The sequence below is a fragment of the Chanos chanos genome, chromosome 7 (assembly GCF_902362185.1).
Source record: "Chanos chanos chromosome 7, fChaCha1.1, whole genome shotgun sequence".
Taxonomy (NCBI): domain Eukaryota; kingdom Metazoa; phylum Chordata; class Actinopteri; order Gonorynchiformes; family Chanidae; genus Chanos; species Chanos chanos.
Window position 1 is genome coordinate 28,652,105 of NC_044501.1, and position 144,179 is coordinate 28,796,283.

Below are 144,179 nucleotides of genomic sequence, written 5' to 3' on the forward strand. Positions count from 1 at the left end.
GATACACTGTAGACTAAGCCAGGGGAATGTCCCGATTTTGCCTGCATCCATGACTACAGAATTAGACATGCTAATTTATGGTTTTGTGGACGTGCGTTTGTAATGTTGGCCATTTTTAAACATTAGAACTCCATCCGAACAGGAATCAAAAACTTTTTTTCAGTAATGAGGACCAACAAAACTATTACCCATGATGGCTAATATAATTGTATTAAACTTTATTTATGCAGTGCTGTTCTTTGGTGGTGTGGACTTTTTAAAGTAGATGCGAATACAAAGTCGTATGTATGTTTTCCTTGTATTTTATATTTTTAGCTAAATAAATAATAAAAGATGCTGGTTTTGTTGTTACATACAAACACTATTATCTGCAATCCTCTATATTTTTCAGGGGGTTTTGTTTTTTTTGTTTGGTCTTTAGGATTTTAAAAGAATATTTTATCTGAGCATTCTCTACTTTTGATGTTCCCTTTTCTCTTTTTCTTCTGTTGATTTTCACTTGCAGTAATCTCTTCAAAATCTTTGTGGTGGTTTGCGTAGGTGAATATCGACTTCCTTTGCATACCAAAACGAATATACGTCAAAATCTATACTATGTGTGGTTTCCACGGCTCTGTACTGTAGGTACTGTTGCACTGTTCACGTAAACAGTTAATGAAGATTTTTCACTCCTTAACCAAAAGAAGGCTCCATAGCTCTGTTATGTTCTGTAAACAGTGCTGTAAAAAATCATAAACAATAACTTTGAGGATGGTCATAGCTTTGGCCAATCACATTTCTCAGGTCTTTTAAAAGGCACTCAATTTTCACCAGTAGAATTGATGACACAATTTACAGACACATATCCTAACCAATCAAGGCTAGGATTTGTTTAAGACTAGCGCAGAGTAGGAGTGGTCATGGACAATAAATATATTTCCCCCCACATACTGGAGGCGGGGCAGTTACAGTGTTTTCGATTTAGCTGAAGCTTCTGGTTAAACCTGCATTGACGAACCTTAGCCAAAAATAGTGAGCATTATCGTGATCCTAATTAAAATAATTTTAGCACAATATAGAACTTTAATCGCCTGTTGATCAGGTCGCCTAACTTAAAGCGACTCTGATCTCGTCAAGAAGCCTTATTTTTGTCGTTCGTAAATCGATCAAATTAGGGGGATGCTGCAGTCGGAGTGTCGGAGACAATCGCAGGAATTTATGTCGCATTTAATTGGAAAAAGCAGTTTTTCCATAAACGCCATCGCAAGCAGAATATGTCAGTTTCGACCGAGTCATTTTGAAAGATACTGAATTTTGAACCTGCCAATATTTTAATATTTGCTCGCTGCAGTTAGCTAGCTACGGTAGCTGTCGACAAGAGAAAAGGTCGTTTTTCAATAGCAGCAGAATCCCATAAAGAGTCATTTTTGGCCTCTCCTCCAAATCGGGATAAGGGAAAAGTTGGTACGTGCAGGTCTGAGGCAAAGGTACAGCAACCCCAAGCTGCTTCGCGATTTCGTTTTTGGATCTCTATTTGATCAAGTGGACAATAGCCAAGAGGTAAGATGGGAGAGATGCCCCTCTAGCTAGTTGGCTAATATTTACTTGGCGACCCAAGTTAATTATCTTAAATGTAACCCAAATGAATCTTGTATCGTGTTTTAGGTGTTCACGATTAACTTTATGTCTGCGTCAGATGTGTTCGGTTTGTTTTTATGTTAACTGTAGCCAGTGTTAGCGATATCTACTCCAAACCAGGAAACTGATTTGGGTGGGGGCAGGGAGGGAATAAACTTATCGCTGCTTATATAGGTTAACGTTTGATAATATTTTTCTTGCCAGTTTCTCTTTACACTTTGTGACCATTATCTAATCAAAAACATGTAATTTAACACTGCACTGTCAACCAGACGACACAATTTAAACTCTGTATTGTTCATTTTTGTTTAATTAATCGCCAGTTTACAAATGAACGGACTTATCGTGGGTTCCATCATATATCATATGATTGTGGGGCATCAGTTTCGGGAGGTAGATTGTGTGACACACATCACGGAGAAGACCTTGAACAACTTGCCTTGTAAATAAGTAACCCAATAGTTATCTGGCTTTTTCCGTGTGTGCTAGGTGGGATTTCTCAAATGTTAGCTCTTAAGATAAGTGGAACTGGGCTGTAGAAGCAAATGGAACTTGGACGTTGTAGTCCATTTTGATTTATTAAAGAAAGAGCCAAAACAAATCGTGCTGTAACGAATTTCCTTATTATATTCATAAATATTTTATGTCTGTGCCTCTCCTTTCAGCAATGAAACTTCTGGAGAACTCAAGTTTCGAGGCTCTGAGCTCGCGGCTATGTGTTGAAACGGGAGACTCTCACATCCTTGGCAGGTATAGCTCGAGAGAGTGTTCCTTATTCCGAGCCAAAATACAGCTCAGCCCATACACCAAAAACAACTTCAAAACTACCTATTTTCCTCACACGATGTCTCCTTAACATTTTAAAATCATTTATCGATCTAAATAAACATCTTGGTGAAATATATACCTAAAGCATGAATGTGAGTTTTGTATGCCTGTACCTTGTCAATCTGTATACTTGAACTAGCTCTGTGTATGTTTATTTTTACAGTGCACTTTGTGCTGTACTTGGTATGTTTCGGGGGGGCATGAAACATTTTCACAAGTACTCACTGAACCAGATTATTTGCATCTAAAACATCCTGTCAGTCTTTTCTCTCTTTCTCTTTGTCACTCTCACTCTCTTACTCTCTCTGTCTCTCGGTAGTGTTTTGTGAGTACTGTTTGTACTTTTGATTGGCTGAGGAGGTTCTATTTTAGAAACCCTGATTAGCATGGTGTGTCTGCCCTGTCAGGACAAGCTTAAAAAGATATAGGCTAGCAGAAGAAAATTCTGGAACTCGTGCACATAGAACACAAATAAACATGTTTGTTTTCATTTTGCAGCTGCATAATGAGTAACACGCTTAGACACCTTCTTGCACTTTACAGAAGTGTTTCCGGAGACTTCCTGGAAACAAGAAAATAGCACAGAAACCTCACCACAACTCGGTCAAACAGTGAAGCCTGCTTAACGTCATACCAGATCGTACACACAGCAGACAGGCGTGGCATTTGCGCGTGAGCGTGTGTGTGTGTGTGTGCGCGCGCTCGTCAGTTCTCACAAATGTGTCTACGTGCAAAGTTCCTTCCAGACACCTGATAAGAAGTTGCAGCAATAGCAGAAAGCTGACTGGATACAGTGTATCCAGTGCTGCCTGCACTTTTCATTGTCAGTGATGAAATATACGCACTGACAGAACATTACTGTGTCGGCAGGCGTTACGTTAGACATAAGCTGCGTTTTTAAAGCAGTTCTTACTCAGCAAGTGTGTCTGTGTGTGTTTGTTTTTGTTAATTATGCAGCAGATTGTGGTGTAATGGCGAGTTGTAGGCGGTGTTGTACTGTTACTATGTATGTTATGTAAAGAAGAAGGGCTTAGTTTTCCAGAGCTACACACCCCCTTGGCCGTCACCTTGGCGACCCCAGAGCTGCTCTGTGACGCAGGGCTCAGTGTCCTTTAACACAGCGACAAAGTTATTCAGGGATGCAGCGATTGAGCGCCAATAGAAATATGCACACACATACACATGCACATGTATACACTAACACACACTCGCTGTCTCTCGCACTCATACACACACACACACACACACGCAAACACAGCTGAGTTCTGTTTAAGCTGCCAAGCTCAGTGGCATTTAACCCGCTCACTAGATTAAAACAGCAACAGTCACGACAGAGGGTGAGAGAGAGAGAGGGCTTAGCACAAAGTGATCAAGAGAACAACAAATGTTTTTTTTTCATGTGACAGAAACACTCCTGAACACAGCATTTAGAATGCAGATGTGAAACAAACGGGAATAAAAATACAGTAGATCATGCGACCTATCAATTTACCTACTTCTAGGGATAATGCACAAACCCTCGTAAACAGGTGTATGAGCCATTTGTATAGTGAGTTTAATTTTTGACTGGGCAGAAGGACTCAAACCTCTGCATCCAGCAGAAAGGACAGAGGTGAAGTTGAACACAGAATCCATGTGCATCCAGTTGGCTGGGTCAGACAGTAAGTCTGTCCTGTGTGAAGATGCGAGTTTATTTGTTTATGTGCTTTTCTCATTGAGCATTTTGAAAATAGCTTTCACACCCTTACGTTCATTCACACGTTGGCATTTACACACACACAGACAGATTTTTGTTTGTCTTTAATTCTGCACTTTCATTTACATTTTACCCAAGACACATAGTACATGTGGGGGTTTTAGGTCCAGTTTATCCACTGGTTTCTGTCTGTAAGGCTGTTTATGGAAAGTGGGCCACGGTGTTCTTTATCATATGACCCGTCTCTACGCACACACACACACACACACACACACACTGCTTTACCCTTGCCTTATAAATAACCCCATCTACTCTATGTCTTCCAATGCCAAAGACCGATATTGCACAACTGCTGTTCTTACATAACCCTGGAGGCCTAAAGATAAGCACACACACAGACACACACACACACACACAGACCCCTCTCCCCCGCCCCTTCTCCTGTCCCCTCCCCCACACTAATGACATTTTTGCCATACTTCCAAAAGGAGGACTTAAAAACAACACACTGAAAGTGTAAAAAAGAAAAAGAAACCAGGGCCCTCTAACCCTAAAGGACATCTTGGTGTTGTGCTGTTTGTTTGTTTGTTAGAGTGGCTGTGAGCAGGGAAAGGTTTATTTGTTTTTTGTCTCAACATTCAGACTCAGATGATCCGTTATACTTTTGGGGGTGTGTATTTGCTTTATTTCAGGGCCGTTACGTAATGTTATAGGCAAAGTTTAAGTATGTTTCTCAATATTTTTCGTGTTGAGACCAGGCTAAGTGTTGGCCTGAGGAAACATGCTAAAATATAAAGCACATGCTGAAACGTGCTAAAACATAAAGAAAAGTAAGAGCGCTTCTGACAGTGAGCTGCGGTGCTACAGATTAAGCGGAGCTGTTTATTTTAGGAGTTGAGGAGTTGAGTACTGAGTGTGCTAGGTCGTTTGTACACATTGAGATATCTAAATGGAACGGAGTAGCTGAGAGGAATTTAAAAAAAGGAGAAGTGAGTGGCAACTGAAGATTACAGGATGGGTTTTTTTTTTTAATCACTTTCTCCACCCTTTTTATAGCCGGTCCCCCGGTTTGATTTCGTCTGAACACAGAGCAGAGCTGAGAATCTTTGTCCAGTTTTTACTCTGTGCATTGTTTTGACTTCGTCTGCAAAGCGTGTATGGAATTGATGTATGAGTGTTTTGGTTTTTTCCCTGGGTCACGCTCGTCAACCTGCTCTCTCTCTCTCTCTCTCTCACACACACACACACACATATATACGCCATGAGGATAAACCACTCCCCAGATGACTTTGACCCTTGAGATAATGTGTGTGTTTGACAGTCACTAGTCTCATTGTTACAGGAAGGCTTCTGCTCACTGCATTTACACAATGAAGATAAAAACAAGTGGTGGAAATTAATACTTCATCGCTCTCTTTCTCTCTCTCTCTTTCTCTGTCCGTATGTCCGTATGTCTGTGTGTGTGTGTGTGTGTGTGTTTAGGATTGAGAGTTATTCGTGTAAGATGGCGGGAGATGACAAACACATGTTTAAGCAGTTCTGTCAGGAGGGAGAGCCACACATCCTGGAGGCTCTGTCCCCTCCCCAGTCCAGCAGTGCCCCCAGCCCAAACCTGTGAGTCTGCTCACAGACACACACATGCACGCATACAGTATTACACTTTCCACACACTTACACTCACAAGTCCAAATGACACTATGTTCACATGCTGTCTTACACAACACACACATGCATCTTTAAACCAGTAAAACACAATAGACACACACTCAGACATTCACTTGACGTTTATGACACCTTATGACATATGTCACACGCCCTGTTTGACCTTTGTCCACTGCCACGCCCTGTCTCATCCTTTGAATACACACACACACACACACACCTTACACACACAGAACATTCCCCTGTTACTGTTTTCAGCACAAATCTATCTCAGTCCCCTCTGGTAACATGAAACTAAACCCCCTCTTTCTGTTTTTCTTCTTTCTATTTTGCCTTTTCTGTCTTTCTCTCTCTCTCTCAGGCTTGGGAAGAGTGGAGAAGATGGAGAAAACCCACTGAGCGATAAATGCTGCAGGAAGACTCTCTTCTACCTCATCACCACGCTGAACGAGTCTTTCCGGCCCGACTATGACTTCAGCGCCGCCAGGGCCCACGAGTTCAGCCGCGAGCCTAGTCTGAACTGGGTCAGTGGGTCTGCCCGCCTCTGTCTTCACCTCACTCCCATACCCTCTCTTTCACACGCAAGAGCTTCTGTGTCCCTCAGGCCGACATGTACCACTGTATACCACAGTACCATATACGCAATATCAGATGAAAATATACAGTAGTTAAGATATCTCTGCCTTGATACTTCTTTAATAAAGCAGAAGGAAGTTTTAATCTGTATGTATTTTTGTCTAACTCAGGGGTTGGACATAAAATATTGATTTTGGTTACTGGAGATTTGTTTGCGTATCAGTCGCTCCACCTCGTAATGACGTTACAGGGGTGGAACTGTCAGTTGGAAACAGGATCCTGTTGGTCAATACTGTCCAGTAAAAATGTATCTAATCTCATCACTCAAATTAGAGCAGTGCTGTTGGCTTGAGTCTGTGTGTGTGTTTGCGTATGTTAATCTGGTATCTGCACCTTGGCGCCCCCAGGTGGCTAATGCAGTGAACAGCAGTCTGTACTCTGCTGTGGGCGAAGAGTTTAACACTTTGGGGCCTGACCTGTGGAACGCCATTGACCAGGAGATCAACTTGCAGAACTGCGACATCTACAGGTGAGTGTGATGTACTGCATACCAAGTCAAAACTGTCAGGTTTGTTTTCCTTTCCTGACTGTAAGACTGGGGACAAGTTGTAGTGTTTGACTTTGTCAATACTGTGCTTACTGATTAAGCAGAGAGGTTGTGATGTCTGTTGGATGTCTGAGTGTGTGACTCGAAGGGTTTTTCATAGTAAACAAGTTGGTTGCTTTTGTACAAAATCAGACTTGTGTTTGTTGTTATTTATACAGCTACAATCCAGATCTTGACTCAGATCCATTTGGTGAGGAGGGAAGTCTGTGGTCCTTTAACTATTTCTTTTACAACAAGAAACTCAAACGTATTGTTTTCTTCACCTGCCGCTCCGTCAGGTCAGTGTTAACTCTTCTCTCTCTCTGTCTCCCCCCTACACACACACACACACACATATATATATATGTGTATATGTAGCCTGAGGGCAAACCAGTCAGCCCAGAGGTCAGAACGCTGGGACCTATGTGATTGTAGTGTTTTGCATATCATGATGGATGATTTATTTGTTGTGTTTATTGTGTTTATTTGTTTCTCATTCGTCACGCCTTCTCTCCCTCGCAGCGTGCTGAGTGGTTACGGCCGCAGTTGCCTTGACAACGAGCTGGACATGGAGTTGGATGATGATGAGGAGGAGGTGGATGGTTTTACAGAGGACAGGTAGGGCCCACGCACACACGCACACACACACAGACACACACACACACACACACACACACAGACAGCAGTGTCCTGATCCGGAATGGCATCCCGACTGATTGGGTTTCTCTCTCTCTCTCTCTTTCAGGTACCCCAGAGCTCTGTGTGTCTAGCACTCTCTCTTTCTGTCTCAGGGACATCAGCCCAGGCCTCACCCCTGTCTCCATCTACATTTTTTCATTTCAACATTCTTTTCTTCAGCCTCCCTTTCCATCTGTGTTTTGTTTGACTCTATCGTCGCCTTGATGCCAGCTTAAGAAGAAGAAGAACAACAAAATATCCTAAAAAAAAAAAAAATGACTCAACTTCCTTCCATTGAATTTGTTGTTTGTTAGCGTGTTTCTTAGCCTTGATCAGCTGAACTGTGAAACAGTATGGATTCCATGTGGACATTTCGAAAATGCCAACAGGCTACTGAGTCCTGCAAAACCTTCTCTCCTCTTCAAAACCGGTGAAGAATTCTGATTGGAGGTTCTCCATAGACTTAAATGAGGATGAAAAGATTTTTTTTTTTTTACAGAAATACAGTGTGCCTATGGCTCATTCTGTCTTATGATGTCACAATGGACTCTGTGTTCTCCAAGGCAACATTCTCCAATACCAGCAAACAAAAGAAGCATCCAATCATGCACTGATGAACTGTTGTGTGGGCAGGACAAGAAGAGCCACTGTGATTGGTGGACTGCTGAACTGAGCGTTTTTATTTGCTCCCTATCTTCCAGTTTTACGCAGCAAATTCACTAGTGTTAATTTAAGTCTGAGAGTGTTTGTATGGTTCCACACTGGTATAGGTAACCATACAGAACTTAATTTACATCTGTGAATTTGTTGTGTATGGTGTGTTTTTGTTTTTAAATGCGATTAAGTTTTTTTTTGTTTTTTTGTTTTTTCAGTGTTGTTGTGTGAATCATACTTTTATGGTAGCGCTGAGTAGAGTCAACATGCCTGAACGCTCTAGCGGTGCATGTGTAAGAGAGAGAGCGGGCAGAGCAAAGCAATAAAAGAACTTGGATTTTGCAGCTAACATTTCTGTCTGTCAAGATTGAGCACAGCTTGCATACTGTGCTCATGCTAAACAATACCCCACTCTCCCTTGCCCAGTGATACCTTCTCCTCATCCTCGTTTTAACAGACTCTGTGAACGGGTATCTTTTTTCTTTGAATGTCCTCATAATCCAGCTGAGCCTTTCTTACCCCACCGCAGTAAAACTCTACTTCTGTGTAATTAAAGTTTGTGAAATATTGCTATTGCTTGTTAATTTTTCCCCCCAAAGAGTGTGATATTGTTAGAACTCTTCTGTACTTTCTGTAATTATCATATTCCTGGGGATTGATTTTAGATTTAGTGAGGGCTTGTAACAGAGTAGCTGTTTGTACTTACAGTGGCTATTTTACTGTCTTTGATTGAACTCTCGCACAGAAAGTAAGACAACCACGTTAGGAAGTGTTGGCTGCCACATTGTGTCTCTTTTGTTTCATTTACACTCAAAGCATTACCCCGTTTTTATGACTCGTTCACTCGCTTAACGATGGGTTTGAAGAGTTCAAGATGATGTTTGTGCATATTTCTGTGTGTTCACAGTTTGTTTTTCTTAAAACATTTCAGAATGGAGTAGGATGTACAGCATCCCTCCTTTCTCTCTCTTCCTCTCTCTCTCTATTTTAGGGACCTACCCTCTGTTCTCAAAAGCCTTGTTTTTATTTACATTGTTGTTGTTGTTGTTGTTGTTGTTGTTGTTGTGTGAACCCTTTTGATGAATAAAGTTTTTTGTGTGTGTTTGAGAAGAAGCATGGTTTCTGTTCTGTGTGTTTTCAACAAAGTTTGATATTAATTTTTAGTCCACATTTATTAATTTATATATCTATTGATATACTGGACATATTTATAAACTTAAAAAGGAATATTAAATGTTTAGAAAAAACATGTTCTGGAAGATACAATTTCAGTTTGAGCGAAACAAAAAAGTCTGTTAGTCTTCATAAAAAATGTTCATGAGGTTAATGGTAACAATGTGATCCTAAAAGAAAAACAAACGTATAACAAACACAGTGAAAACAACTTCATATCACATTGTCAATGTAGATCATTGTTCACTTATGTTTGCAGCTAGTTTTCATCCACCAGTAGATGTCAACAAAGTTTGTGCTAAAAACAACAGTCAACTGAGCAAAACAGAGAAACCGTCCACTGCCATGTTTATTTATGTATTTATTTATTTTCTGAATTTGTTGTCTGAAAGTTGAATATGGTTTTAGGGCTGCACTACCCTCTCTCCCCCAGTCTCTCTCTTTCTCTCTGTTTTCAACAGAATTTGATTTCGATTTTGTTCCGCATAGGTTTATCAAGGTTATACCGGATGTATTCGTGAACTGAAAAAGGAAGATTAAATGTTTAGAAATCGAAAAATATTTTCCTAAAGATATTTTCTTTAGGAAAAGTTTGAAGAATACAAAAAAGTCTGTTAGTCTTATAAAACATGTGCATGAGGTTAATGGTAACAATCAATATGATCCTGAAAGAAAACTCAACATATAAGAATAAGTCAACATATCATGGATTATACTTAAGCCCCAGACGGAGTGATTACAAAGTATGAGGAGCACCCCCCCCCCCCCCCCCCCCAACTATGTACCGCTTACGTCCACAATATATGTTATTTTTCCATGAAATAAGTAAGCTGCCATCTCTCTCTCTCTCATACTGCAGTCCCAAAAAGGCAGGTGAAATACATGTGAAAGGTCCAGAGCATGCAATGCTCAAGTAAGGAGGAAATAAACAAACAAAAACATTTACATAGGAATATATAGGTATGTGGCTAAGGGTGACGACTGCATCCTAGCTGGAATCTTCCACTTCACGAATCATGACACCTGGACCGTCCTCTGTGAATGAGGTTTTCCATTCGTCCACGTTTTCCCCTCTAGACAATAAATTAAACAAATTGATTTAATTCAGTAGGGGTAGAAGTGTATCATGAATACATGGATACTAGTAATTAACAGCAACTGTTAAATGTAGCAATGTAGCATGTGTATTAGCAATGCATTCTGGAAAGTGGTGTTTTGGGGGTAAATTTACTTAATACTAAATCCGATGATCAAATCTCAGCATCCGGCTTTCTCTGACCCCCTTGTTCTCTCTCCGCAGTATTTTTCCGAGACTTATCCCTTAAAGTCAAATAATCATTGAATACTGTGTCTCCTCCTCATGAGTAAGCTTTATGCTCAGAGCTTATGGTCCTCATGTCTACAGCTTCTTTTCCATTATCTCTCTCCATCTTCTTCCCATCCTCTCTTTCTTTATCAGCGTTACTGTGCTCCGCTGGCCCTCCGTCAGAAATAGCTGACTTCACATGAACACAGTCAGACAGACCAGCATCCTCCTGGTCTCCTGCCTTTCTATGCCTTCTTAATGGATGTTCCTCAATGAGAGTGGTCTTTTGCATAAACCCGCCCCCTGATACAGTCCATTGGAGGGCGCGTCCATGAGTTAAAGTCAGATTGGTCCAGAGCAGCAGAGCCAGTGTCGGAATCCAGGGTGCTCGATAGACAAGGATAACATGCACCCAGCAAAAATGCCCAGATCCGCCACACCCTTGGATAACCACAACTGAACAAAACAGGAAAGTACATCTTTGTAACTGAAAACCCAACACTGCGACGACTAGTCTAGATAGTTATTACCATTACCGAAAAGATGACTAAAGACATAGAAGTTACTGTGTGCTATTGTAAGATTCAAACAATTTCACTTTCAAAAAATTTCTTGTCAAATGTCAGTTTGGCTTACTGCTAAAATAATTTGATGAGGTAAGAAAAGATTTTAATATTGCTAATGATATTCACTCACCACCAATTTGATAGCTGTATGCCAGCCTATCATGTGGAATGTTCCTGAAGTTTTCCCAGATTTGAGAACTTTGAATAGTTTTATCTGACACGACTGTCGCCTGTATCCAATCTGATTGGTCTAGCTGTTCCTTACTGTTCAGCTTCTCACTCTTCAAAAGTATAATTTTCTCTTGTTTGACCTTGTCTTCATCATGCTTTGGCTCGGTTTTCCCCTTCTGTTCTATTCGTTGTTTATTCTCTTCATCACGTCATCGCTATCCTGAAGCTCCTCACAGCTCCTTGTGTCTCCCTCTAATGGCTGGTTCAAGCCGTCACAGTGTTCAGTTAAACCAGAATATTCTTCTGATTCCACTCTCTGTCCAGCCTCAAACGCTTTTGCCCTCTGTTTGGTGAGCTCAGGCTAGTCCTTTAGTTGTGAAATCTTTTGCTCCTTTTTTTGGCTCCTTAAACAGGGGTTCTTTCTCCTGATCCCCATTTTTCTGTAATTCCACATTTTTTTCTCTCAGTTCAGCCTCACCACCATCCTTCCGTTGTTCTCCTCCAAAATCCCTTATTCCAAGGCTTCTGTCTTCCGTCAAAATCGGAAAGGCCTCTTCTGTTAGCTCCTCTGGAGGAAGCCAAAGGTGTCGTCTGACCTCATTGAGTTCAGACTCACTCTCAGTCTGCTTTTGTGCTTGTTGCTTTTGTCAGCTGCTCTGTGTAGTCATGTTTACAGACTTGGAAACACTCGCCACCATTTTCCAGCACCATCTGATCAATCTTGACCACCAGCTCCTTCGCTTGTGCGGTCAGCCTTTTCTAGGTGGCTGATGGCATGATAATTTCCCTCACATTTTGTCTTCACTAGGGCTTGGAGAGCTTTCCTATTCTTCATAAAGTGTCTGTCTAAACCTCTTCGACCTAGGAGCTCAGCTCTGGTAAATAGGAGTATGACGTGCCTCCAGATATTGTCATAAGATACGTCCTCCAGTCATCTTGTTACCTTCTGGTTACTCTCAGTCTTGGCTAACAGGAAGGGTCAAGAGGAGGGCATGTGGACCGTGGCGTGTGCCCCAGGAGACAATGTTGCAGGCCCTCCTCAGAATTCAGGGAGGAACATCTGGGGAGCATCCTGGTTCCTAGCCGGTAGTGTCCACCACAGTAATTTTTCTGCCCTCCACCTCTCCTTGTCCTTGTTTCATGGCATCTTCATGGCCACTCACGGAAAATTCGGTTCTGCCAAGGATGGTGTTTCCTACTGAACTTTTCCCATTTTTTTCATAGTGAGGAGCGCATTAATATTGGCAGTTATATTTTAGAATCACGAGTATTTAGAGGGAAATATTACCATTGGCAAAACATCCGGAACAGATGAAGGCGCACTTTTAGGCTTTGTTCACACTGTAAGTCCAAATTCGATTTATATGCATATACGAAAGGAATCCGATCATACGTAGCAAGTCTGAACAGCCAAAAATCACATGAGATGCAATTTTTACAAATCCGTTTCAAACCACATTCGTATGTGGTTTGTAAACCGATTCAAATCGCATTTTGCAAATCCGTTTAGGACTGCTCTGATCGGATTTCAAGTGTTTTGCGACGTTTGCGACTTTTGAGGCCATGTAAAGTTCATGTGTACATCACATGCACAGGAAACATGCGAGTTTGGTAGCGGTGGGAACCACTGATGAGCCGTTGTAGGTCGTTGGACAGTGATTGCGGGGAACGACTGCACGAAAGCCTCTGACCATCCCTGACGCTATCTCAGTACTTTTATAAAACTTGCGCCGCGGCTCCACATTGCCATGTCGTAAATAAGCAAAGCCCATTTCATTACCCTCCACTTTAGTTTGTGTATATCAGCTACTTCTACTTTCAGGCGCAATGTCATTACTATAGCAACCAGTGTGGATAAGACCGAAATGATTATAGCCACCCGGACACACAGATCGGATCCGATCACTTGCAATAGCCTATAGGCTATAATGCGAGCAGTCAGTCAGGAAGATCGGATTCAGTTCGGATATGCAAAAAATCGCATTTGGACAGACAGTGCGAACCTAGCTTTAGATGAATCTGTCCGCATGAATGATTTTAGTAGTACAGGAAGTTTTAGAGGTTGAGAAAACCTGAGGACCTGAGAAAACTCCACCGATGAGTCCTACCAAGCGTGTCTCCTGAGTGGCGGATGGGGAAACCCCTTGAGGAGGCAGTCTTCGGGCTGCTCTGAATTATAATAATGAGCTGTAGGCAAATCCCCCAGCCTTGATGGCATCCAAACAGCCAGTGGCTGTCCAACAACTTGACTGGTCCCCTCATGGTCAGGATCAGACTGGGCAAGGGATTTTCCGTGTACAATATTGCAAATTAACATCTCATGGAGACATTTAGGTTCTGGTAGAAGATCCCCTGTAATAGGCTGCGCATTAAGCATACACTGCATTTTAATTTTTTAGTATAGGCCTACGTATGAATGAATGAATGAATGAATCAATCAATCAATCAATCAATCAATCAATCAATCAATCAATAAGGTAGAAATGTGAAATAATGTATTCGCGGTAAAATGATATTAACATTATAGCCTAGCAGCACATCCGTTCTATTTTTGATGCGTTTATTCCAATATGTTTACGATAGAAAGTCGGCAACGCATAAATAGGCCAAACAAGCTTCAGAAAACTGACTGGAAGTATGTCTCGACTGGTAGTGTAAAGCCTGAATACAGCTGGCAAACGATTAGCATAAAATTTACAGACGTTGTTGATGTCTCTGTCTATTCATATTATACTGGAAACAGCAGGCCTACCCTCCCATCTTCGAAAATTACTCTCTTTCATCTTTAGTAGGAAATATATAGCCTACTCAACAAGTAGGCTATCAAACGGTTAAAAAAAAATCAGCGAAATTTACAGAATACACCTTATAACAGAATTTTTTTAATGAAACTGAAGTGTTGGCATGCATGACCATCTCCCCAGTGAGTTGTTTCTCTTGTTTAAATCTTAAGTTGATACCTTTCTACTGGTCTAGGCGAGGTAACATTATATTAGTATTACTGTGTGTCTGCCCTGCGATGGACTGGCGACCCGTCCAGGGTGTTTCCCCACCTTTCGCCTTATGAGCGGTGGGATAGGCTCCACCACCCCCCGCGACCCTAATCAGGATAAGCGGCTTAGATAATGAGTGAGAGTGAGTGTAGAATAACACATACGTCTTACGTTTGATGCGTTTATTCCAAAATGTTTCCGACAGCATTCGCCAACGCAGGAATATGCCTAACAGACGGAAATCTCATCAGAATGTCAGAAATCTTACAGAATACGTCTGATAAGAGATATTTTTATGGAAACAGAAGTGTTTATGTGGAGGATCGTTTTGGCAATGAGTTATTTCTCTGGTTTGGTCCGCTCAAAACCAAGTTAACCACCATTTCCACTCATGTGTATTCGTTTTTGGAGATTTAGGGGAAATTCAGCTCAAAACACAGTTTTTTCAAAAAACAATTTTATTTATTTCGAAGGATTTTCTCCCTTATCATGCGTTTTTCCTGCAGCCCTTCTCATTTCTCGCTATAGGCCTACATATCTTTGCCTTAGCGTCAACTCCTGTTCCACAAAAACCACGCAACAATAGCTGTCGCAGGGGAAAACAAACAAACAAACAAACAAACATGATGCATATTTTACCGTTTTATTGACTTCAAAACTAACCTTAAACTAACCCTGTCTAATCAGACTTGAAAACAACAGATGCGCGAAACCATTTGTCATAATCCAATTGCAATTTTGTCTGGTTAAAAGTGTTTTTTCTTAATATTAGCCGAAAATAACCTCCTGGATATAATGATCCTCAATGGCAATGACTTTTTAAGGTTAAACCCGTTGACGTCTCCTTGTTTGCGCCGGGATTAACAGAGAGGATAACCTTCAGACTGGAATCTGGATATGCAGTTCTCATATTCATCACGTGTGTGACAGTGTGGTCACACTTCAGCCGACATCCATGTGTACCCATCAATTAGGCACAGGCAGTTAGGCTGGCACAGACCGCATTTTACTGGAGGCAAAGGCCTGGAATTTGGGTCTCGTTGCTGTCTGATATTTTTAATTCCAATCATTGAGTACTTTTTATTTTACAACTCTAAAAGCATGGCCTACATACTGACCCTGGCCAATAGCAAATTGTCGTTTATAAATGCAGCAGTGTTTTAAATTAGACCCACTAAAAGATCTTGTGATGTGACCTAAGTGGAGGGTGGAGCACAAGCGCAGCTGGTCCAGATTTTGAGGGGTATTAAGTCGAGAAGTTAATGCTCTGACGGTAAAATCCGAAACAATGTTTATCACTCTGTTGCGCCTTTCAGATTTGTTCTATAAACTTTCTCTGCCGGAGACAGACCGAGTGGCATTTTCTCAGTAGACTACTAGGCTACTAAGAAAACATGTTTACGGTTGTCAATAACGGAGGCGCAGTACGAAGGGGACAGAGCATGACGACAGAGGGTGATGAATGAAGGACGGTGTTTTGCCACTGACAGAATTTCACAAATTCTTTGAGCACCTGGTCTTCAGTACGACGGGAATGCAAAAATCACAGCACCTGTTAGGCAATCGATTTGTTGAACTTTCAGAACGAGTGGAACATTAGGAACGGTTAAATCTGTAGGTCGGCGGATGGGATGTTGAGAACTCTTGCTGACACAATCAGTTCACATAGTTCAGGTCTCGTATGAACAGCCGTTTAGTACGGCAGCAAATTGTCACTCCTACCAACTGATGACAGTTTGACGCATTTTATCGGCGTCATCAAGAAGCATCGGAGTATATTTACAAACAGCGAGCGATATCATAAGAGCAGAATGCCTGTATTTCTACAACTTAGCTGGATGTAACATCGAAAAATGTTTCAATTAGAGGACTGATATGATAGGTTACAGTCTGAAATTGACAGCCAGTTAACTGTGTAATTTATGCGATTTAGATGCTAGGGGTATCTCATCCTTCTTACGGTGGCTTCGCGTGTCCCCACCGGGCAGTCTTTGACAATTTATCAGTGTAATGTAGATCGTTTGACCATATTAAAGTCTTTTTTTAGTTTTACAAGATAATTAAAACAACCGCGACGTTTCGGGTTACTGCCACGTCTTGGCTTCGCTTCAAGATTTAGTCAGCTTTGCGTTATGGAGAACATTTGACGTTAGCAAGCTAACTACGTTAACTTTCAGTGTCTGCGAGGATTCGTCGTGGGATACACGGAGGAAACAGGTATGTAAGCCAGTACCTCTTTTATCAGCACCTGTTGAACTTTGTTGGATGATTTTCTACTATAGTGACTGATTTCATTGTTTGTCATGTTTTCAGTAACAGCGTTTACAAGCTAAGATGGTACACTCCCTGGTAAACCTGTGTGCACGGGAGGTTGTAAGTGACCACAGTACGTCCTCATGTTGGCTGAGTTGTGTACCGAGAGAGCTGTATCGACCGCTCTTGGAAGCAGCTTTCACCTACTGTCGACCGCTAGCTGTCGGAGAACTGGTGCAAAGATGGCCCGAGAGGACATTGAGAGTAGGGGGCAAGAGAAAACTTGGCCAGAGACCCCCAAACCGCTTGTGTGTCCAGGCACTTTTCCTGGCTCTCGTGCGTGGGCTGGGTGACAAGAGGTAAATGATTTAATTGTTATGAAGGGACGCATCACGAGTTATGTTTGATACGCTTGAATTGTTGTCGCGATCCCTATTAGAGTCGGTGACAAAAGCCAATAAGGTCAGGGCAGTGCAATGTTATGTACAGAATTCAGCTTTATTATTGCAATAACAAGTATCGCTTTCGCCTGGCAAACCTGGCTGCCATCGAATGATGTATGGTAGACTATAAATATAGTGGATATGATTGATGTGTGCGCTTAACCGGGGCATAGGGTCGTCAGTTAGCGCCACTATATAGATGGTGACAAAATGCTTGACTGCTATTATTATACGAGTTGGTACGTCTCTTAAAACACAACATATAACTTACTGTCCTGAAAGTGAATGACTTTGCTTTTCATGGTCTGCAAACAAACAAAAGAAAAAATATATATTAATTTCTTTTTGAACACCCCTATTTTCTTTTCTTTTCCACATCTCCTGCCCACCCTTCTCTCTCCCCTCCTCACCTTTGCTCCTCCTTACCCTGTTTCTCCCTCTCCTCAGTGATGCTTTGCTTTCCAGCCCACATTTATCTTTGAGTCTTTGGTTATCATGGTATATTATTGGTTTTCTTAATTTAATGAATGTTTCCATAGAAATTTTTTCAAAACGCTTCTCTCTCTCTCTCCCTCTCTCTCTCTCCCTCTCTGTGCATGTGTGTGTGTGTGTGTGTGTGTGTCTCAGGTGCGGCCTGCAGCTGTTGGACCTGTGTGGGTTGCAGTGTGAAGACGGTAAATTGGAGGACTCCATGGGTGGCTGGTCGCTGACTGTGGCCCTCTGCTCCACAGTGCTGCAGGCCAGAGCTGGGGCTCCCAGGAGCCGCAGGAGAGAAGTTGAGCGTGAAAGAAAGAGAGGCTTGCAGTTGGAAAGAGAGAGGAGAGACGGAGTGGTGAAACGTGGATGGGGCCAAGAGGCCAACGGAGAGGTCGAAGAAGAGAAGATGGATTGCAAGAGTGACGGAGGAGGAGAGGAGTTCTCGGGGTGCGAGGGAGTGATCCGAGCAGACAGCGACCTGATAAAAGGGGTGAGGAGGAGGATGGAGCTGCAGAGGAGGAAGGCTTTGTCAGAGGCGAAGACCGGTAGCTCTCCAAATGTCTCTCCTTCAGACCAAGACTGGGAGCAGGTGACACTGGTGAGCGTCAGGGCCGACCTGTTCGTCAACGCCCGCTCTTGGGAGCGTGTTCGGGTGGCGCTTAGCACCCCTGGCCCCCTTAAGCTCCACTGCCGGTATCTCCGTGTGGAGGAACTCCAGGCTGCTTCTATAGCCTCTCTGCTGAGCCTCCTGCCTGAAGAGGGGCTTCTGGGTCTGGACATTCGTTATTCAAGCCTGGGGGTTGAGGGCCTGGCCCTGCTGCTGCCAGTGTTAGCCCGTTTCCCTCAGCTCCATTCACTAAGATTGCATTACTGTAATCTGGACTTGCAGCGTGCTCAGCCCGGCCAGGAGGGGGCGCTGCAGGATATGTGTAACGGTCTTAGCAAACTGAAGAGCCTTAGGAAACTGAGCCTCACGGCACTGAGATTGCCAGGACACCTGCGGATGGTGCTCAGGTACACACACACACACACACACAAACACACATACACACACACACTAGGGATTGCACGAGTGCATAATTTTACAACTCGAGTACTCAGTGCCGGGGTGGGGTGGGGGCTGCATCAATGAAAAGACTATGCAGCTATTATGCAGTTGGTCCCTGTGCGTAAGGCAAAGCATAAAATTAACGATATGATATGAAGATAACACTTGGTCTTACTTTACAAAGTGGTGAAGTATGGATGATACCGATGATATTTTAATGTTATTGTTACCAACATTCTACAGTCGCCCAAGATAGAAAGTTCAGTCAACAAAGCGTGTTGTGCACACTATAGTGGATTAAACCCGGGTAAATTTGAAAACGTATAATTATTTCTCCGTTAAATGTTCTTATTGTGTTTAGATATAGTGGCTGGTTTTTTGCCTGGTCATCGTTAGTAAGCCTAACCGACTTAAAAATGAAATTAGTCATATTTGCTTGTGTCTACTTTTTAACAACATTAATTTGTTTAGCTCTGTTAGTAGCCTAGTTCATTATATGACAGACTCGATGTTAGAGCCATCCTTGAGAAATCCGTCCACAACTCACAACTCACATGTTGCACGTTTATTTCATCACAACGACAGTTGGGAAAGAAAATTTGCACAGTGAAATACAATAATAAAGCAAACAAACAATCGATTCACCCTTTTATGCTGTCACCACTGAGTACTCAACGATAATGTAGAAACTTGAGAATTGATGTAACTGCTCGAGTATTCGAATGCTCGAGTACTCTATGCAACCCCTAACACACACACACACACACACACACACACACACGTATGTACACTTATGTGTAGTGATCAGGTAAGAACAATAAACACACGCTCTCACAATAACTGTAGTCAACTACACTTCCTGCTCTACTGTGAACAGACACACACACACAGGTGCATACAGACTGAGATTCACACCGACACACTTCTGCTTGTTCATAAATAACTGCATTACATATGCTACTCAGCACAGATAGGTGCTATTATACATATATATATTTGTGTTAAGTTCTTGTAATTGTCCTACCCAGCGGTCTAACTAACTGTTCATCTCTCTCTTCCCCCCCCCCCTCTCTTTCCTTCTTACAGTTCTCTCTCTCAGCCTCTGGAGGTGCTGGAGCTGCCTTACCTGAGCCTGACCCCGGCCGACCTGGCCTATCTCTCCTGCAGCCCGCACGCCTCCTCCCTGCAGGAGCTGGACCTGAGTGAGAACAAGCTGGACGAGGCCTCCTTGCCCTCTCTGCGCCGTCTGCTCTCCCAGGCTGAGGGCACCTTGACCCAGCTCTCCCTGTGCGGCTGCGGCCTGTCGGACGAATCCCTGGGCGCCCTGCTGCCTTCTCTGGGTTGCTGTCGGGCCTTACGGAGCCTCAGACTTTCCCTGAACCCTCTCTCCCAGATGGCAGTGCTTTCTCTGGGCAGGGTGGCAGCGGGAATCCCTTCGTTGCGTCTCCTGCTCTACCCAAACCCCCTGGAGGAGTATGAGCCGGGTTTACCTCCCGTGCCGTCCAGCGCTCAGCTGTTGGACTGGCCTCTGATGGAGGACCCTGAGGTCAGAAAGTCCACGCTGATGCTTCTGGAAGAAGCGTTGGCTTTACGAGGACGCACGCATGACCTTACTTTGACCTCTGACCTACTCAATTATAACACAGACCTGATTCTGGATGATTAGTGTGTGTGTGTTTAAAGGAGTTGTAATGCAGTTTTTTAGATGATGGCACTGAATAAGAGAAGCTTTACCTCAGGGTTTCTCACCTATACTCCTGAAACTCTGGTCAAGTCTTACTGGTTTTCAACCAAAACCTGGTCTTAGAACTGTCTAAAGATCACATATTCCCAGGAAAAAAACCAAACAAACAAACCAAAAAAACCAAGTCACTGATTTTGAAACGAGGGCAGAAACCATCTCCAGACTTCAGACCTCTACAGCCGGCTCTGTGGTGCACTGGGCGGTGTCTTAGTGAGGATCTGTTCGGGGACAAAGTGCTTTGAGTGCTCTCACCATTACAATCCATTATAAGAAGTGCCTGACTGTCCCCACAGTGCCAAATGTCCCCTCCATGTCTGTGACTTTTTATTACACTCTTCCTTTCCTTTCCCATGTGTGATTTGTAGCAAAATGAAGGTTATCTATGTAACCTAAGCTAATGTTGCTTGTTTTTTTTTGCCTTGTTAAATTCTGTCCAGGGCAGTGATTTGCCTTGGCACAGACCTGACATAGATCTGGGCACCAGAACATCACTCATGTTATTTTAAGTGTCACCACATGACTGAATTTTATACGTTGCACTTTTAAACTCATTAAGATATCTGTCTCTAAAGAGCAGTTTCAACCTGCTGGCTTAAATATACTTTAGTCTTGATTTTTTTTTTTTGGGGGTTAAAGAAACAAAGGTTTTGTGTGGCTGTTTTCCAAGTAACTTTAGTTTGATGCGGTTCACAGTGAATGTAAAAGCCTTAAATACACTATCTTATACATATCGCTGTTCACTGTGGACACAGTATGTGTTAATATTCAGATCTTAGCAATAATGTTCTCCCTGTTTGTGTGTGTGTGTGTCTTAATAATATCCACTCCTTTATCTAATGATGGAGATATTGCCATAGACAGTTAGCATAGAGAAGTTCATCTGCTCTGTCATCACCAGTATCTGTTCTGTCACCACTCTTCTCAATAAACACAAACCAAAGGCGGTTTTTACATATGGACACGTGTTAATCTGAATGAAGTTTTATCTGTTAAACGGGCGTGTGTGTGTGTGTGTGTGTGTGTATGGGGGGGTGGGTGATAAAGAGATATTTGATAGCTGTTGAAGAGTGGTATGGACATTGCATAAGAGTCTAAGATGGAGAGCGGTAATGTCTTAGGGGTGAGTAAGAGGAATGTTAAAAGCCAAAAGAGAAGAACGGGGTGTGACAGGCTTGGGTAAGGGGGTACAGGACAGGCGTAAGAGGAATTTTACATGCATAATGAAATAGTAGGTAATGGGAGAGAGGAATTCATGGACTAAGTGAGAGTGACAGGAGCAGACGTTGAGCTGGGAAAAGCTGTAAGGTCTGAGATAATGTTGGTGAGTATCAGATCCAACCTCTTTATAAACACCTGCTCCTGGGAGCACGTTCACGTGGTAGAGACATCCCTCAATACTGACTCGTTTACTCCTATTAGAGTCTGATGCCATTGATATAATTAATACATGTTTAATAACACAATAGATATACTCTGAAGCACAACAGTAAGATATAAAAGTGTGTGTGTGTGTATGTATATGTATGTATGTATGTATTTATATACACACATTGTTCTCTGAAGGATGATATCTGTACAGTATTAAAAGGGAATCATTAAAAGTAAAATTTTAATGACATATTAACTGTCTGGATGGTGCAGAAGTTGGAGCCGTTCTTTGGAGCCCTGCTGTAAATCAGTGTTAGCAGAGGGGGTGGTGTGGTAGCAGTGTTTATCTGTAGTAGCTGACGTAGGTCTGCTCCAGGTGGAAGTATTTACGCTGCCACAGGTCTCTGACACACTGGATGTCCATGCCACAGTGGAAGGGCCCCACAGTGACACGGGACACAGGGAAGGACAGCAGCCCCCCGAAACCCATCAGCTGTGGACGACGTGACAGGGGGGGTAACGGAGTACCTGAACAAGTGGAGAGGAATGTATTTCTGTGTGAGTCTGTGTGTGTGTGTTCTCAAAAGAGCATCTTACAAGAAACATCAGACTTTAACTGGCAATATCCAGAAACATTTTATATAAGGTAAAGACATTTCATTTACGGTGCAATCTGTAATCATCTTATTAGCAGTGGGTTTTCTAATAATATAGTCGCTACACCATGTCCTTTGCTGATGTCAATACACCACAAGTTTAAAACATCTTTTTAATCCTTATTTTAGGCATTCATCAGTAAAGTCTCACTGATGAAAGTCGTAAACCTAAAAGAGGCTGACACGATACATTAGGTTGGGTTGATTAGGTCAGATGCCATCCCAGACTGAAGGAGTAAATGATACAGAAATACTGGAGGATATAAAAGAGAAAGCAGAAGATGTTTACCCACCTCGTCTCTCCCTCACTCTGGACAAGCTGTATGTTTCTCCCAGTCGCCATATTGGTTTAGACCTGAACACACAGATGACGGTGAAGCTTTTGTGTGTTGGTATGTGTTGTTAATCCTTCTGGGGTGTTTGGGTGTGTGTGTCAGTGTGTGCGTGCGTGCATGCGTGTGTTTGTGTACCTGTGGGGCTGAGAGCACAGTAAGATGGTGTCTTTTCTGCCCTCTACTGGTGGAGGTGGAGGTGGCGCCTGTAGTTCTCTCTGCTTGGAGCAGAAATAATTGAGCACATCTATGGGTCGGACCAGGGTTTTCCTTCCGGGTCTCATCAGAGACATGGCTCGACTCTCCAACTGTTGACCAGAGCACAAACAGATACCACAGATACCATACCATCAACCACTAACACTGCAACAGCTGTTTCACTTCACACAACCAATGAGACACACCAGGAAGAAAACTAGAGGGTTGTTGGGTTGAATCCCTGTTTGGTCACAGAGGAAACTCAAATACAATTTATTGACTTAACTTTTGATTTCACCATCTATGCAAAATTGATAAAAAAAAATTCAAATTCGAGGCAAACGTGTTCCTCACTCTGTCTCTGCTCACGGACCTTATATTTGTTTGTCCAGTGCTGGAACCAGTCTCTTGCCATCTTCCTGAGGCTGTGGTATAACTGGGGTCGGTCATGTGTCAGAGAGTCCCAGGTCTCCACCTCTAACAAGACCTGCTCCGCCCCCTCCACCCGCAGAGTACTCAGTACAACCAGCACCCTACTCCTGACAACACAGAGAGAGAGAGAGAGAGAGAGAGACAGAGAGAATGCGAGGAGGGAGTCAGAGTTGTGCAATAGGAAGACTGTTTGGTTGATTTTATTCCAGTTCTCTCTAAGAGAAAGAAAAAGACAGAGAGAACCTGAAAGAGGTCAGAATTAGAAAGTGGGAAAGTGGGTTTTTGGGTTGGACAGTAGATCACAGCGTATGACCCTCCTTTAAGAAAAAAAAAAAAAGAGAAAGAGAGTGAGGGGTGTGTAGGGTGGTGTGTGTGCATGTGTGTGTGTGTGTGTACTCACTGCAGTCCTAACTCTTTGTAGGCCAGTAGAGTGAGCAGCTCTGCCATGATGTGAAATCCGTCAGGACTCAAAGACAACAACACTTTCAGCAACTCACTGACAAACTGTTTCTGCTCATCTGTCTGCAACACACACACACACACAGATACGTTACCCAATACACGCCACAACAGAACCATGACACTGTATTCTATACTTTTATGTCATTTTAGGTTTTGTAAGATTGTTTGATTTAAGGTTTCAGAAGCTGGCGTTTTGTTTGTTTGTTTATTTGTTACCATGTCTCTGTGAGTGAGGGCAGGCAGGGTATCCAGCAGGCCAGAGATGAGTTGTTCTTTTCTCTCTATCGCCCCCTGATTGTACAAGCTTATCAAAGCGTCTAACACAGGCTTCTTTAAAACCACACGACAGACTCTGAGATGATCTAACAGCTGTAGGAGGAACTCATCAGGGCTCAGTGATGCTGGAATGATCTACCACGCGTACAGAAAAAAAAATCACTCAATATTCTGAGGTAATATACCTAAAAATATCCTCTAAGGACCAAGATGTGTGATTTAGGACATACACATCACAAATGTGTACATTTATAAAGACATCGCCTTTACTTTAAACTGGGAAGGACAAGAATGGTATAAAGACAACTAGATATGTGCACCTGTGAAAACACATTTGCATGTCCGCACACAGTCTAATGCGTCCATACAGACTGCGTATGTTTGCATGCATGTTATATAACTCACGCCTGGATCAGGATACAGGTGTTGAAACCAGTCTTCGGTCACAAACTGCCGGAGGAACTCTGGGAGTTTAGGAGAAGGTGTGCGGGGAGGTGGGGTAGGAGGTGTTTTTTTACGGGGAGCGAGGGGGCGAGGAGGAGGAGTGAGCCGTTTAATTGGGGTGCGGGGCTTTGGTTGCTAGGGAGACCAGAGAGAAGAAGAAATATTTGTGTCATTCAGCACACCAATACACACACACACACACACACACAGATAAACCAGTTCAGCTGCTTCTGCATTTACAGGCGGTCCTCCACATCCGCGGGTTTGATTATTCGTGAGTTTGCCATCAATAATTAAATGGGAATTTTTTTTGAGTTTTGCGGCCTACTGCGGAAAACTGCAGCCGACACGCGTAGACTAGAAAATGTAAATGCGGTACACCCCCCATGAATGTACTTTTTGTGTCCCCTCCAGGATGTTGTAGACTTTTAATTTATAATTTGCCCATTGTACCTTTAAGAGAAGAGGAGTTAGTGAGTGACTTGGCGAGGTTCTTGTCGGTATAGTAGAGAGTTCGTGTAGAAGAAATAAAACTTAAGAGAGTACAGAGCGAGATTAAATGTCGGAGTCGTGTATTTTTATGCTGTTACAGAATAATGAAGAACACGTATTGACATACTTGCTTCCGACATCGTTTTATTCAAGCGTGCAACATAAAGAAAACTAAAAAAGGTTTAGTAAGCCATAAATGCATAAAATATATGTCTTATTAATCTATTTTATCATTTACCACTGTAAATATAGGCTACAGTATTAAGAGTTAAGGTTTGGGGGGCCTAGAGATATTTGCGGTTTTTCCACTTTCATGGGCCCCTAACCCCCGTGAATATGGAGGGCCAACTGTATTTTCTAACAACTCTGTTTGCTAATGCAGCTCCTTAAACAAACATAGCTCCTTCTACAGAACACAAACTCTTTACAAAGATACAAGCACAAAACACTTTAAGGAGCAGACACACACCCACACACACACACACACACACACACTTACCTTGGGTGATTCGGGGACTTTCTCCACTACAGGAGGTGGTGGAGGTGGTGGTGTTGGTGGTGGAGGAGGGGTCTCCGCTTTAGGAGGAGTCTCGATAATGGGAGTAGGTAATTCTTCGTCCTGCTTCTCCTCTTCCTCATACACCAGAATCTTCACCTCCTTCGGCTCACCCTGTCCATGAGTGGGTAAACACAACATTCATATCATTCCATGTCCTTTTTGACAAATGGACATCCTCAAATATGCTAAATTTCCTTCATTATCTAGTTATTATATCCTTGAGAATGCATCATAACTGTAAGAAGCAGCTCCGTAAATTACTTTTGCCAAGAGGTTAAGCTTGAGCGATCCCTGCGGCACATTTAAAAAAAAAAGTTTTTCCTGCAACAGCAATGATATCTGAAAAGAGGTTTAAATTTTTGTGTTTTCTGCTCTAAGGTCTTCCCTCACCCCCTCTGAGGGATGTCCCAGGTCCTCTCGTAATTTCCACAGTTGTTTTGGGGAGGCGACGTCCTGACCTGTGTCTGGCCAAAGCTCACCTGCGAGCACTGAGTTTGGGACGAAGCCCCCCAAAGCCCTCTGTGTCCCTCCCGATGTAACATCCTACCTCAGGATGAAGAGAATAAGAGGAGGAAAAAGGAGATGAAGGAGGAAATATGAGGGGTAAGTCAGTGAACAGAATGCTTGTGTGTGTGTGTGTGTGTGTGTGTGGCAGTGAGTCTGAGGTTTTTGGTAGAGGGGAAGTGTGTGTGTGTTTACCTGGTCTGTTTTGCCTGGTGGACTCTTAGCCAGGCTCTGATTTGGGAAGAAGCCCTCTTTTATGGTGGGAGGGGTCAGAGGTCGGAGTTTAGGGAGTTGGGGAGGGAACAACACTGCACGCAGATTAAGCTTGCCCTCGTATGGGAGCTAAGGAGAAAATTCCACATAATAACACTATATATTTGTATAAACAGTGTGTGTGCGTGTGTCTGTGTGTGTGTGTGTGTGTGTGTGTGTATGTGTGTGTTTGTGTACGCGTGTGTGCGTGTGTGTATAGTGTATGGTGTGTATGTGTATGAGGCTTACTTGAGGCAGTGTGTATAATGACTGTGTAGTGCGGTTGAAGGTCTGTCTCTTAAGATGCTGTGTGCCTGCTGGTTTTCTCTTTTTTCTTTCTATGGTTCCCTGCTGGAGGGCCAGGAGATCTCTGTTTCTCATCAGCAAAGCCTCAAACTCCTACAGCATACACACATCCAGGTCAGTTATCTCTCTCTCTCTCTCACACACACACACACATAGACACACACATACACACACATAGACACACACACACACTGGCTGCTTTAGTATGCGCAGACTCACGGGATCTCTGGTCTCTATCTCTTTGTCAGGATCAGGCATGGGGGAGCTCCCTGCCCTGATGAAAGAAAGACAACTTGCATTAGTTTCACAGTTTGTATGTGTGTTTGTGTGTGTGTGTGTATAATATAAAACAGAAAGAGAGAGAAAGAGAAATGGATAAAACAGAGAGAGAGATAGAGAGAGAAATGAGAAGTGTTACCTGCGTTTGCTGGTCTTGGCTGGGGAGATCGGATGGTCAGGTATTGGTTTAGAGTTCTGCTGACAGAGCAGCTAATAAGATAAAGAGAGAAACAGAGGGGGGGGGGGGTCATTTCTTGTTTATAAAGAACAATACTTCATATGTGTGTTCATAATGAACGGTAAGGGATTATCTTGAACATTTCCGTTCAGTCATAGGACATAAGTCTGTGTCATAGGTTTGTGTGGATGTGTTGTAGCCATAGCTGCTAACAGTGTGCCTGTAATTTTGTGACTGTAATTTGGTTGTGATTACCTGTAGCTGGCAGTCTTGGGGCAGCAGCTCTGTACAGTTGATTTTGTACAGATCTCCACCCATCCCCAGGAACAGATGCCCGGTCTCCCCACTGTAGGCCAAACAATGCGGCTGTGCGCTAAGATCCAGGATCCTGAAAACCGTGTCTCACACACACACACACACACACACACACAGACTCAGAGTGAATACCGTGATTCACACACACGCAGATGTTGACAATCTCAGACTGAAGAGTGTGTGCAGTCCAGACCTAAGCAGGCAATTCTCCTCGTCCCAGATGCGAACCGTCCCATCCAGACTACATGAGGCAAACACACCAAGATGATGACATACACAAAGCCCTGTATGCAGACACACAGAAACACACACATACACACGGATGGATACCATCAGGTTTATAGAACAGTGTAAATGTATGTGTCAAATTTGGAGCAGTTGGAGTCAATGTGATGTCTATAGCAGATCTGGGGTGGCTGTGATATCTATGGGAGGTAAGTAATTTTCTGTGTGATATCTGACCAGTGATGTTGTTGTTATGGTCGTATTGGGGCGGGTGCTCTATGCGGCTCCGGCTGTGGAGGTTGTAGTGTACCAGACTGTAGGTTGCGCTGTCTGGCTCCTGCAGGGTCAGAGTCACCAGAGGCCACAGCAGAGCGAAACCCGTCAGCGGCTTGTCAAAGTACACACACAGCTGCCGAATCAGACACTCTTTGGCGTAAGGGTACACCTTCCACATCAGCACAGCTCTGTCCTTACCTGTAACGTTATTCATAATCAATAAATGTATTTTATAATCAACACATCCTCACAGGTAGCGTGGTCATCACTATAGTCAGGACTCCAGTGCGAACGGCTGTACGTGTTAGATATTTAATCATGACTGCCAGAAGTGAGTGTGATTCAAAACTGAGTCCAGGGCATCTGGGGTCAGATCCATGTTTTTAGACCTTTTTTTTTTGGTTTGTTTTAGTTCAGTACCAATTTTAAGAACAAGAACACAGATCAGCACAGTGCCAGTCTGCTTCAAGCTTGTGACCACAACTGTTGCCAATCATGAGCTTAACAAAAGTCCAAAAAGGTGCAGCGCATTTACATGTGTAACATTCATGCTGAACATATATATTGAATATGTTTTTTTAAAGAGGCCATATATCTTATATATTACCCAACAGTACTGCTGCCAATGTTAATCTATTCATTTATTTATTTGATTGTTTATTTATTTACAGTATTTAGTTTGTACTGTTTTTGTGTTGTATTGCATTGGGACATGTGAATATGCTTTTTATTTTTACTGCAAGGCATAATGACAATACACAAACTCGAACTTGAACTGTAACTAAACTTGACTGGTTGTGGAGGTGTGGATTCTGTCTGTAGGTAGACATTGTTGATCTGTAGTCAGAGTCGGTAAGTAGGCACAGTCAGTGTGAGTCTGTGGAGTTGTATATTTAACAATGTTGAGTGTGTGTGTGTGTGGACGCGCGTGTTTGTATATGTGTGTGTGCATGTGGGCATGCGTGCGTGTGCGTCTGTTTGTGTGTGTGTGTGTGTGTGCGTGCGTGTGCGTGTGTGCATGCACACCTGCAGTCAGTAAACAGCTTTGTTCTCGGTAGACCTGCATGTTGGTAACATCTTGACCGTGATGGGCCTGAATCCTGTATTTGATTTTTCCACAATCCATCTTCAGCACAGACAGACAGCCACCACAATGACCCACCATCACAAGGAACCTGACACAAACACACACACACACACACGTGCATGCATGCACACAGATACCAGAGAGCCCAGCTAAACAGTCAACATTCGGATTTCTGTTGGATGTGAATTAACACAGTTTACTGTACACAAACAGAAACTCACCTGTTTTTAGCATTGTGAATGATTTTCTTCTTCCTGGATTTGTGACCTCTTTGTTCCTGTAGAGCTCTCCAGTCTTTCAGTGCCTTATCTGCATCTGCTATATGACTATATAAAACCATACAACATGCTGTCCCTGCATCTTCCTCTTCCTCCTCTGTCTGCAAATCACGTTGCTCCTTCATCTGCCACTCATCCAGCACTGTCATTGGATTGGTCAGTGTGCTAGCCTGGAGCACCACCCCTTCCTCGGTCAGGACCAATAGTATCTCTTCATGGAGGCAGTAGTCTGCGCACATCACTTTCTTCTGTGCCTTAAATGCTGTCAGTAGCGCCCCTGTTTCTGCAGCAACCAATGCAACATCCCTGTCACCATGGACACAGAGCACGCGGGCTGGGTAAGGCAGGGTGGAGGGCAGGGCTGAGATTTGACGGACAGGGCCGCCAAGTTCTCCGCCCAATCTGCAGTGGAGTTTGTAGAGAGTGCTGATTGTCCAGAGGTCCACAGCACTCTTGGAGAAACTGTAGAAGGTTCCGGTGCTGTCAGGGCCCCCCAGGACCAAAACAGGGTCTGACCCCTGCACGGACATGGCCTGAGTTTGGTCCTCTGCCCTAACGTTCCAGCAACGCAGAGTTCCGTCCAGAGAGGAGGAGAGCAGAAAGCCCGAGATGGGACAGATGGCCAAAGATGTGACTGGAGCTAGATCAGACATGGAGATAGGGTAAGTTACCACATAGATATAAGCTGTTTACACCAGTGTGTCCGTCCTTCAGACCCGCAGACCCTTGAAACAGCACAATTAAGTTATTGTAACACCAAGTTCAAGACACAAAGGATTCAGTAAACAGTAGATAACTTGAATCAGGTGTGATACTGCTGGATAAAAGAGAACCAATGATTTTGGACCTGTTTGAATCAAAGAAAAGCAGGATACTTAGGTAATACTGGTAAGCTAAGTAGTGCCATAATGTAAGAACCATTCACTCATTTACCCCTGTGTCCCACGAATACCATTTGGAGATCCCAATTGTGACCCCAAACTCTAATGGACACATCTCTAGATGCAGTGACCACGACATCCTGCAGGGGGCAGTAGACCAGTCCTGTTATTTCCCTGCATTGTGACAGAGGAGGAGAATTTTTATTTAGCATTAGCTCCCTAGAACATAAAAACACATTTCAAACACTTCAGTAGATGGTAATGCCCAATATTTTTGTATGAATAAAGGCAACATTAAGGAACCCACTTCATAATTGTTTCCTCACAGACTCTTTATTGGGCTAATATTCACCTAAGTTACACACGAGCACATACAAAATACACACTCATACATACCTTGAGTGGAGCTTTCTCCTCAGCTCCAGTACATGTCCCTTCATCAGGTCCACCACTGCTACCAGGTTCCCAGATGCGGCCAGGGCTTGGCGGCCCCTTGGTGACCCCAGAGGGACCAGAGCTAACTGTGTGAACATGCTATTCTGTCCCAAGCCTTCGGTCACACGCGTAAGACACACCATGTGTGTGGGACACCACACACAGACATTACCTGACCCTGCCGTGAGCACCTCAGAAGGCCGCTCGGAAACCTAGGTCATATACGGAACACAGTTAGGATGAGGACACCCACTGTATTAAGTGGCTATTATATAAAGAGTATATTCCGTGCCCAGGTCTGAGGTGGCCGTCACGTGCTTTGAGTAATGTAGCGGTTAAAAAGCTTAATCGCACCTGGCACACTTGCACATCCACGGGCTCCAACGCATGAACCAGGGGCTTTAGCTCAGTGTCCAACAATGTTAGAGAAGCGCCAGGGCCCCAGCCAACTAGCCTATTCGGGATAAGGGTGGAGGTGAGACCAGCGTAGGGGACGGAGAGGGAGGAAAGCGCGGCCGAGACCCGAATACTGCCGTCGCTGTTGTAGAAGCGCACGTGGCCGCTAGTGTGGAGACCGACAAAGCCGCTGTCCCCCTTGCTGCAACTCATATAGCGAATGGGATCGCCGCACGGGAAGTGGTGCAGATGGAGGAGACCGTTTGTGAGTATGCTGGGCTTGAAGTCAGAGCAGGGCCCATGAGAGACAGAGTGAGTGAGTGAGTGAGAGAGAGAGACAGAGAGAGAGAGAGAGAGAGAGAGAGAGCTTCTCTTAAAAATCAATTACTGTTAGAACCATTTGCACCAAATGCAGTACGTTTGTTTTTCTCCTAGATTATTATCCACTTTCTTTCTTTACTGAGCTTGCTAAATATTTGCTGGCAATGAATCACTGTATCATTTGCCTTTAAAGTCAGCTTCTTCTACCTGGGCGCTTTGTGCATCTCTCTCTCCATAGATTGTCTGGTCTGTGAACGCCGACTGCTCATTTTCCTCGTCGCTGTCAGTGTCCGTGTCTGTGGTACCAGCTGATTCAGAGGTAGCCACTCGCAGAGTCTGCTCACTAACGCCCTGGTCATGTACTTCTGGCGAGTTTCTCTGTGTCATTTCGCTGGTTTGCTCCTGGTAAAATTCACCACAAATTAGGAGCAAATATCTATCTACGCTGCGCAAAAAACGCAAACCGCTTTAGTATAGTCTTAATAAATGACGAATAAATTATTGCTAGCTGAATTGTTGAAGGCCATTTGCCGACGAAGTAATTTCATTTATATTAATTGATCCCATACTTACTACAAATGCCTTATTTATGTCTAACTTTTTCGTGCCCGAGACTGACATATCTTTCGGAGTTGGCTGCGCAAGACAAACTTAGTCTACACTACAAGTAACACTACAAACCGTAGCTATGGGAGAGCTCAAACAGGGATCAGACTGACCAGTTGTTTAAAGCCGAGCTTTTGTTTTCACTGAACTTCATTTGTGAACTTGGACGTCTGCGCTGCTTTAGCGCAAGCTTTACAAGATTTTTCCGAGCGTTGCTAGGTTACCGACAGCCGTGGCCCCCAACTAAAGTTGGGTTTTGTATTCTGAAATTCTGTTCTTTGAAACAGGAGGAAGACTACTAAAAAAACAAGCTCACATTGCAACGATTGAGCCTAAATGAACATTTGTGATTATTTTCCATTTCCAGCGCTGTGGTATAGCGTTAATACATATAATTCAAGTTTTATTAAGACCTGTCTATGGAATCCAGTTAATCAAATGTTAAAGCTTGTTAAAACTCGTTAAAGCTGCTAAAAATAATGATAATAACAATATATGTAATACTGTCTGTCCCCAGGACTGGAATCAGCGAAAGACTGCTTCATGACAACTCGGATGTGCATTTCCAAAAGAATTTACTCAAAAGACTATTATTCATTCAAAAATGTTACTACAAAAGACCACAAGTAATCATTAGATGTCTTTAATAGAAAAATATGAAAATAAGTTATGCCAAGAAATGTAATGGACCATTTACATTCAGCATTAAGACAACAGTATAAATGCTATATATTGTACAAAGTCATTTTACAAGTTCAGAACTGTACAGACTAAAGAATACATTCCTGACCCTGTGCTAGAAAAAGGTCCCTTCCCATCATCCCTCTTTGGTTGGTAAACACACGGCTGGAAACCGGATAATGTTACTGCTCTAAGTCAATCATATGACATACACACAGTTACTTAGCAAACTCACTGGATATGACATGTCATTGTTCAGAAATTCAGCAAGAGCTGATGTTATTCGTTTGAGAAAACCAGTTAGAAAATCAGTTAGTTTGTCTAGCAGATAAATTAGCATTCGATTTGTAAGCTTTTTGTAGGTGAGATGTTTTTATTGCCTTTAAGGCAGGAAATTGGTCCTAAAGCCATTTTTTTTGACACGACAAATGTCAAAGTTCTTCAGCAAGTGCAAACCAAAAGCCATTACTGGCAACCAATTAACCCTTGTCTTGTTCCCCTAAATGAATGCAAAGCAGATCTCACATACAAGTCAAAATGAGTTTCAACTCAAATGCAATGGTTGATAGACATAGCTAACACAAACTTTGATTTTTAATACAAGCTAATATGTTCAGTAAGCTAACATCAAAAGATGGAGAAAGAAGAAAAAGCTATAAATAACATATTTAGTCAAGACAGTAACTCTGGCTCAGTGGGAGAGGTGAATTTGGGACATGCGTCCATTCAGAATGCATCATGTAGAAGAGAATGGAGTTTCTGTGACTCTGCGGTTACAGGTACGGTGAACTTCTTATTGAAATACTGAATTTCTATCCTGCCCGAGTGCTTGGCCAATGCAAGCCCAGCGTAAACTTTCTGTCTGGCAGGTTCCCCAAACATAGCCACTGCAGTAACCCTGAATACAGAGAGAGAGAGAGAGAGAGAGAGAGATTGGGGGAAAATAAACTTGTCAAAATGGGAAAAGAAGTTTATCATCATTTGAGAAAAACAGAAGAATCTAGAGCAAATGTATACAGCTGTTTCACAATGGATCAGTGTTACACACATACATGTGTGAAGAGGTTAAGAGTGTAAAATAAAAACATAGTTTTTAGAGTTAAACTTTGTAGTTAGTGATTGTATTTAGTTACAACATTTCATTTAATTATTTATTATTTAATTACTTGTCACACAAAAAGAATTTTTCATGACAAGATCAGACATCATTCATAACTGAACTAAAACCAATCCAACATCCCTTCTACTCAAAAGCAGTTTTCAGAGCTGTTTGATCAATGTCATTCAGGGTGGTGTGGCAGGGTCCTGACCGGTCATTGTGTATCTTCTCCGTGATGAGCGGGGCGTCGTCTGTCTCATTCAGGTCCCAGACGTGTAGGTCTGAGGCTGCGTCCAGCACACAGAACACGGACGGTCGGGTCACGGACCACTGAACGGAGACCACGGCGGCGCCGCTGGAACTGCCGGTCCACTCCTGCACCGGGGTCTCAATCTTTATGGAATACAGCCGTACGCTGCCGTCACTACAGCCCGCCTACATCCACACACACACACACACACACACAGAAACGACATGTACAACTTCATAAACTCAGCCCACACGGATTAAACAAGTGAGCGTACAAGCACACGTAACCGTCAGAATAAGTCATTTCTTTAAACACTGAAACGTAACACATACCTTCACACAGCACATATTAACAAAAATAACAAGATGCCTTATTTTGGCCTCCCTGGTGGAGAACCTCATTACTGTGCTGTCTTACTGTATTTCCTATATCTTTATACGACAGCCACCAGACAGCCAGCCTCTCCTGTCTCAGTTTCCCAGTTCCACATCCCAGTGATGAAAGACTGAGAGACTACAGTTGGAAATCTTAGTTTCTTTAGCTTTGGCTTCTAAGTTTCCTTAGCTGGGTTTGTTGCTCAGGGTGACTCTGCCAACCCAACACTCAGTGTGAATCAGGTGCCCATGTAGCCATGAGTGGACTTAAAGTAAGGGTACAGCTCAAAAAAGGCTAAATTTTCAATGGTGAGAATCTTAAAGAATCAGTGAAGTTAGCTTTTATTTAGAAACCTACTCAGCATAATCCCAGCACACACACACACACACACACACACACAAACAACTGAGTTTTTCCTCCTCACCAGGAAGAAAGGTTCTCCTGAAGGAGAGAAATCCAGAGCAGTCACCTCCACGGGGCTTAGACCCTCCACCTGAGACCTGTAGAGTTTAGGAGCAGTCTTCAGTCCGTGCAGCGTACCATGCCTCACCAAACCCTACGGTTAAAAAAAGAAATCTTCAACCACATTTTAATCCTTTATCTTGCCACACTTTAAACACCACTTTGTATCAATGAGCGGGGACAAATATGTTTCTTTACATGCTAAAAACCTGTGATCTCTTAAAATGGCTTTGATTATATAGTCAAAGTAATAAGTAGCATGCGACTGAATTTGAGACCTTCCTATATATTGATGGCTTGTTATCTAGTGTGGAGTTGTCTTCACTTTATCACAATGAGAGGGCAGATGGTGCTGGTCACACTCTTAGTCTCGCTTAACTTTAACTCCAACTTAATTTAAAAAATGTATTTTCATTATCATGAAGCCATCATAGAAACATCCCTGCCATTGTTATTGTTATTGTTTTGATAAGTCTCTTTTTGGAGCACCCACCGTGTTGGTGCTGATGTAGTAATGGTTGGAGTCTTTAGGAAGAAACTTCAGCTGGAGGCTCAGTGAGGGTCCTAATGTAACAACGTCCCGAGAGGTAGACCTGCAGAGAGAGACAACGTCAGTTCTTCTACTCCCTACCACAGGAGGGCGCCACCTTAGCATTCCGAGGATGTTTAAGCTGACTACCGAGGGAATCCCATTTGTGTGAATTTGGTGAGGAATTTCAGCCATGCTTGATGAGAATGTGGCTGAAGCCACATCTTAAAATGGAGAATCAATGAAAACAGTGAACCAAAGTCTAAAAACACACAGTGTCTTTGTGTGTGTTTTTGCTGTAGCATATGCTGTTAAAGATGGTGCGATTTCAGATTTTGAGTTTCCACTGTTGTATGATTGACTTGCTTCTAACAGGTAAATGTACACATGCACACACACACACACACACACACAATCTCTTACTTGTCACAAGTGTTTATAGAGGAGCTGTGGAGAAGTTTCACTTTCCCTCCTGGCCTGAGCCCTGTGGTTAACCACACAACAGCAGTGAGACATGTCAGTCAGTGAGAGTGGGATGAATAAGACAAAATCAGAGAAACAAAAACCCGCATTGACCTTATAATGGTTTATCTGTCCAACTCACCCAAGTCCGTCTGTGACCCAGCACCATCAGCTTTGGGCAGCTCTACTACAACCTGTTAGACATTGTCACCATCCACAGATGAAAATGGATGTCATTTCAATGGAAATACTTCCATAATGTCATTATTACTAATACCGCGGCACATGACTATTTATCAGTTGTGTCACTGGATTACATATATTCAAGAAAGGAACATTTATTGTGTTATAAAAACAAAGAGGATCAAATGTGCTTTAATGAGTGAAAGGGAGAAAAATTCAACTTTGCTCTTGCTCTGTTTCAGTCCAACCTGATTTGCCGTCACAATTTTGCAGAAACTTCCCCTGTCAGTGAGATGGGAAACTTACCCAAAGATTTAATACCCCATATTCATCCAGGGATGCTAACTGGAAGGACAGCTCCAAAGACTCTGAATTTTAGAAAGATAAACCGACAGTTTCACATGGCAACTCTGCCACTGACATGTTTCTGAGTTCTGTAGCTGTTTTTTTGAATGCACAACCTGAGATAAGGCTCCAAGTTAAATGTTCAGTCCCTTTGAAACCAAAGTTTTGATGTAAAATAATTTTCCTGTCTCACCTGCATCTATTAATAGTAAAACTCCATACACACTATTTCAGCTAGTATTAAGCATTAGTATCAGTGTATCACACATCAGTAATGTGTGGTTGGGTGATAATGTTCAGTTGTATTGTGAGAGTAAACAGTTACCATCTTGGCTGGCCATTAAGGGACGTTCTGGCCTAAGCCCCTCCTCCACGGTGGCAACGATTGGCTCCACTGACCTCACAGTGGAGAGATGCCCCGCCCCCGCAAGCACAGCGTCTACAGGCCGACAGACAAGGCAACAGTCCCACACTGGCTTCGCAAAAATTTTTTTTTACCAACCAACTGCAAAACTAGTCAAAAAATCAGTCTGCTCTGGAGATGCATTCAAATACATAGAATAAAACACAGAACATCTAAACTACAAGTACATATAGAAAATATAATTATAAATAGAGAAAATATAAATGTTTTACAACACAAGTAGCGAACGAACGAGACGCAAGGCGAACAATGCTCAGACAACGAGTGCTGGAGAGAGACTGAGGATCTGTGAAATTGTGGGAGGCTACAGTGGGGTCTGCCTACACATCACTTCATTCACGTGGATTCTGCGTAGTGCACGGCGCACGGCAGATTCAAATTTTGCTCTTTGGAAATTTCTGGATTTTTTTCCCCCCCCGAAAATTTTCGATCTGCGGTAGGTTAAATTCGCGGATGCAGAGCCCGCGGATAAGGAGGGCCGACTGTATATTTAACCCTGCCAGAATACTATTAAATATTCCTTCCCCTTGAATACATGACAACCTAAGCACAAATCCGAATGGGTAACTGCAAAACTACAAAGGAAACTGAACAGGACTGGGGAGCTTTGAGAATTACTGAATTATTAAACACACGGCTGCTTTGTTCAGGAGTGTCTGTGAATCAAAAGCAGGTGTGACAGTTGTTAAGAGAAGGAGTGTTTTTGCACTGCACCGGTGGAGAAGGTGGGGTAACGCAGCGTCCAGTCCTCCTCGCCGATCCTCAGGTTGTAGTGCTCTCTGGAATGTTCTCTCAGGTCCCAGATGACCACTGACCCGACTACAGTGCCTGCAAACACCAGCCTGGCTTTACCAGGGCTGAAACAGCAACACCGCACCTGGGGAGGGGCAGAGGTTATTGAAAATTAGCCATAAAGAAGAAGAGGAAAGAGGTAAAGAGAGATGAAGAAACAGAGTGTGTGTGTGTGCGTGTGTGTGTACCTCGCCGTCGTAGAGGAGGATTTTTTGGGGCCGTGAGGGCTCCCACATGTTCCAAATGCAGATAATAGTGTTGCTGTCCAGGCGAACAGCGCTGGCTTTGGTGCATGGGGCGTGAACGGAGAGCAAGGTTTGTCTCTGAACCTGAGAGAACTGCAACAGGCTAACCTCTCGGCCTGCAAAACACACACACACACACACACATGCACACACACACACACAATACATTCATTTACCTTCGCCGAAAAAAATTTGGTAAAGTATTATAAAAGGGAGTGCGGCAGAGTGTCCACATTTCAGAAAGTGTGCTGTTTAATGGTAGCTCGTTTGAAGTGAAAACTTTTTTATTGGAAAGAGGGAGTTACCGTGTAAGAAAGGCAGTCTGGTATTGAGCTGAAGGCAGCCATCGCTGAAGGACAAAGCATCAGTCTGAGAGCGAAGTTTCTGTAAAGAGTGTCTCTCTGCTCTGTCCTCCTCTAACAGCACTGCTACCACCTAACACACACACACACGCACACACACACAATTAATCCAGCCTGGTTACATTATATAAACTGAATGTTCAGCATGATAAAACATGGTTATAATCTGTTGTATGCCCACTGTATATGTATTCAGTTGTTAATTAATAGCCTTAAATGCTTCCTTTGCGTTCCCTTGACACTAAAAATCTAAAGAGATATTTTATTCAACTGATAAAAAGAATGAGATTTTTCTACCTGTGCAGCAGACCGGAGAAACGATGTTAACCGTCGAGAGTCCATGGAGTTCATTTGGACCACAGACTCAACTGAGGACTCATTGGAAAGCTTAGGGCCTGTTAGGGAGCAATGGCACTTAATAACTAAGCAAAGCTGACGAACACAGACCACTGCACTACACTGAAATCGTAGTTAACAAACTCGCTAGCTAACTATCTGAGCTTACATGCCACTTGACACACATCACGTGAATATTTTATCTTTTTTCTGTCTTTCCTTAACCGACACTGACATTCAAATGTGCGAATTCTACTACAACTAATATTTTAATACTGTTACTGACACTGTGCTCTGTGGCACAAGTCATAAACACTTGAATTTATTGTTCAGTCGAGGCTAACATATTCCTTTCGACACTGGGTGATGTCTACGTATTCCAACGTACCGCCGCATACAATACTGCCCTCTGCTGGGTGCTGCGTCCACTTATCGGTCACGTCCACCTCCTCTGTCTGAATCTCTCTGTCGATGTTGTCGTCAGGACACTGGACATAGGCCTATGGATTATAAAACATACGAGGCACAGCTAAAACACCGGCCACGGGACTAGAAAAACGCTCTTTTACACAGTGAAATTCCAAATAAATAAATAGTAAATGGTCGTTTTGTTCAGATTTCTCAGTTATTTTTTGCTTCTACAGAAAATAAGAAAACAGTAAGGAAGATTGACGCTCGAAAAGTTTAGCAGAAGGACATGTCAGTCGGGTAACGCCAACCTGTCTGGTGTTTGTCGCGCCAAAGTTTTTGATATACATGTCATATTCGTTGACAGGAGGGAGATCCAAGAGGGGGAAGGTGATGGAAAAATCCAAATCAATCAGTCGAAGGAGCTCTGTGGTCCGTTTCCTTTAGAGAGCAATTAAACAGTTCTCCATTCAGTCAAGTGCCCTAACAAATATTCACATAATCAGACATAATCAAACTCACCTGAAAATTGGCCAGTTTCTTAATTCCCATTTACGGTTAGAATTACAATTGCAATTTCTCTCACTCCACAATAAAAATTGTCTAAATGTAATCTACAGATTTTCAGAGCTCCGCTAGAGAGTTCCAGCCTTTACGGACACAAGGTCTGTTGCCTCTGAACAAACTTGGCACAGAAGTGAATCCTCTACGTCCTCACTCATCGTCGAAACGGCAGATGCCACAGTAAAAAAAAAAAAAAACAAAAAACGAAGAAAATGTAGAGTGTGTTAGGTCAGTATTAAAGACTCACTTTTGTTTGCTTGCTGCTTTCTTGCTGACTTCCCGCTGTTTTGCAGCCACAAAGTTAATGATCCGACCGTGAGTGGAGCTTCTCTTTGAACGATTTTCTGCATCTGCTCTCAGACACAGAGTGTGAAAAATCAGGATTCGATTGTTATACGTAAGGCATTTGTGCCCTCAACCCATGCGTCTAAAATGACAAGTCTACAAAGACTCATTCTCTCTTATAGCTATTTATGCTGTTCGAGATAATTAAATGTCAGGTATATTTTTATCAACATATCTCACCTCACAAATATTTGAGAACTATAACAGCCAGACTCAGATTCAATTTAATCTGATCTACTGGATATAATCTAATCTACTATGTAATTTCATTTCCTTTGAAAGAAAATTCTAGTTCAAGAGGTCAGGCGTGCCTTCACAACCAGCTAGAATTCACAGCATATATTTAATTTAAATAATATAACAGAGATAAAAATCCATCATGTTGCACTAATATTTACATAAGCAGTAACACCTAAGATAAATATTACTGATTATAACTGTTAATCTTGAAAACAACAGTTATAATTGCATTAGGGATTTTCATTACCAATTATGATTCAACTGCTACTATTCCCTGTGGTAATGCTGTTAATGTGATATGAGTATATTAAATGTATTGTTACAATTATGTTTCGAATAAACTGTTCTGTTTACCTCTCTTTGGCATCTCAGACCTGGGCCGTGATGGGGTGGAGCTGACTCTTTCATTTTCCTCATCCATTGCTCTTTGAATGGCCTCTATCTCTTCTCTCCTCCGTGGGTTCAGCTCCTCTTTCTTCTGTATCTCTCCTCGGCTGTCTTCACCTTCTTCCTCCTCCCGCCGCTCTTCCTCTTCCTCCTGCGGACCATCCTCATCCTCATCTATCTCCTCAAAGTCCTCTTCATAGTCCTGAAAAATGGGAAATGTAGGGATGTTAATAGAAGAAAGTCTAAAGAATAGACAAAATGGTAAATTTTGACAAGTACTCTGTATGTGTGTGTGTGTGTGTGTGTGTGTGTGTGTGTGTGTGTGTGCGTGTGTGTGTGTGCGCGCGCGCATGTGTCAGTGTGTGTGTCTGGGAGGTGCATATAATTTAATTAAAGAAAAAAAACTCACCACTTTCTTCAATTGTATAATGTTCCATTTTATGGCATGCATAATAATTGTTACAGAAAACAAAAGATAGTTTATCATGCTATGCCTGTTAATGTTACTATAAACTATTATAATGCCGAAATCAAAGGAGACAGAACACAATAATCACCTCAAAGTCATCTTCATATTCTTCATTTCCGTAATCCTCGGCCGTCGGTTTATCGATTTCAGCGTCTTCATTTTCCACCTTAATGTGTGTGAGTAATAAATCAAATAAAGTGAAAAATCACTGTTTTAGCTCAAATATTATAAGATGACTTTTCAGTGGTCTTACAGAGTTCAGGAAAAGACAAAAGACAATAGCGGGAGAGTAAAATAAGGATGTTTGTGACACGTGAATGCCGTGACATGGACAAATTAAATTTGTTGAGAGAGATTTCAGCATGCAGGTTCAGTTATGGCAAAAACAGGAGGAAATGGGAAAAAGAAAATAGGTCAAGAAAAAGAGAGAAAAGAAAAAGAGAGAGAGATGATTCATTAGATGTGTGACCAGGCTCTTACAGGGATCTCTGGATCACTTGGTTCTGCATAACTAGATCTCCAGTCTGACTGAAACCTCACAGTTAACTCCTGTTTCATCAGAGGTAACACATACACACACACACACACACACACACACACACACATAAACGCCAACACAAACACAAACACAAACACACAGAGCATATAAATAAGACATAGGCTACTACCATACTACTGTTTCAGCTTTAGTGGAGTGTGTGTGCAGTGAGGTTCACCTCTTTCTCTCTGCTTGTTTTGTCGCTGCGTTCTCGATCTGACGTTGATTTTTGTTTGCGCTCTCTGTCATCCCTCCTTGTGTCAGACTCCACCCTGTGGCTCCTCTCATGCCGTTTCTCCCTCTTTTCTTTTTCCCTCTCTTTCTCTCCATCTCTGTTGCCAGCCAAATGACCATCTGATTCTTTCCGTTCCCGATGTCGACGTTCGCGTTCCGTTTCTCGAGAACTGTTGTCAGGTCCCTGGGTTTCATCTCTCTCCTGGTCATAAGAGGGAATCAGTGAGCAGATATTTAACCGCTCTGCTAATCCTATTCATAGTCATTCATACTTTCCGGTAGAATGGCAGAATATTATACAGCTAATTAATGTACAAACATACACGTTGTTCTCTCTCTTTCTTTTTCCTCTCCCTCTCTTCTTTTTCTCTCCTGTGCTCCCTGTGTTCTGTGACAGAAGAAAAGAAAAAACATTCACGCTCTAATTTTACCATTCATTAATCAAACCTAAAATTGTAAAATTCCTAAAGAATTTTAAAATTCTTGCTGGATAAACTCACCTCTCTGGTCTCTATGTCCGGAATATTCTTTCTCCCGTCTTTCTCGTTCCCTGTGTTTTTCCTGTTGTTCATCTCTGTATTGCTTACTCTCTCTGTCTTTGTGTCTCTCTCTCCTTTCTCGCTCTCGTTCTTTGTCTCTTCCTTTTTCCCTCTCCTGTAATCTGTCCTTATCTCGGTCGCTCCTTCCTTCTCTCTCTTCTTCTCTTTTTCTGTCCTTTTCACTTCTTCTCTCCCTCTCAGGCTCTGGTCTCCTTCTCTCCCTCTCTTTATCCCCGTCCCTCTCCTTGTTTCTCTCTCTCTCCCTTTCTTTCTCCCTCTCTCTGTCTCTGTTCTCTTTCTCTGCTCTATCTTTCCTCCTCTCCCAACTCTCTCTCTCTCTGTCCTTGTATCTATCATTCTCTATTCCTCTATCCTTATCTCGCTCTCTCCTCCTCTCTTTGTCTCTGTCCTCCTTATCCCTCGTTCCATCTCTCCTCCTATGCCCTTCATCTCTCCTCCTGTCATCATCCCTGGTCTTTTCTGGGTCTCTGTGGCGTGTTCTGTCTCCCTCTTTCATGCTGTCTCTATCTCTGTGTTTCTCTCTTTCTCTCCTTGCTTCTCTCTCTGGGTCCCTGGGTCGTCTGTCTGCTGATTCTCCAGTCCTGTGTTTCCTGCCATCCTCCTCTCGTTTCATTTTGTCTCTTCTCCTGGAGTTTTCATCTTCGTATCCCTGCAAATAAATGGCTGCTGCATGACATATTTAATTATTGCTTTTATTTTGGAATTGTAAGATTTACTGTGTTTACAATACTTTTTTCCCACCAATACCTGAAGGGTTTGGTGGATAGAGGCACTCTAGTACCATACTGCAGATGCAATATAGGGTTAAGTACCTTGTTCAAATAGTAAAGTTAATGGTAGCACGGCATGCAAATTCCTCTGACATGTACAAATAAAATAATGTAAAATAATGTCCAACCCTAGTTGATGGCTTCTGACACACACCTCACTGTCAAACATAGAGACTACATTACCCTCATGTATCTCTGTAAGTCTTCGGACCTCCAAGTTTCTTCCTTCGTTATTCTCTAAGGACCAAGAGACGGAAGAAACTCCTTGATAGCTGTAGCTACTACAAACACTCTGAGTACATAGCTACAGTTACAGTGTGATTTTCTGGCATCTTGAATGTAATGAGTGAGATAAATCTGATATGTTTGCCAGACAGACGTTTCCTTAGAAACCATGACGAACTTGCTATTACAGCGAAAGCCGGTGAATTAGCTAAGAGCTCAAAGCTATTGTGCTAACCGTGATGTCCCTATGTTACCACTGAGTTGACTGAGTCGCTAGCTTAGCGTTAACGTTTTTTTTTTTCAAACTTTCAATTAAATCTGGAAAGAGTAATGTTAGTCAGACATGACAAGGTGGTCTGTGCTTTACCTTCTCGTGATGCATTTTAAAGGGTTCTCTCTTCGATAGAAAATCTCTGTGGAGTTCAGCAACTGTATGCTATATTTGTGTTGACATTATCCACGGCCATGACACTCACTGGATTATACGCATGCGCACATGTGTGAAACCATGGAAACTGCGTCGCGTTCTCTTGACGACAGTCAGAACAATTGAGCAAGATGGAATCGCTGAAACAAGGGAACATAACCATGGAGACAGACTAGAAATGTTGATAATCGCAATATCAATTGCAAAGAAGTCCCATGCCGGGTGAAACCAAATTAGATCATTCATTGTATGTAACTGGAAGGGTACTGCTTACTTGAAAATGTGCGCACAATTATTTCGTTTTAAATTTTGTTTTTATGACAGTATGACAAAGTTACATTAAACAAGTGATTTTATATTATTACATAACAAGGAGTAGAAATAGTAGAAAACTGTTCAAGATAATATCAGTGGGCTTAGGCTGGCTGAAATCTTAGAACACACTTTTAATTGGGTTGGACAGAGCATTGCCGTAACAAACACAGCACATTGGCTCACTCCTACATTCCGCCGAATTTATTTTTGTACCTACACCTAGATAACACGGGGTGGCGATTTTGCGCCTTGTACCCGACCTTCATACTGCGTATGACCTATTATTATGTTCAATATACAGTTTCCTGTCGCAAACTGGCCATTGCACGCGCGAGAGCATATTCAGTGCGTCTACCACACTCAGCTCGCTGCGCGCCGCAGAAGTCGTTGGGAAGACTCATAAACCAAGGATACACTGAGAGATTACACTATTTGGAGTTATAGAAGACAATGGAAAGGATGATTTTATAAGACTTATAAATAAAACACACTATGTCGCTTTGTGGAATCCATGGAAAGTGACTCACTGCTCGCTTTAAAATGAACCGGGTTGCAGGAGACCTAACATGAGAGGGCGCGTTCAAAATCGGTTTACCTTTGATAAGACTTCGTGATAATAATATGGGTTGTTTGTACTGCAGTCGTTTACGAATTGAAGCTGTTAACGGTGTTGTTGTTTGGTCCTTGACAAGGAGCGTTCATCTAATGTTCAACAACACCCATCTCAACATCCGACACCGCAAAACTTAAGGAAAGGTTCATTCTTCTCGTCCTCTTAGAACCAAACCGGTTGAAACGCCAGGGCTTACCGCTGGATATGAAAACGGGAGACATGACGGCTGTTCGTGGAGCTCATAGTACACACACATCAGGTGGGGGACTGAAGGACGGCGGGCAAACCGTGCCGAAGCCCGCTCCGGCGCCGGAGTTACCCAACGGTCCTCCATCCTCTACCGGCGAACTGACTCGCACATGGGCACAGTTTGCGAAGACCTTCGTCCTTATTTTCCCTATCTACGTGTTGGGATATTTTGAGTTCAGCTTCAGTTGGCTTTTAATTGGACTTGCCATCTTTTACTTCTGGAGAAGAAACACCTGGTGTAAGAATACCAGGCTTAACCGAGCGATAGCTTTCTTTGAACAAGAGGAGGAAACAGTTAAGCACAATTTGACGTCCTCTGACCTGCCGTCGTGGGTAAGATATTACTGTGTATTGTCCATGTCAAGGAAGAATAGTGAATTTAAAATATCTATAATTCGGCGTATTACGATTTATGGGTTTGTTGTCCACGAGACCGACAGTACAGACCCAGCAGACTATAACCCATATGTCTCGCGTTCCCTAAAGTTGAATACGAGTGTAACTTACACTAACTTCACGGTAATAATCAGTAGGTGATTTGTTATTTTTTAACAGGGGGGGGATGGCCCAATGGTCGCTGACACTACTCTAGTATGTACGGGGATGGCAGGTTATCAACGGGGAGGCATTTTGGTCATTTTGCTAACAATGGGGGTGGCATCCCCCCTTATCCCCCTACAAATCGCCTACTGGTTATAATTACAGCAATATTTAATGATAAGTACATTGGAATGCATGTTATAGCCCAGTCAGGATTGGCAACATGGCTCACACACTGATTAAGTAAAATTATCCATGGAATATCATGTTTTTCATAATCTAGTTGTGGCGCTCCAAATGTACTTTTGATGTACCTTCAACCCGACTCTATGACCCAGATAAGCTTAACCTGCAGTGTGATGAAGACAAACATCAAGTCTAACTAGACTGAGAACTACATTCTGCATTCCATACAGAAGTGACTTGCATTTACAGATAGTCCGTTTTCTGTTTCATTTCTCTCTACTTCGAATTCACATGAGTCAGCTTCAGTACACTGCCGAGACGAACATCAGTCATATCTGCGTGACAGGTCTTCGGTGCTGAGAGGAGATTAGCGCGAGCCGTAATTCATTGTCTCCAATGGAAACATCCCTTCCAATGCAGAGCGCGGTGTACTTGTACTGTAGCCCCAGCCTACAAACAGGACAGCAGAGCGAACATTCCTTTGAATACATAGACAACAGCACATTAATAACGATCGGGAGACATGGCTGACAGATGAGTCTCTGAAGTAAAACAAGCTATAGATCAGTGATTATACATTATATTTAAATATAAGAGAAACTGATCCTAGGACAGTTTTCACAGGGAGGATCTCGTTTGAGTAATTAGTAAGGCTTTAAAGGCTAATGATGGGGGAACTGTGTAGTTGGTTTTTTAGGACTTATCAAGTGTCCAAAAGCTAATAAGAAGAGAGAGAGAGAGAGAGAGAGAGAGAGAGAGAACAAGCAGTAGACTTACAGTCAGCTGAATTGGTTAAAATATAACAACTTGTGCAACAGTCAATGAGCATCACAAGGAGTGGCACTGTAAACAGATGTCTGAATCGTATTTTAACACTGGAGTTTTGCAGAGCTTTGGCCGGCGCCAAAGAGACAGAGGGTCAGAGAAGCCATTTGTCAAGCTGACGTTAGAGAAACTTGGAGTCCAGCCTGAAGGAGAGGGATGGGGCGGACAATCTAGAGCGACAGGAAGGAAGAAAAACCATATTATTGTCAGACAGTATTGAGGAGATCCATCCAAGCCTTAAGCTCTAGATCAGTTCACCTAGACATAGAAGTGAAATTCACAGTTCTGCTCACACAGACACATATTATAACTGAACCTGTGTCTTTGCAAAACTTTACTATGAATGACATAGTTCAACTGCAGGTGTAATCTCTGGCTCAGGATATTGATTCTGAACCTGATGAAATGGAAGCTGTCATTTGGTCAAAGGAATCAGCTTGAATGGTGACATGACACTAAGTTTGGAGTGGAGTTGATCCCGTGGCTCTCCCCAGGGGTCATTCAGAAACTGCTTTGACCTTTCCTCTCCAAAAGGTGAACGCTGTTGCTGAAAACAACACGTGTCTACCTAATTTTCACCCTATTTTTAACCCAGACTCTGCGTAGCGGCATCGTCTCGTTGTTCTGAATGTGGAATTAGCACTCAGACAAAAGGCCAGCTGGGGTGTTCCTGAAATCTTCCCATCTTTAAATGACATGAATATATTTTGAGATCATTCACTTTATAATGATGATTGCTGCGTGTGATGTAATCATAATCATATTTTGCGTGGGAAACCTGACTTACATAATTACCCTCATATAAGACCTGCAATGAATTTAGTACTTTCATTTTCACAAGTTTACCATGACACACATTACACAGCATTTGGGAGGTTTGTCGTGCAAGACATGGGGGGAGGGGAGTGGGGTAATGTTTGATAAGTGTTGCGTTCATCGACGAAGATACCTTCATTCAGTTTTCTGCTGAATCAAGGAAGAGTAACTTTGCTTGGCAACGAGTCAGTACAGCTTAAATCAAAGCACGCTAAACTGTTCTCAAAGGGCCGTCAGCTGACGAAACTTTCCACATCTCAAAGTCTAACCTAATGAGCGTGATGAATATGAGGCCGTTAATGTTTCAAAAACACTCAGCTGAACTTCGGGGCGAAATGTAATTAAACAAAGCCCAACGGTGTTTGTATATTCAGCTCTTCATTCCATGAGGTCGAAACGTCTTTGAAAGAGGAGGGGACGCACATCGCTGTCTCGTTACTCACAACAAAACACTCTGTCCCTGTCTGACTCCTTTTCTGCTCACGTCTATATGTTGAGGATGAACCAGCCTCGTTTGGTCTGCTTCAGTGTTTCTCTACAGTTCAACATACTGGAGTTTGTCTCTTCATGATTAAAATTGAAAGCCTGCTTCAGTTCCCCCCAGACTACTTCAGTCTAATTAAATCTGCTCAAACAGTTTTTTTTCTGCCTTTGTAAATCTTTCATTTTCAGTAATGTACCTCTATAAACTTACATTTGCCTCAGTCCAGTTGACCAAATAAAAAGGTCAAAAAAATAATTGTTTGTAGGCCCAAATCGGTCCAAGTGAGTATTACAGTGGAGATGATTTCAGTATTCGTCACCATTCAATACTCAGATCAATATCTCTCATATTATCATTTTCACCTGAAGTCACCTCTGATGCATCAGCAATGGGAGTTACTATGCTATTTCCAAAGTGCTGACTCAAAAACAGCTCTGCCCAGTGTTTCCACCATTCCCTAGTGGCTGGTTTTACATCAGTAAATTAACTCAATGAGAACTTGACAGTTCCTTGATGAGGTGAATCAGATATGCAAGGAGACTGGGCTAAGAAAAATGGCATTGAAGAGTGTAGGAATGGTTTGAGAAACCAAGTCTTTTAGACCATAGACTTGATGCTTCACTTACACTGAAATCAGTTGGAGTAAATGAGAGACAGCTACTATCGCTGTTACCCATGTGATAAGGCCTCTTCACTGCGGTGGCGACCGTGTGACATTCCCTTTGACCTTACGTTTCCATCAGCAACCGCAGAACAGTGAAAGCAATCACTGTCACATTTAGATGCGCCCGTTAATTCAAGTTCGCGGAGCGACTTGAGATACGAAAAAATAGGTCAGCGGGGACACTAACGCGAAAGCAGAATAGAGCGGCACAGATTTTTTTCCCTTAACGGCCTCTCCCTCCTTGCTGACGGAGATCTATGCCGAACTGCTAGAGATACGCCAGCAGTAAGGACGCGCAGTGAAGTAGGCTGCTCTGCTGTCATAACCGAGGCGTCGGCCAAGGCGAACGAACGCCTGACATGCTTTGAAAATGAGCGGACTCCGCGGAGAGTGATGCATAACGGCCAAGCGTTGCAGCGGACCTCATTAAAATCTTTCTCTCTCTCTCTCTCTTTTGATATCCATGTCAATTAAGAAAACGAATGATTTTAATCAGCTTTGCCTATAGTTACATCAGTATTACTTGTACATAGGCCTATAGCCGTCTAGGGCACGTCTTTTCGTGCATACCTTGTTACTGATTTTGTTTATCATAAGAATCAAATAAATATACACAGGGAGGCCAAGAAAACGTCTACGAGCCTGTCTATATAATAAGACCACCTTGTCGACCTGTATATAACTTAACTGACTCTGACTAACTTGGTTTATTGAAGGTTTATTTGTTTACACGTGTTTTATATCGATGAAGTGTTTATTGACGTAGGGCTAGCAGCGAGTCACTCAATCCGTGTCATTCACTTGATAGATAGGTAATGCTTATCGAACATGTGGCGTTTATTGTGTGCGCGCGCGCTGTTTGGCTTCAGGTCATACAGGCGCTTCTCTTCCCCTCCCGGGGTTTCCAGTATGTTGTGACAGTGGTGATTTTTTAACCGAAACTCTAAGTGTCAATGAACAATATAGCGAACAAAAACCTAAAAATTAAGATATAAACAGCCAGTAATTTTCTCATCGCTTCTATTTTTACTCCACTTTGCGGTCTTTTATGATGTTACGTTTTCTCTGCGGTGCTTGTATGCTGGTTCCATTTTTGTTGTTGTTCTCTCCCCCCCTACAGTTTAATTCCTACAGTTTCAGAGATATCAGAGAGGCCTCTCTCTTTCTCGCTCTCCCTCCCACCCCCCTGCCGTCACAGTAACTCAGTCAGCATTTTTCCCTCCTCAGGAGTGTTTTTAGCATTCGCTTGTCCTCCCTCACCCACTGAACAGGCATCCCGGCGCGGACACGCCTCCCCCTCACTCAGAGCGCTGCAGCAGTGAGTAGCGACGCCTTTGGCAATCCCACACGTCGGACAGGGCGTGCCCCCCCCCCCCCCCCCCCCCGCAACTCTAGTTTTCCTTTTATTATGTTGGTGAAGGGCTGTCTTTACTAATTGATGCTCTATGTATGTGTTACGGTAAGCCAAGGATAACATTACAAGTGTCTGTGTGGCTCAAGCATGACTTCTTATACAGCTAGTGCTAGCTTGGGGCGTTTTACAAAGACACTGCAGTATGCAAGGCACACACACACACACACACACGCACACGCACACACACACACACATACAATTTGTGTTGTGTTCATATGTCATGTTCTTTAAATTAACTGAACAACCTTGTCTTTAATTGTGTCTCATGTTGGTAATGTTTCATTATTATTTTGTGGACTGCAGTGATCTCGTTTTATCGATTTGTGACTTCTGAATCTCCCGTTTCTTCATTTCCAAGCAATTAATCCTCTGCACACGTCGTTAATTTCATTGATTTCTCTCTTTTGCGCTTTCCACAGATTCACTTCCCAGATGTTGAAAGAGTGGAATGGTTAAATAAGGTAAAAAAAAACCCAACCTGATTCCATGTTCAGAAATTATGTCACCTTTCTCCCGTCATCCGTTCTATCCTTCCAATGTCCACACACTTTTTTCACAGAGTCTTTGCAGTAGCAGCCACATTAATAAACTGTCATACCTAGCTCTCTCTCTCTCTCTCTCCCTACCCCTCTCTCTCTCTCTCTCTCTCTCTGTTTCTTGCCCCCCCCCCCCCCCCCCACACGGGAACTGCAGTGGTTTTTGTAAGCCCAGGATGTGGCACACTGCAGTACACTGGCTTTTTACCACTGTCCCATTTTCATTCAGTTCAATTAAACAACACACACACACACACACACACACACACACACACACAGACATACTTGTCCTTCTGTCTTTTTGAGGACACTCATTGACATAGTGCATTTCCTAGCCCCTTACCCTAACCTCAGCCATCACAACTAAATGCCTAACTCCAACCCTAACCGTAACCCTAACCTAGGTCTAATTCTCACCTGAACCCTAAAACCAAGTCTTAACCCTCAAACAGCCCATTGAAGATGTGAGGACCAGACAAAATGTCCTCACTTTCCCAAAATGTCCTCATTCCCAAGGTCTATAACTCAAACTGGTCCTCACAAGGATAGCTGTACAAGTACACACACACACACACACACACACACACACACACACACACACACACACACACACACACACACACACAGTTACTTATTGAATGATCTCCACATTATGCACGTCCATTTCTCTGAAATATTAAATATGTATACATACCTTCAGCATGGGCAGAGCCTTAAAAACATGACTAAACTTGAATGTTTCATTGGCAGTCAAGCCTGTCTACTGAATTTTTGCCTCTGACTGGTCAGCATCTGAAGTGATTCCATGACTCAAATATAAAGGGAAAAAAAAATGAATGAAAAACCCTGATGCATTTCACAATGCCCATTTTATTACACGCGTTGATATCCGCTATGATGTGTGTGCATTGTCACAATACACCCTGGGGATCATTCAGTTTAAATGTCATGTGTGTTGTTCCCCAGTCAGTTTGTCTGTCCTCTTACTCTCTCCTCATCTGTCCATCTCACACAGAGAAAAATGCGAATTTGACAATGAGATACTTGTAATTATATTAATGTAAATGACACAGAACGACACACTCTGTCCTTCTGTCTTTTTTAATCAGCCTTTTTTAACCACCCCAGCCTTCAGACATTCAAATAATTCTGACAGTCTGTTAGGTCTCTAATTTGTGTCTCTATTTCTCAGTCTCCTCATGTCCTTACAGGGGGTAATGGACAGATTCAAAACTCAAATGACACACTCTGATTGGCCTCCGGTTTTCACAGGCGCCAATTAAAACTGACTACTGCCATCCTCTCTGAGGTTCCAGAGGCTACTGGACCTTGGCATTCAGGGTCTAGGCAATGTGAAACAATTTGAAGTAATATAGCTTGCAGTACTGTCGTCATTTAAGGCCAATTTAAGCAATTGAAACTGGAGACGTTAACTTATGTGTCTCCATTTTGGCTCAGGGAAGAATGAGGGCGCCAGCTTTGGCATCTTCATCTTGGCTCAAAACAATTTGGCATCTCTGAGCAGTTTCTCTTTTTCTGCCTTTTAGACAGTGAAACAGATGTGGCCGTATATTTGTCAGTTTGTGGAAAAACTGTTTAGGGACACCATTGAGCCAGCAGTGAAAGAAGCCAATTCTCATCTCAGCACGTTCACCTTCGCCAAGGTTGACCTGGGAGATAAGGTAAGGTAAACACACACACCTACACACACACGCACACACACACACACACACACACACACACACACACACACGTACGTACATACATACATACATACAAGCGCAAACACATTTCCTTTGCCAAAGCTAGGCACATTGACACTCTAAACACACACCTATCCAGAATCCTGCTTTCTCTGACAGTAACACAGATAGACAGGGAGAGAGAGTGAGAAAGAGAAACAGAGGAGTTAAAGCTGTGTGTGTTCTGTGCATTACTGAAAACTGTGCATTACTGTGCATTACTGAAAACCGACCTTCTTTTTACACCTTTTTCTTACCCTTAAACAGTGGTGAGGTAGGAGAACCTGATTTTCCTAATTACCCCTTAAAGGGCTCTCTCCAAACATGCACACACATACACATATACATACTCACACACTCATACACACACACACACACGCACACGCACACACACACACATACACACACACAAACTCATTCAGCCTTTGATTCAGAACCCCTCAAGTCATGAAGTAGCATTAGACCACAAGAGGAATTACTAAGTAGGTCAGGCACTCTAAAACATCTTCATTGATCCAACTTCACATGCCTCACTGAAATCAGGGCTTTGGCTCTCACCTGACTTATCTTACATTTAGTATATTGTCCTCTCCTGATACCTGTTGAGTCCTTGTCTTGATTCAGTCAATTTATTAAGCATTTTATTACTTTGTTATTCCACAAATCATATTCCCTTGCATTGCGTATATTGCTCTCCAAATATTGGATATAGGTCTTTGTCTAATTAAAGTAATTGTAAAAGCAGACATGGTTTGGGTAAAACATGTTCCTGGAGGCCTGTATGATATAGGTCTTTGTCTAATTAAAGTCATTGTAAAAGCAGACATGGTTTGGGTAAAACATGTTCCTGGAGGCCTGTATGAAGATTTTTTTGTGTGTGTGTCAGCCCTGACTCATGCTACGTGTTGGCTAAGGCTAAATATGACTGTCCAAGATTTTCCACAGACAGAAACATGAAACGTAAGCTACAACTCACAGGACTTGTAATTCAGGATATGACATTCACTTCTGAAGCTAGGAAGTGTTTTTGTGTTGATGGAAATTACCAGAAGCCTATTAATGTTGTACTCAGCTGATTTGCAGGTCAAGCTAAAGCTCTGTCTGTCAACCACAGAAAGAGTGGAAATAGTTCCCACTTGATGGGTAAGAAAAGGAAGTCAGCAATGTCTGTCTGTTTTTTCTTTTTGTTTGTTTGTTTATTTTGTTTTGACTGCAGCCTATTAGGGTGAATGGGGTCAAAGTTTACACAGAGAATGTGGACAAAAGACAGATCATCATGGACCTCCAGATAAGGTGAGTCCTCAAAAGCGTCTCTGTTTTTAACCGTCTCAGCTTTAATTTAACCCTTTATGTGGCGTTTAGCGATCTCTAAACCCAGCTGTTGTCCACCTCCCCGCAGCTATGTTGGAAATACAGAAATTGAAGTGGATATTAAGAGATATTACTGCAGAGCTGGGATCAAAAGTATACAGGTACTTCATTGTACTGTTTGCACTTTTTCTTTACTCATAAATGTAAAAAAATGTATATAACTCCACAGTGACATACATTCAGAGAGTATTCACAAGCTCTGTGACTTTTATGTTGTAGAAACTGTTGTGATTGCTTTTGTAATAATGTGTTGTATATGGTACACACACAGATGGACTCTTTCCATTGTAACACAAGCTAGTGTGTTTCCAGGAAGGAATTTTCTAAAGGCTTCTGAATTGAGCCTATATTTATGAGAGGGTGTGTGTGTGTGTGTGTGTGTGTGTGTGTGTGTTTTGGAGAGTGTATTTTTAGGGAGACATGTAATTGGACACTAAAATGTCCTTGTGCTGTTCAGGGTGTTGAATCGGATCCCAACACAGTCGTACACACTCACACTCTCTTATGTTACTGTATGAATTATGCAAGCGAATCTGTGCGCATGTGTGTGTGTGCATGTGTGTGTGTATGAGTGTATACACGTGTGTGTGTGTGTGTATGTATGTTTGTGTGTGTGAGACTATATTTGATGTGTGTATGATTCGTGAGTGCGTGCATGTGTTTATTTGTGTGTGTGAGTGTGTGTGTGTGTGTGTGTATGTGTGAGACTGTATGTGGTGTGTGTGCGTGTGTGGCTGTATTTGGTGTATATATGGTTAGTGTGTGTGTGTGTGTGCGCGTGCGTGCCTGCATGTGTGCGCGTGTGTGTGTGTGTGTGTGTGCACATGTGTGTGTGTGCATATATTTACTTGCAGTGTGCAGTCAGTTGTTCACTATGACAGGAATGGCCAGATATACTATACTTACATCCAGTGGATTTCTCGGAAGTTTATTCTCAACCCCTGTTTTCTGAATCCCAGTCAGTGTTGGTTTAGTAGTGTTTTAACACCAGTGTTGACAGATGAGCAAGTGGTTTCTCCTTTTCTCGTTTGCTGCTGTCATGGTACTTGTTGTGGGCTTTGTGCACTACACGCACTGTTCAAAAACACTGAGCTCCTGTTCACTTGTGGTCAACTTCTTTACCAACCATCACAAACCCACATGTGCAGAGGGAGAGAGAGAGAGAGAGAGAGAGAGTGAGGGATGGTGGGGGCAAAAACGCAGTATCTATGCTTATCATACTTATTTTTGTATTTCTCTCTGAATAATAGAAAATTGAATGATATAATCACATTTGAATCACATTTGGGTTCATGGTTTAAAATTGTATGGGCAGATTAAGATTGATCTGAAGTCAAACAAGTTATTCTTCAGAGTGAATGATATTCAGCAACTTATGAGACTGCGCTTTTTAGCCTTTCTGATTGGCTGTGTGTGTGTGTGTGTGTGTGTGTGTGTGTGTGTTTTTTTTCATGACTGGCCAATGAGGTAATTACATGGCAAATCAGAAAGGCTAAAATGCTGAGTTTCTTTTCTAATTGGCTTTTCAGTTACCTCATGGTTGGCCAATCGAAGCATTATAATCTGCAGAGTTCATTTATAAGGCTCCACTTCACCGAACAATGAGAGAAGATAACCTTGAAAGCAAAGGCCCATTTTTTGTTTGTTTGTTTTTTTTATAACAGCTGCAACATCACCAAATTGTTCCCGAGCATAGCTTTCTTCTGTCTGTATTTCAAAAGAAAACTAGAATAAAAGACACTCTGATGAAGGTCTTCTCCTTACTTTTGTAAATGATTTTAGTCTTTTTATGAAAGTGCCATTCAACTGCATGGAACAGTTATTAAGCGGTTTGTTTAGTGTGTGGTTGCCATGCAATGTCAAAATGAGACGACGAGAAAATGTTCCCACTGAAGAGAACACTGTCAATGCTCTTTATTGTCGAGCTGAAAAAACATATTCACGTGAGGACGTCCTTGGCTGGAACGCCAGCGACGGGAAAAAAAACAATTAATACTTACAGAGACTCCGTAGACGAAACAGAACCATAACCAGCTGGAGAGATAAAAATTTCTCTGCGTTCCCCTAACAAAGAACCTACTCCATCAGCTGTTTATGGGCTTCACTCTTTTGGGAGGAACATGGCTATCATCTCTTTCAAATTAAGGCCTCGCATTCAAATATCCTGCCAGGAATGGCGCTGTTTATTCAAATCCCTTGGCTTCAGATCCACTATTGCCAAAGGGAGTCACTGCTGTAAAAAATAAGAGTCAACATTAGGTCACCACCCAGTCAGTAAATGACAAAATCTGATTGGACAGTTGTTTGGACATTGACTTTTTTTTAATGCTGCTGGACAGTATCAGATCTTTCACTCGCACAATAGTGATTCAGTGGCACTTTGGATGAATCAGGGCCAAGCACACAGATGTTGATAATAACAGTTAAAGTGTCATGAAAGAGTGGTTATTTACTTTGTAAACTGGATGAGTTATTGTGTGTTTATTGTGTGAGTTCGACTGGTCATGTAGTAGTCTTATTGTTCTGTTTTAGTCTAGTTTACCCGCTCTTTTTAGTTTTACAGTAGGATTATGTGTTGTAAGATTGTGTCAAGCTGGTTTGATATCAGTGGCATCAGTTCTGTGGTCTGGTGTTCCCTCTGGAATGTTCCATGTCCGTCCCCCTGTGGAGGCACACAGAGCATTATTGTGTGTGTGTGTGTGTGTGTGTGTGTGTGTGTGTGATTGTATTCATCATCCACATGAGCAATCCACAATGGAAACCTCTCGACACTTTTAACAAATTCATACACATACAATATCTGTGTATTTCTATGAAAACATATACTCCTCTCTTTGTATGTCTGTTTTTAATGCTTGTCTAATTGTCACTCTCTCTCTCTCTCTCTCTCCCTCTCTCTCTCTCTCTCTCTCTCTCTCTCTCTCTCTGTGTAGCTCCACGGCGTGTTGCGGGTGGTGATGGAGCCCTTGTTGGGGGACATGCCGCTGGTTGGTGCTTTGTCCTTCTTCTTCCTTAAGAAGCCGGTGAGTGTCTCTACCCATCCCCCTGATATTTCTCTCCCACCAAATGAAATACCTTCCACCCCTAACACATATGCCAATACAGCAACAAAGCACCACAGATCTCCCTGTGCTATGGATTACTCTAGCCGTTTAATCCCGTAACTAATTGGATCAATTTCTCAGTCGATGGACGAGAATGAAGTGTTAAATATGCCCATCCAAATTCACATTCACATTTGCCCAGTCCATTGATCAACAGATGTTACCTTTAAAATCCTCCAGCATGACAAGTGTTTTTTTATATACATATATTTGCACCAGTTCTTTGTTGCTGTCGCTGTTAGAGTCAGCCTAGCGCATATACACGATGTGGGGTTATCAGAGGTTCGTGGCTGGGTTGTTACCTCTGCTGTCCTTGTGTGTTTCCTGTCCTGTGGGTTGCTATGTTAATCTGGAACATGGAAGTGTGACAGAGGTTCCCAGCGGAGGGGGCGGGGTGCTTTAAATAGCTTTAAATAGAGACAAGTCAACCTAACTCTGATACGATGGGGAAGAGGGAGGGGAAAAAAGAGATGGACGGGTAGGTAGGGAGAAAGAGTGAGATGGCGAGAGAGAGGAAGAAAGAGAGAGAGAAAGAGAGAGAGAGAGAGCGAGAGAGAGAGAGTGTAAGAGACACAGTGTAAGAGTGTGTGAGAGAGCAAAAAGCAGGGAGAGTGTGCGTGAAAGACAGAGAGAGAGAGAGAGAGAGTGAGAGAGAGAGAGCGAGGGAGAGAGTGAGAGAGAGAGAGAGAGAGAGTGTGTGTGTGAGTGAGAGCAGTGTAAGCACAGTGTGAGTGCAAAAGGGAATAAATCATCAGTGTAGTGGACATGGGACAGGTGACAGGGAGTACATTCAACACACACACACACACACACAAACGCACGCACACACACACAGCTGGTGTCTGTAAGCTGAGCATGTGAGTCATCTGTGATGTGAATTCAGAGACAGTGGAGTAAATGAGGATGGAAACGTGGGGGCGTCTGGGGATTGAGTCTATTCTTTATTCTTTATAGCGACAAGACGGAGAAATGTTATTGATTTCACCTTTGACCATTCATTTCTTTTGCCTCTTTATTCAATTTGTCTGACGTTTCGAGCAAACCTTAAATTACAATCATGTCATTCTTTCTCTCAAACATTCATTTGCTTTTTTTTTTCCCTGTCAGCTTGTCAAAGTGTATGTGACATAGCAGTTGAGATGACATTAAGCAGCTGGGTCTTGGTGTTGTTTAACTCTAGTATGCCAGGCTTCTGCTCCTCTCTCTCTCTCTCTCTCTCTCTCTCTCCCTCCCCCCTCTCTCTCTATCCACCCCCCAAAATGGACATATAATCGCTGACCCTGCGTAAAGAAAACAAACAGAAATATGCAACCGAACGCAGAGCCTAATATGGTTCTGTTTAAGCGTGTGCGTGTTTCTCAGATATGGTGAGTGCTTTCACGATCAGATGGCTTCATTTGAAGTTCCTCACCAACCTGTCAGAGAACCTTTTCCTCGTTCCTCATTCACTTTCCTTCCCTCTCCTGCCCTTTCAGTCTCTTTCTCTTTCAGTCTTTTCAGCCTGCCCCGTCACTGGTTCCACTTGAACTGCCTGTAACAGAGAAAAGCATGGCAGGTGAAAGACAACTACCAACACGACTGTTGTGAAGACCCAAAGAGCGTTAATGACGACTCTTTGTTTGTGGAATTGCCTTTGTGACGACCGGTCTGTTACAAATGTGGAGGCGTTGATTTCTGATGTTTATCAGCCAGTCGGCAGGAGTGACAGAGGAACACGGGTTTATTGCTGAGAAGGGAAAAAATGAAAGAAATCTCATGAATTGGCTTGAAAGTCTCCAGGTTCCTAATGGTCTTACTGTAAATTAATCGAGTGAATTATATTACAGTATTATGGATGGATAGATGAACGGGTGGATACCTGGTTGGATGGGTGAATGAGCGAGTGAATAAGTGAATAGATGGAAATTAAATGAAAGTACGTGAGTGACTGAGGGAGTGAGTGAATGGATGGAAGGATAGATGGGTAGACGGGTGGAGAGAAGGAGGTGAGTGAATGAACTGAGTGGAAGAGTGATTAAGTGGATTTACAATGAGTATTTGACTCGACTGAGGAGGTCAATGAAAGGATAGATGAATGGATGGATGAATGGATGGACAAAAATAGGTGAGTGAGTGAGTGAATGGATGGGTAGATAAATGCATGCGTGACGTAGCCCAGCTTACAGTGTGAGAGTGTTTTGCAGTGCCGCAGAAGGCAGAAGGCCTTTACTGGTCTACTGCAGTGTGTCCACGGTGTAAAAAATGCATGACCATCGACCCCCAGTGTCAGATTCAGGAGAGAGAGAGAGAGAGAGAGAAAGAGAGAGAGAGAAAGGGGGAGAGAGAGAGAACATAAGGGAAGAATATGTATGGATATGCATGCATACGTTTATGTGTATCTCTGGTACTGCAGTGTGTATTCCCATCTCCACTAATATTAATTGCAGTCTCTCTGTGGAACAGTTTAAGACCTTGTTAGCCATTAAAAACAGCAGTTAAAACAAACAGTGGTGGAGTGACGATCCACTCACTGTTTTTTGTTTATTGGTGTATATTTTGAGTTAAAGAAACACCCTTTGGTTCCTCTTTGTTTGAGGTTTTTGCTCTCTGTCACTTAAGATAATTTTCAGAAGTCATCTTTGTTGTTGTTCTTGCTTTCTGTTCCAGTCACAGCTGCGCACACACACACACACACACACACACACACACACACACACACACACACACAGAGACAGGAACACAGGGTGGCAGAGAGGTAGTGAGAAAGAGATGGAGAGGAAAGGAGAGGGGAAGTACACCTTTCTACATTTTTTCCAAGTCATTATTAGTTAGGGTTATTGGTGCCACCCAGAAGGGACAGAGGATGATGAAACACTGGGTTATGCCACTGTGTGGTGAGAGCAGCCCTGCAGTAGTCGGTACAGAGGAGGCCTCCGGCTCTGAAGCTCTTATCCTGAGGCACTCGCCAAAGCCCAGGAGCACTTGCTTTTCATTGGACGGCCAGTCCCGAGGACAGTACGGAATTCTGTTGAATCATCATGTCGAATGTCTGCGCTGTCTTCCTGACCGTCTGACTGATAGAGTGACCGCCTGATAGTTATGAAATTATTTCCTGTGTCATCAGCAGTTCTGAGTCTCTGAGAAATCTCAAACTCCTCTTGACGGCTTTCAAAGAACAGAACCTGTTAATCACAACCAAAGTTTGTGTGTGGGCACACGTGTGTGTGTGTGTGTGTGTGTGTATGTGTGTATGTGTGTGTGTGTATGTGTGTGTGTGTGTGTGTATGTATGTGTATGTGTGTGGGGTTTATTCATGGGGAGTCGCCCCACCATCCCCCATTTCATTGTCTTCTCATCGATTTGAGCATCAGAGTCAGATTTTCTCTTTAACAGGGCTGATGAAACCGGAACTTCATGTTCTGATCTCAGCAAAGACTCTGAATAGATCAATCCATTCAATACAGACTTTCAAAAACTACTTTTTGTCTGTGTGTGTGTGTGTGTGTGTGTGTGCATGTGTGTGTGTCTGTTTTGTTTCAGCACATTCTCTTTAACTGGTGTTAGAACATCGAGGAGGAGGTCATAAGGAAGATGTACACAGATCATTTGAAATGGTTTACAGTTTTCTCTCACCGCCCTGTTTGCCAGGCCGCTCTCACTAACGTTGACTGATTTGTCTCTTGGGCCGTTTGACTCATGTTTTAATCCAATTTCTCCCTTTCTCCCTCTCCCTCTCTCTCGCTTCATCTCAGCTTTTGGACATTAACTGGACAGGTCTCACAAATATCCTCGACATTCCTGGACTCAAGTAAGTGAAAACTTCAAGGAGTGACTTTCTTTCTTACTTACTTTTTTTTTTTTTAATTTTTACTTTTCTCAATCTCTCTAAGGCACTGTTATTCAAAGTCTGGCTTGTGGGCTGTTTCAGGGCTGTCAACCAATTTCAAATAGCCAACACTCTGAATTTTATTTAAACTGTGTATTTCTCTTTCATGTATATGTTCATGTAATTTTTGATGAATGTTCAATATCAGTAATCTACTATATACACACACGCACAAATATATATATATATATATATATATATATATACCATGTTATGTCATGCTATGCTAAGTTATGCATGAGTTGTACTGTTATGCTGTGTTGATTGTATATCATGCATTCCGCGTTCCATAGACCAGCTACACGAATACACACTTCTTAACCATCTGAAAAGTGGCTAATCAGATCATCTTTGTAACTCTTTTACTCTGTCTTCAGTAACACTCGCAACGCATATTCAGAAGGTCTCTTTTTCACACGTCTTTGGCTTGCATGGTGACGCGAGAACAGATTGTGGCATAATTGCATAATCTCTCTCCCACCTCACAATCTAATCCCCATCAACTGGTGCATGTGTGCCTGTGTATGGCTGTGATGCTACAGGTATAAAATAAAATGGAAAAAAAAAAAAGGTTTTGCATTGGAAATGTGAATCACCACATACACAATGTATATACACAAGCCAGAACAGAACACAGCTACCTGACAGCAGTAGAACAGGTTGCAACTATTGCTTTGTTACAGTAGTAATTTGAATCTCTCTCTCACTTACTGTAAATTCTCAAGTAAAAGCCAGGTCTCAAATAATGAACGGGTCTCAAATCATATCCGGGGGTGCCGCCTGTTTGGGCAAATAAAGGCCTGTTCTAAATGCAGGCCGGGTAAAAAAAATAAAAAATAAAAAAGCATAATTTACAGAGAGGCTCAAGTGGTAAATTCATCATATTTCCACAGCATTATTTACATCAGTACAACAACATAAGGTAATTATGCTTGCCACTCTGTTGCTATTAGTTTCACTTTTTAACAGAAATACCAGATAGTGTTCTAGTTCACATGGATTGTGGTCCTTATTAGTGTTCAGGAACATCTCTGCCAAAACTTTCTCCTTCCTGTTTCCTCTGCATTATTTCATTATTTCTATGAGTCTTAACGGTACTTTGAAAAAGTCACGGAAGGGAAAAAAATGTTTGATTTTAGATGGAGTAGGTATGGTAGGGACATGTTGGCCAGTGAGCTTGAAACAGAGGACCAAATTTTACCTTTAAATCTGTCATTATTTCAACCTGGTCCCATTTATCCTCCTTAATGAACAATAAAACAAATAATTCACAGAATAATCAACACTAATCCACGTAAATATAGTAAATGGTTACCAATTTAATTTTGGGACAGAATTACTATTCTTTGCAAATTATCACATCATTTGCTATATCCACAGATGGTTTTAATCTGTCGATAATTGTGCTCTTTGTTCTCCCTCCAAATTCAGGTAGGCTAATATTGGAACATGAAAATGATCTGTGAAAATTCTGCAGTTTGAATGCTTATGAAACATCCGCTTTTGTGCGGTCCTGTGTGTGCTGAAATTTATTGTGCATTGCACACAAGCTGATGCAATATACAGATATGTATATTGCATCAGCTTAATTAAACAATCTCATGTTGTAGCTTTCGCAATAGCACACAAACTTAAAACAATCTGCACTGTTTCGTTTACATTGTGATCTTGAAGATCATAGTGGCTTATTAAATAATGGTCTCTAATCTCTAATAATAGCCTGTTTCAAATAAAGGCCTGGTTCTTTCCTCTGTTGAGGTAAATAAAGGCCCTGGCCACTATTTGGGAATTTACGGTATATTCATGAATAGTATTTAAAAAACAAACAAACAAGCAAACAAAAATGGAGGGGGGGGGGCACAAGTTCCCATGCCACAGTTGTCTCTGTGCTTTGGTGAGAGGTGATAAAAATGGTGGCATGAATGATTGTCTGCTGTTACATGCTGTGCTACATGGATTAGCATTGGAATCACCTGTCAATAAACAACATCATCTCAAGATGAGAGCTGCCATAGCTCTAAAAATCAATACAGCTTAAGATAATGAAAGAAGGATGTTTTGGCCAATTTACTGAGGGTCAGGGTTCTTCTTTTAATGCTCTAGGATCTTTTTCTTTTTGGCCCCACTCCCCCTCTGAGAGAAAATACCCAAATGATCACAGCTTTTAAAGTGTTTATGAAACCCTGGCTGTGAGTGAGAATAACGCGCTGGAAGACCACTCTCTCTCTCTCTCTCTCTCTCTCTCTCACACACACACACACCCTCTCTCTATCCACTCTCTCCCTGTTTCTCTGTCTCTCTCTCTTTCTTGGTCCTCCTGGGGTGAGCTGTTAGTGTGTAATGATTAGCTGCTGGCCAAGATGAGTGGTCTTAAGTAAGCAATGACCTCGCTACGCTGAGTGAGCTGACCGCTGTATGTAAAGGCTATTTATCTCTCTCTCTGTCTTTCGCGCGGGCACACACACACATTCTCTGTCTTACACATTTAATGCTAAAAGCCTTATACTCCCTGGTGATTATCCTTGCTATGACATTGAGCTGGGTGTTGAGTTACTGGTCAGTGTATTCTTAGCAATGAATGATCAGTTGGAAATGATTTTTTCCTGAGGTAAATAAATGGTAGGTTCACACGAGTATTTGTGTTCCATTTCCACGTCTGCATTCCATAATGTGTCTTCATTGTCTCCCATGGCAACAAAAGATGGGGAGGGGGGCTGTTTTGGTTGCCTAGGTGATTCATTTTGAGAATTTGCATATACTGATAACAGTCTTTTGTGGAATGTTGTCTGTTCGTTAAAATCTACCGCCCAGCACGTTGCTATGTCCTCAACAGCCTTACACGGAACAAGCTATCCGCGTGTATTGAATTACCACGTTTTCATTTCGCAAAACAATTCAAACACAGACAGGTCCCTTGGGGTCAATGTGTCGGCAATGCTTTCAATACCGTTGTTTGTTTTAAAGCTTTGTCTCGGGACCATTAAACTCACGTCTCTAAGATACTACTAAGAACACATGTCCACACATGTAACAGTTAGATCCATGAATAGATGGCAGATGATAATTTGTCTACCATGCTGGTTGTAATAGGACCCGTAGAGGCTGTTTGTGATTTTCTTTGGAACGGCATACATTCTTTCGTGAGTGATTATTGTCATTAAATGACACTTTTGACATCATGTTGGCTATTGTTTCCTGTAAAACAATGCCGTTCGGCAACGTATGTATTTCAGTTGTAGACAAACACTTAAAAGAGAGTTTGAGCTCAAACCAATACCAATATTCCTCCCGCTGAAACGAACCTATATAGGCCTACATCTGAAGTGTGAAGTAAGAACATTTCATTTGAATGAAGAATACATTTCAATCTAATTTTATATTCTCTATATTATAGTTATCAACCCGCAAAACATAATCATAGCTTGAATTGTTTTTCGGTTCGAGTCCCAGCCAACAGCATGTGAAATGTCAAGAACTAGAATAAATGGTTATCTGATGATAAGGGAGCGCAGTCATCTTGACATTGATGTTTGCCTAGAAGACTGACCTCGTCTTCTAAGAAGATGAAAGCCCATCACTTGGCAAAACACTGACTTATAAATCCGTTTTCGTGAAATGGTTCACATCGCCACCATCGTTTTTTTGACTCGGAATGACACTTAGATTTTATCCAGACCGCTCCTGTTCCGTTATTGTTTTTTAAGTATGCAGCGGCAAATAAGATAATAGACTTGTGGTTTACTTCGCGTGCCATTTGGAGCACTTTGCGGATGCGCACCTCCACGCTCTAAACATCCAGCAAGTGGAATAGATGACTATGCAGATAGCAGTTTTGTCCTCTGTTTAACAAATTAAGCATGAACGCCTGAGTGGTGTTTCTGAACAGGGTGTAGATGGGCATTAAACTTGAATACCATTCGTAATGATGGTTTAAAGGGAGAAACTGTTTATTACAAAAACGTTGGTGTAATGTAATGGGGTTAAAAATTGATGCATGGATATTTTGTCTTAGTGCTACGCTGGAAAATGCAAACGAACCACATCCTTTTTGCTGATGATGCACGTAAAAGCGGGTTTATTAAACTCAAAGTGTTTCTGCTCTAACAGATGGGCACACATTCGTGTTTGTTTTTCATTTTATAACCCTGCCGGAATGGCCGCCAACTTTTTTAAATATTTCCGTTGGTTATGCGATGCCGGGACCTTGGACAATGAAAGACGTTATTGTGAAAAGTTCTGGTAAATCTTGTTGTGCGCTTCTGTGTTATATTTGACTGGTGCTGTCTGTCGTGTCAAATTAAATGCAACGTAACAAGACGTTATTATTTTTTTTTCATTAACTAGCACCTCCACATGAGCGAAAAATGCGAATACGCAAACAAATATTTTCCCGTGAGAAAAGACTGTAAGACTCAATGTGGAAAATTCTACTTCAATAACGATTCAGAGGAGCATCGTAAATAAATCATTTGTGGTCGTGTAAGCTTCCTAGATGGGAACAAGGTGTTTGGTCAAAATGTTCCCCGATGAGTTGAAGCATAAAAAAGCCCCCGTCACATCAAAGACCAGCCACCGTAATCTATTCACGTGGCCTCAAAGTTAAACGGTGGCCTTTACCAAGCCATTTACCCGTGACTCCAGGGGTTGTATGCTTCTCAGTTACTGACCTGGAAATCGGTAAACCTCTTTTAAAAGTGTTTTATGATTATTTTCTTACTTTAACTGTAAAGAACAGATTTGGTTGACAGATCGCACTAATATGTTAGATTTTTGCAATTTCTGTTAAAGGATCTTACCCCTTGGGTTTGAAATGTATTTTACAGTTACGTTCATATTTATATTGAAACACGTTTTCTCTCGTGTTTGTCATTCCTATGAATCAGGGAGCAGCAGGACACAACAACTTAATTTTTGGTAAAAATGTAACGTAGTAAGCAGAATCCTTCTGTCTGAGTAATTGGATTATGGTAAATTAACGAACTGAAATCTCGCTGTTCCTGCAGTTACTCGGGCAGTACAAGCTGAATCTCATTGCCCGAACTTTTCATTGTATTCAATCTTTTTGGCCCATTCTTACCAAGGGAATGAGCAGCTATGAAGTGTACTGTAGATAAATTATGGAATATTTTAGTAGATGATCGAATATCTTCTGCTTCACTTCATTTTATCAGTGTGTGCTTATATTTGTTACCGCTTCTTATCGTACCTTCTTGCTCTGTCAGAAGAAATCGAGGAAAATGAAATCCTTGCGTTGGCCGGGAATCGAACCCGGGTCAACTGCTTGGAAGGCAGCTATGCTAACCACTATACCACCAACGCATGGATTTCCATTTATTGAAGTCGAAACTAACCCAAACCACTCGCGAGGTTTCTCTAACTGCAACCATGTGCAAAGAGACCGCTGAGCGCTAATTCAGTGAAAGTAGATGCTTTGGAGCATCTGTTCGGATAAACCTCTGCTACAATGCAGTATACCAGGAACTTAGGAGGGTTCTCCCAACCCCGACTCGTTATGTTTGATTTTTCATTATGAATCTTCAGAAGTTTTTTTAATATTATAGACTGAGGATTCCAGAGAGGTTTGGCTGTAAAATGTACGGGCTCAAAGCGCGGCGGATGCCTATCGACCGGCAAATTCCCCGCATATTCATTGATCCCCACACGACGGGTTTCAGAGTAATATCCGTGAATGCCGTTTCAATGTTGCTAACGCCACGTAAACAGGTAATAAGTATATATAGAGGTTTAATTCGTGCATATGGTTATTTTGAAAGGTTTTCTGAAACGGGTCATGCTAAAGACTGTATGATTTCTCGATGAAGCAGGGTTGCTCGAGAGGAGAGAGGGATGATGGCTTCATTAAGTGAACAGAGATTTTCCAACTGAAGCATAGAAGAGAATTGTTTTTGGATTAGAATCAAGAGAAAACCCACAAAAAGAGATGGAAAATGAGAAAAAAGAGAGTCTCGGAGGAACTGCATAAAAATGAGTAGGGTAATAGAAAAACAGTAAAAAAAAAAAAAAAAAAAGGGACAGCTGACGATGGAGGAGGAAAGCTACAGAGAGGAAACGAGGGGGAAAAAATAGAAAATGAGGAGGATGTTGTATTGAACAAAAGAATCAGAAACTCAAATAAAGACAAAGAGAGAGAGAGAGAGAGTGAGTTATTTTTGCTTTTTCTTGTCAGTCAGTCCTTTTGTTTTATCAGCTGAAATCCAGCATTCACAAATCCTTCCATAATCCTTTCACCATGAAGATGAAACACAGGCAGAGTCAATGCAGGGCCTACAGAAAGAGGAGCTGCCATTTTAACATGCTTGTCTCCTCTGGGCCACTTTCCTGCTGTAAACTCTGTTAGATGAGGGTGTTCTTATCTTTACAGAAGCTTTATTTTCTCAGGGTCTCTCAAAATTGTCTCGTCTTAAATCCAGACCTCACTGTTGTCTTCAAAATACTGTTGTACAGACCTCACAGTTGTCTCCAAAATCAACATACCAACTTGATTAAAAGCCCTTCATGGATACTGAAGTATCTATTTAACAGTTTGGAGACTTCGGGATCTTTTAACGTGCAAAAGTTGTTTCTAAGGGACACAAATGCTTTTATGAAAAGAAACACAGCGGAGGACCTTGCTCTTCGGAGACCACTTTGAGTTAAAAAAAGAATCTGCATCGTACAGTTATTAATTACCACTCAGGATCCAAACAGTAATTACAGACATATTACTTAATGATACTGTCCTCAGGATATCCATTCACTGGCTTTTAACACTCCTTCTCATTAGGGATGGATGTGAGATAGAGGGAAACAGAGAGGTAGTGGTGGTGGGGGTGATAGGCGGAGATATCTGATTTGTGTAGGTTTCTTTTTCTATTTGTTTTCTCGATCAGTTCATCAAACTGCACAGCGGCATGACTTCCTAAGAGCTGTCTGTCTCCACTCAAAGCTCTCTCTTATCTTGTCTTTCCTCTCTCTGTCCTAGTATGTCTAGATGAGCCAGTTTTAGCGCCATGCGTTTGTGTGACGTTACCTAATAGTAGGTATGTTTCCTAAACTCAGCAACCTGTTTATTTTAAAGCCCCCCCGTCCCCCCATCCCCTTGTCCCCTTGGGGATCAGATACGTGACACAATCTCTGTCATCAGCTTTTATTTTAACACTCTTTAAGCCATACACCACTGAGTTCAGAGAAAAGCGAAAGGGAAACCAGCATTGGAGCTTCCTGGATGCTAAATATTATCCATGTGACAACTGGCCCATTGTTTGAGAAAATACTTTAAGTCCGAATACCTGTCTAAACGTCTTTCTCAAATCGATAAAACGTTTTTGTTTTTTTTGTTTTTTTATCGCCATTATTTTTGTGGATTTTTTCATGTCTGCTCTTCCATCTAGACAGTGTAATATAGAGCTGAGCATTACCAATTTGTCTCTGTTGAGGCCTGAGGTGAGTTTTTGGAGTGCTGAAAAACCACTGAATGAAAGTTCTACATGTGCCATTCATTCTCAGTACGGTTATGGGGTGAAAAGAGGGTGCAGTGTTTCTTGGTGGGAGGGGACTAGCTATCAGCCTGCCTGATAAATCACAGCTCCTCTCCTGGTGCTCGGGCAACGTGAACTGTGTAAATCCATCCAGTGAGCAGCTGAGAGCTTCTTTCTGACTCCCAAGCTTAGCTGTTAACCACTTCCAGGCAGCTCTCCTGTTCAAAGACTAAATTTTGCCATTAATGGGGGAATTTTACATTGCTATTTTCAGTCGAGGGGTAGTTTGACTGTCCATCAGGAAAACTGGTCTTTTGAGTTATGTTGGAAATGACAGTTTCATGGCTTTGCATATTAAGGATATTTATTTGTTTTAAAGCACATGACAAGCCCCCTGGATTCTGTGGTAATGTGTATTAGTAAACCTCCAAACTGGAACAAGGAAAAGATGACGCATGTGATGTGGACGTGTGTGTCTGTGTGTGTACGTGTGTTGACACATTAGGAGGCTTAAATGTGTGGACAGCTGCAGAAAAATTGTCGCGTACACGCTCACAGAAACACACACACACACACACATACACACACACAGTGATGTTTGACCTGTTACCATCCTGCTCAGTACGTCATGCTTAGATCTGAGCTGACAGAACAGTACATTCAGGACTGTGCTGTGTGTGTGTGTGTGTGTCTGTGATTGTGTGTGTTTGTACACAGGGAAGAGGCTGTCTGGCTCACGTGCAATCCTGGGATGTGGGGATAGACAGAAATGAGACACCATGGACGTGTGTGTGTGTGTGTGTGTGTGTGTGTGTGTTTATTAACGGAAACCTCAGCTAAACTGAAAGCCCCTCAGGCAACAGACAGTGTCAGCTGTGGGTGGTGAGAGAAAGAGAAAGACAGAGAAATAGAAAGAGAAAGAGGGAGAGAGAGTGTTGAGTACTGGACTATCAGGATATGAACAAGTGAGTGATTTTGTGTTTTAATGTTTTTAATGGGCAGCCTGTGGCCTAACGCTTAGAGAAGTGGGCTTGTGACCAAAAGGTAGCTGGTTTGCTTCCCAGGACCGGTGAGACAAACATCCACAGCTGAAGTACAATTGGGCAAGGCACTACACCCCCAACTGCCTCTGGGTGCAGGTGTGCTGCCCATTGCTCCTGCACCTAGTGGTTGTGCGTGTTCACTACTGGTGTGTAAGGATGGATTAAATGCAGAGGTCAAATTCACTGCTAATCTTTTTTTAATCTTTTAATGTGTTTTATGTGTTTTAGTGGTTTCTCAGACAACCTGATCCAGGACATTATCTACAGTTACCTGGTGCTGCCAAACAGAGTCACTGTTCCATTGGTGGGAGATGTAGAGCTAGCCAAGCTTCGTTTTCCCATGCCAAAGGTACACTTATAAACATGCATACACACGCGCACACACACACACAGATACACACACAGACAGACTCACACACACACATACACTGATACACATACAGAGACACACACACGCAGATACACACACACAGATACACACACACACACAGATACACACACACACATACACTGATACACATACACACACACACACACACACACACACACACACACAGACATGAAGATGTAGACATAGTCAAGTAAATGTACAGATACTTTTACTATACAGTGGTGAGTACTTTTACTATGTAGTTGCAGTAACTCACCTTTCCAGTGTTATAATTCCAGACACTCTCTCTTACACACAGACACAGAAACAACAAATACACATACTCTGTCTCTCTCTCTCTCTTGCTCTGCCTCTTATACATGGTAGCCATTAATTCAGCCTTGCCATGCTATTGGTGCACAAACACACATTTGCGCGTGCACACACACACACACACACACACACACACACACACACACACACACACATACACACACACACACACAAACAGGTGCTCCATACCATTGCTTTATGTGTGTGTCTGTTGGCAGGGCGTGTTAAGAATTCACTTCCTGGAGGCTCAGGATCTGGAGGGCAAGGATAAGTTTCTGGGCGGACTCATCAAAGGGAAGTCCGATCCGTACGGCGTCCTTCAGCTCGGAAATCAGCTGTTCCAGAGCAAGACCATTAAAGAGTGCCTGCACCCTAAATGGAACGAAGTCTATGAGGTGAACACGCACATAGGCTGTATGTCTTCATTTACCACACACATAAACACATACCCAACCGTGTTTACCAGACGTGCATATATACATCAGGTGTGTGTGTGTGTGTGTGTGTGTGTGTGCGCATTTGTGTGTGTGTGTGTGTGTGTGTGTGTGTGTGCATGTGTGTGTACACCATGTTTGTGCGATGTTGTGTGGACAAAATGTCCCCATGATGCTAGAAACATCTGACCAGCCGTGGTTTTATGGGGACATTTGCTTGTCTCCACAACTTTAAATGTTTAGGGTTAGATTATTGTTCCTTAGTTACAGTATAGTGAGAGTCAATCAGGATTCCTCACCAAGATATAAATACAAATGAGTGTGTGTGTGTGTGTGTGTTTCTCCACCAGGCTTTGGTATACGAACACTCTGGTCAACATTTGGAGATCGAACTATTTGACGAAGACCCAGATAAGGATGATTTTCTGGGCAGGTACCACAGCCCCTCTCCCAAAATCTCAGCATGACTTTGTGTGTGTGTGTGTTTTCCCTCCCACGCCGTTAACTCCCCTGGTTTCACTGCCTGTCAGAATTTGGCACTGTCAGGCTAATTCAGGAGCCCAAATATCCTGAGTGGTTTTTCTTTTTAATTAAGATTGTCCAGGTGTGGCCACTTAACTGAGGACTCTAAGACATTAAGATAAATTACACGCTATTCATATATATAATATGTTTTATATATTGTATATACAGTATATAAAACATATTATATTGGTAAAGACTATATAACTTGGTCTAACCAACTAATTAACCCCCTTTTGAGTCCAAACATGAGATTAATTTGGGTAATCAGGTGTTGTAGAACACGCATAGTCCTAATTCTCACAGAACACAATGTCTCTGAGCTTTCAAACGATTTTTTCCCCCTTTTTTTTTTTTTGGTATTTATTTGTAATTGTTTCTCTGATATAGTGTTGCTTAACAAAATAGACCCAGGGATTGATTTTTTGTTTTCTTCATGGTAGAAGGAACATTGCTGACGGTCGTAGTAAACATGATTTTCACATGATGTGCAGTGAAATTTAATGCCCTGTGTGTGTGTGTGTGTGTGTGTGTGTGTGTGTGTGTGTGTATGTGTGCACATTAGCCAAAACCAAGGATGTATTGCTACGCTTTGGAGGAGACTGCTGTAACACATGCTCCATGGTGACTCTATGACTAACTAGAAAACAGCTTTGTTCATTCTCTCTGGTGGAGTACACACTTAAGAGGGAATGAATTATCAAACACACTTGTCTTTGAATGGGAGAGCATGTTTTTCTGGCTGTGTGAAAGATACATGGATAATGAATGATATTTCTGTGCTCTCGTAACTTTTAAGTCTCTAATTTCGTATCTTTTTAATTCCAGCCTCATGGTAGACCTAACAGAGTTACATAAGGAGCAGAAAGTTGATGAGGTAATAAAAAAAGGCTCGTTCTTTCAACTCTAACGTTTTGTTTTTTAAATCAATAGAACAACTTCCTGTAAAGGATTTCTTTCTGAGAAAAATATGCCTTTTCTTATCCTCAGAATAAACACCCACATTCAATTCTAAGTTGACTCTGAGAAAAGAGATTTGCTCAAAAGTGTACTGGACCAAGCCCTAAATGAAATTCCCTGAATTTGATCTCCTTGCTGAACTTACATATATATAAGTTGTATGTGAATGAGGTATTGTTTCCTCTTTCATGGCAACCAGGTTTTATTCCTTTTCACACCTCCCCCCAGCAACCGTTGCCAATGGTTACAGCTGGGCTGATATCTAAGGCAATTGATTTTTGTGGGGTTCAGAAAAAAAAATGTCCTTTATGAATTGAGAAGAGGCCAGTAATAGACTTTAAGTCTGAGAGCTGCCAGGCTGTGTGACACGGTGACATTTTTGTGTGTGTTGTAATCTATTGTTCCAGTGGTTTCAGCTGGAAGAGGCAACGACAGGGAAGCTGCATCTGAGAATGGAATGGCTCTCCCTTTATTCACAGCCTGAGAAATTGGAACAGGTAGGTGCACTCACACACATAGACCCGCACACACGCATACACACACACACACACACACACACACACACACACACACACACACACACACACACACAGGAAGAGAGAAAGGTTTGCATGCTCACACCAGTTACATTCCTTGCACATCTTCATTTTGTTTTCTAAGAAAATCTGCTTTACATCATTTTCCAAAACAGTGCTGTATTAAATCGGTGATGCTACTGTTGTCAACAGCCAACAGGCTTTATAAGCAGTGAAAAAAAAATTATAAGTAAACATGGTGAAAAAAAGTCTCAAAACAAGTAAAAACAGATCCTTTTCCATTCTCTCTCTGTGTCTGTCTCTGTCTCTCTCTCTTTCAGGTGTTGAGGAGCATCAGGGCTGATAAGTATCAGGCCCATGATAAAGACGCTCTCTCCTCTGCTCTGCTGGTTGTTCATCTGGACTCTGCCAGGAGTTTACCTGTAAGTTTATCCTGTGTGTACGTCTGCATGTACAGACTGGAAAAAAGCTGTCTTAACTATACCTGGAATAAACTCCACGATACTGTTATTCCTGCAAGACACTGTCAAGAACCTTCTCTGAGAACAACATAGACTATCACAAAGTAATTTTTTTTTCCTGTTACTTTCCTGTCCTAAACATAGCACAGGGTGTGTAATATAAGGAGTCTATTGTTCTGGCAAGCATTTTAACTTGTCTTACAGCAGTTCCTAGAAAGCCAGTAAAACTCACTGTAATAGGTCGTCTTGTGAGGGGAGTGTCTCGCTTCCACCAACGGGTCTTTCTGGTAATGGAACTGGAACGTGTCAGAAGCACAAGACACATATACTGTACATACACACACACACACACATACACACATGCACAAACTTGTTTCATCTGTCCTCGTTTGGCAAACATGCTTCACTCAGTCACTCAGTCAGTCAGTAAACATGCACCGTGCTGGACTAATTGGTGTCCGTTTGTTTCTGACTTTTATAACTTGTAAATTCCTCAGGTTAGTTCTCTACTGTGGCATTTTACACGATGTCTCCGCCCACGCTCAAACTCTCTGCTCCATTCACGCCCCCTATGAAACATTACCTCACCCTGGACAAAACAAATATGCAGGAGGATCATTTTAAGCCATGATATCATGGCATCTCTGATTGGCTGAAATGGTGTGTCAATTAGTGATAGCCAAGCCCTCACTAAGGTTAATGACATACTTTTTATGACACAGTGTCCTACAGTGTCAACGATGAGAAGGTCAACTCTGGGTAATAATCTGTTTAGTGGATCTTTAGTAGCGTAATCATGAAATTAAGTGATAAAATTAATTAACTACCTCTATGATGCAACGCTGATACCCGTCGAGGTTTTAATAACCCCAAGAGGTTATGTAATTAGCATTACGTGAGTATAATGAGAAAATGTAAAGAGTTACACTTTAGCTGCACAGAATTTACACACCTATGAACTTTGGGCAATAGTCATCAAGGTACTCTCTAAAAATGGAGGTTCCGTTGATTCAATGTTCTACCTTTTCCGTCCGAAGAGCGTGTTTGAGGGCAGCTTCGGGTGCGGAAACCTAAAGGAGAGAAGGGCATCGGGTCTAGTCTTTTGCGAGAACGACTCTTCGCTCTGTAGAACGTTACTTGTGAGTTCTACCAGACTTCTGCATCCTGGTAATCTTCGACTAGCGATTAGCTAGTACAGCTAACACTATAATCCAGTGTCCGTAACCATACTGGAAACCATGAAATATCAAAAGGTCAAACGATAAGGCATGCGGATTATCCCAATTGCATGAGGGTAATCCTTAATTTAAGGTTTTGCAAAATTAATACGCCTAATTTGTTTTAGTTAAAGACATGAAACGAACAAGGGATAAGCTGATGACAAGTGTTAAGGCTAAATAAAGCAGGCTTGCACAGTGACGTGTGTGTGTGTGTGGTGGTTTGAAAGCAGTTATGTGATAGTCAAATGGATACGTGATGATGTGGATTAGGGTAATTACAGTGTCCATGTGATCTTTTTAACACCCCATCCGTACCGAATCTTCCCCCAACCATCTCCCCTCAACTCATCCTTTGGTTACACACACTCTTGTCATTTCTCAAAATGGAGAGAGAGAGAAAGAGTGAGAGCGAGCGAGTTATGTCAAACCAATTTGAGGGATGACACTTTAAAAGGTTTCATGATTCATATTGAGAGATTGCTCTTTCAATTGATACAGTTAACCTTTGTTGTTTTATAATTTGATTTGCTCCTACTTCTGATTCATCTGTGCTGTTTTCTTTGAAAGGTTCTCCAGAGCGAATCAGATTTTCATTGTTTAGGCCTCAACTGAAATCTTTCATCAGTCCAGAAAAAAAAGATTAATCTTAAGATGAATTAATATTAAGATTAATCACAGAAGATAGGAATAAGTTCTTAACAACATATATTTTGGTGTGTGTCTGTATACGAATATGCATAAGGATTCACAGTGTCATAAGCTGCATAAAAAGTTTCATGTGTAACGGCACAAAAACCCCCTCTCCATGTTCTCTGCTAACCTAAGCCATTATTTGTGCTTATTCAGTGCTTCTAGCTGAATTTCATTCAGTTCGTGAAGGTAACAGATAACTTTGATGTCCCCTCAGAGAAAATTGTCCTCACCACACTGTATAATTTTCACTCTTTTCTAGGATATCAAAGAGTTTGCCATGTTATGGAGATCTTACCAGTCATTTCCTACATTACTCCCTCATGTTAACCCTACCATATTAATTCTCTCCCTCCCCCCCTTCCTCCCTTCTCTTCCTCACTCTCACCCACTCTCTCTTTTTGGAAAGAGCTACCCACTTGACTTTAACCAAGAGGGGCCCAAGCACTCTTACAAAGGCCTGAAGGTACAGTGAGCATGCCTGTACCATGGAGACTGCGGCCGGACGCGCCTGCACCCGCGCCCCTGTGCCTGGGTTTTCGGCCTCCCTGTTCTGTCTGTTTGTGCCCGTCATCCGTGTTATTCCTGTTTAGCCGGTTGCCATAGCGCTGCTCCACTTCAGGTGGTCCTGTGTGTTTGTAATGTAAGAAATTAACATAAGCATCTTATTCATTGGCATAATAACCCTTGTGTTAATTAATTATCATATTTATCAGAAAATTTCCAGAAGTTTTCTCTCATTTGTGTGCATGGACCGGTAGTTGTATGCCATGTCAAAAAGACCATCTGAAGTGAAAGTTTGAAAATTGTTTTCTCTTCTGGTTTATGCACATTGTCAATTCTGTAGATTTTTTTGTACAGTAGCTTGTTTTGTTTTGTTTTGTACCCCATTTATGTTGGGTAATTGAAGTTTAGTGATTGGCTTGTCACCCTATCACTCATGATCAGTGGCTCTCTGATTGGTTAAAGTCCTCACGCACATTGTTAGCATGGCAAACAGTTTGCTATTAGTTCATGGCTCCCTACCTAGAAGTGCTAGTGTGTATACATCTACTTATCATTCATTCTTACATCATGTGTGGAAACAAACCATAAAACTTTGTGTGTGTTTGTATGTGTGTATGAGCGTGTATTTGATATTTTGTGTGGTGTTCTTTGTCTGTGTGTGTTTGATCTGTTTGATTTACAATACTTCTGGACCTACTTGTGAAATAGCTTTGTGGTTATAATGTGACTTAAAAAAAATTAGTTTTGTACCATATTTATGCTAGTTTTTACCCTGTTCTCCCAATTTTGACTATATAGTGTTATATATGTAATGTATAAGTTTTGAATGGTGAACCCAGACATAGTATTAACACCAATGGCCTGGTTTGACTGATAACGTCAGTTATTCATTACCTTTGTCAATCTCAGAGACAATACTGGATTTAAAATTATCTTCATGTATCGTTTTATTAAGTGTGCAGTTTGTGGTTCTGCTGAGGTGATGAGTTTGTGTGTTCTTGTTTTGATTAAGTGATGTTGTGTGTATTGTCCATAATGACAGTCTGTTTTCTCCTCTCCTTTTCGCAGTCTGGCAAGAAAGTTAACACTGATCCAAGCCCGTATGTGCAGTTTAGCGTCGGAAAGAAAACCTACCAGAGCAAGGTGCAATAACACTTCTGCTTTTGTAACAATGGCGCCCTCATGTGGACAAATGATGCAAAGTCAAGTGTCAGTTTCTTTTAAAGCCCTTGGGTTGACAGGTGGTAGTCATGTGGGGGAAAGTATTTCGTAAATGCACAGGGCCGTGTGTGATACAGCCCCACATCACAGTAGTCATCAGACCAAACACTCAGCGAGAACCTAAATTTATCATATGTTTCTATCCTACACATGACCAGTAGTGTCCTGTTTGATATGATATATTTGTATCCTACACATGACCAGTAGTGTCCTGTTTGATATGATATATTTCTATCCTACACATGATCAGTAGTGTCCTGTTTGATATGATATATTTCTATCCTACACATGACCTGTAGTGTCCTGTTTGATATGATATATTTGTATCCTACACATGACTGACAGCGAGTGCTGTGTGTTTCTTGTTGTGGTCAGGTGCGTTATAAGACAAGTGAACCACTGTGGGAAGAAGCCTACACGTTCCTCATACACAACCCTCATGTTCAGAGCCTGGAAGTGGTGGTACGCCTCACACACACACACACACACACACACACACCCATTCACGTGCACACACACATACACACACACACGCACACTCTTATGTACTTAAATACATTCCATGCAATAAAACTGACTGAGAAAAACATTCTAGTTCCTCAAAATTGCACTACGCTCCACTCAAAATATGAAATCACAGACAACTTATGGTGTATCTATATTCATTTAACATCCAAACATCCATACTCATTTTAAGCCTGTTTTGCTCCTTGCCTCAGACATTAAAATGATAAATAAGAGTGACATTTTAGAGTCTTTGTTGTGAGAGCTGGGAGCTCTCTCGGTTTCCGTGACGACATTCTGTGCCGGCCCCTCAGGTGAAGGACGATAAGCACAAGTGCAAACTGGGTAATCTTCAGATCAGCTTGAGCAGGTTACTGGTGGAAGAGGACATGACACTGACTGAGCAGTTTCCCCTCTCCAACTCTGGGCCCAACTCTACCATCAAACTCAAGATGGCACTCAGGGTCAGTGTGTGTGTGTGTGTGTGTGTGTGAGTGTTTGTGCTTTGCTATATGTTTCTGAGAGAGAAATGAATAAGTGTGTATATGATATCATATCATTTAATACTGTGAAGTTGCGTGGTTAACGGACTGAAGGATGAGTGTAAATGAGGATTTGATTTGTACGTGTCTGTTTGTAGGAGAATGAGTGTGGGTTGTGAAAATGTGTATGTATGCACGGGTGTTCTTGCGTATCACGTGTTTCTGTATCCTGCAGTGCATCGAGTGTATGTATGTGTGTTTGTGTGTCTGTATGATACCCACCCAGAATTCAAATTTCAATTGGTGTCTAAATCCACAGATCCTCTGTGGAGAGCGAGAGATGGCGTCTGGCCAACCATCCTCCGTGCAAGTCAGACGAGCCGATTCCAGCAACTCCACCTCTCCAAACCATCACCCCAGCTCCTCCAAAACCCAAACCAAACCCACACCCACACCCACGCCCACGCCCACACCCGCCGCCTCTCTCTCCCCCGCCCCCGTGCAGCAGGGCCAGAGAGGGGGAGAGGGCAGCCCCGTGCGGCTGGCGGAGGTGGGGCGTAGTGTCTCCAGCCAGGCCATCAGCAGTGCCCATAAAGAGCAGTCCCACAGGGACTCCACCCCCAGCCTGGCCTCAGACACCTCCCTGCCCTGCGCCACCCTGGAGCTCCAGCAGAGACTACGTCACCTGCAGAAGTGAGTGATAGAAGAGAAACTGGAAAAACCTGGAAACTTCTGTTACAGAGTGGAAGTTGAGGGTAAATCACAAACAGAGATGAGCAGATTCTCTCAGAGAAACATAGATAGTTTAATGAGATTCCTCATGATAAAGTCAGACACTGAGAGAGAAAGAAAGAAAGAACAAAAGAAAGAAAGAAAGAACAAAAGAAAGAGTGCTAGAGAGAAAGAAAATAGAGAGAGAGAGACACACACAGAAGGAGAGGGAGAGAAAGAGAAGAAAATAGAGACAGAGAGTCAGAAGCAAAGCCATTTACTGGATGTCCCAGTGTGATTCTTGGCCTGCGTGCCAAAGCTCTGGAGTTTGATACATTGTTCACTTTTTGCCCTGAAGTGTAGTTCATTTTGTACACATGCGAAACTGGTATGGAATGTAACCAAACCGTCAGTATGTGATTTGTGGAGCTTGTGTGTGTGTGTGGGTGGGTGTGCATACACGAGCGTGTGTCTGTGTGCGTGTATGTGTAAATCTCTCTCTCTGTCTCTGCAGTGGCTCTGGTCCCAGCCAGTATCCACTGGGTGAAATCCAGCTCACAGTCAGACACAGTTCTCAGAGGAACAAACTCATTGTGGTGGTCCACGCCTGCCGGTGAGGAACACACACACGCACACACCCACACACACACATAGGCACACGCACATGCAAACACACACACGCGCATGCGAGCCCGCACACACACACACACACACACACACACACACACACTTCCCCGTGTGAGATTGTCTGCCCTCTAACTGAATGTGAATGTGGTTTTGTCCTCAGTAATCTGATAGCATTGAATAAAGAAGGCTCTGATCCGTATATCCGCCTCTACCTGCTCCCTGATAAGAGTCGCAGTGGCCGCAGGAAAACCACCATGATGAAGAGAAACCTTAATCCCATCTACGACCAGTCGTAAGAACACACACACACACTCACTCAACCCCATCTACAACCAGTTGTCAGAACACAGACACACACACACACACTCACTCAACCCCATATACAACCAGTTGTCAGAACACAGACACACACACACACACTCACTCAACCCCATCTACAACCAGTTGTCAGAACACAGACACACACACACACACACTCACTCAACCCCATCTACAACCAGTTGTCAGAACACAGACACACAGACACACACACACACACACAGTCATACACTCAGTTCCATTTATGTTCAGCAGTAAGAACACAACATCTACAATAAGTCATATCACACACATGCACGCGCACACACACACACACACACACACACACACACACACACACACACACAAACACGTGCAGTTCCTTCGGCCACAACCAGTCAGCCTGTTATAACAAAACACACACACACAAAACTTCTAAACTGACATAGCCGATAACACAATACTCACACAAGCCAAAACTGAACCAACACTGAACTAGTGAGGTATAACCTCAACTCTGACCACATTAAAGAATAGACCCTCACACTCAGGACTGCAGACCTAACTTTAGGAACATTGTGTGTGTGTGTGTGTGCTGCTGTGCTGTCGACAGGTTTGAGTTTAGTGTGTCCATGGTGGAGCTGCACAGACGGACTCTGGATGTAGCAGTGAAAAACGGAGGAGGACTACTCTCTAAAAACAAAGGCCTTTTGGGCAAGGTGTGACACAACGCACACAAGCTCTCTCTCTCTCTCTCCGTGTCTCTCTCTCTCTCTGGGTCTGTCTCTCTCTCTCTCTCTCAGGGGCTGTCTCTCTCTCTGTGTCTGTCTCTATCTCTTTGTTGCACTCTGTTCTTTCTCTATCTTCCTCCCTTTCTCTCTCAGACAGAATTTCTGAATAAACATGTGTGTTAATTTATGTTATGCCTTTGCTGTAGGTACTAGTGGATTTGTCCAGTGATGAGATTTCCAAAGGATGGACTCAATGGTACGATATTCTCTCTCTCTCTCTCTCTCTCATCCATTTAGTCATTTTCTCCTTTGTGAACTTGCTGGGCTCTGATGTGTGGAAGCTGATTAGAGGTGATTAAGCTTTGCTAAATCATGTTGGAAGATCACTCCTGATATTATTAACAGTGAAAGCTTGCATCAACACTTTAATTAGAATCTATTAGAGGAGAGGAAATACTTCTAGCGCATCATTGTCCCAATTAACTCCTAAAGATTTGACTCTATGACCTTAAATAAGTTTTACCTGACATCCACGGGCATCAGTAGCACCTCACAAGATAGGAGAAATGGACTTATGAAGGACTGGCATCTGATTTTCTTTCATTCTTTCTCCCCCCCCCCCCCCCCCCCCCCCCCGTCAGGTATGATCTGACTGCAGATGGGTCACCGAAAATAGTTCAGGCCTGAAAGCGGGAGAGTGAGTGTGGGACAGAGTTAAACGACCAGGGGACTGGAGAGCCCAGGAACTGGGGGCGTACGCATATCGGGTACTCTGGAAAGAAACGAAAAAAAAAAAGGCAGAGTTACCCCAGAGGAGAGCTTACCGCATCAGGAGGGCATCCTTTTCCAAAAAAAAAAAAAAAAACGAGAGAAAACAATGAACGACAAATCAAGCAATCTCTGATGGGAGTTAACGAGGTGTTAAAGAAAATGACCAACACACACACACGCAAACAGCAATCATAATCATTATTGCAAACACACAAACTCTCACTCCATTGCATGTCTGATCATGTTTGCTTTGAATGTTGCATTAGACCATATCCTGCACTTGAAGATTTGTATGATAACAGCTCTTAGCTTAAATATCTGAATATTATTCAGTTCAAAGGATCACAGAAAAAAAAAAAGAAAATCAGTCACTGAAGTTAACAAGCAACAACAATTCCAATTTACTGCCTTAATTTTCTACGTTATCAGTGTTAAAATATGTAATCGTATGCACTGTATGCAATTTTGGAAATATTCTCAGTTTTGAGAATCGCAGGGGTTTGTATCGCTTTGTGTCAAGCGCAGTTCCGTCAGAAAAAAAATTGTTTTATTTTATTTTATTGTGTTTTAGTAAATGTCAGATACTTTTTGCTGGACTTCTCTTCAACAGGCACACTGATGCAAGCAACCTGAAAAAAAACAAAAACAACAACAAAAAACATTAAGAGCTACGACACTGTTAACCAAAGAAACAGCTTCAGAAATTCATCTGAAATATTAGTTGTTAGCACTACACAATTTTGTGAAATGGGTTTAAGTTGTAGCGACTTTTTTTCAGCATTTTGTTATGCTACAGTCATGACAGTTATTCCTTTACAGTTTACTCCTTGTTCTTTGTTGTGTATTGTGAAAGGTAGCTTTCCATTTAAGAGTTTTCTGATATTTCATTTCCTTTTGTGATCAGTGAAGATACTTTATTTTCAAAGTATTTTATTTCTCATTGTTCATGACACTGTGAAGGGGATATTTAAACATACTGCAAAACACACTGCAGTGGACAGAAACTCGGAAGGACGATGGACGTCTGGTAAGATTGTACTGTAAAGCCAACACGTGGAAGACTGCTTCTTTTCTGTTAAATGTTTGTAAATTATGACTTTCGTCGAAAAACTATGAACGAAGAGCCAATTTAGTGATGACTGTAAAATGGCTTGAGAATGGAGCTGCTGGAATGACTTGTCTTTTTCTGCATCATCAGCATGACTCTCTTTCCTCTTTAAATAAACATGAACAATGACAAGATTTTATTTAAATCTTAGTAAATAACCGATAACAGATTTCCAGTTTACTGCTTGACTTCTTGGTCATGGTATCTCCCCGTGCCTTATTTGAGCAGATTCATTCTCTATTAACATGAAGAAAACTGTTAAGTATAATTGAAAGTGTGCATATGTTTTTATGTTTGCATAAGATTCCTCTGAACTATGTAAATAAAGACTTTCCCCCCTCTTCATTCAAGAATGTGGATCTTCTAATTTCCCCATATAAAGTCCTGAAATTGTATCTGTACTCATTATTCAGAAGTATTTTTTCAAATAACCTTTTGTTAAAACATCACTTTTTTTTCAATAAAGTGGTCAGACTCAGACAGTTAGATTAATTGTTTCCCCAGGTTAGTTATTATGCAAAGTAGTGCTTTACAGTTAGCCCCTTGATCCAAAAATGAAAAGTGTGCAGAGAACAGCAAAGTAACATTCTTACACAACCACTCTTTATAATTGACATCATTTAAAAATTAGAATACCTTTCACTTTTGAAGTTGAATAGAAACTGTATTGTACTGCTGAACACATAAAGAATAATCAAATGTCTAATCCTACGTATAGACTGAGATGCTTCGGGTGTCCAGGTGCAGCCAAGATCTCAATACATAGCCTGCTATTTATCTGTAGATAGTCTATAACTGCAATGTGCAATGTTTCTGAGGCCTCTTTGACATTTTATCTTTATTCTTTTTAAAATAGAGCTCACGGCATATTGTACGCATTTTTCATTATTAGATGAAGAGGACTGGTAGGCCATTCACGAAAAGTAATATACTGCAGCCCAGTACAGGTACTACAAATACACATTTATTTGAGAGATGCTGAATTGTAAATATGGCATTAAGGAGAGTCATCAGCAATATATATACATTCATAAAGAACCTTTCTGAAGAGAGAAATAAAACGCACAGAAATATAAATGTCGAAACACGTTAACAGTAGCCTATCCAGTGCTAGATGGGTGTTCTACTGAGAAACATTAAGATTTTTCTTGGACGAATGGAGCAGACTGAGGCCCCAAACATCGAAGATGAAAATCAAACTAAAAGAAAAAAACGAAAAATACAGACTACAGGTAGGTGGATGGACCTTTTGGTCAGTATCAACTTCGCGAGCATGACTAAAACACACAAGTTCCGTTTGATTTGCGTCAGTTATTGAGTCCACTGATTCTCGTTCACTTTCCCTTGAAACAGTCGGGCAGTTCTTTTTAAACAGCGTCACCAGGTAGCATCACATTAACGTTTGTATTTGAGCTCAACTCATACCGGGTAGAGGATGAAACACAGTTGCCAAAAAGTCAAACAGAATGACTGATATGCAACACAGCCCGTAGTCATGTAGACGACATCTTAAAACTGCGGAGACCTCAAAACAAAACTAAAAAACAGACAAACAAAAAACTTCTGTCCAGTTTACATCCGAACTCCTTGGGGCAGGGGTAATTCACTCGAGTACTTGAATTCTCCGTTGTGCGTTATAAACCGCACAGACATTCGACACTGCCCGTTTAAATTCCAGGAAACATCACTGTTTGGCTTTTTTGAGAATGGTTCCCACAGCTGAAATAACTGTCGTCTTGGTACCACTGGCGGTGGTGGTGACAGACACGACTCCCGGTAAAGTAGCTGTCGTCGTTAAGAGTGCTGGCTGTGCTAGGGTGACCGGGACAGCCGAATCCCATTTACTCTTTCTCTTCTGGGCTTCTGTCGACGTTGAGGTCGTTGTGTTGGTGGTCGGTGCAGCCGCGTTAGTGGTGGTGCCTTTTTTGGTGCCAGTCACAAACTCAATCTTGGTTCTTTCCTTTTTGGCCTTCTCAAGTTTGTCCATCTCGACTTTCTGTGCTTTGGCTAATGCCTCGTAATAAGAATCCTCTGACCAGCCATGTGGATCAAACATGTCCTTTGGATAGTTGGTTCCAAGTTCATCGATTCCACAGTACTGGATGAGTTTTTCATATATGCTGGGGTTGCGAAACTCTTTCTTCTTTTGAATATGACTGTTGGTGTCAAAGTCTCCATGCAGTTTGCGTTCGTACAGTCTTAAGATCTTCTCCTGGAGGTGACTGGAACAGCGACCTGGTGGTTCGGGAGGAATACGGATTTCGTCCGGAGACATGTTCCGAACCTTCTCGGAAAACTGTGCGACTAGTTCGTTGGGATCCTTAGCCTCTTCTACAGAAGCGTCTTTAGAGTCATCATGGTCTCCCATGTCAGAATCGTCGGCTTCCGAGTTTCTAGTGCTGCCATCGCTGTCCTCGTTAGCTGAGCCCTTCTCGTCACCGTCTTCCATACGGCTGAAGTCGTCATCGCCATAACTGGCCGATACTAATCCACCGTGAGCTTCTCTTTCGTCGGTTTCGGGGTCTGATTCTTGCTCAGAATCATCTCCGTAAGCTGCTAAGGATGATAAAAGTGAACTCTTGTTGGTGCCCGCCATTGTTAGACCTCAAAGTTGCGGTGTCGTCGTCTTCTTCTAGTTGTTTCTCGAGATCCTTCCTATTTTTGAAAAACTAATGTTGGTGCACTGTCGCCATCTGCCTAAGTGGAGGTATTACAGTCCACTAGACTTCCGCCACCAACAGACCCAGGATAAGCTGTCTCAGCTCTTCACAGTACATTCGCATCTATGATGGAAACGTCGTTTCTGATCAGAGATCAGTTGGTGGTACTATCATAGGAACGTCTCGCTAGAGTTTGCAAACGCACGTTCTATTGATAAGTACACGTCATTACGCAACCAACTTCAATTTTTTTACGCGGGACTGTAGCGGCGGAAAGATTGATTTGTGGTGAGTTCCTGCATTGTATATTAAACAATTATTGAAATATTTGAGATAACACAGTCATCTTACATTCTATTCAGGGAATATATTTCGGAAATAATCTTCAATTTCTTGTAAACTAGAACAAAACGGGTGCTGGTTAGCAGTTAGCACCGCAACAGTTTGCCAACTCTACTTCGTTGAGTTTGTAAACACAGCAATGTGAGTTTTCAATAGTTTTTGAGACAGTTGCTTCAACATTAGCTTTGTTTCGCTCTCAAAACAGACCTCTCGTTTTAGAAACTTCCGTTGTTATCGCACGTGATGATACTTATTACGGTCTGGATATAACTCAAGTTTATTGTTATTGTTTTCTTGTCGGTATAACAGTTTAGTCAGCGAATCTACGGAATGGGATTTGTTGAGCTAACGATTAAGCTTTTACGTGTCCTCCTCTTGTCTCTCCTTGGCACTCTAGTGGAGCTGCGGGCCGAAGCCAAAACATGTCAAAAAGGAAAGCGTTTTTAGATTCCGTAGACCCAGAACGCACAGAAGACTTTCTCAACTTTATCAAACTCCACGTAAGTACCTCACTGTTAAGAGTGTCGGGCAGCTATTGTTTTTCTTTTCATTTGAGAACTGCTCTCAGACGATTTCAGCGTAATGATGTCAATAGTAATCATTATGAATTTGGGGAAAGTTTAGCATTGCTTCTCTTTCATGCATATATAAAATGGGCTTCCTGGTGTTGAATGTGTTGTGAAGTGGACAGTATTGGCCAACCGTCTTTTCCAGGATAACCAACACCTTACAGAAATATAGCAAAATGAAAAAGAGGGAAAAACATCCCTGTATCCATATGGAGCTGATATAATGTCATTTGCATTCTATGTGACTGAAACACACAGAGTACTTGAAAGCATGTCAAGTCCAAACCCATCTCTGAAAGTCCCTATTAGACTACATTCATTAACATTAGTTGTTTATTACGACCTTCAGAAAAATGGCGCAGAGCCGTTTGACCTTGCAGAGGTGCTGGTGGAGCTCCAGAAGGCGGAGCGGGAGGAGCTGTGGGCAAAGCTTGTGCAGCTGCTCCGACACACCATCGCCTCCTGCCCCACAGAGCACTGGAACAACGGCCTGGACGAAGACAGCGGGGATGAGATGGAGGTTGAGGTGCCCTCTGATGTGGTGAGCAGAGACAGTTGTGAAGAAGTCAAGGGATACACTGGGGATTTTTGTATTTTGTTTGCTCAGTTGGAGGCGTCTTAAGGATAGTGGTGAATCAGTTACACATTGGAGCAGTGTTTTCTCACCAAAAGTAACCATGGAAAAAAAAAAAAACATCTTGCGTAGGGAAGTTGCTAAGTGATAAATTATTTTTATGATTACAAGTTCATATGTGTTTTGTTTTAAGATTTTTTTTGTTTTGTGCCTACTTCTAATATCATAATAGAACAGTGTTGTTCCTTTGAAAATAAAATAAATGGAACGGCCCTGATAAAACATTAAGAAAATACATTTTCTAACAATGTTTCCTACAGAAACAGGCGATGTCAGTGATTGAGGGGGTGACGCTGGTGGCCACAGTCTCAATAGACAGCGTCCAAGACAACGACACTTACACTTCTCTCTTACAGTGTGCAGCTATGCTTAATGGTGAGTGGCATTTTAGGTCTGGTCTTTTTTTGTTTTGTTTTTTTTGTTTTTGTTTGCATATGTCATCTAAAGTGTGAAAATGTGTTTCTTTCCATTTCTGGTTGAAATATAGAGAAGTGTCTTTGAACCTGCCACTAGCAAACCGTGGTGGATCCATCACGTTTCTGGTTTCCCAGATTCCGTGTACTTACCATATATGATGGTTATTACTTAGACCAGTCATTGAGAATCACGATATTTTAACTTTTCTGATTCTGTTTTTTTTGAGAGCTGAAACTATATGCCCCTCTGAACAAGGACAATGTATATGTAGAAGCGTGACATCCAAATAGTGTCCGAAATTTATCAACAGCTGTCTGCCCTTATCCCCTAGTGAGTGTTTGATGTAGTGAATACTATGTAGTGAATAAGGAGTTGTGAATGATTACGGACACAGCTATGGTCTTTCTTGTTTCGGTCATGATAAACCTCTGTTTTTATAACAGCATTAATTTATGAACAAGTTGTTAGCGCAACGCGACAACCAGTGTGTCCAGACATTTGGCATACGTAATCTTCAGCAACTAATTGTACACAATACTTCCTCTTTTTAATTGTCAGATATTGTGAATTTGCTGCCTGCGTCTGAGGTGCTGCTCAGACAAGCAGTTCATTGGCTCTTTGAGTGTTGGTGGGGGCGGGGTTTGCAAGGGAAGGAGGAGCTTGGTTGGACCGTATTCATAGCGTGCTTGGAGGATATGGTTACACTCAAGAAACCGGTAAAAGCACTTTCCCCCCTTTTTTTTCTGTCATGGTTTCTTGACTTTTTCCCTTGCTTTGCTCATTAGCATTATATGCTAGACAGTTACAGCACATCAGACATATCTGTTTAATTGTTTAATTATTGATGGAATTTATTTAATTATTTATGGATCTTAAAAATATGTAAAGAAAAGTTGTTAATTTTGAGTTATTAGCCCTGATAGGGCAAGAAGTATAGCACAGAGTATTTGTTAATCAGATATTTGTTTTTTATTTTGGTATAATCTTGGTAATTATTTATAATAGAAAGAATAAATAACATGGTAATTCTTTAAGGCCTTAAAAGCACAGGGCATATGTTAATTAAATGTTGTATTTGTGTTGCTGTAACGTTGTCAGCTGACTCAGCTCCAGAGCGGGTATAAGGTGCGAGAGGTGCTGCTGAGTGTTGACTTTGAGTCTGAGGAGGGTCAGCGGGCGACCAATGTTCTCCTTCAGTGTTTCCTCAACGTCCCCCTCATCAAAAGAGAAGAGGTAATGTGTGTGTGTGTGTGCCTATGTGTGTGTCAGAGAGAGAGAGTGGTGAATGCCATCTTCTGAAATACAGCAGTTCGTCAGTTTGTCTTTAAATTTGCTTTTTATTTCATCTTTGTGTTGGTTTATAACATTCTCTAACTCTTTTTCTCTCTCTCTCTCTGTCTCTCTCTTTTTCGGTGCTTTTAGGGAAAGCGTTTTTTGGCGTTTCTTTTCGGTTGGGACGTGAATTTCATCAGAATGATTCACGGAACCATTAAAAACCAGCTGCAGTTTTTTCCCAAGTGAGTATGTGACCAGCTCTAATCAGACAAGGTTAACAGCACTGCTGTTCCTGCAGCCCTGGCCTGGAAAAAAACCCCTTCACTGACACTCACCCGTGACGAACAGTATTCTGAATGAGCATTTCAGTGTTATTATAAAGAGTGAAATGTTGCTCTTATGTGTGTGACGTCAGTTATGTTATGTAAATTTTCTTTTATTGTGTCTTTGTGGTAGTCTTTTTATAGTTCTCTTGAAAGGCTTTTTAGAAACAACTTCAAATTCCAATTGATGTTTGTTTTGCTTGAAGACTGGTCTTTGTGTTTTGTAATTTTTTTTCTCCTCATTATAAACACTACTGGAACTTTACTGAACTGAATGTGAATCCTGTTTAATTTTTCGATGTGGCCGTTATTTAAAGTCATGCATGTGAATAATGGCAATCATATCCCGTGTAATTTTCCTTTAATTAGGGCCGTTATGGCGGATGTGGCCGAGATCTACTTCCGGGCTTGGAAAAAAGCCTCCGGAACATTCCTGGAGGAGATTGAGTCCACCTGCATCCAGGACTTGATGCAGCACGCGGTCCTGCTCCACAGAAACTCACCTGTCCTCCCCAAAGTCCGGCAGGTGAGGACAGGGTTTCCGCTGTGTTTTGGCTGCTGGGTTTTATAGAGGGCAGGTGACAAGAGCATCAGAGTACAGGATATTGGAGTGGTAGAAGTTGTGGCACTGGAGTGGTAAACAGAACAGGGGCTCCCATATAAACTTCTTACCTGGGAGAAAGAGAGATAGACAATAACTTGCTTAAAGATGATCAGCTCCTATAGGCTCCCAACCCAGAGCAAGTTAGAGCAGCCGAAAGTATGACATCTGAGGTTGAAAAGTCTCTTGGTTTCTCTGGACAGTCATGTCAGTCAAAGACTTTGTGTTGTAAATGAAAAGGTTTTTGTGTTTCAGTGTTACAGCTCCTTTCTCTCCCCACAGATCCTGAGGTACTTCCACAAACAGAAGTTTCGCCAAGGAATCGACGAGATGCTTGACAAACTGTATAAACCCATACTGTGGAAAGCTCTCAAAGTACTACTATTTAATTTTTCTTGGTGAAAACAGTCCTAAAAATACAGATCCTACAAAGGGCAAAAAACCCTTTAAGGTTAAAATGAAAGTGTTTTAACATTGAAGTCATCAAGTGAATAGTCTGTGTAATTATCAACAGATGGGTAGTGTTTATTCATTTGCCCAGCGTTGCACCGTATTCAAATGTAAGTTTACTACAGATTGTGAATACTTTTTCTCTGTAAATTCTGTGTTAAATAGTCTCTGTAAGTTTTATGTTAAGTGTCTTTTTTTTTTACGTGTCTGGTGAGCTGGTGTTTGTTAACGCTGTGCTGTGTTCAGGCTGCTAACGCCGAGGTTCGTGCCAACGCCACATTGCTGCTGAGCGAGGCGTTCCCCTTACACGACCCCAGCATGAGCAGCGACAAGATCGACGAGGCCGTGCAGAAACAACTGGACACACTGTTTGTGAGTCATTAAAACCCTTCACCAACAGTAATCACAATACACTGGATTAAATACTAAGACTGTCATCACTAACCATTATTAATCTCAGTTTACCTTTACTGACTTCAGTCTGAGCCTCAAAACAAACAAACAAACAAATAAAACAATGCAGTAACACCTGCATGCTCATGTTTTGTTTTGTTTTGGGGGGTTTTTTTGCCCCCCCCCCCCCCCCACCCCCCCCCCCCCCCCTATTTTTTGTCTTTTGGCTTTCCTGTTTCTCAATGTCACTTCTTCACATGGGATAGCTGTCTTCTGTCTCTGGAAGCTTGTGTTTAACAGCCTAAGAGGACTGGACATATAAAACTGTGCCAAAACATTGTATTCTGTCGGAAACGATAGTGTTTTTATATGTGTACTGTACAAGTTTGACTTAGTTCTCTCTCTCTCTCTCTCTCCCCGTCTCTCTCTCTCTCTCTCTCTCCAGGCTCTCTTGGGGGACCCTCAGCCGTTGGTGCGGTCCACGGCAGTGTTGGCTGTGTGCACCATCCTGGCTAAATGTTGGGAGGTCATCCCCTCCACCATCATCACCGACTTCCTCAAGAAGCTCATGACCCAGCTGGCCACCGACACCAGCTCCCCCGACGTCCGCTGCTCCGTCTTCACGGTCAGACTCCAGACGCTTTAAATCACTCTGTCGTCACAGATGAAAAGAAAACTGGCCACTAAGAACCATCTGCTCCTCATTGGAAGTGCCTGTTTCCCTGTTTTGGTTTAAGTTTTTGAAAAAGAAACAATGAATGTCGTTCGTGACCTTACAACTGCCATTCAAAAAATATACAAATGCATTAACAAACAAATACATTACAAAATATACGAAAAAGTACATACAGTATAAAACAAATGTTTGACAAGAGTATAGATAAATGACATCTAACTGATGATAGATACATACCAGCTATGTTTTTGTGTTGCGTAACAGAGAGCGGGGTTAGAGATCAGCAGCGGGTTCCTAATTATTTTCTGAAATTTCCAGTGTCTCCAGGGCTGTTCTTGTGTGTGTAATTATAGTTTTAATGATATCATGTAGAGGCTCCATGTGTTTGGGCTAAGATCATTACTAATGGACTGTGTTTTCCTTCACTCTGAACGTGTTATGTAATTGTCCTGGGGTTTTTTTTGCGACTTGTTCTCGTCTGTTTGTCCATCTTCAGTGCATTCCCTTAATCCTGGAGAACAGCATGAGTCATCCTCTCCTGGAGAAGTTACTGCCAGCGCTCAAAACCAGCCTCCACGACACCTCAGAGAAAGTACGCGTGGCCTTCGTCGACATGCTCCTCAAGATCAAAGCCGCCCGTGCTGCCAAGGTGTGTGTGTGTGTGTGTGTTTGTCTGCTCTGCTCAAAGCTCCGTGGCTTTTAACCTCACGAAGATATTTTGGGGAACGTCTGTCCTGTTTCCACCCTTGCAAGGCTGTTGAGAGGACCTGAACAGACAGATTTTTTCCCATGTGTAGTGTAGTCATGTATCTCTATGGGATTTCTTTAGCTGATGTAACAACAACTCACTTGATGTTTACCATTTGGCCTTTTACCAGGCCTTCATCAGAGCTGGTCAAATTGGACGTTTTAGTTTATGAGAGAGTATAAGCCTTTTTCTTGGAATTAGGAGCCAGAAAAGGGGAAAAAATAAAATGATGTTTCATTTCTTGTGGGATATGAAATGTTTTTTTCTGTTGACTGCATTTTTGTTTCTGTTCAGTTCTGGAAGGTGTGTTCCATGGAGCACTTGCTGGCTCGGCTGGAGGTCGACGCCCCCTCTGTCTCTAAGCGAATCGTCAACCTCCTCTTCAATTCCTTCTTCCCCGTCAACCAATCAGAAGAGGTTTGGTGTGAGCGATGCGTCACCTTGATTCAGATGAGCCCTCAAGCAGCCAGGAAGTTTTACCAATATGCCTACCTGTACACGGCCCCTACTAATATAGGTGAACACGCACACACCTGTTTGACTTAACTTACTATAAAACTGGATATCACATTCTCTGCCAATATTCTGTTTATAAAACAGAAACTGCATTCACAGTTTTTTGGATCTTTCTCAAGGTTTTTTTAACGAACACCATCAATGTTCCTGTGTTATTTTTTTCCCTTCTCTTTTCACAGCCAAGCTGATGCTGATGATCCGAAAGTGCCTGAACGTGTGTATTCAGAATTCCAGAGACGACCCAAATGAAACCGGCTCCAGCAACAAAGAGAACACGAGTGTAAAGAGATCATTCTCATTCTTCATTTTCACTGCAGATAGAACGGGACATTTTGACCTCCTCTCGTTTTGCTGCTTTTTTTTTTTTTCCCCTCGCTCATCTCGATCCTATCTCGGATCCTGATTTGAAGAAAATTGAAATGCATTCTTTTACAATTTCAGTCCAAAAAAAAAAAAGACTCAGTCGAGAGAGGTTTTGTTGTTCCATCCTAGATTTTTCATTTCGGTCATATATTTATTTATTTGTCATTTGATTGGTTGTTTATTGGTTCCCAGTCATTTCTAAAGAGACGATTGGCTGTTGAACACTGACGGTTATTGTGGCTCAGTTCTTCAGCAGTATATTCACTGTGGACAGTTCAGCGCTGAAGCGTAGGTGGGGCCGGCGTTTGTTGAATGATTGGTGTGGCTGATTGGGTGTTTTAGGTGTTGGAGGACGTTCTTTCGGTCAAAGACACCTTGGCCATGGCCAGTCTGCTGGAGATTGTGGTGATTCTGTGGAGGAGCATCCGCAAGTCTCTGGAACATAACGAGGAGGCAATGCAGTACACCGTGGTCAAGTTCAGCTCCGTCCTGCCGGATTACCTCAGAGTCTTCCAGGTACTATAGAGAGAGATGGACAGATGGAGGAGAGGTTGATGATGAAAATAGAAAAGATGCAGGACATTACAATGGCCAGACTTTGTTTTTGATTGAAAGTCTGTGCTGAGTCACTTTGTCTGTGTGTTTCTGTCTCTGTGTGCGTGTGTGTGCGTGCGCGTGCGTGCATGTGTGTGTGTATCTGAGAACAGGAGGAGCGCTGCACAGCCCCCCTCATTCTCCTGGCCTCTCTCCTTCCTCCCGCTACCGTGCCAACCTTCAGGTCAGTCTTTTAATCCAAGCTCACCTCCTGTTCTTTCCACTCATACAGTGTGTACACAGTGTGTAAGCCTCCCTCTGACTCCCTTCTCTCTGACTCCCTTCTCTCTGACTCCCTTCTCTCTGACTCCCTTCTCTCTGACTCTCTCTCTCCTCTCTGTAGTTGTGGTGTTCTGCCTCGGCTGAAGAAGCTGAATCCAGGCTGTCCCGTAGCTCACTACAGTCAGATAGTGGAATGTCTCTGTGGGTGGGGCCAAGCCGGCCACATTGTTGAGCTCATCACTGATTGGCTCGCAGAAGCCCTTCCCAAAACTACAGTAAGCTCTGCCTTCTCAGAATTAATGAGTTACGGAATTGGACAGGGTGATTTCAGTTAGTGTTTGATTGACAGACATCACGGTTTCCTTAATCTCTGTCGGTTCTCTGTCGTTAGAACAAAGAAGACACGAGTCGCAAGGTTCGCATCCATGAAACAGCAGAGGCCAAACCAGACCTGGGGCTAGATTACCTTGAGTACCTGCTGACGAAACCTCGTACCCGGGACAGTGTGCTCGGCCTTCCCCTGGCTCAGCTCAAACAGCTCCACAAAGCCCTTGCTGACTGGAAGGTACCAACACTGATCTGAGATCAGTGATCCTCTTCTGAAGCTATCATGAGCACATCTCTCAAACGGCAGTTAAGGCTGCAGTGGGTGATTCTGTCTTGTGATCAGATTCTCAATCAGAAACAGAGGGGTTTTCTCAACGGGATTTACCAAGTTAAATAATGGATAAAGGATTTTACTACTCAGTTAACTGACAGTTAAACATAACTCAGATGAGACTTTCTTTGCTATGGAGCTGCGTTTCCCAGTTCCACTCTAACACACCTGATTCAGCCAATGAAGACCTGGGTAATGGCTTTATGAGTGGAATCAGGTGTGTCAGAAGAGAGAGAGATTTAAAATGCACGCAGCTGTTTTTTCCCATAAGCAAGCCTGGGACACACTCCTGTCGAGGAAAATGTATTATAGAGGGTATTTTTTTTGGGGGGGGGTGGGGGGGGGCTCTGAAGTTGGCTAGACAAACCCTCACTGTAGGCCCCCTGTAGTGTTAAAACTGCCTAAATACGTCCACTGAGAGACGAGGAGAAGGGGAAAATAGTCTGGCATGACAGAAAAGGCCTTTACCCTTTCACCCTCTGTCTCTGAAACCACCCAGGCCCACAGAGACACTGATTCACACGTCTCCATTCAACTGGAGTTTTCTTTCCCCCCCCAAACAAAGAGTGGTTTTCTTCTGTGACGTTTGGCGGCTTTGTGTTCTTGTAATGTGGTTGGATAATTGCATTGATGTAGTTTAATACCATAATTACATTGTAAAGGTTTTTTTTTTTCATCCCCCATTAATAACACTCCAATTATGATATGATGTGAATGTCTAAATGTCAAGATGTTTTTTGTGATGACTTGGCCTTTTGTTGTGTAATAAGATTACGACTTCAGCCTTATTCTCTGTCTTTGAGGAGACTGGAGAGCTCGTGTTAGCCTTCATTCACTCCCAAACAGCTCCGTGTCTGCACAATCTTCAGCAAATTAGCCTGGTTTTGTGTCTTCTCTGCTATCTTCCTTTGAAAGTTTTTGGCAGAAGTGCTTCTACTGTTCCCTGCTAATGTGTGTGTGTGTGTCTGTGTCTCTCTCTCTCTCTCTCTCTCTCCCTCCCTCTCCCCCCCCTTTGTCTGTCTGTCTTTGTCTCACTCTTTCCCTCATCTGGTGTGTGTGTGTGTGTGTGTGTGTGGGTTCAGTCGGCTCTGTATTCCTCTCTGAGTGAGTCTAGGTCAGAGGTCAGTGTGTCCACCACAGAGACTGCTCTAAGAGCTTTCACTATGCATGGCCGTCTCAGTGTTCACCTCCACCACAAGGTCAGCCAGCATACACACACTCTCTTACACACACACATACATCCACACACACAGACACACAGACTTATATACATACAAACATACACACACACCCAACTCACACTTATACACACGGTTACATCTCCACTCTCTCTGTATTGCTGCATCGCTAAGTGTATGTCTTTATTTATTCATTTATTTTAATGTAAAATTATGATTCTGTGAGGTTATAGGGATGTACTGAAATGTCTTTTCCCAGCATCCCGAGGGGCGGGACTTCCTTGTGTCCCTGGAGCACTCGGGAGCATGGGTAATGGAGAGAGTGCTCCCCTTCCTGGTTGCCCCTGACAACGACAACAGCGTCTCTGAGCAGCAGGTCACCGTGGCCCGGAGGATTGTGGAGGTATAGACTACTTATTTTTTATTAATCAGGGTGCTGGAATCACACGTTAAAAATGAACACACACAGCTTGAGTTAAACCCTTGTGTTTGGAAACTAGAGCTTTTGATGCTTGTTGAATTAGTTTGTACACTACAATTGATGTTTGTTTTTATGACGGAAAATCGCGTAAGGTTTGTATCGCCAGGATCTAGCTTCATTTCAGATTGAGATCTCCACAAATATAAATATTTACACTCTTACTGCATATTACCATGTTTACATTATCTGGTGCTTCTGGCCCAGCCTATTTTTGATAAATAACACTGCCAAAAAAAAAAAAAAACAGTCTACAGTGGACTCAGACAGCCGTTAGTCTTCAAACTCTCCTCAAAAAAAGGTCCAAAACAGGTTGCAGTGTAAGTATATTTGGAAATGGTTTGGGTTTAAATGCAGTGGTTATTTATCCAAGAACAGCCTTTTTCTCAAATATGTCCAATTAGGGTCTTTTCAAAAAGTAACAGCACCTTAAATTCAGACAGAAGCATCCGGAACAGAAACCGAGATGGGAAAAGTGTCAAGTGGAAGAAAATCGATAAGATGGTTTCAAGCAAAAGTTGTGATTTCAGAGTTGATATTTGTTTCGTATAAATGTGCAGTTTATTCACTGTTGTGACCCTGAGAGAATCTATAAGGACACGCAGTGGAGATGAGACAAACGTCAACAAGAGCAGACAAAAAGCTCCATTTAACAAGACCTATTTCATTCTCAATTATCTACAAATGCACCATTACAGAAAAACAGAAAGTGCCACTCGGTGAGGAAGATGTGCCAAAAACAAGCAAAGAATCACACTGACTATCACTTAGTTTGAAGAAAATTCACAACTAAACTTCTCTAAAACCAGTTAATAAATTTTAAATGAATAAATAAATAAAGATGCTTCCCATCTACCTTTGTTCTAGTGAACATACACACCACTCAAATCCACATGTGTAGAGGTATTGAATACATTTAAATCATTTCTAGTGTAGACTTATCTCAAAGCGAATGTGTTTTCCCAACCAGCATATCTAACAAAAGCAAAAAGGAAAAAAACAGCATGAAATCTCACGAACCACAGGTTTCAACTACATGGCAGTAGTTATGTGAGTCTGAAAGACAGTGAAGAAGCAGTCAGAAAAAAATCTTTCCGGAAACCTCTCACCTGCGGTAGCCAGCACACCCGATAACCAGCGGTACAAATTGATTCAGAGCACAAACACAGTAGACAAAAACCCAACAACACGAATCAAACTTTGACACCTGTTGTATGAAGAGGAAAGTCAGTAACAGTCTTCATACGCCCTGTGTTGCCGTGGGTTTATGCTGTGTTACAGTGGGTTTATGCTGTGTTTCAATGGGTTTATGTTGCGTTACAGTGGGTTTATGCTGTGTTACAGTGGGTTTGTGCTGCGTTACAGTGGGTTTATGCTGTGTTACAGTGGGTTTATGCTGCGTTACAGTGGGTTTGTGCTGTGTTTCAGTGGGTTTATGCTGCGTTACAGTGGGTTTGTGCTGTGTTTCAGTGGGTTTGTGCTGTGTTTCAGTGGGTTTGTGCTGTGTTTCAGTGGGTTTATGCTGCGTTACGGTGGGTTTGTGCTGTGTTTCAGTGGGTTTATGCTGTGTTACAGTGGGTTTATGCTGTGTTACAGTGGGTTTATGCTGTGTTTCAATGGGTTTATGTTGCGTTACAGTGGGTTTATGCTGTGTTACAGTGGGTTTATGCTGTGTTACAGTGGGTTTATGCTGTGTTACAATGGGTTTATGCTGTGTTACATTGGGTTTCTGTTGCGTTACAGTGGGTTTGTGCTGTGTTTCAGTGGGTTTGTGCTGTGTTTCAGTGGGTTTGTGCTGTGCTACAGTGGGTTTATGCTGTGTTACAGTGGATTTGTGCTGTGTTACAGTGGGTTTATGCAGTTTGATAGTGGGTTTATGCTGTGTTACAGTGTTATGCTAAGTTACAGTGGATTTGTGCTGTGTTACAGTGGGTTTGTGCTGTGTTACAGTGGATTTATACTCAATCACAGGCAGGACATTCACAGTCTGTATTTCACCAGGTGAAGCTGTGAAAAAAGAGGAAAAAAAGCTAATAAATGTGAACTGAATATTTATATCTGAAATTATTAAGATAATCTTTTGAGGGCAGATAACCCAGCCCTAGGAGAAAACACTGTGGAAACATTGTGATGTTTGCAAAGAATGGAGTTATAGTGCAGAACAGCAGATTTGACATTTTTTACATTATTCATTCTGATATTTCTCTTTAAACTATGACATTATTCCTTTCATTCATTTATTCCTTCTGCTCTCTCTCTCTCTTTTGACAGACAGACAGTATTCAGTACTTGTGTGACTCACACACGCTCAGGGCTGGAATGGAGGGGAGGAGGGAGGAAGTGAATATAATTTTGTTTTTTTTTCAGTAAGAATCATCTGACAGACACTACTGTTGAGTGTCAGGCCGGTCGAGTTTTAAAACAGCACGTGCGAAGGCTCTGCTGTCAAAATAACACAAACAAACAGCCGTGCCCGGGCAGTGTCGTCGGCAGGAAGTAACAGAGACGGTGATTCTGTTACACCGATGTTCTGTCTGCAATTTTAGCACAATTTTACTCCACGCAGACTAGTATCTCATACTTCAACAGGCTCAAATGTGCTGTATCCAGAGAGAAATGTTCACTGGTCTTATGTTTGTCATTGGTGTAAAATATTGCATGAGGCCGAATGAGAGGCAGTTTTTGTTTTGACGCATATATTGTGTTGTGACAGTGACTGAGTGATTAAACAGGAGAGAGTAGCATGGTTTGGTTTGGTTTTTGATGATTTATTTACCATGGGTAAATCTCATTCATATGCTGGTAACTACCAAAGCTCATGTGAATACGGCAGGGTTTTCCTTTTTTGCTTATAGTTTTCAACTCTCTCTCTCTCTCATACACTCACCCTCTGCTTGTCTCTGTTCCTGGGCAGATCTGTCTGTCAGTGTATAAGGATGTTGTGAGGGTTGCCCTTGGAGATGAAGAGTTCAAAGGTCAAGTGCTAGAGTTGTGCTCATCCGTGCTGCTGTCGGGTGAGTGACACACACACATTTACATACACGTACACACACTCACTCACTCACACTCACACACACATACTCAGTCATGCACAAATTTATCTGAGAGCTGTGAATCATACTCTTATTATTATGCATTGCTGCCTAGGAAGTGTATTTGTATGTGTGTGTGTGTGTACATACATATGTGCGTGTGTGAGAGAGAAAGAGATTAGAAGAGAGGGAAGAGAGAGAGAGAGAGAGAAGTAACCTGGCATGCTTACCCCTGTGTCCACATTTCTGCCAAGAAATTAAAGACAGGATTGTGATTCTGTGTGTATGTGTGTGTGTGTTTCCACAGAAAAGGGCTACGTGTGTATTCCTCTCTTGCTCTCCGTCCTGACTGAAGTGACTCAGGACTCTTCACACAGTGCACAGGGACTGGACGAGCAGACGTCCGTCATCCAGGCCGTCATCATCAACATTTTCCAGAAAGTTCTTGAGGTCTTGGCACGGCGTTTACGTAAAGATCGTGACGAAGGCCAAGAGGTGAGCTCAGGGCGTCACTATAGCAACAAGACTTTATTTTAAAAAAAAAAAGAAAGTTCCCAGTGGAGTGTGTGCAGTGAATGGCACTGGAGAGAGAGACGTATTTTCTCTGTAGAACCTTAAATCTTTTTTTCTTTTTTTTAAGAAAGAAACTACATGCCATCCTTAAGTACATTATAACTGTGTAACGACATTTTTACAGTGTCGAGAACACGGTTACAGAAAACTAACCTTTGTCACGATTGTGGAGTAAGTGAACTTTATGTAAAATAATCGTTTGACACAGCAAAAGTACATAAAACAACATTCTGTACTCTTGTTACTGAATACATGCAATGGCATCTATACATGTCAGTGCATACACACACACACACACACACACACAGTCATATTTTCAGGGAGTTGTGTGTTCCTTTCTCTCAGTGGGGAACCTGTGTGTATCTGGACATAAACTCTCATATCCCCTGCAGTAACAGTCTCTCTCTCTCTCTCTCTGTGCTGTAGCTGTGTGACTCCTCTAAGGGGGCCCTCAGTGACTTCCTGCTGGTGGCAGAGGAGTGGGGGGCTGTCAGTGCAGAGGTCACAAGCGGAATATTCTCCTCTCTCTTTGCTGCCGTCATCGTGGAAATTAGCTACACCCTGCAGAAGGTAAGGCTCAGCATTTCACACACGCCCATAGACAGTATATACACAGTCTCTACAGACAGTCTTAATGTGTTTGTCAGTCTATATGAGACCAGCGGTCAGGTGACATATGTGACCTGTTGGGGTAAACAGGTCAGACAGGTGGACAGGTGAAAGGTTTTAAATAGAGGTCTGTGTGTGGTGTGCTTTGTGCTGTAGCTCTCACACGTGGAAGAGGTGATGAGCCCAGAGTCTGTAGCCGATCTTCCTCCCCTCTCCAGCGCAATCCTGTCTGTTCTCCTCAATTCTCCTCCGGTTACCAGGTAACACACACACACACACACTAACACTAACACTAATCTGTTCTGACCTCTTCAGTAAATCACATGGTATTGAATGTTAAATCGATTATTTCTGATAGACTAAACAGATCTCTCAGCGGACGTTTTGGAACCCATTCCATTGTCAGAGCTCAGAGGCCATATCTAACATCGATAAAACATATTTGATTACGGATGGTGAATGTGAGATGTTCCTAAGTGAACTGATGTGACTGGTGTGTTTCAGGTCGTTCCTGTCAGAGGTTAGCTCCTCTGTGGACTCTGAGGCCATCGATAACATTGTGGGTTTGGCTGCCATCACACACATCCTAGCCATTGCCAGCCAGAGTGAGTACTGCTCTACTCTACAAAACTTTCTTTTTTTAAAAAAACAAACAAACAAAAAACTACCTGGAACTACATTAAATATATAAAACTGAAATGTGACAGAGACTGGCTGTAAATAACTGAAGTGTGCTCTTGCTCCCTATGGATGTTTGTGATGCTGCAGCTGGTAAATTTAAGGTGGAACTGAAGGGCATCGCTGTGTCTGTGCAGAAGCAACTGCAGAACCACTACTCTATCATGGCTGAAGAATCTTTGAATGTTCAGAGGTAAAACACTACTCATACTTAATTCTAAAATATTTTCTGTGCTTAAAAAGTTTTTCATCGCTTTTAAGATTAGTTTTGCTTTCTTGCTTCTGCAGAACAAATATGGACAAATATCTGATAGGTTAAACATCATTTCTAAACAACAGTGAACATGATTTACAATATTTTGCTTTTTTGTGGCACAGTTTAGGACATTTAAGAGTGTGTAGTTGTTTTTGGCTAATCTACTGCTGTGAATTCTGTGCTGTAAAAACTCTCTATCTTACAGTCGTCACTGTTTATGCTTGTTATCAAACAATATTGAATCTTTAGGGAGTTCCAGTACCAAATGTTCATTAATGTCATATACGCGTCGTAAAAACAGTATAATCAATGCAGAGTTTTTAAGACACTAGTAAAATTGGATCTCGATGTTGTTTTCCGTTCTCTGTATCATTATATAATGTTTTTTTTGGTTGTTTTTGTTTTTTCTCAGGGCTATTTATGAATCCATGGTCAGAACACTCAACAGCATTCTGATGCCCTGAAAGGTTCCGTCAGTTGTGCTTGTACTTTTCCCTACCTGCTCGCTTTGATCTCCCACAGAAGTCCTGCTATACAGTTCCTCCTCTTACCCTCTGCTTTATATGGTTATCTTTGCCTAAAACTCTTCTGTGTATGTATTTAGAGAGTAAACCTTTTGATACTTGGAAAATATGGTCAAATATAAGTAATAAAATTTGAGTAAAATGTGGCAACACATATTGTCTCTGGTTGTGGTTGTTTGGATCTCTGTGACTAGGTTTACCTGTGACTAAGTATAATGTAGCAGTCAGGTTTGGAACACACACACATGTCCTTTGCCAAGAGCATAGTCAGCAGCGATGTCGCCCTGGGGGAGAGCCCCAGTAGGTTTCCCTCCGTTGATGATAACGCCCCCTAGTGAGAGAGACAGGAAACCAGTTCAGGTACCTCTCCAGATGGATTTCAGGCAGTTGCGTTATGATTTGAATTCTTTAACTCACTATGTACGAACTTTACCCAGCCGTTCTTGCTAAGAATTACAGACATAGAGTGTCTTAAAGCAACGTTGAGAATTCAAGTCATGGAGCCTTCTTGCCTTTAGGGCTGAAATCAGAGTTTATCTTTGCAGACCACGGAGTCTACAGGGGTACCTTAGACTTTTCTTCGTCTTTTCACACCTCGACAGTTTATGAGGGAGAAAAAAAAAAGTCATCTCTATAAAGGTGTCTTAAGTGGTGTTTCTAAATCGTCTTTTAAAGGCTAATCCCTGACACGGCACCCCTCTGTGGGCCTTTTAACTGGATGTTCACATGCTGCGTACAGGGCTTTCCACGTGTTCATTTAGCTGAAGCGATGTCACTTGTGTAGCAGGGGGCTGGAGCTATAGCAACCCACCCTCCCCCAACACCGCCTTCGCCTCCTACAAGTTCCAGGGGGAAAAAAAAAAGAATATAATTAGAAGTCTCGTGCTGAGTTAGGGACGTGCACATGGGCACTAGACAAATGAGGGTGACATTTTTTTTTCCCCCTTAATTGTTGATTTAAATCAATTAGGTATTAGTAGGAACTAGTAACTCTGAGGTGTTTGTTTTCAGAAAATTAAATCAATCACCGAAATGGCTTTCAATGTCAAAACCTCACATAAATTGGCTTTCAGTGTGATGTCACATTTTCTCAGAAAATATTTGAATGTTAATTAAACTTTGAGGACAGATCATATCCACTGTAGAAAAACAGACACCCTTTTCAACAAATTGCATATATTTTGCATACCTACAGAATTTTTAATTTGTTTTCAACTAGTTTCTTGGCATGCCATTGTTTTTTGCCTCACAGACCTGTAGAAAGTTATTGTAATATGTTTAAATCCTGATAAAAATGTATCACATTCTTAATATAACGAAATGATGCAGTGTTTTGTTAAATAATTTCAGAGTAAACCAACTGAAGCTTCATAAAACATTTTTATTTCCTATTCCACTGGTGTCACACTGCAGGGCATAACAACAGAACAGGACACATGGTAGAGTAGAGATAGAATAGAGCAGACATTATTCAATGTGCTGAATACAGTAACGACATAATTCAGATTGGGATCCTAACCTTTGTTATGATTAAAAACTAACATAAAATATGAATTATCCGTGTAAAAAAGAGTGAACAATAAGCAAAAACATTGTTGTTCACCAAAACCATTTTCATCCGTTATCCTTTTGTTTAGGACTTGTTAGCCTCTCTCTCTCTCCCCTGCCTCCTCCTCATTCCTCTCATCTCCTCCTACTCTACTCCTTCAATCTTTTCTCTGCCCACTCCACTTCCTCCCCATTTCTCCTCCAATTTTATTTCTTCATCCCTCTCTCATCCCTCGTTTGTCCACTTCTTTCTTGTTTTTTCACCTTCGGCCTTCTTTTCATGATGTCTATTAATAAATCAAAGAGACAGCTGTTATTAAATGTATTCAAAACAACGGGAGCTCAAAGATCATTTAACTTTGGAAGTGCACGTCAAAAAGGTCAATAGCGTCACTGACAGTCTCTCTACTTCTAACATTAATAGAACGTTTACTTTCTCCTTCTTTCTCAAAGGACCATACTGATTTCATCATGGTCATCCTCCCACAGTACCTCTTTGATTTCAATGGCAGTATACATCTAACATATACATCACGTAAACTGAAAAGTGAAACCTGTAGCCCCACAAATGAAAGACAATAGAAAAATATATTCTTATAACCACACTATTTGAGCAACTTTAAAAGGCATTTCAGTGGGACAAGCCATGTCACACCACAGGACACCACTGTCATGCGGAAGGACATTTACAGTTTTGTGAGGCCTTATTTCTAATAGCTTTTCTTTTCATTAAATGTTTTTATATTTGAAATGTAGATGCATCACACTACAGAACAGAAGAAAACAGAAACATTGGTGGGTTCACCTGAAAGAACAAAATGTTCAGATTGACAGGATATGAAAACATGGATATGACCTTCAGTTCCACATTTCAAATGTCTTGTCCAATTCCTGGTGATTTTCTGATGAAAAAAAAACAATGGGTGGCTGTGATATTGCTCATTTATGCAATTGATATTTTGCATGAGCTTGCGTGACCAGATTTTCTTATTACAAAACATGACAAATTGTGATCAATTTCTTATGTATCTTTGGTGATATTACAGGGCAAAACAGACCCCTATGACATAATGCCAAAGGCTTTTTAATCTGTTGTTATGCACTATTATTTATTTTACTGATGTTTGTCCCCTGCATTATGGATATTACAGTTACACTGCAATTCAGTTTAACACTGGCTGGTTCTTGATCATTCCAATGTCCAAATTTTGTCTTATATCAATCCTAGATGATGCTTCTCTTTGATTTGATTCAACTGGTGATCAACCATATTGATCACCAAGGCAATCACAACCATCCAACATTGCCACAAATCGTGCATACCTAACTAACAGAAAAAACAACATACTGACAAAATCTCTAGTTTAATTTGAAAAGAGCCAAACAATCTTTACTGGGTCTTCATCATACAGAGACTTAAATGAGCATGCTTAGAGCCTCAAACAACAGAATCTCCTCAAAGAATCATGTCTTGGTTTAACTTGGACGTCCAAAGGTCTGACCTCTAAACATGTACAAGAACAGTTTATGAAGGGCTAGAAAGAACACCATGTCATATTATATCCGGGGTTATCATTTGTATAGATCTGTTTTTCAGTTAAATCTTTTGTCACATCATAGCTGTGTGTGAGGTTAACTATGTGTGCGCTGGTTCGGGTGAGGTTGGCCTTAGCCACGTTATGTCGGTCAAAACACACAGAGCACTTTTTGTAATCTTTGCAGGCTGAATATTTTGGTTTGTGTGTTGTCTAAAGCAAAAAGGAATATATACACAAAATAAGTTACACTCTTAATTATTGGAAACAGAACGAGAAAAAATGTGTACTTTCTATCAATGAATGCGCACAGGGAAAGAACCTGTTTTTAAAAACTACTGTATCTGTTGCAACCAGGCCACTTAATTCTCAGTTGCCAGCGGCGGCAGTGTCTTGCTTGTTAATTTCAGTTCTGCGGCGCTTTATCGCGGTCTACTGCGTTCTCATTGGCTTAAAGTCTGTATAAAGTTTAAGGGACATCCAGTTTCTCTCGTGCAATGGCCGAGGTCCTGCTGCGACGTTACTTTGGGGTGGTAAAAGTATTTAGATATTTTTCTTGACTTTAAGGACACAATCATAAAAGAATCATGCTACAGCACAACCAAATAAAAAGATCGCTTATGATTGACGGTGCAACATGAAACAACAAGTAGATATGTACTGCAATAAAAAGCATATATAATTTGTATAAATATATACCTCATTTATAGAAGTAGTCTGGTAGAAGGTGAGACTTGCTGAGCTCGCTGATACTCAGCCAGAGTATAAAACCGCTAATATACTACTTAATCCAACACGAGAACGTGTTGATTTAATCACAGTAATCTGTATTTACCGACCATGGCGTCACCCGAGGTGTAGGCTATTAGTCAGACTGAGTCAAATTAAGGTCCACACTCGGTTAAGTGAAACTTTGGCGCAAGTGAGGTTGTTTCTTTAAGGCCTTCATTAAAATAGCTATGGCATGCATGAGATACAGGTAGATAATGTTTGTATTCTTAGAACGTAAAAATAAAAAGAAGGTTTGCTGGCTGTCAAGTTTATCGCAATTTTGTACGTCAAAACACCCGCAGAGGCATGTGTGTGACGAGTTCTAGGCTGTCTTTCTCTTAGACGACAGAATTAGATGTTTCTAATTGACAAGCTGCTATAAATTTCAACAGGTAAGTCATTCTCATGCGAATTTAATATCTCGGTCTCTCTATCTAAAGTCCGTTTTGCGGATGTCATTAAAAGGAAGATATTAAGTGGTTTGTGGGACATTTCAAATAGCTCGTGAGCAAATGCCAGGCATGATCGTGCGCTTCAACAGAAGGTTGCTGCGCGCTATGAAATTCTCTAACAAAAGCGGGAAAATCGCCACATTCCGCAGTAATTCGAGCTCAAGGTAAAATCCATTCCCTGAAATTGCTCCGTTTGAAATAGAGATATGTTTTATATGGTAATGTGACTGCTGGAATTGATGCTGCTCCCGCGGTTATTGAAATGATTCTGGTGCCGTCATTTGTAAACCATTTAGGTTCAGATGGGGACAAAGGGTCCAATTTCTTGCTCTTTCGCACAAAGAATTTAAAAGTAAACTTTTTGACCTTGCACAACCTTGTTCAATGGACCGCCGTCTTTTAGTCTGGTTCTAACTTTGGCCATTTCCCCCCTTCTCAACAGAGTGGTAATTGGTGCTGCCAGGCACCTCGGTCGTCAATTGTTATGTTTTTAAATCGACCTCATGCCCCATGTACAAAGTTCTTGCGATTTTAAATAGACTACGCTAAATGAACTCTAATGACTCATACAAGTTTCATCTTTAACACTTGTGTAAAGTTTAAGCTGGCTTTTTGGATTTTGTTTTGTGGAATTCTAGATTGTTCCATTTTCATATTTGGGTTTAATAATATTCCATGTTTTCCTCCTGGAGTGAACTCCCCAGCAGGTTCCAGTCGCCCTAACTCTCTCTTTGTGAATGCATGTTTGTGTATGGGAGTGACGTCAATATCCTAGGAGGGGCGCCAACGAAGGTTGCTGTCCGTTGTGCTGAATTCTCCTCGCGCCTGCAGGCGAGTTGATCGCAGGACACGCGTGATTAGTGCAGCCTTACCTACAATCACTTTTCTCTCTATCCTTCCCTTCCTTCCACTCTGTCTGCCACATCTCCTTTCGGTGTCTAGTTTAATTGTAACCAAATAAAGCTTCAGAAACGTGAGTCGCGATGCTGTTTTAGCGAAGGTGTGTTACGGGTATCAATAGGAAGAATGGATTCGTTGTGTAGAATCCTCTTCGCCCTCCTGTCTGTCCACTGTGTCACTACTGCTTCCGCGGACCGGAAATTTGGTAAGTTCATTTATTTTAATTTAACCTGTCTAAAGTGTTTTTTCCCCTCCACATTCAAAAAGCCCCACACTACATTCAGTGTGCATATCCCCGATGTTTTTCTGCTAAGACATATTGGACGGTGGTCCCAGCGTTAAAAGGATGAGTTTGTCGGGCTGGGAACCAGTAAACAGTGATAACAAGTAATACACTGGTCTACGTTCTGTACATTCACATTGTATTAAATGTACCGAAATACGTTAACAGATATAGATATTGTTATGTTTCCTTATCGATAAGACCTCTATATGAACGAAGACTTTTAGTTTTAAGCCCTCTCTGCTCTGTTACTTTTCTCATTTTGCAAAGCGTTTCCAGTTGGGCGAATTCTATATCCTACTGGAAGAAAAATGGTTGGACCTTTATCAGTAAACGTTGGCTGCGATAAGCCTTGTTATTCTGAGGTGCGGGAATTGTATTGTAACGTCCAGACCGGACAAAACAAACAAGAGATAACCCCTCTCTCTCCTCAATGACAACTGATTACATAATCGCGTTTCGATTTGGTGTGACGGTTTGGCAGGCTTCATCTTTCAAACGAGGAAGGAGCATCGCTAGGTATTAGGGAGAGAGTATGCCGCCCTCGGGTATCGTCCAGTCATAAATAGCATTCTTTGTCTCGTGATTTATTCCCATAGAAAAAATGTTTTTAAGAATTTATCACAAAGCAATAGGCAACTTCATACGACCCCGTCAGGATTACATTAGTATACAGTAAGCCACTGCCGATACATAGGGTGAAAGACTTTTTCTCTCAAAGAATTGAAACACTGTATTCCTTAAACTGGTCTACAGTATATCGAAAATGTGACGGATACCCCAGTGGTCTTTTACAATCTCATTCATCTAGGTTCATTTCATTATGAAAGCCTTGTAATATGTCATATTCACCTTTCATTTTGGTCAAGAGAAAATACGTGTTACTGACACTTGTGGACTAACCCGCAACAAAGCAACATTTCTGGACACAAGGAGGAAAAAAAGATATATAACGTGTATAAAGTGAACTGCAGTCCACTGCCATCATACAATTTTCCAACTTGGCGCACTCAACAAACGCAAAGACATTCAACTTCTCATGAAAATCTAAGTCTGGAAGAACAGCCAGGCCGAGAGGCCCGCAGGCATTTAGACGTGCTGGAATGAAAGCTAATGATTATGTTTGGCAAATATGTGGAATGTGAGTGTGGAGGGGTATGTTTAATACAGGGACCAGTGGACACTGTGCTGGTGGCATAAAAAACCTGGCAGTGAGACAGAAGTGTTATTACAGAGTGCTGTCTCTCTCTCTCTCTCTCTCTCTCTCTCTCTCTCTCTCTGTGTGTGTGTATGTGCATGTGTGTGTGTGTGTGCCTGAGGCCCTTATGTTGAAGTGAGAGATGACCATTTAAACCATCTGTGGTAGAATGATACATCAGCATGCATTCCATCTTCCTTATCTGCTCTCTTTCACTTACTCTCTCTCCCTCTCTCTCTGTCTCTCTCTCTTTCTCTTACCCTGTCTGTGCAGCTCCATATGTCTATTTCTCTCTCCCATTCTAGCTTTTATTTTAATGTTAGATTTGTCATTTTTGTTCCTCACTGTACACAGGGAGCTGGAGGTTGTCTCTGTCTGTCTCTGTCTCTCTCTCTCTCTCTCTCTCTCTCTCTCTCTCTCTCTCTCTCTCCCTCTCTCTCTCTCTCTCTCTCTCTCTCCCTCTCTTTTTCGTTTCATTGCATAGTCTTATTCTTCTCTCTTCTTTCCCCCCGCTCTTCTCACCCAATCATCTCCTGTCTCAATATTACACTTGGTCTATGATTGCAGAAAGGTTCTGTGATTGAAAGAATATACAGAGCTCTTGTCGGTTCTCAGGCAGATACATACTGGATTTACGTCACAATAAACCTTACATATGCAAATCAGTCGGGCTTCACTTTCATTCATTTTTCATTCATTGTTAAAATTCTTTCATTATGTTCTTCCAATTTCTCTCTCTCTCTCTCTCTCTCTCTCTGTCTTTCGCTCTATGTCTTTCTTTGTCTCTCATATCTGTTGTGTTATTTCTGTTTTGTGTCTGTGATAGTCATTGGGTTGTTGTTATTAATCAGTTCCTCTGTGGATTGCGTGGCGTCACTAAATCAGTATCTTTGCTGGAGACTCTGATCGTGCTGTGTTCTCAGTTGCATTTGTTAAGATGTGTTTGTGTGTGGGAAGATGCTTCCTCTGCCCCTCAGTTCAATCAAAGAGAAGGAGCCACAGAACGCGCAGATCTGCGCTATAAATACCCGTCGCCGAGGAAAACGGCAGCGGCAGAGAGGTTCAGTGTAAAATTAATAATCCAGCAGTCTCTTACTCTCTCTCTCTCTCTCTCTCTCTCTCTCTCTCTGTCTCTCTCTCTGTCTCTGTCTCTCTGCCTCTTGCTCTAAGTTTCTCAACCCCTCTGACTTTCTCTCTCTCTCTCTCTCTCTCACTCTATTTCTCCCTCTTACTCTCTCCCTTCTCTCTCCCATCTCTCTCTCTGTCTGTCTCTCTCTAACTCTCTCTCTCTCTCTCTGTCTCTGTCTCTGTCTCTGTCTCTGTCTCTCTCTCTCTCTCTCTGACTCTTTCGATTGCAGTTGAGTTTAGCTGCTCTTTGATCATAGGTAACAACCGTAACAGTTCCAGTGTGCTTCAGATCTGCTCATCATAACCCTCTGTGTGTCAGGATAGAACTGTCTCCCAGACAGCAAGGAAATACTCAACGTATGGTGTGGAGGAATGGATGGATGAATGCGTGCATGCATGGACGAGTGGATGGAGGAGTAGATAGATGGAACAGAAACGGATTGCCAAGCTGAAGTGATTTTAAACGTTGTCGGAGTTTCAGACAAATCAATAACATCGATAGATATCTAGATGGCCAGGGTCTCTTTTTTGCATTTGTCATTGTCTGCAGTTGCAAATTCAATATCTACCACCTCATAAATAATCCTGTTGTGCAACATGAATTCTTTACCCATATCTCTCCATCAGAGGGATGCCATAGGGCCTGGGCTCGGGGGTGTGTTCAAGAGCAGCCTCCGTTTAACGGTGCTCTCCGTATCAAGTGGGTTAAGCAGTTGGATCAGACAGTGGAGAAATGATTTACTGCCTGTAGTCTGTCTGAGGCTCTCACAGACTGGCCCAAGCTCGAGGGGTCTTTTCTGGAACAGCAGGGTTTTCAGAGCCTGCAGAAACTTTTTTTTTTTTTTTCGAAAAGGAGTCATACACGATTGGTCAGAGTACTACTGACTACCTAATCATGCACTCTTGACATGAGAGAGAGAGAGAGAGAGAGGTTAATATCTGTCGTGGGCAGGCTGAGTGGTTGAGTAGCTCCTCTGTTCCCTTGTGAGATCTCTATGTGTGTATATTCAGATATAATTTGGTGCTTTGAGGCTCAAATGTCTAACTGTAGTTCCAGTCTAATGCTATAGTTCTACATGTCACTATTCACTGCGTCAATATAAACCAACAGTTTTATTGCTTGTGATTCATCAGTATACTTGTGTGGGTGTATTAAAATTGCACTGTCAGTAGAGATTATCACAACAATGAAATGAGAAAATAGGTTGAACCAGTTTTTGCATGCTGAAGACCGCAACTAGCAATTTAGAAAATGATCAAGTTTTCTGATGACTGCGTTCAAGGGTCTCGTTTTTCCCAGAATCCAATTAAACACGCAAACCCTTCTCTGAATGAACTCGTTATTTTAGCGTGACATTTTCTGCCTTGTTTTTGAATTAGACCAAAAGCCAAAAGAAAATGATGATTGACTTAAAAAATGACAACCAGCCCTCTCCACCCCCACAACAGTCTGTGTCTTACACGGTCCTCATAGCTGGTGAATACCTGAGAACAGTGTTTGACAACAAAGTCTGGTCCTCTGTGAACATGGGTGTTTTATTGTCAAAAAAAAAAACAGAGCTGTGCCAATGTTATCTGAGAAAAGTTGGCTTTTCTGGAGTACACACCTGAATTTAACCATAAGTTTAATCTCTGAAAAGAGTATTTACTTACATATGCTGGTTGATATCTCTTAGTCAAATGGACAAAGATTCCTCGAATGTGTTGTCAATCTTAGTCCTAAACTCGTTGGTGTGGTATTAACACACTTCTCCAGAGCAGTTTTCAATGGCTTTAGAGCTAGTTTTGAGAGGGTTCTTTGAGGATCCAGCTCACATTCTCTGCACTTCCTCTGATATTGCTGCCCTCTGGAAAGCACTTTATCTGTAGGCAGAGCAAGGCAAATAGGGGAAATTTCAACTTTGTCTCAGAAACCATCTTGTGTGTGAAGGAACAGGTTAAATATTTATGTAAGTGGTGTAGACTCAGCCTGCATCTGATTGTAGTGTTATGTATATATATATTTTTTTTTACCTGGGATGTGTTCCCTCTTAGGGATGAATAAGGTATTTTGAACTGAATCGAATTAAATTGAGTTGAAGTGAGTTGAAATAAATTGAACTGAACTGAATTGAATTGAACTGCATTTAATTGAATGTGAACCGGTGAACAAAATAAACTTCATTCAAAGTTACAATGTCAGGACTGTCCAGTGACGGTTCTGCTTTACACATGTTCTGAGTTTGTAAAATTTTAGTCTTACGTGTAAATGTTTGTGAGGCCTGTCAAGTTTAGTGATTAAAAGAACATTTGTAAATGTTCATGAATGTACACCTAACGTTACACAGTCCCTCTCCCTCTCCTCCTCTCTCTGTTTCATTCTCTCTCCGTTCAGTCGTTCTTTGGACATGTGTTTCCCCCAGAGGTGGTTGGGTGGACAGGTTATTTTCTCAGGGGGGCTAATCTACACCTGGCTGATGGTGAAGGTTGTTGTTGCTCTTATCTTCTTCTTCTTCTTCTTCTTCTTCTTCTTCTTCTTCTTCTTCATCCCATCCATCTTCTATTTCTGTGTTGTCTTCTTCTCCTTCTTCTCCGTCTCCGTCTCAACAAAGGCAATAAAAACATCTCCTTAACTGTTGCCATTACATTTATCAAACTCTAATTTTGCTTTTGTTTGCCTTATTGCACGTTCTGTGTGTAAAATCCCGACAATTATTAGCGTTTTAAGATCCAACATATTCCTTTATTAATAGTTTTTTTTTTAATAGCTGTATTTATCTCCTCAGTAAAAAAAAAAAAAAAATCATGTGCTTGCATTCTCAGGCAACAGGCAAATTCAATTTGCAATGTAATTGATCCAACATGGCATTCTGGTCTTTCCCTGTTTCCATCTGCTCTCCAGCATAATATGAGACCACTAGTGTCATACTAACTAGAAAAGCATTAATGAACCGGCAGCCGGCTGAAACTGGCGAAATGAAAAAAAACCCCAAAAAAACACACAGCTGCTGCTTCAATTATCATTTCTCCCTTCTGAACGTGTCAATAATCGCACATTATATATCACAATGATCGTCAGAGGAAAGGCTTCCCCCACCCCTTTTTTTTTTCAATTTTGAGGAAGGAGTCGTGTGTAATCGTTTTTGGTCGAAATCGCAGGTGTTCGGTAAGGGGAGGGGAAGTGTGTGTTTAACGGGCTTAAAGTGAAGCGTTCTTTTGAGTGGTTTTGGAAGATGGTGTCTACAGACGGCAGCTGGTGTATGCAGATTTTTCAGGTTGTTTGTGATTCAGACTTGCAGCAGAAGGTTTTGTACGTTTGATTGATTCAGATGCACAGTATAATGATGATAACGGTGTGTGTGTTTGTGTGTGTATGTGTGTGCTAGTTGTCACTGTTTACAGATGGTATGTATCGGTCCCTCAACTCCTCCTTATATCTTTTACATTGCACTGTTCATCTTTCTGTGTGTGTGTGTGTGTGTATGTGTGTGTGTTACAGAGACTGAGTGTGTGTCCTGTATGTATCTAGTGTGTATGAGAGATAATTGATATTTTATTTGTGCCTGTATATGTGTGAGAAACAGAATAAAAGAAAGATTGCAGTGTGTGTGTGTGTGTGTGAGAGAGAGAGAGAGAGAGAGAGAGAGGGAGAGAGATGGATGGGCTTCTTTCTCTCTCCTGCTGTACACGAACACAAACTGTTCATTGTGACTCTCTCCCAGCATCCCTTTAGCAGCCTGCTGTGTCTGGCAGCCTCACACACACACACACACACACACAGGTAATTCAGGCATGGCACCGTGCCAGCACTCTCTCAGAACACAAATACATGCAGTGCCAAAGCACAAGCAGATGTGTGTGTGTGTGTGTGTGTGTATGTGTGTGTGTGTGTGTGTGTGTCTGCTTCTGTATTCAAAATTATGCTTGAGTGATGAAATGCGTACCTCGTTGAAAGGTTGATGTGTATGTGTTTATGGGTCATGAGCTGTGCGTGTGCTCAGTGTGTACGTGTGGGTTAGGGCTGGGTGATATGGACCAAACATCATACCTCGGTATTTTTAGGGTGAGTGGCGATACACGATATATATTTCATTATTTTCTACGAAGTCTGGTTGTAAGTCAAAGCCACACGTGTGATGTCACAAGCACTGACAATGCAAAGACAGGGTTTCATTTCCTGTTTAAAAATATACAGCTGCAAAACATGTAACTGAAAAATTATATCAAATAAATAGTCTGTATTAAATAAAAATAGGCCTATCTTTGAGAATACTCAGTTTTCAGATCAGTTTAGTTTTGCGTTACTAAGAAGCTACTAAAGAAACTGAACTCTGAGCTAAAGAAGTTACTAAGAGTTTCTTGTTACTAAGCAACGAAACACAAATTGAAGATTTAATGGTTTATTCCTTAAGTATAAGAATACTGCTCTTTTTACTGTACTTTTAACATCTGTGTACCAAACAGCATAAGACTTCATTTGTAGGATAATGATTGCAAATGTGTTTACATTTTTTCCTACAATCAAGCTGTATATCGAGGTTATGTTGCATAGAATGTATTATTTTTTAAATGTACGACAATGAAAATTTACGACGATAATTCTGTTCATATAGATATTTAATTTACATTTCGTATCATCTGTATCGTCTATAATGAATTTATTGGGCCAAGGTATACGGGCAAGGCATCACTTATCTCTGTTAGCAGGCTCGGGTGGCCAAACATATTACATACACCACACAACTGGTGTATCTTTCATACTTTACTCTTTTTAAAGTATGTTGTATCTTTAACAGCTGTTTCACAGTTTCATGGCTCCCCGAATGTGATGGTATACATTAGTTATGGCCCAAGTTCCATAGGACACTGGGTTTGCGCGCAGACGCAGAGGGAGAGTGTGGGCGGAGTTGCGTGGAGAGTGTGAGAGAGGAGAGATGGAAATACGGGCACGGCTTTCCGGAAAAAAGCGGGTTAAGTAACGCAAACTATATCGATATAAACGGTATTGTCTCACTCTATATCTCGTTTGAAAATATATCGATATACCTTAAAAAGTTGATATACTGCCCAGCCCTAGTGTGTGTGCACGCAGTGGAGCATTTGATATATGTATAGTTGTAGTTGGGAGAGAATTAAAACTGATCTGTGTGTAGCTGTCGTCTGGTCATTTACAGATTTTTAGTGGTCATGACAGTGTGTGTGTGATTGAGTGAGGGTCTGTGCGTGTATCTTTGTGTGTTTGAGTGTTGTTCAGTGGTCAGTCACTCCGTATGTGTGCCTGCATGTTTGAATGAGGGTCTGTGTGTGTGTACTTGATCAAGGGTCTGTGTGTGTGAGAGCGAGTGTTTGATTGAAGGTCTGTGTGTGTGTGTGTGTGTGTGTGTGTGTGTTTAATGAAGGGACAGTTTGTGTGTGTGTGTGTGAGTATTTGATCAAGGGTCTGTGTGTGTGCGCGCACATGTATGTTTGATGAAGGGTCAGTGTGTGTGTGTGTGTGTGTGTGTGTGTGAGTGTGTGAGTGTGTGCATGTATCCATGTGTTTAATAGAGGGTCAGTGAACAGAATCTGGCCTGCCGTTCTCAGAGCTCAGGGCTATGCTATTGTTAATGAGGCCTCTAACGACTAATGAGTATTCAGTCCAGCGCTGTGCCAAACACAAGAACTCATTTTTACCTCTACAGCCAATTAAACACCATCATGGCCATGTTTCTGAGCTTGATTAACACCATATCCCTCCTTCCTCACCCCTCTATCCATCAACATCTATCAACTCAATCAACTGTCTCTGTCATCTCTCTGCCTGATCTTCAACTCATTCACACACATTTTACACCAACGTAATCTCTCAAATGTATGTTGATGTGATTATGATTATGTCAGTATGGTATGATATAGAATACAGCATAGGAATGAACCATTAAAACTTGTGTAGATCATTACAGGAGAATCAGTGTAGTATAGGGAGCATCATTAAGTGGTATTTGTGTGTTTAATAGATGTTTGAATGGTTGGATGGACATGTTTGGCCCTGCGTTAGTGTTTAGGTGAGGGATAATGTAATGAGAGTGATACTCGTCTTTTTAAAATGCTGCTTGGCTGAGTTTAGTTTTACACTGAGAGTGCACTCACAGATCCTTTGAGATTATATCTCCAGAGAATGTTAATTAGCTGGTTTCATTCGAACGCTTCCACCAAACTCCCACACCCCCTTTCCCTCCTCTCTTTCCCTCTCTCTCTCTCTCTCTCTCTCTTTCTCTCTCTCTCTCTCTCTCTCACACACACACAGACATGCGCACACACACTCACTGTTTCTCCCATCTCCTCTGCTCTCTGTGTGTGTTCATAAATGATCAAGACTCCTCCATTTTTTCTACATTTAAAGCTGTTTCTCAGCACACTCACACACAGGTGACAGAGAGAGGTTAGAATGTACTTTCTTGGCTCCTGGAACGCCACTCATCTTTAATTCATGCTGATTGGTCCAGAACCTGGAGTTTTATAAAAGCGGATTGGCTAGGGCTGGTCTCATGTGACTGGACCCTCGCTCACCTGCACTGAGGGCAAATCTGTTCTTCTAAGAGACGGCACGTTAACCTGAATACAATCAATAAATGAAAAGGATCTAATTTGCTAACTCATACATTTATTTCTGAAATTGTGTTTATAATTATGTTTGTCAGTCCTTAAAAAAATAAAATTCATACATAATATATATACATAACTAAAATAAATAAATAAATAAATAAAAATAAAATAGCAAGTGCATTCAGATAGGCTTGGTTTTATAACTAGTTACAAAATGGATTGGTTTATGTTCAATCACGTGATACCATTTGTTTGATATCTAAGGATAGAGATGCGACTGAGGAGTGAACTTGTTCATGCTGGATGTTTATATGCACACACACAATATATATATATATATATATATGGGTGTTTACAGAGGGATCAGTGGAACTGCAGTTGAGGTTATGTTGTATATATTTCAGATCTTCCTCTTTTTCTCTGTGCACACGAAAATGTCAGCATCACATTTGAGCCCACTCTCTTTTCCAAGGTTAAAGGTTTAAGGAATAACCTTCATCTGAAATGATGATGATGTAGTGAATGCTAAAACATTTGTAATCATATATTTTCATACACAACCCTTGTAATCCTTCTAAGTTAAGAGATATTTTCCATAAACAGAACAACAAAGCTCTGCTTCTCAACTTTATATGACAGAATACTGAAACAGAATTTTTTTATGCCATGTTGTCCACTTTTCATGTAATTTGGTAATGGCCAACTCACTTGTATTTCTGGTCCACTACATCTTGAACAGCCAGGGAGACTGCCTTCAATGCACAAAGAGTCAACGATCGGACTATGAAGGACTTTTCACACATGTGATGAAGTTGTCATCACATGTGTGGGGGTTCATGTTATATTCCCCAGAACTGCCCATCCGTAATCTGGCACCCTGACCGACCAGTAAGAGTCAGTATTGTGATGGGGAAACAGTACCCCATGACCTTCCTACCTATGAACACTGACAATTGGTTCTGCCCTGATTCCAATTCTAGTCATAATTGTGAACAATATTATTCATAGGTGTTTTTATGGAAGCATCCATGGAATTGCAGTTGAGGTTATGGTGTGATCAGCAAGTATATATTTCAATTTTTTTTTCTCTCTGCATGCTCTAAACCACTCTCACACAGTTGATAGCATCACATGTGAGCCCATTCTCCTTTCCCAGGACCCCCCCCCCCGCGAGTAGCACAATGAGTGGACTGAACGTGTGAACTGTCCCGAGTAACAGGTGAAGGCATCAGTCAAGAGCATTTCTTATGGATACATGCTCTAGAAAAACACAGTGTGCTCTCAAAGTCTTTGTTCTAACCTGGGGTGAAAAAACCCTCTGGTGTGACATATCTACTATCCTATTATGAAGTGCCTTTTTGTTGTATCTACTTTAAAACAAAACCGGTAGAGTTTTCTTCAGGTTTGTGTGTAGTTTGATGACATACAATATGTATTCCAGAATATACTTGTACCAGATGCACATGTAGTTTCATACACTTAAGTTGAACATCTAAATATTATAGCTAGTGTCAAGTCTATGACAGAACTCTGGAAAGGTCATAATGTCTATGCAATATACACCTGTATTCAAGGGTTATTGTGAGGAGGCCAGACAGTAGCCAAGCAGTGTCTAGATTACCATGTGTGACTTCCAAAGACAGTGGTAGGATTTGTGTGTAATTATTGGACAGACAAGAGATGGCTGGCATCAAAACATACCACACCATAGCCTTACTGGTGTAAAGAGATACCAAGTCAGGTCAAGTCAAAGAAAGTGACTGACCAAGTCTCAAGAACTGCTACAGACCAATCCCTCAAAATATGGCCACCAAACTGAAACAACATCCATGACCCACTCATTTACAGTAAGGATTCCACAGAGTCCTTGTACACTGTAATGCCCAACACCACACATTTACATTACATGGATGTCTGTACAGACACTGGTCTAGAATTATTCCTTTGACCCTTGTTCCAGTATCATAGGAATTCACAGAACACAGACATGTATTCAAATCCTTTATTTCAAGACATTTAGTAGCTTTGAGTCGAGCATCAGCTCAGATTCTGCAAGTCACCCACAAAACCAGAAAAGCTTCAGCAAGATCAAGCCATACCTCCAGTGCATGTGGCCTTAAGCTTTCCTGCAAAGGGAAAAAAGGAGAATGAGGACACAGCCCGCTTGTCAAGGAATGAGCATGAATTACCACAATTTTAGATTACCTTCCATAGTCACTGCCCTCAGTTAAACCAGTCACAACATCTGGCTCAACCCCATCTGAGCCATCAGAGGACCCAAAAGGAACAAAGTTTGTTTCGGAGTAGACTGAACTACCGTGGCTGTAACCGTACCAGTACTTGACAGCGGAGACGGGGTAGAAATCAGACATGTCAACTCGTTGCGTGCTTCCAGAGCCACCGTCACTCAACCCAGATGAATCCCTCTGGGACTGCTGGTAGGACAAAGGGCCTGCGTGAGCGTTGCCATGCCTGCCGAAGGTGCCCCTATAACCGCCGTAGACAGGTGCACTACCGCTGCTAGAGTGGGTTGGAACGCTGGTATAATCTTGACCAACTCTCGTGGCAAGGTAAACTGGGCCTCGACCCGGCTGTACAACGCTGAACTGCTGGCCACTGGAGGCTGCCTCCTGGCCTGGTACAGAGTGGGAGGCCCTCCCAGACTGAGTCAAATAGCCCAGCCAATACCCCCTTTCAGGACCACCGATTGAAGCTGGTCCACGATATCCACCAGCAGGTTGCCCAAAACTACTTGCAGGGCTTAATCCCAAAGCACCACCTTCATTCTGGTGAAAGGTGCCACTTCGTCTCTGACCTGAAGGAGGTCCTGATGACAGGGCAAAAACAATGCAATAATTAAAATTAAGGTAATTAAAACCCAGACAAAAAGCCAAAAAAACCCCACTTCAAATAGAATATTTTGTACCATATTTACCCATTTGATACAAGTTCTTTTGGGCAAGAACACAAGCAAGATCCATCAAAAGGAAACCAATACAAAGGAGCCTAGAAAAAGATTTACAAAATGGTAAGCACAAAACAACAACAGGGAACTAAAACAACCAAAAAAACACTCAGAAACAAACCTCAGAAACTGCTCAAGAGCCATTATGCTACAGCAGCCAGAAAAACCTCTTGCAGCCAGAAAAACCCTTTCACCCTAAAAGTGTAGCACAAAGAAAGAGTGCTGCTACCTTTATGGAGAATTTTACCCAATCAGAAATGCCAGAAGGAATAATCATCGACAGCTGGTTGCTGTAGACCCTCAGTGATGTGGGCGTGTCCAGTCAATTGGAGACTATCATTGAGGTGCTAGAGAAGGAGTTCTACATGAAGGAAACTAAATGACTACTAATGCCAGACAAGGAATCCATAAATTTAAACTCCTTGTTCAAGGCAGCGGTTCTCTGTCTGGTCTGTGTGGAACCCCTGCCCCACACGTTTTTGTTCAGCCCAGCGCTGGTACACCTGATTTCACTGCTCAGCTACTCATCACGCCCTTAATTAGTTTAATAGCTGTGATAATGAAGAGTTAAAAACAAAGTTATACAATGCGCAAAGTCCACCTCTGGTTTTGGGGGGAGTAACTTTCATTTCAAACACTGCTAATGGAGTTAATGCTGAAACATTTCTAATCATTATATAAGATAAGATAATCAGGCCTCTTTAGATTACCACATCAAATTTCATCCTCTGCATTAAACTCATCCTTTAGTGAACACACACTAGGAGCAGTGAGCACCCGCAGCGCACAAGGAGCGGTTGCTCAAGGGCACTTCAGCTGTGGATGTATAGCTGCCAGTCCAGGAATCAAAACATTGACCTTTCAGTCACAAGCCCGCTTCTCTAACCTTTAGGCCACAGGCTGCCCTGAGAAACTTGTTGGCAGCAGTGGGATTTGAATTCACGCCCCCAAAGAGACTGGAGCCTTAATCCGGCTCCTTAGACCGCTTGGCCATGCTACCTCATATAGTTTCATCCACAACCCTTGTAATCCTTCTGAGTTAACAGATGTTTTCCTTAAACAGAGCAACAAAACTGCTTCACAGCTTTATATGACAGAATGCTGAAACAGAATTTTTTTTGCCATATTGTCCACTTTTCATGTAATTTGGTAATGGTCAACTCACTTGTATTTCTAATCCACTACGCTTAGAATGGCCAGGGAGACTGCCTCCTCTGATGCACGTAGAATCAACAACCGGACTGTGAAGGACTTTTCAAGAAAGTTATCATGACCCGTGTGAAGGATCATATTATTTTCCCCAGATCCGCCCACCAGTACTCTGGCACCCTGACCAACCTGATGGGAGTCAGTATTGTGACAGGGAAACAAACCACCACAACCTTCCCAGCTATGAACACTGACAATTGTGTTTATATGAATGCCCTACCAAGCTGGAAGAACTGCTATGGTGAACCCAAAGGTTTCTACCCTGATTTGCAATTCTAGTCATAATTGTGAACAATATTATTCATGGGTTTTTTATGGAAGCATCCATGAATTGCAGTTGAGGTTATGGTGTGATCAGCAAGTATATATTTCAATTTGTTTTTCTCTCTGCATGGTCTAAACCACTCTCACACAGTTGGTAGCATCACATGTGAGCCCATTCTCCTTTCCCAGGACCCCCCCCCCCCGCGAGTAGCACAATGAGTGGACTGAACGTGTGAACTGTCCCGAGTAACAGGTGAAGGCATCAGTCAAGAGCATTTCTTATGGATACATGCTCTAGAAAAACACAGTGTGCTCTCAAAGTCTTTGTTCTAACCTGGGGTGAAAAAACCCTCTTGTGTGACATATCTACTATCCTATTATGAAGTGCCTTTTTGTTGTATCTACTTTAAAACAAAACTGGTAGAGTTTTCTTCAGGTTTGTGTGTAGTTTGATGACATACAATATGTATTCCAGAATATACTTGTACTAGATGCACATGTAGTTGCATGCATGTAGATTCACACACTTAAGTTGAACATCTAAATATTATAGCTAGTGTCAAGTCTATGACAGAACTCTGGAAAGGTCATAATGTCTATGCAATATACACCTGTATTCAAGGATTATTGTGAGGAGGCCAGACAGTAGCCAAGCAGTGTCTAGATTACCATGTGTGACTTCTGAAGACAGTGGTAGGATTTGTGTGTAATTATTGGACAGACAAGAGATGGCTGGCATCAAAACATACCACACCATACACTGTGTGAAAAGAGGTGTATCTGGACTGAAATACTCCTGTATATTCCCGGATACTCCACAGATAATCGGCTCTATCCGGCAGTTTGCAGCTCTGTTACGTGGCATGGAATATTCCTGAATATGTACCAGGTTTGGGGGTCTGCCTAGAGCCCTTAGTTGCCATGGTGAATAATCCCTTGGGGGTGCTTGCAAGGGAACATTTGCACTTTACACCTTGGGCCTCCAGGTATCCTACAATTGGTCAAAAGTCTTACTTTGGATTGGTGGAGCAATGTCTTGCCCCTCCTCTAAAACCCTTCCCCATTGGTCCATTGTGTGTCCCCAGACATGATTTCATATGGTTTATATTATTAATATTTTTATTGTTATTATTATTGTTGGTGTTGTTTTATGTTCATAGGTAGATTGTATAGATAGTCTGGCAAGCAAAAATTAATTACACAAATTTTATTATAAAAAAAGAAAATACAGTATAATATAAATTAAGGCATATAAATTGACAATTATATATCAATGTACAACATATAACAGAATAGAACACATTAGAACAGAATATACTGTAATATCATAGTATATAATATAAATGCTTTTGGCGAGCATAAGTGAAACTCTAAATGTTGAGCATTCTCAAGAACAACCCAGCTTCCGTGGTCTCCATTGTGAATCTATCCACACCAACTCGTGCATGGTGATTCACAACATATTTTTGGTCTTTGTCCAGTCTATTCTGTAGCACCCCACACAGTGCAGACAACTCTGTGCTAGGCGGGAGGACCCACGCTGGCCTTCCATCCAAGATGGCATCCTCCTCTTCAATTATGGCTGCGTCCAAAACCGCATACTACATACTGCACACTAAACTTGCATTGAAGTACGTAGTGCGCAGTACGTACTAAAAGATTTTAGACAAGAAAGCATGCTAGAATTTGGACGCACTAATGAGGTAATCAAAATGCGCCACATTTTGCGCGTGAGCTTTATAATCACGGTTTAATGACGACTACCTGTAAACAGAAACAGCTGTACATTTAAACACCGCATCAGAAACGCCCCTTTTTCCCATACAGCCTTATGGGATTGAAAAGTGTCCAGTGCTCGCATACTTCGTTTTTCCGGGTACTATTCACATACTACTCTATGCATACTATGTATTTGGACGTACTATTTAGTACGTTAGTATGCGGTTTTGGACGCAGCCATTATCTACTGATGCGGTCCTCCATATGGCAGCCTCTTCCTCAGTTTAGAGAACACTAGCTCTGGCCTTGCGCTGCTGCAAAACACAGTGAAAACAGACATTAGATCACCAGAAATAGCAAATGGAGAAAAAGAACTACTGGGGAAATGATGTTTTGACTTACTCTTCTCCTCCTTTGCCTCGTTCGAGAGGCGATCCTGCCCCCCTCTTTGTTCCCTAGATTCCCCTCTTGGTTCATTCTAGGTGCTTTCAGATCGAACAGTTCTAGGGTCTCATTTGATAGGAACTACCCCCTGGGGAGCTTCCCCTAGAACTACATATGTTCTACGGGCTTTTTTTCTGTTTGCATTTGCGCCGCCAGTAGGAACGCTGAAGTGACGTAAGCCAGCCGACAGTAAGAGTCTTTAACACTTGAAAGGCCAAGCCATCAGCTAATGACTGGTCACACGGATGCCCGAAAACCTCCATCTGACAGCTGTAGTCGGACATTTGCAGAAGTTTTCAGGTCCGCATGACAAAGTTCTGCGGGCATCCGAATACCTCTGGCAGACAGCAGGTTTGGCAGAAATTTACTTTGTCCACATATTTCCGAATACACCACTTTTCACGCAGTGATAACCCTTACTGGTGTAAAGAGATACCAAGTAAGGTCAAGTCAAAGAAAGTGACTGACCAAGTCTCAAGAACTGCTACAGACCAATCCCTCAAAATATGGCCACCAAACTGAAACAACATCCATGACCCACTCATTTACAGTAAGGATTCCACAGAGTCCTTGTACACTGTGTAATGCCCAACACCACACATTTACAGTACATGGATGTCTGTACAGACACTGGTCTAGAATTATTCCTTTGACCCTTGTTCCAATATCATAGGAATTCACAGAACACAGACATGTATTCAAATCCTTTATTTCAAGACATTTAGTAGCTTTGAGTCGAGCATCAGTCCAGATTCTGCAAGTCACCCACAAAACCAGAAAAGCGTCAGCAAGATCAAGCCATACCTCCAGTGCATGTGGCCTTAAGCTTTCCTGCAAAGGGAAAAGAGGAGAATGAGGACACAGCCCGCTTGTCAAGGAATGAGCATGAATTACCACAATTTTAGATTACCTTCCATAGTCACTGCCCTCAGTTAAACCAGTCTCAACATCTGGCTCAACCCCATCTGAGCCATCAGAGGACCCAAAAGGAACAAAGTTTGTTTCGGAGTAGACTGAACTACCGTGGCTGTAACCGTACCAGTACTTGACAGCGGAGACGGGGTAGAAATCAGACATGTCAACTCGTTGCGTGCTTCCAGAGCCACCGTCACTCAACCCAGATGAATCCCTCTGGGACTGCTGGTGGGACAAAGGGCCTGCGTGAGCATTGCCATGCCTGCCGAAGGTGCCCCTATAACCGCCGTAGACAGGTGCACTACCGCTGCTAGAGTGGGTTGGAACGCTGGTATAATCTTGACCAACTCTCGTGGCAAGGTAAACTGGGCCTCGAACCGAGTTAGAGCCATGCCGAATGCCCCCTTGAACTCTTTGGGCGTGACTCGGCTGTACAACGCTGAACTGCTGGCCACTGGAGGCTGCCTCCTGGCCTGGTACAGAGTGGGAGGCCCTCCCAGACTGAGTCAAATAGCCCAGCCAATACCCCCTTTCAGGACCACTGATTGAAGCTGGTCCACGATATCCACCAGCAGGTTGCCCAAAACTACTTGCAGGGCTTAATCCCAAAGCACCACCTTCATTCTGGTGAAAGGTGCCACTTTGTCTCTGACCTGAAGGAGGTCCTGATGACATTGCGTTGTTTTGACCTAATCAAAATTAAAGGTAATTAGAACCAGACGAAAAAGCCAAACACTTCAAATGGAATATTTTGTACCATATTTACCCATTTGATACAAGTTCTTTTGGGCAAGAACACAAGCAAGATCCATCAAAAGGAAACCAATACAGAGGAGCCTAGAAAAAGATTTACAAAATGGTAAGCACAAAGCTTCAACAACAACAAAAGGGAACTAAAACAACCAAAAACCTTAAACTAAAAAAATGCTCAGAAACAAACCTCAGAAACTGCTCAAGAGCCATTATGACACAGCAGCCAGAAAAACCCCTTGCAGCCAGGAAGGAAAAAAAAAACCCTTTCAACCTAAAGTGTAGTGCAAAGAAGGAGTGCTGCTCCCTTTATGGAGAATTTTACCCAATCAGAAATGCCAGAAGGAATAATCATCGACAGCTGGTTGCTGTAGACCCTCAGTGATGTGGGCGTGTCCAGTCAGTTGGAGACTATCATTGAGGTGCTAGGGAAGGGGCTCTACATGAAGGAAACCAAATAACTGCTAATGCCAGACAAGGAATCCATAAATTTAACCTCCCTGGCCCAGTTGTTCAAAAAGTTTAATCTGGATTGGAATGACCTGGATTTGGAAATCCCATGTTTTGCAGTCCAGGATCAGGTAATCAATCTTACTTTTGTGCCAGTTTTTCAAAGCGACATTGGATTGGATCACCCTGATCCAGATACAAACTTTTCAGCCCAGTTGTTCAAAAAGTTGTATGTACAGAACAATAAGTATAATAGCAGGTGACCTTTCAGTCACAAGCCCGCTTCTCTAACCTTTAGGCCATGGGCTGCTTTGAGGACCTTGTTGGCAGCAGCAGGATTTGAACCCACTCCCCCAAAGAAACTGGAGCCTTAATCCAGTGGTCTGTGGACCAGTGGCAGGGCAGGGTGAGGAAGCTGCCAGGTCCCAGCCCCCTTGACTGAACTTCTTGCTTTGAAAATAGTAACATTATAACTGCTGGTCTGCAGAGCCCTATCGCTGCGCCAGTCAAATTATGTTTGGTGTTTCTGTCACTTGCCAGGTGAAAGTAGTAACATTTCATTCAAGACTCTAGAATGTTAAGCGACCCCGCCTGTGAGAACTTCCTTAAACTGTTACTATTTCCTCCGGACGAGTGACAGAAACACAGAGCATAATTTGACTGGTGCAGTGGGGGGTTTTGCAGACCGGCAGTTTTCTGTTCTGGACCGGTGTGTCATAGTTTGAGAAACGCTGCCTTAGACCACTCGGCCATCCTTCCTCAACCACAAGCTTTGTTGTCCTTCGGAGTTAACAGCTGTTTTCCATCCTTCACAGCTTTATATGACAGAATGCTGAAACAGAATTTTTTTTGCCATATTGTCCACGTAATTTGGTAATGGCTAACTCACTTGTATTTCTAATCCACTACATCTAGAACAGCCAGGGAGACTGCCTCTGATGCACGTAGAGTCAATGACCAGACTATGAAGGACTTTTCAAGAAAGTTATCATGACCCATGTGAGGATTCATGTTCTGCTCCCCAGATCTGCCCATCAGTAATCTGGCATCCTGACCAACCGATGGGAGTCAGTATAGGCCTTTTTCATGTAATGATGGTGGTCTTTCTGGTCTGAGCCAAGAAAGGGTATCTTTACTTCTGGTTAGCCATCCTCCCCATTGCTTTTTCAAGTATGTTTTTATGGGCAACTAGTTTTTAGTACTAGTTTTGGAATTTCTACAAATTCATTTTGATGATATGGTCATGTGAATAAGGCGGAGTATTAGGGCTACAAATAGGGAAAAAATTCTTTGATTTTGACAGTTAAGTCTTATCTGAGAAATATTCATAATATTACAAGACGAAAATTGTAATTTTACGAGAAAAAGGCATAATATTACGAGAATAAAGTTGTAATTTTGCGAGGAAAAAACATAATTTTTAGGAAAATATTTTACCAGCAACCAACAAATAGGTGAGAGGACAGTCAATGCCAGCCTGAGCCTGCTTCTTGCAACCACTGTTTGTCTCAGGTCTCAGCCTGATACTTATGATAATGTGGTGTTGATAGGCCAAAAGTTTAAGTACTGTATTTCGTCGTTGTGTGTGAAACTTATAACAAAGTATAACTTCACAAGATGTTCCACGTTCCTCATTTTAACGCAGGGGAAAGGCTGCTCTTCTGAAATTTCCCCTCTGAAATAACACGTAGCCTAATATTGCAGTTTTATTCTTGAAATATTATGCCTTTTTCTCATAAAATTATTACTTCATTCTCATAAAATTATGACTTTATTCTCGTTAAATTAAGACTTTATCCTTCAAATCTCAGAATTTTCTCCCCTTAGTGTGGCCCTAATACTCTGTCGTATGTGAAGGACTGATATACACAAGAAGCTCTTACAGCATGAAATGCCAGATTGGCTGTTGTTTGTCTAAGGTTCTAGTGTGCAAAAAGTCATACAGAGATCGTTACTGTTACTAGGAAGATGTCATCTATTAATCACCTAGTACTGCATGAAATCAGTGGCATTTGGCACCAGACAAATGGGACATATCGTTCATTTGTCGATTACTGGTGTATACTACGGACAGCATAATTTTGTTGACAAACCATAGACATTTGTCGTGCCTCTTTTCAATATCATTTTAGCCAAAGCATCTCCTTCAACAGACTAATGCAAATGAAAATTTATTCTCCTTTCTTGTTCTTTTTGCCCCCTTACAGATGTTATCTTCACTACACATCCAGTTTGTGTGGCTCTTCATTCTTTTGAAGTGACCTGTAGCACCGTGCTCGTATTACGACACTACTGTCTACTATGTTGGACACTATACCAAAAAGAACACGCACATAACAAACATGAATGAATACTAAACTATCATAACATATGACAATGATCAGTTGGATAATTTCATTACACAGCTTTATTGAAGTTCGTTTACAAGCTGCTAGGTGGCTTGATCTAACATTAGCCACCTCTCCGTAGCTAGCTGACATTACCTTCATAATTAAAGATAAACTGTTCATGGAACAGTTTATATCCACGATCCAGTTTGGATTGTTTTGTTTTGCAATATATATCCACAGTTTCAGCAACTTGTGAGAGCAGGAATATTGGTAGATTTGCCAAAGATCTGGAGAACATCAGAGAGACACACACATATTCGCCAAAGGTAGCCATTGTTGACCGGAAGTAACTTTACCTCCTGTTGCTTTCCAATATGGCAGCATGAAAAAGGCCTACTGAGATGGGGAAACAAACCACCACCACCCTCCTGCTATGAACACTGACAATCGTGTTTATATGAATGCCTTACCAAGCTGGAAGAACTGCTATGGTGAACCCAAAGGTTTCTGCCCTGATTTGCAATTCTAGTCATAATTGTAAGTAACATTATTCATGGGTGTTTTTATGGAAGCATCCATGAATTGCAGTTGAGGTTATGGTGTGGTCGGCAAGTAAATATTTCAGATTTTTTTTCTCTGCATGCTCTAAACCACTCTCACACAGTTGGTAGCATCACATGTGAGCCCATTCTCCTTTCCCAGGAACCCCCCCCCCTGCGAGTAGCACAATGAGTGGACTGAACGTGTGAACTGTCCCGAGTAACAGGTGAAGGCATCGGTCAAGAGCATTTCTTATGGATACATGCTCTAGAAAAACACAGTGTGCTCTCAAAGTCTTTGTTCTAACCTGGGGTGAAAAAACCCTCTTGTGTGACATATCTACCATCCTATTATGAAGTGCCTTTTTGTTGTATCTACTTTAAAACAGGTAGTTTTCTTCAGGTTTGTGTGTAGTTTGATGACATACAATTTGTATTCCAGAATATAATCCTACCAGATGCCCATGTAGTTACATGTATATTCACAAGTTTTTGCTTTTATCATTTGAATACAGAATTACAAAATAAAGTACAATGCCTCACAAAATAAAAAGCAATGACAAAGAGGAAAGGGAAACGCCAAAAAGAAAAAAACAAAACAAAACACCCCACTCAAGTTGAACAGCTAGATATTATAGGTAAAGTCTAGGATGGAACAGTCATAATGCCGATGCAATATTCACCTGTATTCAAGTGTCACTGTGAGGAAACCAGATAGTAGTGAAGCACAGTGTCTAGATATCTTCACATTACATCTAAAGATAGTGGTAGGATTCAGAAGTGAAGTTTCCAATGTGTGCAATTACCAGATAGACGAGATACCCTTGGTATATTGATACCAGCTATAAACTTGTGTAGAGGGACCAAGGCGATAAGCCACGTTTGTCAAAAAAAGGGAATGACCGAGTCTCAAACTGCTAGATTAATTCCTTCAAAATATGGCTGCCAACATCCATGACCAAGTCTCAGGTTTAAATATGAATCTTTATATGTCAGTTACAATAGGGATTCCAGTCACAGTTCTTGTACTGCAGCTAAAATTTCCTTGACCCTTGTGCCTATATCCAAGTGGGTTTTAATATTTTCACAGAAAAAACAGAGGCACAGACATGTACTCAAAGCCTTTATTTCAAGGCATTTTAGTAGCTTTGAGTTGAGCATCAGCCCAGATTCTACAAGTCACCCACAAAACCAGAAAAGCTTCAGCAAGATCAAGCCATACCTCCAGTGCATGTGGCCTTAAGCTTTCCTGCAAAGGGAAAAGAGGAGAATGAGGACACAGCCCGCTTGTCAAGGAATGAGCATGAATTACCACAATTTTAGATTACCTTCCATAGTCACTGCCCTCAGTTAAACCAGTTTCAACATCTGGCTCAACCCCATCTGAGCCATCAGAGGACCCAAAAGGAACAAAGTTTGTTTCGGAGTAGACTGAACTACCGTGGCTGTAACCGTACCAGTGCTTGACAGCGGAGACGGGGTAGAAATCAGACATGTCAATTCGTTGCGTGCTTCCAGAGCCACCGTCACTCAACCCAGATGAATCCCTCTGGGACTGCTGGTGGGACAAAGGGCCTGCGTGAGCGTTGCCATGCCTGCCGAAGGTGCCCCTATAACCGCCGTAGACAGGTGCACTACCGCTGCTAGAGTGGGTTGGAACGCTGGTATAATCTTGAACAGAGTTAGAGCCATGCCGAATGCCCCCTTGAACTCTTTGGGCGTGACTCGGCTGTACAACGCTGAACTGCTGGCCACTGGAGGCTGCCTCCTGGCCTGGTACAGAGTGGGCCTTCCCAGACTGAGCCAAGGAGCTAAGCCAATACTTGTACAACCTTTCAGGACCACTTATTGAAACTGGTCCACGATATCCACCAGCAGGTTGCCCAAAACTACTTGCAGGGCTTAATCCCAAAGCACCACCTTCATTCTGGTGAAAGGTGCCACTTTGTCTCTGACCTGAAGGAGGTCCTGATGACATTGCGTTGTTTTGCCCTAATTAAAATTAAGGTAATTAAAACCAGATGAAAAAGCCAAACACTTCAAATGGAATATTTTGTACCATATTTACCCATTTGATACAAGTTCTTTTGGGCAAGAACACAAGCAAGATCCATCAAAAGGAAACCAATACAGAGGAGCCTAGAAAAAGATTTACAAAATGGTAAGCACAAAGCTTCAACAACAACAAAAGGGAACTAAAATAAAATCCCAACTCATAACAAACAAAAGCGCAGAAACAAACCTCAGAAACTGCTCAAGAGTCATTATGCTACAGCAGCCAGAAAACCCCCTTCTACCCAGAGAAACCCTTTCACCCTAAAAGTGTAGCACAAAGAAAGAGTGCTGCTCCCTTTATGGAGAATTTTACCCAATCAGAAATGCCAGAAGGAATAATCATCGACAGCTGGTTGCTGCAGACCCTCAGTGATGTGGGCGTGTCCAGTCAATTGGAGACTATCATTGAGGTGCTAGGGAAGGGGCTCTACATGAAGGATGCATTCTTTAGACATGTTGTTTAATGCAAGGGCAACACGGTGGCGCAGTGGGTAGATCCAGGTGACTGGGGTTCTTTCTGTGGGGAGTTTGCGTGTTCTCCCCTTGTCTGCGTAGTTTTCCTCTGGGAGCTCCGGTTTCCTCCCACAGTCCAAAGACATGCAGGTTAGGAAATCGGGGACACTAAATTGCCCCTAAGTATGAATCTGACTGCGTTTGTGTGTCTGCCCTGCGATGGACTGGTGGGGGTGTTTCCCCGCTTTTCGCCTTATGAGCGCTGGGATAGGCTCCAGCACCCACCGTGACCCTAATTAGGGTAAGCGACTTTGAAAATGCGTGAGTGATGAGTGTTTAATGCAATGATTCTCATCCATGCCTAGCGGAGCCCCTGCCCCGCACATTTCTGTTTCAGCCTAGCACTAGCATACCCGCCTCACTGATACCAGCTCCATGTACTCATCAAACCCTTGATTACTTCACTAAGCTGTGATAATGAAGGTTATATTGTAACGAGTCATATTACGTAGGGGGGGCATGTGACTAAAAAGCGCCCTGAAAAGCGCGGGTTACTTGTGTGTGGAGGAGAGAAGGCATTGAGTTCCTTTTTGTGTTGTGCGCTTGTCAGCCGTGCCCAATAAAACATTTGTTGAGCTATTCCCCAAAATGCGTCCGTATCAGTGATGCACCACACACCACCCTGACGGTTCGGCGAGGCGGAGCAGGGACGAGCCGGTGTCTCCAGGACCTTGACACCCGCAGCTGAGATCGTCACAATATGCAGAGCATGGGATCCAAGAGGAATGGACTGAGAACCTTTTGTTTAGGAGTTTCGTCTCAAACACTGATGATGGAGCAAATGCCAAAACATTTGAGGCGATTGCTGTGCCATGACCTTAGCTCACTTAGATCACCTTAGTTTAACTGTATGTTAAAACGGGGTGGCTAAACCAGTTGTTTTAGGGGTTTAACTGTTTGTTATAGTGTCTGTTTAAATGTGTCAAATGAATCAAATGAAGCAGTCAAAGATGTGCACAGGGATTTCTTAGGTCACTGCATTAAATGGAAAAAAATTGTTTTAGGTCACTGATTCTCAACTCCATTCCCGGGGGCCCACTGTCCTGCATGTCTTTGTTTTATCACTGTTAATTGAGCTAATCAAGGACTTGATGATTAACTGACCAGTGGAATCTAGTGTGTTGGTCCTGAGTTAAAACAAAGACATGAAGAACAGTGGGCCCCCAGGACCGGAGTTGTGAATCATTGTTTTAGGTGACTGAATGACTGAAGTGGCCATGTAAGTCTCAGCCACCCAATTCACTGACACACCTAAAAAACCAACTGGGAGAAATGAATCGGGGTACAATTTACAATTTAGCATTTGGCAGATGCTTTTAGCCAAAGCGACTTACAATCGTGGTGAGAATTCAGAACTTTAGTAATAAACATAAACTGTACCTGCTACAACGCATCAAAGATGGGTGGGAAAAGAATTTACTACAGGGCCAGGTTAACAGGCAGGCAGCCAAGTAGCATGATAAAATGTGAGGAGATAAAGATTGACTGGGCTTAGCCACATCTACCTGACCCCCAGTGAGTTGCACAGCTGTGTGACCTCAACACTGCAGCCTTACCTTGCTCAGTCATCGCCAGCCATTTATTTATATTTGTTTTTATGTTTGTTTTATATATTTTTATTTATAGTTGTGAAGTTGCAGTATATGTGGCTTTTTTTTTTGTCGTGGGCAGGGGTGTATGGGGTATCACTTGAACAGCGTGCATGAATGAAGAATAAAGAATGCTTTTGTTCAGAGTGGTGTCTGTTGCTGGTAATGTCGTGTCAATAACGGAGAGAAATCACGCGCCGTCATTCAATGTGCTAAATTTCATGATGCATTGGCTGATACATAGGTCCCTGTGTGTAGGCCAATTTAGTTTCTCAGAACGCTTCACTTAGAGTTATGGAATCCTAAATCAATAAAAGTTCTCCGTAACCTTCTGTCCAGCTTTTAACATTACGGCAGGAGCCTTGAATGTAGACTATTTAATTACAGAATATTGCATTTCAGAGTAGCCCAGATAAACACCATGCACCGTGAAAGTTATTAAAGATTTAAATATTAACAATATATGACAATGAGACATGTTATGCTTGTGGCCATTTGCCATTAGTTGAACCATGTGTACAGGAGGTTTAAGATAAGCCTCAAAAAAAGTCGCAGTTAGATGATTTTTCTAAATGACATGGCAGTTAAGTTCAGTTTAAAACATCCTTAACTACAGGTTCCAAGGACAAGGCAATCAAGGGCAAGAAACCTTGTTCCTGTTTAACTTCGTTTTAAACTCTAGACTGCAGGTGCGCTTCCTACTCTGCAATAGCCCCCATATGTTTGCTTTCATCCACATTGCAACCCTTGAGTTTAAAGCTTTTTCTCAGACACAATATTTGCTTCTCAGCTTTATATGACAGAAGGCTGAGACAGATATTTTGAACAGATAACGAGTGAATAAATGACGTGCCAAACAACAATGTGAAAGTAAAGTGACGATAAATCATTATTTTCTATTTTGACCCACTGCGTTATTTGGTTAAATCTGCTATTGAGTGTAGAATTGAGGAAACATGAAACTTTGTTAATTTGTTCTGGGTGTGAAGTGTTTGGCAAATGCACACTGCAACCAGGGGGGTATTCCAGAAAGCGGATTTAGTGAAAACTCAGGTAACTCAGAGCAAGTAGCAAACCCCCTAAAGAAGAGCTCTGTGGCATTGTTTTGCTAGGAGAATGAAGCCATAGGGCTCTCCTATTAGGAGGTTTACTACTTACTCTGAGTTAACTAACTCTGAGTTTTCACTAAACCTGCTTTCTGGAACACCCCCCAGAGAGTTCAATTTGGCATGCGCTCGTCCTTAACAAGCTACTTGTATGCAGCTTATGCCAATGGGTGTGGAACTGAAACAAATTTAAAGTCTTAGTACTTTGACTGTGCACTGATCCTCCTGTAATCTGTAACTGACCCTAATTGTTTGCTGTGCCATTTATGGTTACTTTAGCAGGGCTTACAGTTAGCATAGGTCAGACTTAGATCAAATGTTAAGTGGTAATTATGGAAGTGGTTAAGTGGAAATTGTAAAGAAAACAATTAAATGAGAGGATGATGAATGTAATGATTGCAGTGATTTGATAAGTGGGTAGGGTGAATGTCATGTTTCTGGCATGACGTTTTGTAACTATGCAAAACTTCTATACTTTTGTTTTAATGCAATATTTTTGTTGTTATGGCCTTGTGGGTTAAAAAGGCGGAAAAAAATCATCTCCACATGATCATTTCCAGGATCTGTAATTGTATCTGAATGCCCAAGTATTATTGTAACATGTAGTTGAGTGTTGCATACTGTTAGTAAATGACTTTTTTGTTCATTCAGATTTCATATAAGTTTAGCACTGTAAAACAAACTCTAAGTTACATAGGAATTTTCCATCTTTTTGGTCCCCTCGGTCAGTCAGGAATCCTGCCCTCTCAGAAACATGAAAAACAGAAACATACTGATTCAAAGTTACACAGATTAAATAGAGCGAACATCATGTGATTCAACACTAATTTTCCATATTTGATGAAAGTATCTCCTTGTCGGTGCTCATTCCGTACAATGACTATTTTCTCTCCTGAGGAATGTCACATAAGTAAGACAAATATGTACACTGTACCTATTAATTTTTCATTCACAGAACATGATGGAACCTTTAATAACAGAAAAAAGGTAGACAAAAACAAGAGGGAATTTTTAACAAGTCTAAAGAGAACAGGTAGTGAAGAAACACTGCGTTTGGGCTAATAATGTGTTGTCTGCTATAGTTATAGAAGCTTTTGCCAAGCCAAGTTTGAGCATATTCAGACTTGATTTATTTAGCTGTCTCACTTGCCTTAAACTTTTGGTTCTCCATAGAGAAAAGAGCATCTAACAACAATATAAAGTATTTAATGTGAATGCAAAGCAACACAGCGGTACAATATTTTACCTCGTTTAGCATCTCACCCCAAGGGAAACTGGCCAAACTTTCTTAACAAGCTACTGGCTACAACACCAAACTTTTGTAAATGGATGTTTTTTTCTTTTCTTTTCATTTTTTTTTCCTCCCAAGCATCTTGGGTTTTTAATGAGACAGAATGCTTAAGTCTCCAATGTGCTAACAGTCTTGCCAGCGTTAATTTACTCTCAGGTCATGCCCAGCTTCTAATCCTGGTCAGACACTAGAAATGCTGCCCCCCCCCTTCTCCTCTTCTTCTTTTCACCCCCCTTCTCCTCTGCCACTTCTCCTCTCCTCCATCTTACAGTCCTTTGATTACAGTCGTCTGCTGAACTCTCACTTAATCAGAATCTGGAAGGAACGAGAGAGGAAAAGAGGGAGACATGGAGAAAAGAATGCTCTTTAGGCCTGTTGTTCTCAAAGTGGAGACTGCTACAGGCTTTTGAGGGGATGCTCTTGGGAAAAAATTCAACAATGAAACTTTATAATGTTAATTTTTAAAAAACTTATCAGTGTATTTATGCATCAAATATGTAACAAAAAAAAAGAAAGAAAGAAAGGAGGAAAGGCAAAAAACTGTAGACATGCAATTCATATTGTATGTGTCCAACACTGAGAAATCTGGGTGCAGTACTTTTAAGTGACATTATATGCTTTTAGGCTAATAGTTAAAGATGGCTGCTAATATTAGTGTATGTTCATGTTATAAGATACACGTCTCCTCTAGTTTTTGTTGCAAAACACATGGTATGCAATGTTTCTTTTTAACACCGTCACACAAATTCCTCAGATTGCTAACATCGAGCATATTATATTAGTATACACTAAGAATCTACAAAAATCTTCTGGTCAATAGCAATCAGGCACATCAAATGAAGCACAAGAGAGCAGTTTCACATGTGTCAAAATGTTGCCGATTACTTCAAAAGAGAGAGGGGAACACAGAGGTGAAGAGGGTCAGTACGGCGGTCTGGTAGGGGTGACGTAGTCTAAGTAACAAATTGAACAACTGCGAGAATCTGTTCAGGATTAATTGTGGAGATGGAGCAATGATGAATATGGTAGTGAATTATAAATGAGGTCTATTAGTTATGAAATCAATTATACATGAGTCCATGGTGATATGCTAATGAGATATGTCTGAGACGTGTTTAATATAATATGAAACACTAAAGGCCTGTTCGCATGGTGTTACAGTGTCTGATAAGACAGTAAAATACAGAATGTTCTTGCTTATTCTGTCTTCAGCACTGTTGAGATCAGGCAATTATGGCATTTTACTCTTTGATGCTTTATCCTTCCTGTTTCAGCTTATCTTACCGTGTTACCTTCCCTCTCCTTCTGGCTTCACTTCAACCACAAACCACTCTCTTTCTCCCTATCCCTCTCTCCGTTCCCCTCTTTCCATTCTTCTCTCCCTCTCCTGATGTCCTTCAATTCTCTTACTCTCTCTCTCCCTATCCAGAACCAGATTCAAAGAACTTTCCAGCACTTTGTCTAGTTCCTATTTGAGGCCAAACAGCATGTTTTTTGGCATACCCTTCAGGGCCAGGCTGTGTCAGCATGAACCCTATTGCTAATCAAGCAAGCAGCAGAGATATGTTCACAGACTTAGACAGTAGCATTACCGGCTGTATTCAGAGCACCAGGGCACGATATCTAGGCCATTCAAGGCTCCCTCTACCAAGGGAATAGCATTGATTTAGAAAACCCTTCTACTTTTTGCTAGGTTATATTGGAAATAGCAGCTATTCGATGCTTTTTATTTTGGGTCACCGAATGAAAGATGAAATGTTTGTATGTGCGTGTGTGTCTAAGAGAGAAAGAGAGGGAGAGAGAGAGAGAGAAAGAGAGAGTGCATGTGTTCGCGTGTTGATGGAGAAAAAATTATTTACTGTCAGATTGCTTTGTCTTAATGTGTTGGGTGAGAGTCAGTCGGTGAAGGCTATTCTACAAGAAATCTGTCATTTCTAGAAACGTATTTCTTGTGAGAGTGACCTTATGATTTGGAGTGGTCTTTGTCCCAGGACTGCCAGCAGTGACTCTGGCTATTATTAGATCCATTACAGTGGGCCTGGAAAATTAAATGCTTTCGTCTTGAATAGTGGAATGAATTCTCCTTCTCTCGCGTTCTCTTTCTGACTGTCAAACATGCCGGTCCAAATACATTTAGAGCCAACTCTGTGGGGGTATCTCACGCAACCTTGGAGAATTTCTTAAACATACAGTATGACATGGCCTTCAGATCTCTCTCCACAATCAGAGATATGTCTCCTTTTTCATGGCTAGAAAGTCAGTGTAGTAATATTCAGTATGCGAATCACTTATTCGAAAATAAATTCCTTATTCATAGCATTGGTGGTTTTATTATTGGATAGGTAATTGTTGTGAAGTAATAAGATGAACTTGGATAAAATCTTTGATCTGACCACAGGCCAGTCTGAAGGAGCCTGTGGTTTTGGGTCATGTGTTTGTGAAATGTTTTCCACACTCATGGCTTTGGGTCATTTGTCTGTACTTATTTTGAACCATAGTGAGGTTTGCTTTTACATCATCTGTAATTAAACCTTTTTTTCAGGTTAATTAACATCACATGAAGTAGGACAAATTCTCTGCTCAAATAGTGTGTGTAGGTGTATGTATGTGTGTATGAAGGAGAGAGAGAGAGAGAGAGAAACACCACTACCTTGAGAAACCATTAAGAGTCTTTGATTTAAACCCTGAGGGGTAAGAACATTGACTTATCAATCTCTTTTTTTTCCCCTCCATAAAGCGGAAAAAGTCAGCCGCTGTTCGTTCAGTGTGTGCTTTGACTCTACTGTACAGATCCGCTATAGGATGCAGGTGTAAGGGTCAGTTATTATGGTCTGTCATCGCCAGGGCAACCCTTGAGGAACTGACTCAGGATGCAGTTGGCATTCTGACATGAATATAAATGTAATAGGGTGTAAAGTCACTGGGCTTTGACTGATACCCTGCAGCGAAACCGTGTCAGAGCAGGTATAGGTGTGTTCAGTATCTGAGCCGTGTTGATGGAAGTGTAATATTGAGCTATAATAAGGGATGACACTAACACACAAACACATTATGGTATGTATTTTAAGAGCAAACATATATTGCTTGTTAGAAAGGCAGCATGCACAGTGAATCCTTCCCTTGTTGAAATAATATTGATTCAAGACTAAGATGTCTTTTGGTTTGCGAAACCAAAAGAAACATGCTATTTAAACACTTTGAGTTCATGTGGAGAGATTTGTTATGTAACTGTTAAGGTATCATTATTTAATACGCAAAAACTTAATATGTGGTATGTTCTCTATCCGAGAACGCCATATTAAGCGCATTTTTGGAACAGGGAGTCGACACAGGGGCTTGCTCGGCCGCTTCACGCGTCGGCTCGGTATTGCAGTGCTTCTCAGAGCAGTGCGCTTTCCCTTTTTAGGGTAGCGTGGCTGAGCGGTCTAAGGCGCTGGATTAAGGCTCCAGTCTCTTTGGGGGTGTGGGTTCGAATCCCACCTGCCAATTTGTCATGGCTGTGTGCCCTTGAGCATTCCTCTGCTCCCCGGGTGCAGAGGAATGCTGCCCACTGCTCCTGCATCTGTTGTGTGTTCACTACTGGTGTGTTGGATGGGTTAAATGCAGAGACAAATTCACTGCTTACTGTTCACAGTGTGTGTGTGCGATCACGGAGATTCAAATACAGAGAGAATCTCATGTCAGTAGTGATTGGGTTCTTTATAAATGTGACCAGAATTTTTTTTTTCATTCATATGCATAGCCAAAGGGGCAAGAATGAATGAAGGGAATGAAGCATTTAGGAATTTTGGAAAACATTCATTCAAATGCTTAAAAGTAATTTTTGACTCAGATGCGATTTTAAAAAACAAAAAGACAAGTCATGGAAAACACAAAAAGGCAACAAGCATTTGTACCAACTCAGCTGTTTGCAAACAAAGAGTTCTATCTGCCAGTCAACATAATGAGCATACAACAAAAAAACAAAACAAAACAAAACAAAAAACCCAAGACTTATCAGAGCATATCAGTGGCTTTCGCAGTTTAATCACAGTAACAGCACTGTTTTGAAGATGCAAGCTCAAGATACAGCAAACAGATTAAGCTATACATCTCATGATGATGCAACACAACTGAAACAGTCAAACAAATGAACAAACTAACAAACAAACAAACAAAAAAAAAAAACAAGATCTTCTAGAGGCGATTGGAGCATGAGCGGACAATTACGGATTTGGAAAAGTCAAAATTCATTCAGTATCCGGGGACTGAATTCCCATTATAAATGAAAGTCAGCGTTATTATCCTCTTCATCCCTGACTGCTACAGAATGTTAAGTCATCTCCCAGCTCTAGTTTTTTTTTTTCTTTAATTTCTTTTTTAGTCACAAAGACTTGTGAGTTTTGTGTTTCCTTTTCTACAAGACAGCCTTTCCAAAGTATAATTAACGCCAAGAGAGGACAATGACATGTTTGGTATGCTTAGTCAGTCAGTGGATAAACAAAACAGGGCCTGGTAAGTGTATTCAACCAGCTTGCAACCCAAGCACGCCCTTTAACGCCCCCTCCCAGAGGAGTTTTAATTGAGAACCGAACATGATTCCTTCGGAGTATGTGCCCCCTCCCCATCCCCCCAACCCTTCCAACCCTGTCGTTTCGGAGGCACTTTACCTCTCTCACCCTCCTCTAGTGATAAACACAGTTCCTCTCTGATTACTCTTTAATTAAGTTTCTCCTTCATCAATCTCAGGGGTAAACGACTGGGGAGAAAAAGAAAAACAAGAGAAAGAACGAGGACTGCCGGAATGCTGAGGGGCTAGAGAATCGTGGTGTGAATGGGGCATCCTGACCCCACGGTCGAGAGATGGGTTTTGCTCAGGCAGAATGCGTGATCAGACAAAATGTGGTAATTAATGTTGAAAGCTTCTGAGGATTGGGTTTTGGGTTTTAATGAATGAGAGAGAGTGTGTGTGTCTGTGTGTGTTTGTGTGTGTGTGTGTGAGAGAGAGAGAGAAAGAGAGAGTGAGTGTTGATGAGATGCTGTTGTTGAGGATTCAGCTGTAATTGAGGAATGAGGAACGAGTAGAGAGAAGGTTCTAGATGGAAACTGGGATGTGATGAAAGTTGTCTGTTTGCAAACTCACTGTGGCGTTTTACTTAATACGACATCATAAAATGACACTGGAACACCATTAAAGAGAATTATTGTGCCTATTCTCTCTTTTGCCCTCTCCCGACTGATGATTCCCCACCTTAATTCTGTCATCTCCACCAGGTATTACTTTCCCCCTGACCTAGTGCTGTTAAACACATTTACCTTACTCCTAACACTCAAATCCATACTGTCTGTCTCTCACCTGCCACCTGCTCATCTCTTTCTGGAAAAATGCCCTGTGTGTGTATGTGTGTGTGTGTGTGTGTCTGACAGTCTCCTCTATGTCCCTGTCATAGGATAACAGTTATCTGAACCCAAGTGCGTCCATCATGTTGGCTTTAAGTGGCCTTAATAGCAGGAGCAACGTTTCAGAGAAAGAGGAACAGTCTCTTAGGGCAGAGGGGAGTGAGTGGATGAGAGGGGAGAAAGAGGAGGATGAAGAGAAAGAGGGCACAGCGAGGGAGAGAGAGAGAAAAGAGTTGCAGTAAAAAAGAGAGAGAGAGAGGGAGAGAGAGAGAGATGTGGCAAGACATTATCTCTCTCTCTCTCCCTCTCTCTCAGGGACTGTATGTCATCCCTCTGTGTTTTATCACTGGACAGGCACCAAAGGCACTCTGGGAGGAGCACACATGCAGACACACACTTACACACACACACACACACGTACACAGACACACAGGTACACGCACACGCACACACACATATACACATGCACGCGCACACACACACACACACACACACACACACACACACACACACACACACTCACACTTACTTTGGCACTGTTTGAAAGCTCTGGCATCCTTCCTCCTGTCACCAAAGCCCTATCTCTCAGTCCCATCTCTATGCAGACAGCAAAATGCTTTATGGAGGTCCCATCCATCCCTCTGTGTGTGTGTGTGTGTGTATGTGCATGTGTGTGCTTGAACTGGGATAGAGCTGTACCCCAGAGAGCCTTATCTGCCCCCCCACCCCTCTCTCCCTCCCTCCCTCCCTCCCTCCCTCTCTCCACCATTAAGATGCTATATTTTTCTGCTGACTCACAGAATATATTAGCATATTAGGGGCTTAAAGAAAAGTCCTTGTCATCTGTGGCACCACTGTGAGGAGGGAAGAGGACTGGACCGTAAATCTGACTGATGTCTCCTGCAATCATTTCTTTTGCTCCGTGCGTCTGCTCCGCTCTTGTTTGGTCGGTGATTAAACGCTGAATTCACTCGTTCGTATTTCCGCTCAGGAGGAACAGAAAGCAGATGTGTCGGGAGAAAGAGGTAATATTGATGAATACCTCTCTAATGAGGTGTAGTTCCAGGGAGCAAAAAAAAAAAAAAAATTAGAAATGTTTGCCTTCCCTCTGATGATAATAACGTTCTTGAATTCTGTAATCAGACATTTTTTACGGACCATCTTGTTTCAAAGTTTGGGCAAAATGCATTTGGGGATAAGTAAAACTACATGCTGAGGAGAAGATAAATGTGCTTTTTCTTTTCTTTCTTTTATCTTTCTTTCTTTTTTTTTTTTTTTTTAAAAAAAGATGGTCTTTTCGTCTTTCATCTCTTTCTCACAATTTTCTCTATCAGTGTAATTTTGTGGGTGTCTGGCTCATTTTAACTCTCTCTCCTCTTCCTCTCTCTCTTTCTTTTCTTTTTTTTGGGTTTTTTTTTTCCTGCTCTTTTGTCATTCTCTGCTTTTTATCAGAATGATCTGCAGTCTAGTCGAGTTATTTTTCCGTTCTTATTGATCTTCTCACCTCACCACACACTCAAATCCACTCAATACACATAAGCACACTCTCAGATTCAAAGGAGTGAGAGATAGTGTGGGCGTGTGTATGTGTGTGTGTCTGCAAAATGTGTAGGGTAAACAAAACACTGACAGTGAAGCAGAAAAGGGGACAGAGAAAGAGGAGGTGAACAAGTGGTAATAGAGCTTTCAGTCCTTAATTAAAGATAATCTTATGTTGTAGCTGGGTTTTTGTCCCCCCCCCCCCCCCCAAGAACAAAAGGTCACAATGGGCACACACGCACATGCACACACAAACACATGCATACACACGTGCACATGCACACACACACGCGCGCACACACACACATACACACACGTGTGCTGTGAATCCAACTGGAGGAAGACTGTGTATGAGAAACTCCAGTCTGTGAGTGTCCAGTTCTTATTTGACTTATATGACTCTTAAAAAAAAAAAACCTTAAGTAAATCACATTTCCTTCAGATGACAAGCTTCTGTTAACTGAGTAAATGTAAATGTAAATATTTAGAAAGCTTTGTCACAACCTGCACCGCCATTTTGGACTTTTAGTTGGATATGTCTTTGTGCTCCCGTTCTGTGTCTGTCTCCGCCCCTCACCTGTACCTGTTTGTCTCATTATTAACCTTGTTTAGTTTCAACCAATCCTGTGTTGCCCTGTTCAGTTCTCCTTCTATTTAAGTCCTAGTGTTTGCCTTGTCTTTGTCTATTGTTGTTTGTGTTAGTTTGCACAACAGTCATGCTGCACCTTTTTGTTATTGGTTTTTTGTTCCTTTTCTGCACATGTATTTTGATCTTCAGTTCCAGTAAAGTCCTCTGTTTTTCACTATCATCATCGTGTCTTTGCACTTGGGTCCTGCACCACACCACCAGCGTGACAAGCTTAGTGAAAGTAAATGATAATGGTATGGATAAAGTAACTGCACTCCGATGGCAGATGGAGACTGTAATCTGTGGCTGAATGAGTGTTAGCAGTGACTGTTACTCTGTAAAAAGATCACATTTTACATACTGAGCACACAGAACTCACACACAGAACCTAACACGGATCTTTACAGAGAAACAATGGCCGAATCAAAATATACACCTGAGACTTAGTTAAACTGTCCTTTATCTGGACCTTACTCTCTTCTTAAATAAAATTATTTTCCTTCTACTTGGACTTTTTTTTTCAAACCAGATTATTATCCAATCTGATGATTATAATGTGACCACAATTGTAACTCATCAATCTAATTTTGACTCGACATTGACTGAAACTGACACAAAGTGACACTGCTTTATCACTGAATAGCATCTGTCTGTTACTGAGTCACTTGCTATAGGTTTCTCATTGGTCCTGGCAATTGGTTCAAATCACTGAGGACTTCAGCAAACTGTATCTCACAGCTCATTAGCTGGAACAAAATGCTATGAACAGGGCTGTATAAAATGTCATGAATGGTTTGCATGGTTTTCACATATATGTGAGAATTTACGAGACCAGACTAAGTCATTTGTAATTCCTGTACTAGCAAACTAATGAATGCATTCAAAAACAAAACACAGAATGATTTATCATTAAAAGATCACTGTAACACACAAAGAAACGTATCATTGAACATCGTTGTATTTCTCTCTCTCTCTCTCTCTCTCTCTCCTTCCCCTAGGTTGTCTGTTTGAAGATGAAGTTTGCGAACCATATGAAGTGTGTGCTAATGGTGAGTTAGCATGACTTGACTCATTCTTCCATATGTGCTAACAGTCGGGCTGAACGCTCATTTTACACAACACGTGGAGGCCAGAAACAAAATGAGCAGTTTCTTCCCACACTTTAACATTATTTTTTCACAATGCTTTTTTTTTTTTTTGCCACTCTGTTGTCCTTTTGAGATGCACTATTGTATGTGCTGCTGACATGGAACGAGTAAACTTGGGTGACTAGTTCCCTTTGTTAATTAGGTTTTTAGTAACCTAACCCTGCTTTTCATTCTGGGTTTCGTACAATGCGACAGAAACCATTGAATTAGAGGGGGGAAAAGTGGTGCAGATGATGTTAACTGATATGACTGATATGAATTTTAACTGAAAGGCATAAAAGTCTCTCACAGAGGAATTTGTTGGCCCACAGCTATCTGTAGCTCAGGGCTAAACAAGCCCCATGTGTGCTCTTGACTGGCATCAAACTAATGCTAATTTTGACTGAATTTCTTAACGCAGCCATATTGAGTTTATGCTAGCTCTGCTCCAGCAGATCAACATTCTCAGGCCTTTTAAGAGCATTTCAGTGGTATCTGTATATCGATATTGCCTAGAGTTGAAGGTCGAACTCCATGTATCGCTGTTTTTCCACTCATTTAAGAGAGCGTGTGATGTAATTGTTCTGAACAGTTTTAGGGGCCATTAAACATACTCATTCATGGATAATGATCCTGACAATGAAAACGCCCCTGGTCACAAAACTCATTTGACAAGTCTTAAAGATGTTGACTTCTATGGCGCTCAACTAGCTGCGAGCTAACATTTCTAACCCGACTGTATTCGCTGCTAAAAGTGTGAGAATGGGTTGCTATGCAACGGTTAAGCCCTAGCATTTATCCCTGATGTTCTAAAGTGGTCCCAAGTTCCCACTGAGGTGATTTCTAATTGGAGAACGAAAGATAAGAATGCACACAAAAAAAGCAAAAAAAAAAAAAAAAAGCGAAAAAAGAAAGCCAATTAAACGAGTGCAGTCATGAATGAAACCCTGGGTACTCTGGAGACCCCAAGCGACTGATAAAAAAAAAGAAAAAGAAAAAAATATGGAGAGCCAAACCAGAGGGAGTTTTATCTCTCCACTCACCACCTCATCCCTGTCTCTTTCTTTTGTGTTGGTCTTAATAAGCATTACCGAAAACCAGGCAGACTTGCTTTGCACCTTTTTTTTTTTTTTTTATGAAACCTCAAGAGTGCTCAAAGACCATGTGAGTCATTGTCTCGTAAAATGATTGAAGATTAACGGTGAAGTTCTTGAGGGACGTGTGTTGGCTCCAAAGGAGAAAAAATACTGGCTTTGATTTTTTTTTCTTGATCGAGAGGTATTATTGCAGTTGATATGCAGATATTTTCAAGCAATGCGATAAAATCAGTGAACCTGGGGGCTTTTTTAAAGTGGAATATATTGTTAGTGCAATCTGAAGTGTTTCTCCAAAGAATTTTACTGTATTTTTAAGCTCCTAACTTGATCCTGAAACACAGGACAGAGATACTTCAGTGAGGCATCTGGAGCACCTAGTAACATCTTGGTTCAGTGCAGGACTATCTGACTATTGTAGGAAGCTTTAGACACATGCGCCTACACTACGTAAATTAATGATTTATAAAAGCTAGGGGTTGCTTAAACTGTCCTTGAATATGTGATTACTGTGCCGTAACACTTAGTTGCAGAAATGTAATGTGCACAATCAGTTGTCATGTAATCACATAATGTGTGGTTGGACAACTTTGTCAGTGTCTAAGACCACAATATGACAGTATTTTTCTTTTTTCTTTGTTGCACTGTTGTGTACTGACAAACTGTAAGAGTTTTATGTATACATAAATATATATATTCATAAATACATATATTTGCACAGATATATATACACAAGTATGTGCATGCGCACGCACACACACAATATATATATGTATATATGTGTGTGTGTGTGTGTGTGTGTGTGTATATATATATATATATATATGTGTGTGTGTGTGTGTGTGTGTGTGTGTGTGTATGTATGTGTGTGTATGTGTGTGTGTGTATATATATATATATATACATATATATACGTATATATATATATATATATATATATGTGTGTGTGTGTGTGTGTGTATGTGTGTATGTGTGTATATATATATATATATAGGTTGAATCAGAGAAACCTAAATATAATTAGCAAATTTGTAGCTCTGTTTATTTGTTTATACTGTGAAAAACTAATCTATGTGCTCCTTCACAAGCGAGCCTCATTAAAACATCAAACAGGCTCATTTGCACAATGCATGACTCATGGTTGCAAAATACAGGCTGAACAAGGAAATTTAGATGAGATGCTCCCTCTCCGAGGTGACAAGGTGGATTTCCACATCTATCTAATTAAGCAAATATGAAATGATGTGGAAGGAAATTAAGAAACAGTGTGTCTGATTCATTGGCATAACCTTAATGTCACTGCAACAGACTGAAAAAATATAATGTCATGCTCTAAAACCTAATGATCTTTTGATTGCTAAACCTGAAGCATATTAGATATAATTATTCAAAGATTTGGAAGAGCACAATAGTGTCTTTTTTTTGGGAGGGGGGGGGGGGGTGTCTGGGTGCTGAGACGGTTTCCTAAAGGAACAATATTGCTTTATAACTTTAACACAATCAGTTTCTGCTCAGTGGGTTCACACAACAAAACTAGCCCTGCAGACTTCTTAGTCAGACAGATGTACTCATAATACGCTGTCTGTGTGTGTGTGTGTGTGTGTGTGTGTGTGTGTGTGTGTGTGCACGCCCACTTGAGTCCCTGTAGAAGCAA

The 144,179-nt window shown here is 41.9% G+C and overlaps 6 protein-coding genes and 1 non-coding gene across 7 annotated transcripts; 4 read left to right on the plus strand and 3 right to left on the minus strand.

Annotated features, from left to right (window-relative positions):
* The first annotated feature begins 960 nt into the window (after window positions 1–960).
* Window positions 961–9,379, plus strand: maf1b (MAF1 homolog, negative regulator of RNA polymerase III b). The gene is made up of 8 exons (XM_030779793.1): window positions 961–1,539; window positions 2,283–2,367; window positions 5,624–5,755; window positions 6,165–6,327; window positions 6,787–6,908; window positions 7,145–7,264; window positions 7,488–7,583; window positions 7,711–9,379. Exons 2-8 carry the CDS (start codon window positions 2,285–2,287, stop codon window positions 7,733–7,735), a joined length of 741 nt encoding a protein of 246 aa, XP_030635653.1. The 5' UTR covers window positions 961–1,539; window positions 2,283–2,284; the 3' UTR covers window positions 7,736–9,379.
* A 7,461-nt stretch (window positions 9,380–16,840) lies between these two features.
* Window positions 16,841–20,393, plus strand: LOC115817539 (leucine-rich repeat-containing protein 14). The gene is made up of 3 exons (XM_030780864.1): window positions 16,841–17,118; window positions 17,830–18,693; window positions 19,814–20,393. The coding sequence occupies exons 1-3, from the start codon at window positions 16,841–16,843 to the stop codon at window positions 20,391–20,393; spliced, it is 1,722 nt and encodes a 573-aa protein (XP_030636724.1).
* A 13,043-nt stretch (window positions 20,394–33,436) lies between these two features.
* Window positions 33,437–44,890, minus strand: dync2i1 (dynein 2 intermediate chain 1). Its single transcript, XM_030779146.1, has 24 exons — window positions 44,786–44,890; window positions 44,317–44,334; window positions 43,273–43,326; window positions 42,260–42,968; window positions 42,085–42,147; window positions 41,704–41,954; window positions 41,468–41,536; window positions 41,076–41,153; window positions 40,486–40,720; window positions 39,794–39,890; window positions 39,294–39,423; window positions 38,963–39,074; window positions 38,536–38,633; window positions 38,182–38,311; window positions 37,820–37,992; window positions 37,554–37,716; window positions 36,741–36,854; window positions 36,377–36,438; window positions 36,030–36,081; window positions 35,849–35,909; window positions 35,390–35,489; window positions 34,859–34,990; window positions 34,021–34,244; window positions 33,437–33,608 (listed from the first exon to the last, which is right to left on the minus strand). Exons 1-24 carry the CDS (start codon window positions 44,888–44,890, stop codon window positions 33,437–33,439), a joined length of 3,402 nt encoding a protein of 1,133 aa, XP_030635006.1.
* Window positions 44,889–80,279, plus strand: esyt2b (extended synaptotagmin-like protein 2b). Its single transcript, XM_030779147.1, has 23 exons — window positions 44,889–45,251; window positions 50,267–50,308; window positions 51,931–52,065; window positions 53,342–53,418; window positions 53,525–53,597; window positions 56,430–56,519; window positions 60,332–60,387; window positions 69,215–69,335; window positions 69,908–70,084; window positions 70,474–70,556; window positions 71,474–71,522; window positions 72,013–72,102; window positions 72,462–72,563; window positions 74,922–74,978; window positions 76,088–76,162; window positions 76,616–76,702; window positions 77,059–77,208; window positions 77,546–77,919; window positions 78,452–78,550; window positions 78,725–78,856; window positions 79,475–79,580; window positions 79,799–79,848; window positions 80,234–80,279. Exons 1-23 carry the CDS (start codon window positions 44,889–44,891, stop codon window positions 80,277–80,279), a joined length of 2,634 nt encoding a protein of 877 aa, XP_030635007.1.
* Window positions 65,713–65,784, minus strand: trnag-ucc (transfer RNA glycine (anticodon UCC)). The gene has a single exon. It is a non-coding gene; the product is annotated as a tRNA-Gly (tRNA).
* A 2,169-nt stretch (window positions 80,280–82,448) lies between the features above and the next one.
* On the minus strand, window positions 82,449–84,087 carry sap30bp (SAP30 binding protein). Its single transcript, XM_030780535.1, has one exon. It carries the CDS (start codon window positions 84,065–84,067, stop codon window positions 83,156–83,158), a length of 912 nt encoding a protein of 303 aa, XP_030636395.1. The 5' UTR covers window positions 84,068–84,087; the 3' UTR covers window positions 82,449–83,155.
* Window positions 84,088–84,895: 808 nt separating this feature from the next.
* On the plus strand, window positions 84,896–100,180 carry ncapg2 (non-SMC condensin II complex, subunit G2). The gene is made up of 26 exons (XM_030779148.1): window positions 84,896–84,973; window positions 85,392–85,583; window positions 85,937–86,051; window positions 86,652–86,809; window positions 87,192–87,326; window positions 87,516–87,610; window positions 88,061–88,217; window positions 88,575–88,667; window positions 88,989–89,114; window positions 89,581–89,760; window positions 90,308–90,460; window positions 90,854–91,076; window positions 91,255–91,355; window positions 91,781–91,954; window positions 92,146–92,216; window positions 92,376–92,529; window positions 92,646–92,819; window positions 93,995–94,111; window positions 94,350–94,493; window positions 97,483–97,582; window positions 97,908–98,095; window positions 98,600–98,743; window positions 98,939–99,042; window positions 99,287–99,387; window positions 99,551–99,653; window positions 100,129–100,180. The coding sequence occupies exons 1-26, from the start codon at window positions 84,896–84,898 to the stop codon at window positions 100,178–100,180; spliced, it is 3,432 nt and encodes a 1,143-aa protein (XP_030635008.1).
* Window positions 100,181–144,179: the final 43,999 nt, after the last annotated feature.

Coding starts and splice junctions, on each gene's coding strand:
- maf1b (XM_030779793.1), top strand. CDS start 2,285: ATGAAACTTCTGGAGAACTCAAGTTTCGAGGCTCTGAGCTCGCGGCTA. Junction 2,368..5,623: donor GACTCTCACATCCTTGGCAG/GTATAGCTCGAG, acceptor GTGTGTGTTTAG/GATTGAGAGTTATTCGTGTA. Junction 6,909..7,144: donor CAGAACTGCGACATCTACAG/GTGAGTGTGATG, acceptor TTATTTATACAG/CTACAATCCAGATCTTGACT.
- LOC115817539 (XM_030780864.1), top strand. CDS start 16,841: ATGGTACACTCCCTGGTAAACCTGTGTGCACGGGAGGTTGTAAGTGAC. Junction 17,119..17,829: donor CGTGGGCTGGGTGACAAGAG/GTAAATGATTTA, acceptor TGTGTGTCTCAG/GTGCGGCCTGCAGCTGTTGG. Junction 18,694..19,813: donor CACCTGCGGATGGTGCTCAG/GTACACACACAC, acceptor TCCTTCTTACAG/TTCTCTCTCTCAGCCTCTGG.
- esyt2b (XM_030779147.1), top strand. CDS start 44,889: ATGACGGCTGTTCGTGGAGCTCATAGTACACACACATCAGGTGGGGGA. Junction 74,979..76,087: donor ACTCTTACAAAGGCCTGAAG/GTACAGTGAGCA, acceptor TCCTTTTCGCAG/TCTGGCAAGAAAGTTAACAC. Junction 79,581..79,798: donor ACAAAGGCCTTTTGGGCAAG/GTGTGACACAAC, acceptor CCTTTGCTGTAG/GTACTAGTGGATTTGTCCAG.
- dync2i1 (XM_030779146.1), bottom strand. CDS start 44,890: ATGTCTCCCGTTTTCATATCCAGCGGTAAGCCCTGGCGTTTCAACCGG. Junction 41,955..42,084: donor AAAGAAAGAGAGAGAACAAC/GTGTATGTTTGT, acceptor ACCAGGAGAGAG/ATGAAACCCAGGGACCTGAC. Junction 37,717..37,819: donor TCCTCCTCTACGACGGCGAG/GTACACACACAC, acceptor GCCCCTCCCCAG/GTGCGGTGTTGCTGTTTCAG.
- sap30bp (XM_030780535.1), bottom strand. CDS start 84,067: ATGGCGGGCACCAACAAGAGTTCACTTTTATCATCCTTAGCAGCTTAC.
- ncapg2 (XM_030779148.1), top strand. CDS start 84,896: ATGTCAAAAAGGAAAGCGTTTTTAGATTCCGTAGACCCAGAACGCACA. Junction 84,974..85,391: donor TCAACTTTATCAAACTCCAC/GTAAGTACCTCA, acceptor TACGACCTTCAG/AAAAATGGCGCAGAGCCGTT. Junction 94,112..94,349: donor GTGTTCACCTCCACCACAAG/GTCAGCCAGCAT, acceptor GTCTTTTCCCAG/CATCCCGAGGGGCGGGACTT.